The sequence below is a fragment of the Mus musculus genome, chromosome 9 (assembly GCF_000001635.26).
Source record: "Mus musculus strain C57BL/6J chromosome 9, GRCm38.p6 C57BL/6J".
Taxonomy (NCBI): Eukaryota; Metazoa; Chordata; class Mammalia; order Rodentia; family Muridae; genus Mus; species Mus musculus.
Genome location: NC_000075.6, coordinates 21,799,924 through 21,939,189, shown reverse-complemented (window position 1 = coordinate 21,939,189; position 139,266 = coordinate 21,799,924). Strand labels below are relative to the sequence as shown.

At 50.1% G+C, this 139,266-nt stretch overlaps 6 protein-coding genes, 1 long non-coding RNA gene and 1 other non-coding gene across 31 annotated transcripts in view; 4 read left to right on the top strand and 4 right to left on the bottom strand.

Annotated features, from left to right (window-relative positions):
• Positions 1–3,506, bottom strand: part of Plppr2 (phospholipid phosphatase related 2) — a 13,224-nt gene extending 9,718 nt beyond the window's left edge. Inside the window, exons 1-2 of one of the 3 annotated variants that reach the window (XM_006510187.4) lie at positions 2,032–3,506; positions 626–795 (exon numbers count right to left, since the gene is read on the bottom strand). The gene's annotated coding sequence lies outside the window, so the exon portion shown is untranslated. Of the gene's footprint in view, positions 1–625; positions 917–2,031 lie in introns of those variants that run through there. The other 2 variants (NM_001290299.1, NM_144935.1) reach the window with 2 other exon arrangements.
• On the bottom strand, positions 3,318–11,719 carry Ccdc159 (coiled-coil domain containing 159). 2 transcript variants are annotated; one of them, NM_001164614.1, is made up of 13 exons: positions 11,448–11,719; positions 9,964–10,097; positions 9,656–9,882; positions 7,847–7,880; positions 7,403–7,491; positions 7,244–7,325; positions 6,200–6,386; positions 5,577–5,644; positions 5,418–5,494; positions 4,957–5,072; positions 4,673–4,755; positions 3,562–3,660; positions 3,318–3,394 (listed from the first exon to the last, which is right to left on the bottom strand). In NM_001164614.1, the coding sequence occupies exons 1-13, from the start codon at positions 11,480–11,482 to the stop codon at positions 3,390–3,392; spliced, it is 1,236 nt and encodes a 411-aa protein (NP_001158086.1). In that variant the 5' UTR covers positions 11,483–11,719; the 3' UTR covers positions 3,318–3,389. The 2 variants fall into 2 exon arrangements, with proteins under 2 accessions (NP_001158086.1, NP_080253.2); NM_025977.3 differs by having other exon boundaries at positions 11,462–11,719.
• Tmem205 (transmembrane protein 205) lies at positions 11,655–18,181 on the top strand. 6 transcript variants are annotated; one of them, NR_045606.1, is made up of 5 exons: positions 11,655–11,898; positions 12,833–12,941; positions 13,036–13,199; positions 15,920–16,052; positions 17,841–18,181. NR_045606.1 is itself a non-coding variant. In NM_001253867.1 (4 exons), the coding sequence occupies exons 1-4, from the start codon at positions 11,672–11,674 to the stop codon at positions 18,144–18,146; spliced, it is 738 nt and encodes a 245-aa protein (NP_001240796.1). In that variant the 5' UTR covers positions 11,655–11,671; the 3' UTR covers positions 18,147–18,181. The 6 variants fall into 6 exon arrangements, 5 of the variants coding, with proteins under 5 accessions (NP_001240796.1, NP_001240799.1, NP_848692.2 ...); NM_001253867.1 differs by lacking the exon at positions 15,920–16,052 and having other exon boundaries at positions 11,655–11,830; NM_001253870.1 differs by lacking the exon at positions 15,920–16,052 and having other exon boundaries at positions 12,841–12,941.
• A 2,809-nt stretch (positions 18,182–20,990) lies between these two features.
• Positions 20,991–31,699, top strand: Rab3d (RAB3D, member RAS oncogene family). 4 transcript variants are annotated; one of them, XM_011242422.3, is made up of 5 exons: positions 20,991–21,168; positions 23,244–23,485; positions 24,209–24,327; positions 24,421–24,545; positions 28,519–31,699. In XM_011242422.3, the coding sequence occupies exons 2-5, from the start codon at positions 23,258–23,260 to the stop codon at positions 28,704–28,706; spliced, it is 660 nt and encodes a 219-aa protein (XP_011240724.1). In that variant the 5' UTR covers positions 20,991–21,168; positions 23,244–23,257; the 3' UTR covers positions 28,707–31,699. The 4 variants fall into 4 exon arrangements, with proteins under 4 accessions (XP_011240724.1, NP_001311460.1, NP_114080.2 ...); NM_001324531.1 differs by having other exon boundaries at positions 21,007–21,168; positions 23,247–23,485; positions 28,519–31,698; NM_031874.5 differs by having other exon boundaries at positions 21,007–21,168; positions 23,124–23,485; positions 28,519–31,698.
• Positions 31,700–86,471: 54,772 nt separating this feature from the next.
• Positions 86,472–139,010, top strand: Dock6 (dedicator of cytokinesis 6). 13 transcript variants are annotated; one of them, XR_001778931.2, is made up of 50 exons: positions 86,476–86,645; positions 91,918–92,005; positions 92,516–92,691; positions 93,361–93,429; positions 93,617–93,746; positions 94,771–94,983; positions 96,172–96,257; positions 97,214–97,280; positions 97,548–97,697; positions 99,238–99,318; positions 99,418–99,565; positions 99,710–99,837; positions 99,954–100,047; positions 100,277–100,439; positions 105,549–105,666; positions 105,756–105,826; positions 106,017–106,155; positions 106,245–106,346; positions 107,250–107,336; positions 107,547–107,778; positions 107,996–108,157; positions 108,813–108,976; positions 109,612–109,716; positions 113,315–113,407; positions 113,660–113,755; positions 114,653–114,793; positions 117,342–117,455; positions 117,564–117,734; positions 118,529–118,668; positions 118,758–118,927; positions 121,217–121,377; positions 121,725–121,907; positions 122,751–122,877; positions 123,205–123,289; positions 124,383–124,479; positions 124,587–124,721; positions 125,653–125,805; positions 126,080–126,238; positions 127,316–127,416; positions 129,250–129,442; positions 129,526–129,669; positions 134,398–134,471; positions 134,566–134,580; positions 136,072–136,197; positions 136,287–136,376; positions 136,601–136,837; positions 137,322–137,465; positions 137,562–137,668; positions 137,858–138,019; positions 138,791–139,010. XR_001778931.2 is itself a non-coding variant. In NM_177030.3 (50 exons), exons 1-50 carry the CDS (start codon positions 86,602–86,604, stop codon positions 138,831–138,833), a joined length of 6,336 nt encoding a protein of 2,111 aa, NP_796004.2. In that variant the 5' UTR covers positions 86,555–86,601; the 3' UTR covers positions 138,834–139,010. The 13 variants fall into 13 exon arrangements, 10 of the variants coding, with proteins under 10 accessions (XP_017168916.1, XP_006510486.1, XP_011240857.1 ...); NM_177030.3 differs by having other exon boundaries at positions 86,555–86,645; positions 134,340–134,471; XR_003947928.1 differs by lacking the exon at positions 136,072–136,197 and having other exon boundaries at positions 86,472–86,645; positions 134,340–134,471; positions 134,566–135,268.
• Positions 101,843–103,680, bottom strand: Angptl8 (angiopoietin-like 8). The gene is made up of 4 exons (NM_001080940.1): positions 103,376–103,680; positions 103,113–103,274; positions 102,238–102,347; positions 101,843–102,130 (listed from the first exon to the last, which is right to left on the bottom strand). The coding sequence occupies exons 1-4, from the start codon at positions 103,670–103,672 to the stop codon at positions 102,103–102,105; spliced, it is 597 nt and encodes a 198-aa protein (NP_001074409.1). The 5' UTR covers positions 103,673–103,680; the 3' UTR covers positions 101,843–102,102.
• On the top strand, positions 129,190–129,249 carry Mir7083 (microRNA 7083). The gene has a single exon (NR_106051.1). It is a non-coding gene; the product is annotated as a microRNA 7083 (primary transcript).
• Positions 129,615–132,794, bottom strand: Gm39305. The gene is made up of 3 exons (XR_870577.2): positions 132,384–132,794; positions 130,187–130,268; positions 129,615–129,697 (listed from the first exon to the last, which is right to left on the bottom strand). It is a non-coding gene; the product is annotated as a predicted gene, 39305 (long non-coding RNA).
• Positions 139,011–139,266: the final 256 nt, after the last annotated feature.

Genomic DNA, 139,266 nt, shown 5'->3' with positions numbered 1-139,266 from the left:
CCTTGCTGGCCCCTGCTCCTGCTCACTGGAGATTCCTGCCTCTTCTAGTAGGCTTTGAGGCCTACTAGAGAGCTAAGGCTTTTTCTTCTTTCTTCTTTCTTTCTTTCTTTCTTAGTTACATTTATTATTTGTTGAGTCTGTGCATGTGTGTCACACAGTTCATGTGGAGGTCAGACAGCAACCTGCAGAGGTTGGTTCTCTCAAAAGATTCTATAGTGACATCTTCAATTAAAGAAATTCTACAGACCCCATGCCTTTTATGGGAACCTCTAACCAGCCTTTAGAGAAGGGTGCCTCTCTCCTTGGTACACACCTTTGTCATATTTTAGGGAACTTCATCTTCTTTGCCCAGGAAATCCCAGGCCTCTTGCCCTCTCCCTTCTCCAAGTTTCTTCCACCATGGCCTCCACATCTCCCTCCCCTGTCCCCATGGGCTGTGGGATCTGGTGTGGGCTGATAGCCAGACACTCCCTCTCTCCCAGCTGCCTCGAACACCCCCCATCCTCCCAGGCCAGCTGCCTCTCCAGTCTCCTCTTACCAACCCCCCTACATCTAACTTCAATTCCCAAGGCATCAGTAGCCAATACAGTCAAGCCAGCTTATACCTACTGACACCTGGTCTCACCTGTGAAAGAGCCCTAGGGCTTCTTCCAGGCATCCACCTCCACTGCCACCAACTCACAGCCACTCCGTGAGGCCAGCAAGGCAAGAACATTCATCTCCATTGCACGGATGTGGAAACTGAGGCCCAGGCAGATGAAGGTGGGTACTGTGCATCCAGGGCTCCATTGAGGCCTACTCCACAGAATGACATATTGGAGAGAGGGTCACCAGATTCCAGGTGTGCAGAGTCACCCATATGGGCACTCCCACATAAGATATAACCCAGGCGTGGCCTCCATCCCAAACACTACACACAGGGACATCTCAGAACATGACATCCACCCATTCCACAGCAAGAGCCAAGCACACTGTGTGGGGTGCCTGTCTCATGCTGAGCAAACCAGATTTGCTCATTCACACAAATCCCCAGCACCCCTAAACACACACACACACACACACACACACACACACACACACACACACACAGTTTGCATATGGCCTGTCATAGACACCCACACGGATGGAACATACCCCCTCAAAGACACAGTCAGAGAGACACACAGAAAGACAGCCCAGCCCCCCACAAATCCCTGTCCTGATACAGTCACCACCATAGATAGACTCAAGGTTGCTAACCACTTAGAATCACAGCAGAGTCACTCCACACAATAAGAGTCACAGAATGGGTCACAGAGTCACACCCCCAGTTACAAGGCGCTCAATGACAATCACACACATGAACACCCTCTCCACAGTCATAGCAGAGACAGTGTGCCACCCACAGTCTCAGCCACATGGTCAGGTAGGGATATATGGGATATATGCGACAGGGACTTGCAGCACACACAAAAGGCAGGTAAGAGCAGACACCTGCCGGATTGCAAAACAGACACACAACATCAGAAGGAATACAACAGTAACTACAAAATGACAGATCACACAACTAGACACCACACCAACACACACACACCAGTGTATATTCTCTCTCTCCTCTCTCTCTCTCTCTCTCTCTCTCTCTCTCTCTCTCACACACACACACACACACACACACACACACACACACACACAATCAGTGGACACACCCGAACCCATCACAGCCAGACAGCCACACAACCAGTTACACAACCACACACCAACAAGGGGCAACTACACCATCATTCACCCACAGCCACCCTCGCAGCACTGTGGCCTGGCTCTTGAGGTCTCCCCCCGGGTGGGGGGGGTCCCCTTCTCCAGACTCCCCTCCCCCAACCCCATCTAAAGCCCTAGATCGCCGCCTCCCCTCCCCCTATCGCCCTCGCCCCCCCTCGCCGCAATGGACCCACAGGGAAAGGATCAGAAGGACCCATGTCCATGGTCTGGACCTGCGTGTCCAGGCTGGGCAGCTCCCCGGGCTAAAAAGAGGGGGCGCCCACGCTTCTCCCTCACCCTGTCTAGGCCGCCGCCGCCTGAACCCTCGCTCCCTCTACACGGTCCCGGCGCCGTAGAACAGTCAGATAGATCGCTGGTCAGGCAGGCGGACACCGAGATGAAGTCTGGACCGCCGGACTTGCCGCTCCGCGCAGACTCCGTGATCGAGGTGGGGGCGGGGCCACAGGATGCCTTATTTGCATAACCCAGTGGGGCGGGAGCACGATCACATTTGCATAACCCAGTGTGGAGTGGGCCCAAGCCTCTTGTTAGCCAGGCAGGCGGGGCCATTGGGCCCTTAATTTGCATAACACAGATGGGCGGGGAGTTGTGATCATGTCGGGGCGGGGCTATAAACGCTCATTTGCATGAATCAAAGAGGCGGTGCAGGACGTGAAGCAGAGATTAGAAGGGAAAAAGAGTGGAGATAGAGTAAGGACTAGCTAGGTAGAAAAGGCGAAGAGAGGAGCTCGGCCTCTTCAAAGAACACTCTCTGGTACGCCTCTCCGCATGGCATCCCAGATCCATTTTTGTGTTTGAGAAAGGGTCTCAGGCAGCTCAAGCTGGTCTCCAGTTTTCTTTGTAGCCAAGACTAGCCTTGAACATTGGATTTTCCTGCCTCCATCTCCTTGAGTGCTGGAACTTCAGACCTATTCCATCACATCTGGTTTGTGTGATAGGATTGGAACGCAAAGTTTCCTGCATGCTAGGCAAGCGGTGTCCTGATTTTGTGTTTTCTAAATTTTTAAAATTGCATTTATTTGCTGGGCAGTAGTGGCCACATGCCTTTAATCCCAGCACTCCGGGGGCAGAGGCAGATGAATCTCTATAAATTCCGTGCCAGTCTGGTCTACAGAGAGAGTTCCAGGACAGCCAGGGCTAGAGAAACCCTGTCTTTAAAAAAAATTTTTTTAATTACATTTATTTATCAAGGTGTGTGCCCGTGTGCATTTATAGATTGGAGGACAACTTGCATGAGTCAGTTCTCTACCTTTATGAGTGTCCCTGGGATCAAACTCAGGTCTTCAGATTTGGTGGCCAGTGCCTTTGCCCAGTGAGCCATTTGTTTGGCTCATTTCTTTGTTTTTGAGACAAGGTCGCCTGTGGCTCAGGCTGGTTTCATACTTGCTGTATTAACTTTAAAGTGATATGCTTACTTCCACCTACCTCCTTGGATCACACGCCCAACTAATTACACCCTAAGTCTTGTCTCACTGTCATGCCAGTCTCTGCATCCTTTGAGATAACAGAGTTATCTGGCATGGGGAGGACCCCAGACTCTTGAACCAGCAGGTGCAAAAGTCCAGGGTGGAGAAAGGTCTCAGCTAGTTTATTTTCTCTCTGGAGGGATCTTCAGGGCAAGCAGTCCCAGCTGCTCAAGCTACAGGGAGAGAAGGTAGGTCGTGGTCTGGTTTGAACCAGGAGAACTCAGGGTTGCCAACCAGGGACCAAATGCCCAGATAGAGTGCCAGCCTCGAGGCCTACACTGTGGGAATCACAAGTGGGCCAGATGGTAAGGGATGGAGAGGGGCTGAGTAGGGTCTGTACCGGGAGGGTAGGATCCACTCTTGCTGAAAGGTCTCTCCCAGTCTGAATCGGAGTCCCAGGAGGGGCACTGAGAGCTCTTGCACTGGTGTCCTTTCTGGCCTGTGGGAGAGACGTGCCATCCTGGCCCTCAGGTCCTCAATATGACTCACTAGCAACTTTGGAATACGGAAACCACATCCCTTGAGGTGAAACCATACTCACTTATGATCCAGACACCCACATCCCTTGGGTGACTGAAAGTAATACCAAATTATATCAGTGACCCTTTAAATGTTCCCTTAAAAACATGCCATAGGGGGGCTGAAGATGGCTCAGTGATTAAGAGCACTGACTGCTCTTCTAAAAATCCAGAGTTCAATTCCCAGCAACCACATGGTGGCTCACAACCATCTGCAATGGGATCTGATGCCCTCCTCTGGTGTGTCTGAAGACAGCAACTGTGTACTCATATACATAAAATAAATCAATCTTAAAAAAATATTCCATAGAGGCCCAGAGAGGTGGCTCAATGGTTAAAAGTACTACTGTCTACTCTTCCAGAGGACACAGGTTCAATTCCCAGCACCCACATAGTAGCTTACAACTCTCTGTAATTCCAGTTCTAAAGGGTCTGATGCCTTCTTCTGGCCTCTGAGGCACCAGGCATGCAGGCAGTGCACAGATATATGCAAAACACCCACAAACATAAAATAAAATACATCTTTTAAAAAACCCAGAGCCAGGAATGGTGGCACAGATCTGTAAGACCAGAACAGGGGAGGTGGAAGTAGGGGGGAGGGCAGAAGTTCAGGTCATCTTAGACTACATAGTGAGTTTAAGTTAATCTGGGCTATGTGAAAATATTTCTCAAAAAAGGCAAGAGAAAAAAAAATCTCACAGATCTTAAATGTGACCCCAAAGTGGCTTGTGCATGAAACACCCAGACTCGCCTTGGGTTTGAAGTTCTCTTTCACCCATCCCCTAATTTCTCGGGTTCTGCCTTCTTCAAAATCTCAACCAGTCTCTCAGCTATCCAATTTAGCCTTGGAACCCCAGCCTATGTGACTCCCTAAAGGTGGCCTCATATACATGAGGCTGGGGGTCACCTCCCCTATTACATTCGGCCCCTTACCTCTGAGGCTGGAGGCCCTGGGTCTGGTGCCCATTGACAAAGCAAGACAGTCAATGGAGCTCTGCAGACTGTGAACGGCAGACCTGTGGGGAGACAGAGAAACGGGGGCCCCACGAGATGCTGGGGCATCCAGGGTACCCCTGAACCGAGCCAGGGAGAGAGCGGCCGAGGAAGGGATGAGGCCCAGAAGAAGTAGGAATCAACTGGGTTCCAGATGGAGTGGGTAGAGAGGCAGGCTGGAGGAGGGTTAGGGGATCAGAGGTCTCACCAGGAGCTAGCCTCACCATATGTCACCCAGCTCCTTCTGGAGGTCATCCTTACAGCAACCGTTGCCTTCTGTGGGCACCCCCTCGGCTTCTGGCCATGAATCGTATGCCTGCTGCTTCATCTTGGTAAGAACCTAAGGTTCGGGAGGGGGTGGGGGGAGCAAGCGATCAGACACGCAAGTAATGATGAGCATAGGAAAAGGTAATCATGACGTAGCACTCCAGTTCCAGGCTGTATTGAGAGTACGGAATCCTCAGTGAGCACAACTTTCTGATCAGGGAGGGAGCACCGCTAGTATACCCATTATATGGAGAAGCAAATCGAGCCCGGAGAGGCAAAGTGATTTGGCCATAATCACATAGCATTAAGTGGCAGCACTGGGCTTTGAATTCTGCCTCCTAGATCATGTCCAGTGGTGGGAGCCAGAGGAAGAACCTGTTGGCCCGGCGTTGCTCACGTACTCACTTTTTCCACTCACCTTGCGGCACTTCACCTGAGTTTTCTGCATCTTCTGGATATTCAGGAGATTCTCTGAGATCTCATCCTCCTGGTCCTCTGTTGGGGAAGAGGGCTCAGTGACCAGGCGAAGCAGAGTAGCCCCACATTCCTTCCAGGCTGTGTGCTTCCAGGAACTCACGGAGTTTCTGATAGATGAAAGTCACCTCTTCCCGCACCAGCTCCAGTTCCTCCCACAGGAACTTCTTGCTGAAGGGAGAGAGGAGCCTAGACCCACACTCCCGGCCTATTCCCCAGGCCTCCAGAGCCTCCCACGCCCCCCATCTGCCCAGCACAACAGCCATAGACTCCTCCCACCGCCCTAGCTCCTGCCAGGGCATCGGGGCTATATTCACCACCTGAGACCCTGCTTACAACCTCAAAATCTGTCCACAGCCCGAGGCTCCACCCAGTCCCAGACTCCGCCTACAGCTCAGTCCTTCCACCTTTTCAGTCTACTTTTTCTTTCTTACCTGGATCTTCCCAGCGTTGCATTCTGCTCTTGATTTTTACTCTCCAGCCTCTCCGCTCCCTAATCTGCTGAGTCCCTGCCCCCTTCCACACCCCACCTCCAGCTTGCTGTCTCCCTAACCTTCTAGGTCCCTTCGGCTAAACACCCACTCTCTAGCCACCTATATTCTCTGAGTATCCTTTCCTGTCCCCGTGTTATGTCCTCCAAGTCTTCCTTTCCCTGCTCAATTAAGTTCCTCCAATGGTGGCCTGCTTTCTTGAAACCTCCACGCTGCCCTCCTTGCCCACACCCACCTGTCCCGGATCTCCCGGGCCAACAGCTGCAGGCAGCGAGTGGTACGGGCCCGTTGCAGCTCCTCGCCTTCCTTCAGTGTCTTCTGCAACCCCTGCAGGCCTTGAGCCAGGGCCCCATACAGCTCCTGCTCTGTGCTCCACTTACGGCCATACTTCTCTCCTTGGCGGCTCGTGGGGCTCAGCACTTCTGCAGAGACAGTTGGATTCTCTTGGCTTTATTTATGTGTGTATGTATCTATGTGTATGTACATGTTCATCTGTTTGTGCAGGTGTGTGCACAGTTATACAGGCTGTGGGGGCGGGGGTAGGGAGGTAATTCTTCTCCACCTTATCTTTTGACACAGGGTCTCTTACTGAACCTGAAGCTTGAAGATTCCAGTAGACTGGCTAGCAAGGGAGCCCAAGATTCTTCCTATCTCTAACTCTGAAGAACTGGTGTGTGTGTGTGTGTGTGTGTGTGTGTGTATAAAACAGAGCCATCTCCTGGACCCTAGAACATTTTTAATTTTTAAGATTATTTTTATTTTATGTGGGCATTTTGCCTGGTGCCCATGGAGGTCAGAAGAAGGTGTCCTGTTAGCTGGAACTGAAGTTATAGAGGGTGGTGGCTACCACGTGGATACTGGGACCAGAACCTGGGTCCTCTGCACGAGCAGCCAGTGCTCTTACCTGACAAGCCATCCCTCAGCCTGAGGCTTCTGTTCTTATTTTTATTTCTCAGCCAGAATCTCTAGCCTGGGCTGACTTTCAACTCCCTAATTAGATAACCTTGAATAATCCTCTGGCTTTTGTCTCCCAAGTGCTGGGATCACAGGCACACACCACCTGGTCCAGTTTCATTCCAGGCTAAAGATGGAACCCAGGACTTCATTCATGCTAGGCAAGTGCCCTACCAGCTGGGGCCCAGCCTCAAAAGGTGGGAAACTGCTGTGGGTATGAGGCTAGCTTTGACCCCATCTTTTAAAGCCTGTTTTGACCTTGACCTGGAACTTATTTCCACTCACCACAAACTTCCTCAGACCTTGGCCTCTATCTCACCCTCACCTTCAAGCTGCTGAATCTTGATCTGCTGTAGGCAGCTCTCCTTCTCCAGCATGGTCACAGAGTGATTCAGGAACTCGAAAGCCTGAGGGGCAGGAGATGAGGCCTCTTGGAGTGGGAAGAAGGATGAGAACAGGGATGCAGAGGGTGGAGGGGACTCACCTTGCTCTGAGCCTGCAGCTGGCTCCTGAGAGACTCCAGTTCGCATCGCAAGAGCTTCTGAGAGTCAGGAATTATCATGGTGTTCTTAACTGTGGGCAGAGGCGAGGGCGAGTCATGGCTGAGGTAAGATCAGGGCAGAGATGGGGCGACAGAGGAAGCAGAGGGGCAGGCATAGAGCAGGAGACCCCTTGAAGCATTTAATGAGCATGGGCCTCAAACTAGAGAAGAAGAACGTGGAAAGTATCCCTCCAAGGTGGCTCTGTGGGTAGGTGCTTGCCACTAAGACAAGGTGACTTGAGTTCGATCCCACGACCAACCCTGGTAAGTTGTCCTCTAACCTTCAAAGGTCATGGCACACACCCTCAAACACAGGGAGTAAATATAGAAGTGAAAATTAAGCAGGGATAGAAACCCAAATGTCTTCCCGTCCGGTCTCATGCTCACCTTTTACTTTGGCTGAGCTGGGCTCCAGGGACTTCTGGAGCAAGAGGAGAGGAGTGTGAGAATGTATCCTTAGATACTTTACCTTGTTATAGCCCTCCCCAGAGCGCAGGGCAGGAGTGGTTCTCCTGAGGTCTGGTTATCCCAAATCAGGCAAAACTATGTCCATGGTTATTCATCCAAGACCCCCACCCCCACACTTATCATCTGCACATGCTCAGAAGTGCACTGTGTGCCTCATCTCTGTCTATGGAACTCCGGGTTGACCCTGACGTAAAGCAGAGGCCAGGCTGTCCTTGGTTTGACCTTTCTCCTTCGGAGCACAAGACATCAGCTACAGCAATGTCTACAACAAACACCATCAACACTTACTTGACACACCACAAACTGTTGTTTGTTTGTTTGTTTGTTTGTTTGTGTGAGACAGGATTTCTTTGTGCAGCTCTGGCTGTACTAGAACTCACTGTGTAGACCAGGGTGGCCTCAAATTCACAGAGATCCGCCTGCCTCTGCCTCCAAGTGCTGGGATTCAAGGTGTGCACCACAACCACCCAGCCACAAGCTGTTAAACACAATCAGCCATATGGACACACAATTTTAGTCACTAGTATGAGTCTCACGCACAATAAGAAACCATATAGATACAAAACCAAGAAAAACCAATCAACTAGCCAAACAAACAAACAAACCAAAACAAAAAAACACAAAACGTCAGACATCCTCACGTTTGAAGAGTCAGTTCAATGTTTTGGTCTTTGGGGGGCCTAAGATTTGGTCCCAGCACCCAGGTTAGGTGGCCCAAAAGCATTTAAAGCTCCAGCTCTAGGAGATCCAATGTGCTTGACCCTGGTCTCCATGGACACCTTGTGCTAAAGACACTTGGGAGGCAGTAGCAGGTGGCTCTTTGTGAATCTGAGACCATCCGGGTCTACAGAGTTTCCAATCAGCCTTTTTTTTTTTTTTTTTTTTTTTTTTTTTGGTTTTTCAAGACAGGGTTTCTCTGTGTAGCCCTGGTTGTCCTGGAACTCACTCTGTAGACCAGGCTGGCCTGCCTCAAACTCAGAGATCCGCCTGCCTCTACCTCCCGAGTGCTGGGATTAAAGGTGTGTGCCACCACACCCGGCTTTTTTTTTTTTTTTAATAAAAATGCATAATGTTCTTTAAGAAGACCCAATTATCCAATTATCCAGGTCAGAGGGCTCAAAACTACCTACCAGAACTTCAGCTCTAGAGATCTAATGCCCTCTTCTGGCCTTAAAGGAATTATACTCATATGCACAAACACACACACACACACACACACACACACACCTTCAAAAAATGAAAGACAGGCCAGGCAGTGATGGTGCACCCCTTTAATCCCAGCACTTAGAAAACAAAGACAGGTACATCTTTGAGTTCCAGACCATCCTGGTCGACAGAACAAGCTCCTGGACAGCCAGGGTTATACAAAGAAACCCTGTTTCAGAAGACAGAAAACAACCCACAAAGACATAATGTCTCCATCCTAGAATCCTAGCATTCAGAAGATGCAAGCATAAGAAACAGGAACTCAAATCCAGCTTTGGCTACAGAGCAAATTCAGAGTCAGCTTGGGCTACAATAGCCACTGTGACAAACAAGCAAAGGCACACAAGTAGGATCCCTCCGGGTACTCTGCCCCTCCCTGCCTCCCTTCAGCAGTGCTGTTCTAGGTTCTGAAACAGAGTACAGACCCTGCCCTGCACCCCTTCCCTACGCGCCATAGTAGTGCACAGCAAGTTCACTCTTAGGTTAATGGGGATACCCTAAGTGGGGATAACCTTGGCTAACCTTGGCTACACAGTGGTTCCTCTTCACAAGGTCCTGGTCATGATAATGGTCCTTGTTCACGTCTGAGCTGGAACAGGGTGTACCCTCATGAGGCTGTGGTTCTGAGTCCCACTCCTTCTCCCAGGCCCCAGACTTCCCTGCTTGTTCAGAAGCAGTGTTCACGATCTCAGGCTCCAAAACCCTGGACCAGTGGGTCATACAGTCCAAAGCCTTGTCTGAGGAGGGCCCTAGGGGGACAAAGGTTTCCTTCAGGGACAAGTGAAAGCCACTTGTAATTGTCAGCCCCTCCCAGGCCTCCAAATGTCTACCAGGCTCTCCAGGAGGTGGTGAGTACTGGCTCCTCTCCTTAGCAGCCCAAGATGTGATGGCGAGTAACGGAGGTGTGCAGAGATGAGAAACACAGTCGTCAGAGTCCCGGGATAGGCCAGCCAAAAGAGAGTCACTGCAAAGGGGGCATGGGAGGAGCTCTGAGCCCACTAACTCCCCATCCTTTTGGTTTTAGCTATGTATTGTTTTGAAACAGTCTCATGTAGCCCAGGCTAGCCTCCAACTCATTATGTAACCAAGAATGATCTTGAACAGCTGATTCTCCATCTTCTACCTCCCCGGTGGCTAGGACGACAGGCGTGTGTCACTGCATCCCGTTTACACAGTGCTGGGGTGGAACCCAGCTGCACGCTAGGCAGGTGCTTTGCCAACTAAGAACCAGCCCCAGACACCTGATCTCTTTAGTGTTTCCCCAAAGAGACTCCTCAGAGATGTTCCAGCCAGAATCTCCTCAGTATTGGCAGAAGTGAAAGTCAGAGGAGAGGTAAACCCAAACGGATGCCCAGTGACCAGCTTAAAGGTGGGAAGAGAAAACCAACTGCGTAAAGTTGTCCTCTGCCGTGCGTGCCATGACACACGCACTCGTAAGACATGTCTCATGCACAACAAGGATAACAAGGCTTTATATTTAAAAAGGGGACAGAAAGTAGTCACATGCCTTTAATCCCAGCACTCAGGAGGCAAAGGCAGGCAAATCTCTCTGAGTTCGAGGCCAGCCTGGTCCACTTAGTGAGTCTCAGTCAAGTCAGGGCAAGAGACCCTGTCACAAAAACCTTAAAAAAAAAAATGGCTTGAGAGTTGGTTTAGCTGCTTTTCCTGAGTACCCAGGTTCAATTCCCAGCACCCATAGGGTGACTCACAACCGTCTGTGTCTCCAGTCCCAGAGGATTTGATGCCCTCTTCTGACCTCTACAGGCACTAGATTCGAAAGCAGTGCCCAGACATATATACAAGCAAATCGTTAATACACATAAAAATTTTTTTAAATCTGAAACAAACAAAACACATAAAGGACAGGATGTGGTAGTTCAGCCCTTTTAATCCCAGAACTCAGGGGGTCCCTGAGTTCCAAGCCAGCCTAGTCTACAAAGCTAGTTCCAGGCCAGCCATGGCTACACAGTGAGAATCTATCTGGGAGGGGAAAAAATTATATATACTATATTGGGCTGCCCTGATTACACAGATTTAGTCCAATGCTTGTAAATGAAATTTGTTCTAGAATGTCACCTGAGGACCACAGATACCCTCGAAGATTAGAGCGGGAAAGGAAAGACACATTTCTGAGCGTCACCACCAGAAGGTCCCCAACCTTGCCTGCCCTCCCCACAACCCCAATTGAATCTTCAGCTGTCCCCTTCTCCAGAAAAATTTTCGAGCTTGGAAGCTTAACCATTGCTATTAGTCCTAACCCCTTGTTCTGTCAATCTAACACCCTTCCAGTCTCCCCATTCTCTTCCATTCCCACCTACTACAGCATACCACCCGTTCATGCTCTCCCATCAGGGACCACGAAGCCAGTCCCCAGCTGTGACGCTGAAGTTTTGATCCCCTGAGGACACCATCGTTGGAAAACGAGGGGAGGCCAAAGGTGGAGTCACAGAGAAGGGCGTGGTCCTCCCATAAGCCACGCCCGTTCACTCCGCTCAGGCGCGGAGCTCATTGGCGCCTGCGCATCTTCGGTGAGACTGGATGAAGTCCGGAGAGGCGAGATGGCCAGTTGATTCCCGCAAGCCAACTGGGCAATCCCTAAGTGGGAGAGTCCAGAGGAGTGAGAGCTGTGATCTCATTGGCTCTGGCTGGGAGGTGGGGCGAGGCCTGCGGGGCGGAAGAAAACCTGGGAAATCTCAGGCAAGCCGGAGCTGCACTGGAGCTGCCACGGTTCTTGGTCCCTACGCCTGAGCTCGTGTGCTCCAACGGTGGGGTCAGATGGGGCTCCGGGGGTGTTTTGGGATGTTCTTAGAATATCTCGGGTTCCGGATGAGGGCTCTTAGATGTCTGCAGAGCTAGGGTAATCCCTGAAAACCTAAGTATGTGAACTTGAGCTGCTGGGATTCAAGCTTTTGGGGTGCAGTGGACATTGTGGTTTAGAGAGAGTCTTTTGTTCTAGAATTTTGGTTTTGAGACAAGGTCTCATGTATCTCTGGTTGGCTTCCAACTCCTGCCCCTCCTGTTTCTACTTTTGTGCTGGAATGACAGACTAGAACCAGAACCTGTTTTATGCAGAACTGGAGACGGAACGCGAGGCTTCCTGCACGTGAGGCAAACGCTCTGCCCGCTGAGCCATTTGCTCAGCTGGACCTGAGATGTTTGCTTGCTTCCTTATTTTGAGAGAGTCTCACAGTATGTCAGGCAGTCCTCAAACTCAGTGATTTTCCTGCATCACCCTCTGATATGTTGGGGTTACAACTGTGAATCACCAGGCCAGTTTCTACGTCTTTAAAGGCTTTTTGGAATTGAGGAATCTTTTTCTAACTTTGAGCTAGAAAAGTGGCAACTCCCCTGTCTCCGTCTTCCAAGTGTTGGGGATTTACAGGTACAAGCCTTCATGTTGGGTGATATTATTTACTTATTATTATTACTATTATTTTGCAAGTATGGAGGATAGCATGTAAGGCCAGCACCAACAAAGTCCCTGACCGCAAAGCCACGATTCCAGCCCCAAGCCTGAGCCCAGATCGACTGGTTGGGCTTGAGATTGTCTAGGGTCTACTTTGGGTCTTCCAACTGCCATTTCCAGGCTGTTTTCTCTCATCTTTGCACCAGTGTGAGGCTGGCCCTATGCACTCTCTGCCAAGGCCTCAAAGCTCGGGGGTCGAAGGTTAAGCTGAGTCACCACTGTTTCCTTCCCAGGGCTGCAGAATGGAAAAAGGAGAGGACCCGGGAAGTCTGATTAAAGTCATCCACTTGCTGGTCTTGTCTGGTGCCTGGGGCATGCAGGTGTGGGTGACCTTTATCTCAGGTAGGGACCCTCCAACCTGTTATTTAGAGTGAGGACTGAGTAGGAGGGGGACCCGGAAGCAACCTAACGGTGTTTGTGGCCCTCCACCTCCCAGGCTTCCTGCTTTTTCGGAGCCTCCCGCGGCACACATTTGGACTGGTGCAGAGCAAGGTCTTCCCAGTCTATTTTCACGTCTCCTTGGGCTGTGCCTTCATCAACCTCTGCATCTTGGCACCACAGCGAGCCTGGATTCACCTCACACTGTGGGAAGTCAGTCAGGTATGAGGATTTGAGAGTCCTCAAGACTCCAGTGAACACTTAAGGAGATTTGTGTTATTTCAGTGTGTGTGTGTGTGTGTACATTCATGTGCACATGTGTACAATCTTATATAGAAAGACCAGGGGTTGGGGTGGGAGATTAAAAAAAAAAAAGAAAGAAAGACCAGGGATTGATGATAGGTGTCTCCCTCTAACATTCTCATATATAGATATAGATATACACACACACACTTTTAAGACAGGCTTTCTCCGTGTTACCTTGGCTATCCTAGAATTTACTCCCCAGCCCTTTATCTGATGCAGTTTTCACAGTGCTGGGATACCTAGAGCCTTGCACATGCTAGGTTTGCATTCTGTAGACCAGAATGGCCATGAACTCAGAGATCAGCCTGCCTCTGCCTCCTGAGTGCTGGGAGTAAATGTATGTGCTGCCACCATCTGGCTTATTTATTTATTTATTTATTTATTTTTGTTCTTCTGAGACAGGGTCTTTCTACAGAGCCCTGGCTGTCCTGGAACTCACTCTGTAGCCCAGGCTGGCCTCAATCTCACAGAGATCCATCTGCTTCTGTGTTCCAAATGCTGGGATTAAAGGCCTGTGCCACCCCACCTAGCTTATTTCTTTTTTTTGAGAAAAGGTCTCCCATTGAACCTGAAGCTCTCGCTGATTTAGTCAGACACGCTGGCTGGGAATCCCCAGGGATCCTCCTAGCTCTGTCTGTTCATCACTGAGACGGTTGGCATGAGCCTCCATGCCTGGCTTTTTAACTTGGGTGTTGGCTGATTGAACTCAGGTCTCATGCCCACATGGCAAACCCTTTACTGACTGGACCTCCCCAGCCCTTTATCTGATGCAGTTTTCACAGTGCTGGGGATACCTAGAGCCTTGCACATGCTAGGTTTACAATCTACAAGGATATGAGGTTTGTTTTTATTTTTTTACTTACACAGACAGTAGTGTCTTTATTTTTTTGAGACAGGGTCTTGAACCCGGTATGTGGAAGTGAGTTTGAACTTCTGATCCTCCTGCCTCCTGAAATCACAGACATGTTCTACTACACATAGTTTTATGAAATGTTGGGAGTCAAACCCAAGGCTTTGTGTATGCCAGACAGGTACCCTACCAAATTAGCTCCCATCACCTGTGATTTTTTTTTTTAAGATTTATTTTTATTGTTTTGTTTTTGTTTTTGATAACAGAGTTTCTTTATGTTTCCCTACCTGTCACTCAGTGATCCACCTGCCTCTGTCTCCCAAGTGCTGGGGTCAAAGGTGTGCACCACCGCCACTGGGCTTTGGTTATTTTCATTTATGTCTTTAGGTAGGTATGGGCATATGTGTGTGGGTACCCTTAAAGGTCAGAGGTGACAAATCCTCCTAGAATTGTCATTACAGACAGCTGTGAGCTGCTCAGAGTGAGTGCTGGGAACTGGACGCAGTCTCTGCAAGCTGTATGCTCTCTTAACTGATGAGCCACTCTGCATCCCCAAAGGTGTAGCCCAGGCTAGACTCAAACTTGTGATTCTCCTGCTTCTGCCTATCGGTGTGTGCCACCGCCATCAGTTCAAGTAACATTGTTTGGAAAGGGGCAAAGAAAGGCCTCTTTTTCCTATTGAAGACAGAAGTGATCACTGGGCACCCTTGAATGGTGCACACATGCTGCACACATCCTAGCTTCTCCCGGCAGCCCTCTCTGTCCAGCCTTATCTTCTCCACTAGCTCCTGTTTCCTCTCTGCCCAAAAGCTGGGCCTCCTGCCAAACTGGAGTGACTCAGCTGAGCCGAGGCCCTGACCTCAGTTCATTGTTGAGAAACTAGACGGACTGGGACTCTAGGTTTCCCCAGGCCTGTCTACACATTCCTCAGCCACAGCGTAAGAACCAATCCCTGCAGCTCGGCTTTCCCCACCCTCTCTCCCTCTGCTCTTGAAGTTTTGAGATGTGGGCGGGTGAGCCCTTACTGTGTTTCAAGGGTAACCCCATCAATCCAATGTGGTGGTGTACATATGCACATTGTCAACCCAGGAGGAGGGAGCCTGTGCCAGGGAGATTGCCAAAGTTCCAGGTCAGCCTGGACTATGTAGTAAGACCCTGTATCAAACAACAACAAAAACAAGCCAGGTCCTTACCTTTAGTTCTAGCGTTCTGGAGTCAGAGACAGGAGAATTTCTCTGAGTTCAAAGCTAGCCTGGTCTACATAGAGAGTTCCAGGACAGCCAGGGCTGCAAAGAGAGACCTTGTCTCAAAACAAAGCAAAACAAACAAAAGCAAAAAAAAAAAAAAACCAATTAACTAAAAGTAAAAATTTAAATACAAAGACCAAGGCTGATGTAGTGGAGATACCTGTATACCCTCTTGAGAGGTGGAGGTCAGGAGTTCAAGGCCAGGGTCACTTACATAAGGAGTTTGAAACCAACCTGAGCTACTGAGAACTTGTCTCAACCTGCTCCCTCCAAAAGAATAATCTTCTAGAGATCAGAGAGGATTATGGGTAACTGGTATTCCCCCAGGTGTTTAATCATTTCCTGTTGGTCCAGTGTCAGTTCCTTGGGTCTGAAATGGAAGCACAGAAGAGATGGGTCCTGTATTAGGCTGTGTGATTTTGGGCAGGGAGAATCAAAGAACAGTTAGTGCCGTCTGTCTTAATTTTGGGGAGAGAAGATGGGTAAGCCCATCATCCCAGCTATTTGGGAGGCCTAAGCAGGAGGATTGCAAGTTTCAGGTCAGCTTTGGCTATAGAGCGAGGTCCACTCCAGCCCAGGCAACTCAGTGAGACCTTGACTCAAACTGAAAAGAGCAGAGGCTGGGCCGTGACTTGGACAGAAGAGTGCTTGCTGTGCAAACATGAGACCCAGGTTCGAGTCCTCAGCATCCATTCAGACACCAAATACAGAGGTGGTACACATCATGGGAGGAGATGGGAGTCAAGGGTGGAGACAGGCAGATCCCTGAAGCTCCTTGGCCAGCCAGTCAGCCTAGCTTCGTGAGGTGGTTCCAGGATTAATGAGAGACACCATCTCAAAAACTAAGGTGGACGGGTTTAGCAAGCTGCCTAGCCTGGTGACCGTCTGCGTTGGCTCTGGGAGGGTCTGCACAGTGGAAGAAGAGAAGTGACTCCCTCAAGCTGTGGTCCAGGCTGCACATACATACTATGGCATACACACACACACACACACACACACACACACAAATAAGTAAATTCAGTAAATTAAAAAACAGAAAAGAAGAAAATAGTGGGAAGCCCAAAGGGTAACTTCTGCCCTCCACAAAAACACAGACACATGCACCTGCGAGTATGTATTACACACCTATGATCACATGCACCTGCGAGCACGTGTTGCACACCTATGATCACATGTACCTGCGAGCACGTGTTATACACCTATGATCACATGCACCTGCAAGCACGTGTTGCACACCTATGATCACATGTACCTGCGAGCACGTGTTGCACACCTATGATCACATGCACCTGCGAGCACGTGTTGCACACCTATGATCACATGTACCTGCGAGCACGTGTTACACACCTATGATCACATGCACCTGCGAGCACGTGTTGCATACCTATGATCACATGTACCTGCGAGCACGTGTTGCACACCTATGATCACATGCACCTGCGAGCACGTGTTGCACACCTATGATCACATGTACCTGCGAGCACGTGTTGCACACCTATGATCACATGCACCTGCGAGCACGTGTTGCACACCTATGATCTCATGTACCTGCGAGCACGTGTTACACACCTATGATCACATGCACCTGCGAGCACGTGTTGCATACCTATGATCACATGTACCTGCGAGCACGTGTTACACACCTATGATCACATGCACCTGCGAGCACGTGTTGCACACCTATGATCACATGCACCTGCGAGCACGTGTTGCACACATATGGTCACCTGCACCTGCGAGCACGTGTTGCACACCTATAATCACCTGCACCTGCAAGCACGTGTTGCACACTTATGATCACATGCACCTGCGAGCACGTTTTGTACACCTATGGTCACATGCACCTGCGAGCACGTGTTACACACCTATGATCACCTTCAAGCACGTGTTGCACACTTATGATCACCTGCACCTGCGAGCACGTGTTACACACCTATGATCACCTGCAAGCACGTGTTGCACACTTATGATCACCTGCACCTGCGAGCACATGTTGTACACCTATGGTAACATGCACCTGCGAGCACGTGTTGCACACCTATGATCACCTGCACCTGCAAGCACGTGTTGCACACTTATGATCACCTGCACTTGCGAGCACGTGCTGCACACCTATGATCACATGCACCTGCGAGCACATGTTGCACGCATATGAACAAGTACACATACCACATCTGCACAGGAGGAAAGAGGTCTGTGGCTCAATAGTAGACACTCACACTTTGACTGAGGCCCCAGGATCAGTCAGTTCTCCGTACGAAAAAAAAAAAAAGCTTTTGCTTTGGAGAAGAGGTTTCTGTGCTCAGGGAGCAGTGGGAGAGAAGACGAGAAAAGGCCGTAGATAGAGTCTTTCCTAAGGGCTGCTGTTTTCAGGGACCTCTCTGGCCCGTGAGGATGCAGGTCCCTAAACTTCCCAGCCACCCTTACCTCACCTCCCTGTCACTCTGTCACTCTCCCCAGCTTTCCCTGCTGCTTCTGAGCCTCACACTGGCCACCATCAATGCTCGCTGGCTTGAGGCTCGCACCACGGCTGTCATGCGGGCCCTGCAGAGCATAGAGAAAGAGCGGGGCCTGGGGACAGAGGTGCCAGGCAACTTCCAGGGCCCTGATCCCTACCGCCAGCTGCGGGACAAGGACCCCAAGTACAGTGCTCTACGCCGGAAGTTCTACCACTACCATGGCCTGTCTTCCCTCTGCAACCTGGGGTGCCTGCTGAGCAATGGGCTCTGCCTTGTGGGCCTTGCCCTGGGACTCAGGAGCCTCTAACACAGACCCTGTGTGTCAATAAATGCTTCTTTGGAGATGGCCATGGTCATTTTTTTCACCTCAGGAAAAGCCAGGGGTGTGTGTGTGTGTGTGTGTATACACATGTGTAGCACTCAGAGCCTCAGATTGCCCATACCTGGTGACATGACACATTGGAGTGTGAGCTATTGAAGTTCCAGCATGTCTCCTCTAACAGTGACCATATATTGTGTAACTTCTGTATACCTGGCTCAGCTCTACCCACTGCCCTTCCTGTGTGTTACTGCAGCAACAGCAGGTTCCCACCTCCCAGGCATAATCATATTTCCGATTCTGCCGACACTGGAAGTGACATTATGACTTTCTTTGGCTGATGAGATGTGAGCAGAAGTGTTTACTGGCTGGAGAGATGGCTCAGTGGTTAAGAGCACTGACTGCTCTTCCAGAGGACTTGAATTCAATTCCCAGAAACCACATGGTGGCTCACAACCATCTGTAATGGGATCTGATGCCCTCTTCTGGTGTGTCTGAAAGCAGTGACAGTGTACTCATATAAATAAAATAAATAAATCTTTTTTTAAAAGCGTTTACAAGACAGGCTAGAACATCTTTCCTTAGCCCCTAGCATCCATTCCGAGCTGTGAACCTGGGTGAGTGATATCCTGAAGTCTTTGGGGACTGCTTGTTTCTAGGAATAACTCAGCTCTTCCTAGCTAATACTCTCCGGCACAATTCATGTTAAATCTTTGGAGGCAGCTCTTGTTCCCTTAGGCATCTGAGTGAGCAGTGACGTTCAAGTTTCTGTGTGGTAATGGTGTGTGTGATAATGGTCTGTGTGTATGTGCTTTGAGGCAGGGTCTCTAGCTCAGGCTGACTTGGAATCCTGTGGCCCAAGTTGGCCTGAAACTTGAGAATTTTCCTGCCTCCACCTCTCATGTACTAAAATTACAGATAGGAGCTACTATATCAGTCTCTATATTTTTGAGACAGGCTCTTATTACTATGTAGCCAATCTGATTTAAAACTTACTATGTGACCCAGCTAGCCTCAAATTCATGGCAGTCCTCGTGTCTCAGCTTCCTAGTACTAGGATGACAGAAATACACCATTTCACCTGTTTAGACACACATGCAGATAACTTTGGAGATGGAGTCTCTTCTGAGTTCAGGCTGAACTTGAAGTTACTACATACCTGAGTATGACCTTGAACTCCTGATTTCTGTCTTCCTCTACCTCCCAAATTCTGGAATTACAAATGTTAGCTACCATACCTAAAAGTCTGATTTTTTTTTTTTTTTTTTTTTTTTTTTTGAGACAGGGTTTCTCTGTGTAGCCCTGGCTGTCCTGGAACTCACTTTGTAGACCAGGCTGGCTTCGAACTCAGAAATCCACCTGCCTTTGCCTCTTCCTCCCCAGTGCCAGGATTAAAGGCATGTGCCACCACACCCGGCTCTGTTTGATTTTTTACATTTATTTATTCTTTTGTTTATTGCATGTGGAGATCAGAGGACAACTTGTGGGAATTGGTTCTCCTTCTACTCTGTTGGTCCCTGAAACCCTCATATCAGGCTTAGTAGCAACTGAATTCGAAATCTTGCTGTGTGGACTCTGGCAAATATCTACTTTTCTTTGATCCTCAGTTTCCTTATTTATATATATGAATACACTGTAGCTGTCTTCAGGCACACCAGAAGAGGGCATCAGATCCCATCACAGATGGTTGTGAGCCACCATGTGGTTCCTGAGATTTGAACTCAGGACCTCTGGAAGAACAGTCAGTGCTCTTAACTGCTGAGCCATCTCTCCAGCCCCAGTTTCCTTATTTCTAAAACATGTTTTAACTCCAAGAGCCCTTAGGCATGTTGAACAGAAGAATCTAGCACCCTTTAGAGCCAGACTCCTCCCACGTGGAACGGGGATTATGCCTAGGATTCAGGCCAGCACTGGGGAGATAGAGTAACCACTCTCTATATAAGAAGCCTTGGGCTCCATCCCTAGCACCGTGTAAAGCAGCATGGCTTTGTACACCTTCAATCCCAGACCTTGGGAGGTGGAGCCAGGGGAATCAGTTCACATTTACTCTTGGTACTTAAGGAGTTTGAGGCAAGCCTGGAAAACAAACAAAAAAATTTTAATTTTTAGAATTTTAAATTTTATTTTACATGAGTGTTTTGTCTGCACCACGTGGGCTCTTGCAGTTTGATGAAGTAAGAAGGGTCAGGTCTCCTGGAACTGGAGTTATTAGACACCATGTGAGTCCTGAGACTCAAACTCATATCCTCAACAAGAACAAGTGATTTTAACCGCTGAGACATCTCTCCAGCCCCCAAAAGTAAAAGGAATAAAACTATGGTTACACTAATCTTGTTATGAACCACTCGACAGAGGGAAACATTGAGGTTGAGAGAGGTTAAATATGTCAGGAGTCACAGTCCTAGAAAGGGGAGATGGGAATAGAACTCAGCTGCTGAGGTTTTCCTGTTAACACAGAATGCATAGAAAATGTTTTCTACCTCTAGTTAGGAAAGAGAGGCTCTGATGGGACTTAATGCCTCTTCCCGCTCCTCTGGGCTCTAGCTCAGGACCACAGACTTGCACTCCCAGATCCCTACCACCCCTCTCCTACCATACTACCAGGTCCCATCCTCTCAACTCCCTGCCCACCTCTGACGCCTCTTGAGGTGGCCCCGCCCCTGCCAGACCCCACCTCCGCCTGCAAGGCTCGCCCACTCAGCTAGGACTTTTGTGGCGTCCAAGCCTCCGACAGGCCACGCCCATCTCCTGGCTCCGTTGGCGGCGCCCACACCCGTAAGACCACGCCCACCGCCGGGCGCCAACTCTCAAGGCGCCCCGCCCCTTCTAGGCCCCACCCGCTCACCTCGCCTAGTCTTCTGCGGCCTCGCCCCCTCCGCCTGGGCGGAGCCGGCGCGGGATCCGGGTGTCAGTGTTGGCAGCGCCGGCAGCTGTGGGGCGAGGGTCGCAGCCCTGTGCGGGGCCGTAGCAACTTCGTGGGCGGATCCTGGTGTGCAAGGCGGGACCCGAGGTGAGCCCAGGAGCGAGTGCACCTGCCAACCCGCTGATACGCGCGTGCACTATGACAGGGTTGAACTGGGGTCCGCGCGAGCCTGGGTCCCGCACCCCCTGTCAGTGCTGCTGGCTCTTCTGGGTTCCCCGCACCCGGCAAGCTCTGCGAACGGTGGCGGGGTGGGCGAGAAGCCCAGCTTGGGGCCGAGCGACGGCGCCATATGGTGATGGGGGAGGCACTTGCTGGTGCACGCAGTGCAGTGACTGTTCGGGTGCCAACCTTGAGGGCTAGGGGACCCCTAGATGGCCCAGAAGAGAAGCCGTGGTGGGGCGGGGGCCAGCCTGGAGGCCCTGCCCGACGGACGCCTCAAACCCGTTCTCCCGGAACACAGGGTGGGGTTGGCTGCGTTCTCCTTAGAAATGCACGGAGTAGAGAAACAGAAAACACCGAAGGCCATTGAGAAATACTTTTGCTTGGGCTTCGGAGAGCAGCTCTAAGCTAGACAGCTGGAGAAAGCAAAGTGGGGGCGGGGGTGGGGGAGAGCTTGGAAGAACACCCTAGATTTGGATAAAACAGAATGCTGGAGTGTGGGAAGATATAAACAGGAGGATATGGGGTGGTGGGTTTTGCAGTCATTAAGTGGCTAGGATAATTCTCTTGGATTTGATGACTTTCAGTCCTGTCTTTGTGGACCATGGCTGGGGTGAGTCAGCTTTGGCCAAGAGGGAGCCAGGCCCGGCCCCTTTGACAAATAAAATGGTAGATACCCACTTGGGAGCCTAACTGGGCCTTTAAACCTTATGTTATATATATAGAAATTACCCTCACCCTGGGAGACAGGGAAAGGGTTACAGTGGATTTGGAGAGGACAGGACAGCACCCCAGAGGCAAGCACCAGCTAAATTCAACATCCAAGCCTTGATGGAAGGGGCTCTGTCTAGCTGGCAGTCACACACACACCTACACACCTGGCCATACCAGCTGCTTGCACTGGGCAAAGTCCAGCTTGCAGCCCGTGCAACTTCCTCACCACCACGGCCCCCCAGCCCCAACTGGCCCTGAGTTTTCACCTGTTACCTGGTCCTGCACCTGAAGGGAGAAGATCTGAACCTTCCACTATAAAGGTTCCATATTTCTTTCCTTTTTCTCTTTCTCTCTCTCTGTCCCTCTCTCTTTCTTTTTTCCTTCCTTCCTTCCTTCCTCCCTTCCTTTCTTTCTGAGACAAGTTCTCATATAACCCACCCCAGTTTGGTAAGGAACTTCCAATGTAACGCAGGATGGCTTTGAACGCCTGGTACTCTGTTTCCACTCTGTAGTGCTGAAATTACAGGTGTGCACATCACACCTGGTTTGCTGGGTGCTGGGGCTGAAAACGCAGGTGAGTGCTCTACTCCCCAGCCCTCAGCCTCACCTTTGTGTAAAGATTAAATAGCAACCACAGCCCTCTCACTGTGGTGTTTCTTTCTTATGCACAGCTGTGTCTCTTCAGAGACCCATGCCTGGTGCAGAGACTCAGCAGAAGTTTGTTGATGAATACCACAAGGATCATTAAGAAGGGCACAGTGGTGCACACCTGTAATCCACAGCTCCAGAGGCAGGGATCCACCACATGGGGAGTTTGAGGTCAGCCTGAGCTACCTGAGATCTTTCCTTAAAGAATAAAAGTGGAAAAAATGAGAAGGAGTAGAGAGATGGCTCAGCTGCTAAGAGCAGTTCTTTCAGACAACCTGACTTAGATTCTCAGAGCCCAGGTCAGGCAGTTTACAGCTGCCTCTAACTACAGCCCCGAGGTGGAGCCACGTCCCTGTCAACCCCATACACCAGTCACATATGCAGCCTTAGTCTTACTCCAGAGTGAGACCTTGTCTCAATAAATAAATAAAAATAAATAAAACTTTAAAACTAGGGCTAGGGGATGGCTTTGCAGGAAAAGGCACTTGCTGCCCAGCCTGATGACCTGCGTTTGATCCCAGATCCACGTGTCGGAAGATGTGATTCTTGAAACCAATGGACCCATAGACTCACCCTTACGGAAGCTGCCCTCTTACAGGAGTCCCCTCTTTGACATCAGGATTTCTGGTCTCCCCTCCAAGCAGATCCCACTGAGATGGCATCCGCTAGTGAGCCCCCTGCCAGCCCAAGAGACGCTGCTGACCAGAACTTTGACTACATGTTCAAACTGCTCTTGATCGGGAACAGCAGCGTGGGCAAGACATCCTTCCTGTTCCGCTATGCCGATGACTCCTTCACCCCTGCCTTCGTGAGCACAGTGGGCATCGACTTCAAGGTCAAGACGGTCTACCGACATGACAAGAGGATCAAGCTGCAGATTTGGGTGGGCTGAGTAGTCATGTGGGGAGTGGGAGGGCAGTCAGTAGAAAACCCCAGCACACACACACACAGAACAGCTTGGGGCCGGGAGGCGTCTTTTATCCCTGAGGGAAGTCCACCAGGGTGTGGGAGCATACCTCCCCAGAGCATCCTGGGGAGGCACAAGGTGGACAGAAGGTACTTCTTGGAAGTATCAGTGACTAGTGAGGTATCATTTGGGAACCATCTTGACTCCCATGGGGCTGCCAGGCTCAGTGCTACATCCTGTCCCTAGTCCGGTTGTTGATATCATTACGGTGACAAAGGGACCAGAAGCAGATCAAGATGATGGCCCGAGGCCCAGATGGCTCTTCTTTGTGACTGTTACATGGGTTCTCGGAAACCAGGTTAGGAAGCTCATAGATGAGGGACAGCCCTGCACAGTGGAGTCCGTCCAGGGAAGAGCTGAGTCAGAACTGAGTTTTCAAGATGGGACACGGGGGCTGGTGCTACACGGCCGGCAATGCGCATCAGACTGGGCCATGAGGGAACACCAGTATTCCTCCAATCAGATTGGACTGTGAGGGCAGGGCCATACCTCTCTGTCACACTAGGCCTGTGAAGGGAACACCACTCTTCTCCTATCAGATTGGGCCGCAAGAGTAGACCTGTGTCCCTTTCAGGGTCCCGCAGAGTCAGGTGGGGAGCAGGTGGCCCCTACCTAGCTGACTGACTGCTGTTTGCCCAGGACACAGCAGGCCAGGAGCGCTACCGGACAATCACCACGGCCTACTATCGCGGAGCTATGGGTTTCCTGCTCATGTATGACATCGCCAACCAGGAGTCCTTCACCGCGGTGCAGGACTGGTAAGCACTGGCCAACCACTGACATGCCACGCGTGGGCTTTCATTCTCCCCCTCCCGATCCTAACCTCACTCTCAATGTCTACAACTCTCCAGGGCTACGCAGATCAAAACCTATTCCTGGGACAATGCCCAGGTAATCCTCGTGGGGAACAAGTGTGACCTGGAAGACGAACGGGTCGTACCTGCTGAGGATGGCCGGAGGCTCGCCGATGATCTTGGTTAGTGCCCAACCTCCTAGCTCCATACCCTGTCTTCACCCTTGAATCCCAGTCCCACAGTGGTTACATGAGGATCTCGGGGCAGAGGGATACCAATGTGTTGGGGCTAGGGAGATGGCTTAGTGAGTAAGGGAGTAAGAATGCTTCTGTTGTACAAACATGAGGCTCTGGTTTAGAGTCCCCAGCACCAGCATAAAACACACACACACTCTCGAGCACACACATGCACACGCACACCTCCATGCCTGTAACCCCTGCACTGTGGAGGACTGGGATGAGAATCACTGGTACTTGCTGGCTGCCCTGGTAGCTTTAGGTACAGTGAGAGACCCTGTCTCAATGGAGTGTGCCTCCAGTAGAGACTCATATACCTGCACACAGATGTGCACATACACCAAACACATACTCCAAGATAGCCCATAGACATACCCATATATAAGCTGTGTTTTGGGGGATATATACCCCTTCCTGGGAACCTAGCTGTTTGACCTTGGAGACCTCTTATTTTTCTTTTTAACTTCTATAACAGATATTAACATGCCATAGTTTTTGTTTTTGTTGTTGTTTTGAGACAGGGTCTCACTGTTTTATATTGGCATGGAACTCAGTTATGTAGGCAAGGCTAGCCTCAACATCACAAGGGACCCACTTGCCTCTGCCTCCCAAATGCTGGGATTAAAGGCTTGTACTTACATGCCCAGCATCTACTACCTATCTTCTATGCATTCTGGAACTGGAGTGAAGTGATTCTGGTTTTTTGTTTGTTTGTTTGTTTGTTTGGTTGGTTGGTTGGTTGGTTGGGTTAGTTTGGTTTGGTTTGGTCTGGGGAGCTGAACCCGGGGCTGCCTTCACATTAAACAGACACCCTACCACTGAGCAACACCACCAACCTAGGCTTGTCATTGTTTGTTTGTTTGGACAGTCTCACTAGCCACACTGAACTGTGAACTCCTGACCCCTCTGTCTTAACCTCCCAGATTGCTGGAACTGCAGGCTTCCCCTTCATGCAGGATATCGATTTGTTGTAAGATTCCCTGTGAAGATCCACGTGTAGTGGCTCTCACCTAAATTATACCTAAATGCTTCAGGAACTTGCAACCAAATTGCAGGTAACCTTCACCTCGGGATACATAATGAAACATTCTCTTAAGCAGACAAACAAGGGCTGGAGAGATGGCTAGGCAGTTAAGAATATTTCCTTTTATTGCAAAGGACCTAAGTTTGATTCCCAGCACCTATGTGACAACTAACAACTGTTTGCACATATATGCAGTCAGGCACACATACATATGCATAAAATAAATCTTAAAAATTAAAATAAATTAATAAACAAGAATCCCAAACTGTTGTAGGGTATAGCTCAGTTGGTAGCATGCTCACCTAGTATGCATGAGGCCTTAGGATTCCATCTCCAGTAACACACACAACAAGGTATTGTGGTATATGCCTCTCATCCAGGAAGCAGAGGCAGAGGCAGGAGGATCAGGTTCAAAGTCAGCCTAAACACATAATGAGTTCCAGGCTACACAGGGCTCCATGAGACCCTGTTAGAACCAAAGAAAAGACACTTAGAAGGCATAGGTTCAAGGCCGACCTGGGTTGCATTGCAAGTTCTAGATCTGGCAAAGCTATAATAGTGAGACTCTCTTCAAAAGAAAAGAGCACGCCGGGCACGTAGTGGCACATGCCTTTAGTCCCAGCACTCAGGAGACAGAGGCAAGCGGATTTCTGAGTTTGAGGCCAGCCTGGTCTACAAAGTGAGTTCCAGGACAGCCAGGGTTATACAGAGAAACCCTGTCTCTAACCCTCCCCCCAAAAAAACAAAAAACAAACAAACAAACAAACAAAACCATAACAAAAAGAGAAGTCCAACAAACAGAAGTAATAAGAAGTGTGAGGGGAGGTTGGCACATTGATAATAAAACACCAAATTTCCCTGAGGAGATAGTAGAGCAGCACAGATTTCACCAGGCATGTAAGAGCTGAGTTCATGCACCCCATAATATTCACCATTCAGTCACTCAGTGAGTGGCTCCCAAGCACTTAATCAGGGCTGGAGCTTAATAGAACACCTGCCCAGAACCACACAGTGAGGGGCTGGGGGCATGGCTCAGTGGTAGAGAGAGCCTCTGTCTAGAATCCCCCAGGGCTGGCTCCCTGTCTTGCCCTGGTTTCTAATCCTGCACTGAACAATACCCCAATGTCTTCTCCATCCATGCTTTATACCAGGGACCAAGACTTACAGGAAGAGTCATTCCTCCTTGGGCTGGTCCATTCTAGCAGCAGAGATGACTATGAAGTGGAAATCATACGCTCACCTAATCAGGATTACTGTCAACTCTAGAAATCAGACGGCCGTTCTCATGCTAAGCATCTTCCCCGCCAGCTCCAGCTTCCCATTATGTCCTTTCTGAGCTGGAGGATGAGAGATGGCCTCGATATAGCCCAGGCTGGCTCTGACATCAGAAGTCTCCATGTTTGACCTCTATGCTGCAGGAATTATGGGTGTGCACGATGCCCTAAGGGTATTAGATTTGTATGTGCACGTGCATACAAGTAGAGGCCAGAGGACATCAGGTGTCATTTTTAGGGAGCATCCACCCTTTCTTTGAGACCACTTACCTGGAACTCCACAAGTAGGTTAGGCAAATTTAGATCCAGCAAGATCCAGGAATCCACCAGCCTCCAATCCCAAAGCAGTATTGCAAGCATATTCTGCCACACCCAGCTTTTAAAACAGTGGAGGGAGAGGTATGGGGATCTGAACCCAGGCCTCATTCTTGCAAGGAGGCTCTTTACCATCTGGGCATCATCTCCAGTAGCCCCATAACACTGCTCTAAGTTACCAGTTTTATCTCCCCGCCCCACCCCCAGGGGTTTAGAGACAATGTTTATTGTGTAGCCCTGGCTGGCCTAGAACTCCCTCTGTAGACAGGGCTGGCCTTGATCTCACAGAGATCCACCTGCCTTTGCCTCCTGAATGCTGGGATTAAAGGTGTGTAGCACTACTGCCTGGCTTCTCTTCTTTAAATGTACATGGGTGGGTGCCTTGCCTGCATATATATTAGTGCATCCTGTACTTATGAGTCAGGCACCCTGGAACTAGAGTTACAGAGAGTTGTGAGGTACAAAGAGGTGCTGGGACTTGAACCAAGGCCCCCTAGAAGAACACCCAGTGCTCTTAATGGCTGATCCATCATCTCTCAAGCCCCATTATTTATTTAGTGTCTTTCGGTGACACATTCCCCATACATGTGTGTGCCCGCACACACACACACCTGTGGAGGTCTTGTAAATTTGGGGGATTAAACTCAAATCATCAGACTTAATAACAAATACCTGAGCTGTCTGTTTTCTGAAGACTCTTAGCTGGGCATGGTGTAGCCTGTAATCACTGCACTCTGACAGCTGAGACAGGAGGATTGCTGAGTTGGAGGTTCTATGAACTCTTTCAACATTGCTCATGGTGAAATTTTGTCTCAGAACTTTAAAATGGTTGACAGAGGCTGGGAAGGATCTACATTCAAACAATCAGGCATGGCCATATGCACGTGTCATCCCAAGGGGCTTATGGGTGGCCAGCCAAGCCTGCTTGATGAGTTTTAAGCCACTGAGAGACCCTGTCTTGGAAAAATGGTGATGGCAGCTGAGGGACAACGCACTCATGCACACATGTGCACCCCACATACACAAGTGCATACACACACATGTGCAAACACACATGTGTACCCACATACACATGTGCATACACACACGTGCACCTCACACACATGTGTGCATCTACACACATGCACCCACATACACATGCATCCACATATATATACACACACACACACACATATGCACACGCCCACCCATAGCAGATCAGGCAGGAGTGAGCTCAGAGTACAGGTTTGAACAACTCCACTTTCTAGGCCCAGTCCTTTGGGACTCACATGACCGTCGACACTGTCCTCGCCTTCTTCCCATCCAGGTTTTGAGTTCTTTGAGGCCAGCGCCAAGGAGAATATCAATGTGAAGCAGGTGTTCGAGCGCCTGGTGGACATCATCTGTGACAAGATGAATGAATCCCTGGAACCCAGCTCCAGCCCAGGCAGCAATGGAAAAGGCCCAGCCCTTGGGGATACCCCACCCCCACAGCCGAGCAGCTGCAGCTGTTAGGTTCAGCCCCTTACCTCCCCACACCTGTCCCTTCTTGCCTCTTCAAGGACAGCAGCTAAGGTGTGAGCTATGGGGACTGTCTCTCAGCTCAGGGCACCCTTGCCTCTGGGCCACTTCCCACTCCTCTTGCACAAGTTCATGTCCCTTTCTCTCCATGTCAGAATGCTCAGACACTCCTGGTTAGAGCCCACACACCCCGGGCTCTGCTCAGCATTGTCTGAGGGGTTGGGGTACCCACACAGGTGCTTGCTGCTTCCCACGGCATTTTGATGGAGGTAGCTGTGGCGGCATTGCCTTCCCTGAGTGAGAGAGGGGATGTTCATGCCTTCTGCCTTAGAACCATTTCCCAGGTCTACTCTTCATATCGCTGGCTGAAGTTGTCACCTGGCGTGGGTTGCTGTCCAACTTAGTCCTGGCAGCCTCTCTATCTCAGGTCCACCAGTTTGGCCTTGAAACCTGCCTGTGAACTGACTGCTAGCCAAGGACACAGGCAGGGCTGCAGTCTCCATCCTCTGCCTCCCTGGCGTCTACCGGAAGGGAAAACCTGTTTTCTGGTTAAAGAAGGGACAGAGTTGGAGCTACCCCTGGCACCGGGAACTCTCCAAAGTGCCTTCCCAGCTTCCCCTGAGTCTATCCACTCAGTGTGGGTTAATCTACTCCCAGAATTAAATTTTGGAGTATTCCAGGGCCTGTCACATGGGGCTGAGAATCGCCCACCCTAGCAGTCCAGCTTTCTGTCAGTTCACCTCAGAGCCAGGGAACTGAGGCCGCCTGCCCAGGCTCCCATCTGTCTGCCTGGTGGTGGCTTAGGCAAGAGCTTTACAAACCTTACATCCTGTGTAGAAACGGAAGTGGAGAAAGCAGCCCACAGAGGGTGTGCCCTTGCTGGTCAGTTTCTTATGACAGGATTTGGGCTTCTCCACATGAGGACTCTTGTGTAGACCCAGTGTCAGCATCATGGCCGTTGCCCAGGGACACTGGGGCTGTGGGGAAGGACTGGGGGAAGGCACTAGTGGGCAACCCAGTCCGTCATGGGAGCAGGAGTCCTTCCTGTGAATTAGGGATGGGCTGTGGGTTGTGACTGCTTTCTCTACAAAGCTTGAGACGTAGCCCCTAGGACCCTGGGTTCTATTTCTATTCACTGACCAGACTCCCCTAAACACTATCTGACATTTCATGGTCCAGGTGACAGATGCTCTGTGTCACACACCCCTGACTCTGTATGGGGGGTGGAGTGTACTCCTTCAGCCCCCACAGCCAGAATCACTTCTGCAGCCTTCCTGAGCTCAGCACCCTCCCTGACTGTGTATGACCTACAGTGCCTGGTTCAGATGTATTTCTAGCCCTGCCAGTGGCTGTCTTTGTACAGATTGGACAAGCAGAGTGAAGGTGTCTAAACACTTAGAGGAAAGACTCAATTTTTTAAAATGTTGCTTTATCATTAAATAGTCAAAACGGTGCAAATTATGTTCTTAAGATTCAGCAACCTGCAGGGCGTTGTGGTGGTGAAAATTTTTGATCCCAGCATTCTGGAGGCAGAGGCAGGTGGATCTCTGAGTTCGAGACCAGCCTGATCTACAGAGCAAGTTCCAGGATAGCCAGGGCTACACAGAGAAACCCTGTTTTGAAAAACAGAGAGAAGGAGAGAGAGAGCAAGAGAGAATGATGCAGCTAGTCTGGAAGGAACCTGGAACTAGCTCTCTCGCTAGCATTTGCCTACTGTTTTGCACAGGGTCCTGGCTTGAAGACCCAGCACTGCACAAACTAGGCACGTGCTCCAGGGATGTCATTCTAGTAGAGGCAGGAGGATCGGAAGTTTGGAGTCACCTTTGAGTACTACCTAGGAAGTTTGAGGCTAGCCTGGAGCTATAAGAGGCTGACACGGGGCGGGGGTGGGAGGAAGGCCTGTCAAAGACTCTATGGACCAGTCCATTCCCAAGCAGAGTCGTGGAGATCCTGCCCGTAGTTAGCTAAGACCGGTCCTGACGTTTTGTGTCAACTAAATCGCGTCTGACTGTATCTTGGACTTAGTCTCGGCTTCCTGTTGCTAGAAGAGGCTCCTTCACTTCTACTCTGAACACCCACAGAGGAAGCCACCCTGTGGTTTTCTTACAACTGGGGATTTGGCTGGTGGAATGGCTCATCTGAAGACACTGCCACCAAGCCTGATGACCTGAGTTAGACCTCGGGATCCATGAGGTAGAAGAAGAGAAATGAGCCCTTTAAGCCACCATCTCCCCTCCACGGTGAGCAAGGGTGTGTGCACAGTCAGTGTCAGACAAAAAAAAAAAAAAAATAACCCTACTGTGGAAACTGAATAATGTGGAAACCTCCTTGTTTCTTCCTCCCATGAAAGGTGATTTGAACCTTTTGATTCTTCCATTAGGTTTTACGGAGGATGGGTGAGGGGTCACTAAGTGAACAGGAGCTGGCCGTCTGTGCAGATGGCCGAGAGGGACGGGAGCCTGATGGGTTTATAAACAGAAGCCATGGGCATGGGGAATGCTTCTCTGCAGGAGACTCAGGAGTAGTTAGCCTCCAGAGCTTTATCCCCCTGTCCTCCCAGGGAGGAGTGGCCATGGCTTTGGTTTTGCTTGTTCTTATTTATGGGTCTCATGCTGTAGACCAGGCTGGTCCTGAACTCACAAAGATCCACCTGCCTGTGCCTCCTAGTGCTGGAATTAGAGGCATACATCATTATGTCTGGCTGACGTTCTTGCCTGCTACATGGTGCAGTTATAGGTTGCACCACCATACTCTGATGCAGTGCTAGGGATGGAGCCCAGGACTTCCTGCATGCTAGGCAAACATTCTACCAACTGGGCCTTGGCCCCGTCCTGGTCTCTGTTTCCGTGTGCTGATTCTGCTCCTGGCTCCACGCTAGCAATTCTGAAGCAACAGTGAATCAACTCTGGTCTGGCACTGCCTATTCTCCCTGTTCTCCAGTCCAGGAAAAAATGTATAATAAAATAAAGGAAGCCATCATGCCTGTGCATTGTATATTGCTTAATTTCACTGCAAAGCTAACTGTTGTTTGTGGTGAAGAGTCTTCAGCAGGTTTGGGGTTGTCTCTACTTAGGCCCCCGCCACTGCCTTGGCTGTAGAAAGTTTCATTTGTGAAGACAGCTCGGTGGGTATTTATTTGCCTCCAAGTCTACTGACCCAAGTTTGATTCCTGGAACCCGCAGAACTAGAAGTCAGATTTCTACAAGTTGTCCTCCTGTCTTAGGGTTTCTATTGCTTCAATAAAACACCAAGATCAAAAAGTTGAAGAGGAATGGGTTTATTTGGCTTACACCTCCATATTGTAGTCCATCACTGAAAGAAGTCAGGACAGGAACTCAAAAAGGGCAGGAACTTGGAGGGGGAACTGATGCAGAGGCCATGGAAAGGTGCTGCTTACTGGATTGCTCCTCATGGCTTGCTCAGGCTGCTTTCTTTTAGAATCCAGGTCGACAGCTGAGGGATGACCCCACCCACAGTGAGCTGGGCCCTTCCCCATCATTAAGAAAATGCTCTACAGGCCTGCCTATTACCTGATCTTATGGAGGCATGGTCTCAATTGAGGTTCCCTCCTTACAGACGAGTCTAACTTGTGTCAAGTTGACATCAATCTAGCCAGGACACCTCTGACCTCTACATATATGTTGTGGTACATTTGCCCAACCCGCCCTCAAAGATAAATGTATCAAACACCTTTTAAAAGATGTTTGTTTTTATGATGGTTTTGCTCACATGTATTTATGTGTATCGCTTGCATGCCTGATGCCCACAGAAGTCAGAAGAGGCCATCCAGCTACTGTCGATCAGGAGTCACGGATGGTTGTAAGGTGATATGTGAGTGCTAGGAATTGACTCCAGGTCCTCTGCAAGCGCAGCAAGTGCGCATCTGGAGAAATGGTGTCGCAGTGAAGAACATTGATTGCTCTTGGAGAAGACCCATGATCACTTCCTAGCATCCACAGCTCCAGTTCTGTTTCTTCCCATCTCCAGAGGCATCAAGAATGTACATGGTGCACACACATACATGCAGGCAAGACATGGTGCACACACATACATGCAGGCAAGACATTCATACACAAAATGAAATACACATTCAACAACAACAACAAAAGAATAAGTGTGCCAGGCAGTGGTGGCACACGCCTTTAATCCCAGCACTTGTGAGGCAGAGACAGGCAGATCTCTGAGTTTGAGGTCAGCCTGGTCTACAGAATGAGTTCCTAGACAACCAGGGCTACACAGAGAAACCCTGTCTCAAAAAAAAAAAAAAAAAAAAAAAGGGAAAGGAAAGGAAAAAAGCAAGCAAGGGAGCAGGCTGAGCAAGTCATGAGGAGCAAGCAAGTAAGCATCCCTCCATGGCCTCTGCTTCAAGGTCTTAAATTCCAGCCACATGGAAAGTTACAGATCCTTCTGATCTCAGCACAGACCATGCTTGAGTGGGACAAAATGACACCAAGCAACATCATGTGCCTGGGGACTGGGGGGAGGTTAAGACAAGGTCCAGGGTCTAGAGAGATGGCTCAGCAGTTAAGAGCACTGACTGCTCTTCCAAGGGTCCTGAGTTCAAATCCCAGCAACCACATGATGGCTCAAAACCATTCATAATGAGATCTGATGCCCTCTTCTGGTGCATCTGAAGACAGCTACAGTGTACTTAGATATAATAATAATAATAATAATAATAATAATAATAATAATAATAATAATAATAATAAAGACAAGATCCAGACCACAATGCTCCTGTCCACAGTTACAGTTTGTGCTCAGCTATATGGACTCAAATTCTTGGTTTGAAACCATGGAATTTCTTCTTCTGTCCCTTTGCTATTTTGGGCCTACCTACCTAGGCCATAAGTACCATGTCGTCTATATCCATATTACCCGATCTAAGGTGGGTTTGTTTGTTTGTTTGTTTGTTTGTTTGAATGGGTGAAACTGCCCACATTTAATCTGTATTATATGGATCCCTGACAATGACTGGACTCACTTCACCATGGAGCTGAGCTCATAAGCAGAAACTGACCATGTGTTTTGTTAATGTCACCATAAAAAAGACGGTGTACGTCACCCGACTTCACCACCATCTTGGTTAAGCTGACACTTAACGGGATTTTTCTGTGTAGCCCTGGCTGTCCTGAAACTTGCTCTATAGACCAGGCTGGCCTCGAACTCGGAGATCCTCTTGTCCCTCCCTCCCGAGTGCTGAGCAAAGGCGGGCACCAGCACAGCCCAGTTCCAACCGGTTCACAGTTTCCTTAGCTGAGTTCTGATGGATGCTGTACGCATCAGTTTATCAGCTTGATGCTGCTGGGCTGTGTCTGTTGCTCCTTTGATTCTGCTCCCCACACTCATTCAAAACCAAAAGCATAGTTATGGTAGTGTCTCCATGTACCGAAAAAGACTGTCTTATGGTTTCTATAAGATTTACCCAGGAACTTTCAAAGCCTTGTTTAGCAGTGTGCACACAGATGTTTGTTTAGCAGTGTGCACACAGATGTTTGTTTAGCAGTGTGCACACAGATGTTTAGCAGTGTGCACACAGATGTTTAGCAGTGTGCACACAGATGTTTAGCAGTGTGCACACAGATGATACTAACTTGGTGCACTATCTTATGCATGCAATTGCTGTCCAGCTGTCTTTTATTAAAGTGGTCTTGTGCCGGCCATGGTGCCTACATCTTTTATCTCACTCCGCTAATACAATCTCTAATGGAGTTTGATTTGGACATTTTAAAGTACTTTCCAGACACTAAGAGCTTACTTTCCTCCCTACATCTGAAACTTAGTCTATCTAAACGACCCTCTGGAAGAGGACCCCAGAACTGTTTGACTGAACACCCCAAAATCATCCTGAACAAAACAAATTGGACATCGCCCCAATTCCGTACTGGTATTTAGGGTTAGCTTCTCAGAGGAAAGAGGGATGGTAGAAAAGGAAATAGAAGCTGGCTAGGCAGTTTAGGGTAAAAAGATTCCCAAAGAAATGCCAGGCAGTGGTGATGCATGCCTTTAATCCCAGCACTTGGTAGGTAGAGGCAGGTGGATTTCTGAGTTCGAGGCCAGCCTGGTCTACAGAGTGAGTTCCAGGACAGCCAGGGCTACACAGAGAAACCCTGTCTCAAAAAACCAACAACAACAACAAAAGATTCCCAAAGAAAAGTGACCAGTTTCTTCCTTGACTAAAAGCCAGAAATGTCCTCAGGACTCTTGGCAATGTAACTGACTTCATGATGGAAGCTCCGCTCAGGCCAGAAAACTCAGCACTCGGACAGCACCACCTGCTAAAACAAAAACACAGACCCAACCATCAAAGCCCAGAATTCTAGAAAAGTCTCTAAATGTACAAACCCTTGCCTTTGGGCTTCCGTAGTTCTGCTTCTGGTTAACTGTTCTTGTTAACTGAGTATAGCAACCAGAATATGGTTTTTATGGTTAAAAGCTCACCCTGAAAAAGGTTCGTGGCTACACAAGGATCCTGAACACCCAGTGTAGTCCCTGGCCAGCTAGTAAAGACTTCCGCCTGCTTAAACCCACTTTGCAGTCTTCTCTGGTGGGTGCCTTACAACCGCAGCTTCATCCTTGACAGAGGCCAAAGATGCCAAATGTGTTTTGGGAGCTCTTAGCACTGATCTGGTTCCTAAATGATTCTAGGGTTACCTTTTGTGAGGCAGAAAGCTAATAGCAGTTTTGTTTAGAGAAAAGGCCTTGTTAAGAACCTCTGGCCTGTGTGCTGACCTAACATTCCATTGGGGCAGGGTCTCACTCTTGTAGCCCTTAAAAATTCTAAAATCCACACCACAAGGGGCTGGAGAGGTGGCTCTGTGATTAAGAGCACTGGCTACTCTTGCAGAGGTTTGATTCCCAGCATCCACATGGTGGTTCACAACCACCAGTAACGCCAGTCCCAGGGGATCTGATGCCCTCTTCTGACTTCCATGAATACCATGCATAGACACAGTGTACAGACATACATTCAGGCAAACACCCATAAGCAAAGTGAATAAATAAATCCCCAAACCCAGAACCCACTGGGCTTGTGCCCCGGCTCCCCTCCCCCCCTTGCAGCTTTGCACTTTGTTAGTTGGGCGGGGGGAGGGATGGGAACAGGGAGAGTAAAGAGACAAAAGGCAGGAAAGGAACCAAATCTGACCTCAAGGATGAGACTTTATTTCAAACCTGGAAAGACAGAGGACTAGGCATTCTCCCGCAGGATGGAGGTCCTGCAAGTTGGGAAAGCTGGCTGGGAGCTCATTAAGAGGTGGGTGTGCTGGCCTGTGGTCTCTCCTTCCTCAGATTATTTGCTCGAGGTGAGACAGGCTGTCTCAGAAGACATTTCTCTCTGAGCTGACTGGTAATGGTTGAGCAAGGCCAGCTGTAACCTCGTGGGGATTCTGTTTTTACAATCAAGGTACTCTATCACACTCTACACACCACAAATAAATAAAGAAGATTATGTTTTTACAAACAATTGTGAGGTGAGTGACGTAGTCCTGGGACAAGGTGACAACTTGATTTCACTCTGAAATCAGTTGGATTGGATCTCCTTTTTGGTATTTCCTTCTGTAGAATATATTCCCCATAAAAGTGAGAGGATGTCAGAACCAAGTGAGTGCCCGGCCTGGTGTTGAACCTGGGAGACAGAGTCAGGTGGATGTCTGTGAGTTTGAGGACAGCCTGGGCTACACAGTAGCCTGTCTCAAACCAAACAAACAAACAAACAGGCAAAACAACAACAACAACCAAAATCAAACAACAGTAATAAAAACAAAACAAAACGAAACAAAACAACCAACCAACAAACCAAACCTACCTTGACAGACTGCAAGTGATGCTGTAAAGACGCCAGGCCTTTTGAAGACAGAAAGCCTTTGTTGGTGAGTACAGAGGGAGAAAGGGAGAGTGCCTGGTGCCTTTGTTTTGCCACAGGAGGAGTGACCTCAATGTAACTTTAAAGATGTTTAACCATAGAGGGGCATTCTGACACACCAGGAGTTAGGCACAAGGAAGCACCATGACTCCCTGCCTGAATTAGATCAATCTTTTAAAAGCACCCACCCTCAGGTATTTCATTATTACAAAACCTAGACTCACACACACACTGTTACACTTAGCTGTTTCAAGTTCATATCATCGCCAGGAATGCAAAACCAAAACCAAGAAAGACAAAGGGACAGATAGCGTTTTGCTAGTATTTTATTATCAATTCCTCCCCAAAGAGCAGTGAGTGCCCCAGAGAAATAAAAGAGGAGACTCAGTCCCCAGCAGCCAGGTGGACTGTGGCCTGCCTTTTGCCAGATTTTGTCAGCCCGGCTTGATGAACAGCAGTAAAGGTGGCAAGAATTCCCGGCAGCTGCGGGGAGGGATATCCAAAGCAAAACCAAGCTGGATGGAGCTACCAAGGTGGCTCTGTGGATAAAGGCGCTTTGCTGCCAAACCTGATGACCTGAGTTCAATCCCTGAGACCCACAAGGTGGGATTCCCGCATGTTGTTCTCACAGTGCCCGCCTCCCCACACAAATATTTTTAAAGTTATTTTACAGATTTGTTTTTATGTGTATGAGTGTTTTGTCTGATTGTATATATGTGCACCATGAGTGCAGCCAGGGTCAAAAGAGGGCGTCGGACCCCCGGAAACTAGTGATGTGGCCCTCATCCGTGGTCATTGCTCTGAAGCTGGGAAGGAAAGAGGCAGAGAAGAGGCAGCTCTGTACGCTGAAACTTTTGGCTAATACTTAGACTAAGCCTCCATCTGAATCAATAACTCTTGCCTGGCGCTTTGCCCCCGCTCAAGGACTACATTTCCCAGAATCCCATACAATGACTTCCTATAAAGCTGTACCAATAGAAGGCAGTGTTCGCTAACTTCCGGTAATGGTTACAAAATGGAAGCATGAATGGGAGAAGCATGTACCGAGAGGAAAATCTTGGAACCACTGTTCTCAACCCTAGTCTTCAGCTCTGCGGTTACAGCTGGGGAACGATGTGTTTTCCTGTGTTAAATCTGTTATTTTATTATTTTAGGCAGGGTCTCATTGTGTGTCCAGGCTGTTCTGAAATTTACTATGTAGTCCAGGAGGTCCTTAGAACTCAAGAGATCTGCTTGTCTTCCGCCTCCCAAATAGGCCACTAGGCCAGACTGATTTTGTTTTTAGATAGAGTCTTGTAACCCAAGCTGTCAAACTCGTGATTTTCCTGCCTCCCCTCCCAAATCCTAGGATTACTGGTGTATTCCACCATATTTGGGTTTTGATCACATTTTCTTTTAAAAATATTTCTTTCCTGTATGTGAGCATGTGAATTTGCACGTCTCCTGGTATGAGTGTAGACAGAGGTCAGAGAACAACTTTGACATTCAGTTCTTTCTACCATGTGGATTCAGGGACTCGAATTCAGGCCATTTGGCTTGGCAACAAGCACCATTGCTAGCTAAACCATCTTGCTGGCCCTCTGTTGTGTGTGTGTGGTGTGTGTGCAAGCATCGGGAATGCATGTTTGTACATGTAAATACGGAGGTCAGACACTGATGCTTGGAGTCTTTGTTTAGTTTACACATTTAACTTTTAAATTATTTCATTTATTCACTAGGGGTTGGGGGATGCGGGTAAGCCACAACTCAGATGTGGAGGTCTGAGACAACATGTTGATGGTACGTCTATCTTATGGGTTCTAGGTATCCCAAATCAGATCTCCATGCTTGTAGTGCAAGCACGTTACAGCCTCGGAACTTGAATTTTGTTGATACTGTTGTTGGGTGGTTTTACTTTTTAAGACAGGGTCTCTATGTAGTCCTGGCTGTTCTAAAACTCACTATGTAGACCAAGTTGGCCTTGAACTCAGAGACCTACCTGCCACCAACATGTGCCTGTGTGTCCTTGTGCTGGGATTACAGGACCTGCCACCACAGTGGGCTTAGATGAGAAATTGATTTTCAGAAGGAAAGCCTGTGATTTTGTTTAAAAGTTAGAGCTGGGCGTAGTGGTGACAGCCTTTATTCTCAGCACTCAAGAGGCAGAAGTAGGTAGAGCTCTGTTAGTTCGAGGCCAGCCTGGTCTACATTGCTAGTTCTGAGGCAGCCTGCCTACACAGTGAGGTCCTGTCTCGAAACAAAAAAGTTGGAGGATATTCTAATATTTAGTACTCGATCCATATGAGCAGCACACCCCATAATTCATTGTCTTACAAGTCTAGGTAATGTTAAAAAAAAAAACAAAGCCAGATTTATTAAAAAGCAGTTTTCATGGCTGTTTGCTTGTGTGTATGGTGTGTGCACACCCTGTATGCCTGTGAGCAGAGGCAGGGGAGTGTCTTGCTCTACCATTCTCTGCCTTAGTTACTAGAAGGGAGTCTGACTGAATCTGGAGCTAGGCTGGCATCATCTTGAGGTCCTTGTGTGTCAAACACATCTCTCTGCCCTCCAGCAAAGCTGCCCCAACCTTAAGCAAAAATCTCTCACCAGAAACCAAAACAGATCCAGAGACATTCAGCTGCCAGAGCCATATCCAAAATAACCCCTGGCTGGGGATGGGGACATGGTGGGAGATTTATGTCTGTCATCCCAGCTCTTGGGGAGTGGAAACAGAAAGATGACGAGGCTCAAGGTCATCGCCAACTACATAGTGAGTATGAGGCCAGCCTGGGATACAGGAGACCCACCCCGGTCCCCAAGAGCAAGAGTTCTGACACCAGTTGTGGCAGCACACAACCAGTAATCTCTGTACTCAGGAGGGTAGAGCAGGATTGCCATGGGTTTGAGGCCAACCTGGGCTACATGTGGGGTTTCAGGGCTGACCTAATCTACAGAGTAAGACTGTCTCAAAAAGCAAAAAAGAAGGGCCTGAGGATGTGACTCGGTGGTCATTGCCCTTGCCCAGCGTGGGTAAAGCCTAGGCTCCGTCCCCAGCACCTGTCAGCTGCAGTGGCAGTGCAGGCCTGTGAGTCCAGTGCTGGGGAGGAGGCAGGAGAATCAGGGGGTCAGGATCATCCTGAGCTATGCAAGGAGTTGAAATCAGAAGGAAAAGGAGCCAGGTATGCGCCGTTACTCCCAACACTCAGGAGGCAAAGGCAGGTAAGATATCTGTGAGCTCAAGGCCAGCCAGGGATAAATAGTGAGACACTGTCGCTCAGAAAATTTAAAAATGGCTGCACAGAGTCGATGCACACCTTCAATCCCACCACTTTGGGAGGTGGAAGCAGGCAGATCTCTGAGTTCGAGGCCAGTCTGGTCTACAGAGTGAGTTCCAGGATAGCCAGGCTGAGAAACTCAGTCTCGGAAAAAAAGAAAAACAAACAAACAAAGATTTTCTGTGACAAATAAAAATCCCAATCTCTCCCTGAGCCCCACAGGTCACAAATGATCTGTGCCAACAACTCCCGTGCCCTCCTGGCTCACTCTTGTCTAGCCACATGACAAGGTGGCCATCAGGCCTGGCACAGGTTTGTTTTATTTTCGTGTGCTTGCCTACAATGGCCTGCATGCGTTCAGGAGCAGGTGCCTGAGCAATGCACCCCTGGAGCCCGAGCTGTGGGTGCTGATGACCCTCTGACCACCATGTCCAAGACAGATGTGTACTCACCTCCTCAGGCACTGGGCCACATGATGCCTCCACTAAGAAGCCTGCCTGGCTTCCTTCCTGCTCATGTTTCTTTACTTCACAGAAAATGTTTTAAGTTTCTTTTACTTTGTTTTGAGACAAGGTGTCATGTAGTCTGGCCTCAGACTCACTACATAACCAAGGATGATTTTGAACTCTGATCCTCCTCCACCTACAGAGTGCTGGAGCTATAAATGTGTGCCACTATGCTAGGTTGATGCGATGGGGGCTGGGGGAGTGGTTAGCCAGACTGAGCACACTGCGCAAGCCACCTACCAACTGAGCTACATCCTCTACTCATGACATCAAGTGTTTTGAGTTGAGACTTTTATTATTGGGTTTATTTGTTTGGTTGGTTTGTGTTGTTGTTGTTGTTGTTCATTTTTTCGAGACAGGGTTTCTCTGTGTAGCCCTGGCTGTTCTAGAACTCATTCTGTAGACCAGGCTGGCCTCGAACTCAGAAATCTGCCTGCCTCTGCCTCGCAAGTGCTGGGATTAAAGACATGCGCCACCACTGCCCAGCTTGAACTGAGATTTTTTTTTATCTGTTTTTTTCTTGTCTCTTGGCTCCACCACAGGCTGAAGCAGAGATTTCAGTCTTTCACACACTGCCATGTCTCTGGTGGCCAGACGCCATTCAGCATTTTCTATGTACTTCATAAAAGAGGTTGACTGGGGCTGGCAAGACAACTTAGTGGGTAAAGGAGCTTGTGGTCAAAACTGATGATCTGAGTTTGGTTCCTAGGATCCACATATTGGAAGGAGAGAACCAACTCTAACATGTTGACCTCTGTCTGACCTCCAGACATGTACTGTGTGGCATGTGCCTGCACAAAATAAGTCAATTGATGTAATTTTCTTCAAATCCAATTTATCCCAGAGAGATCGAGTCTGACCTGCACTGTTGCTGTCCTGAAGGAGACCCCACCTCAAGGTGAAGCTCTGGGTCCTGGTGATTTCCAGAACTTTGACAAAAGCAGACAGATAAACCAGAGCCGTCAGCAGCTCAGGGACTCTGGGGCTCTCACCCTTTGGCCATTCCTGTCCCTGTGGAAGAGGCAGGGCTCTGTGGTTCTTTCCTCTCTGGCCATCTCCAGTCCAGCTCTAGCTGACCTCCTTCTCACTCCCTTCTCCCAGTCTGTACTGGGCAGTGGGTGTGGCCAGTCAACCGAATCCTTAGGGGCTGTTGGATTTTGGTTTTGCTTTGATTTGATTGTGACTATACCATGGCTCTTCCCTCTAGGGGAAGAAAGTATGTAACTTACTTGTGTTTGTTTGTTTGTTTGTTTGTTTGTTTGTTTTAACAGGAGCCCACAATTAAGATATATTGTATTTTCAGACAGACTTTGAATACTTAAAAAGACTACTTGTGGACCAGACAGTGGTGGCGCACGCCTTTAATCCTAGCACTTGGGAGGGGGAGGCAGGCAGATCTCTAAGTTCCAGGCCAGCCTGGTCTACAACGTGAGTTCCAGAACAGCCAAACCAGAGATACCCTGTCTTGAAAACAAAAAAAACAAAATGACCAAAAAAAAAAAAAGTACTTACATATAATAAATAAATAAATAAATAAATCTTTTTAAAAAAGACTACTTCTAAAGTGTTTGGATTTTTAAAGACTGAGACTTTAAAAGTTAGATTTTTTTTTTGGTTTTTTGTTTTTGTTTGTTTGTTTGTCTTGTTTTTTGGTTTTTTGAGACAGGGTTTCTCTGTATAGCCCTGGCTGTCCTGGAACTCACTTTGTAAACCAGGCTGGCCTCAAATTTAGAAATCTGCCTTCCTCTGCCTCCCAAGTGCTGGTATTAAAGGCGTGCGTCACCATCACTCACACCCAGCAGGTTATTTTTTTTAAAGCAGGGCAGTGTTGATGTACACCTTAATACCAGTACTTGGAAGGCAAGGACAGGCAGATCTTTGTGAGTTTGGGGCCATCCTGGGCTACAGAGTGAGTTCCAGGACAGCCAAGGCTACATGGAGAAACTCGGTCTCAAAAACAAAAAAGTTAGAATGTTTCATACTGTGATATTAATATGAGATCGTGGGGAAAGCAAGAAAGGAAGGGTTATGGTTTAATAGTACTGTGTCGGTATGTTCAACTGACAAGTGACATGTTGTCCTTGTTTTTGGTCAATTGACACAAGCTGGAGTCCTCTGGGAAGAAGAACCCCAGTTGAGAAAATGCCTTCATCAGTTGTCCTATAGGCTAGCCTGTGGGGCATCTGCTTGGATTGATGATTGATTAGAGAGGGCCAGCAAAGCCCACTGTGGGTAGTACCATCTCTAGGAAGGTGGTCCTGGCTTATATAAGGAGGGATGAATGCTACACCATCCCTAGTAGGATCTGTGTGACAAGTTCCACAGACTGAGGCGATTGACCTCATAAGTGAGAGGCCTCTGGAACCAGTTGTGAAACTCTTCGCCAGAGAAAAATTATTGAGCCATAGTTCTCATGGCAATCTATCTGCTTTGTTTTCACTTATTCCTTTTCTTTTCTTTCTTTATTTATTTATTATATGTAAGTACACTGTAGCTGTCTTCAGACACTCCAGAAGAGGGCATCAGATTTCATTATGGATGGTTGTGAGCCACCATGTGGTTGCTGGGATTTGAACTCAGGACCTTTGGAAGAGCAGTCGGCGCTCTTAACCGCTGAGCCATCTCGCCAGCCCCTCCTTTTCTTTTTTACATGTTCCTGGTAGCCTAGGCCAAGATCTTAAGTGAGAAATGGGTAAGAAACCACCCCTAGAGATGGGGGTCACTAACATGACCTTATCCCTGGGGGAACCAACACTTTACTTTTTAAATCATTTACAAAACTATTATGATAGATAAAAACTTTCCCAACAATAAAATTCCATATGGCTGCAGGTGTGTCCTTGGAGGTGGGGTTTGGTATATAGTAAAGAATGTCTTAATTCAAAAGAATTAAAATAGTTTAAATTTATGCATTGAAGATTTATAAAAAAATCAGGCATTAGATGTTAAATAATAACTGCCCATATGGGGCTGGAAAGTTAGCTCAGTGGTTAAGAGTACTGACCATAAAGACTTATTAACCTGCTCTTGGAAATATTCCACTAGCCTTGGATGACTGCCCCCACTAAATCCATCCTCTTAGAATTGTTATATATTTTGATGATTTATATTAATAATGATGTTACCTGTTCTGTTTTTGATTCACTGCATACAGTTTCTAAGAGATGTAATGTTAGGTTTCTTAATGTATAAAATCCCCTGCTTAAAAGCTACAAAATACACTCAGATTCAAACTGCCTCTGTGTTTGTTTCTATTTGTCACAGCTAAATCCTTACCCACCTAGCTTCGAGGACCCTCATTCCAGGGACCCCCTTACCTGACTGGGGTGGTCCATGGCAGCTGAACCAGCCATGAGGAGCAAGCCAGTAAACAGCTTCCTTCCTCCAAGTTACTGCCTCAGCTTCCCTCAATGATAGGCTAGAAACTGGAAAGCAAAATAAACCCTTTATTCCCAAGTTGCTTTCAGTCATAGTGTTTCAACGAAGCGATAGAAACCCAGTTACAGGCAGTTCCAAGCTGCCAGGGGTGGGTGTTGGGATCTGAACTCAGGTTCTCATGATTGAGCACCAAGTGCTCCTACCCCTGTTCCTGAGTTTTTGTTTGTGTTTGGACAGGCTCACACACAGCACAGGCTAGCTTAGTGCACTCTGTGTAGCAGAGGATGACCCACACAGCACAGGCTAGCTTAGTGCGCTCTGTGTAGCAGAGGATGACCCACACAGCACAGGCTAGCTTAGTGCGCTCTGTGTAGCAGAGGATGACCCACACAGCACAGGCTAGCTTAGTGCGCTCTGTGTAGCAGAGGATGACCTTGAATTCCTTGACTCTCTTGACTTGCCAAGAACTTGGATTGTAGGTGTGTTTGCTGGTTTAGGGGATTCTAGGGACCAAGCCCAAGGTCTCCTGCATTTTAGGTGCACACACCACCTACTTAGTTACATTCCCAGTCTTAGCTTTATTTATTTTTATTTACTCGTTTGTTTACTTTAAACATCAATTCATGGCATGACTCCTGTTTCAACCTGTAAAGTGCTGGAATTATGGGTATGTGCACTCCTCCTCCTCCCCCTCCTCCCTCTGCTCCTCTTCTTCCTCCCTCTCCTTCCCTCCCTCTTTCTCTGGGCCTGAACCCAGGGCTTCACACACACTAAGCACATATTCCTCCACTGAGCTACAATGCTAGTTAATTCTGAGGCTCTTTACATGTGAACGGGAGGACTGCGGGGAACCGTATTCAACACCTCCTTCCTTTCTTTGTATTTTCCCAGTCATCTCTCAGTATGGTCTGGTGATAAGGGTGCTACTCTCTGTCTTATGGGAAACGGAACTAGAGCTCAAAGAGGTTCCGATACCAGAAAAAGGTGTGCCAGGAAGCCACCTGGAGAAGAGCCCCTCCCTTCACAGGCCCTGGCACACCTTGCATCTACAAGTTTGGGCTGGCTGAGGCTTGCTGTATAAAGGACCTCTTCCTCTTGCACATAGTATTTTTTTAATGTGTTTGTTCAGAGAGAGAGAGAGAGAGAGAGAGAGAGAGAGAGAGAGAGAGAGAGAGAGAGAAAGAGAGATTGACCCGCCATATTTATAGAGTTCAGAAGACCACTATAAATATTGGCAGAAGTTGGTTCTCTTTCTACCATGTGGGTCCTAGAGACCAAACAGCTCACTGGCCTTGGTGGCAAGTGGCTTCCCTGGTAAGTCACCTCACCAATCCCTCATATAATAATAACTAATTGACTACTGAGTACAGAGAACTAATCTGGGCTCTCCAATTCCCAACCCCACTGACCTACTTCCTCAAACCAGAAACCATCCTAATAATACCAGTCTTTTATGAATCCAGCACAGGATCAATTGAGGGTCATGTCAGAGCTTTCTGGATTTCATTACCTCCCCAAATCTCCAGAACTGACCACCGAATGTCTAAGCCATGAGGCTCTGAGGAACACTTAATTCAAACCACAGCTGAATCCCACTTACATTAAAGGCAGTGAGTGAAACTAGGCTCCAAGGCAGGTAAGCATAGAGAATGGCTTAACAGCCGGGGACTCTGCTTGGCTTGGGTTATGCACACAGTCTTCTAACAATGCATTGATAACCTAGGACCTTCATCTGCTTGTACCAGGCATCCACACCTCTTTCCTAGTGATGTACCCAGAAACCTGGGACAGCTAACTGCTAAGTTGATTGTCCACGCCACTCTGAACAATGATGCAGAGACATGGCAATGTAGCTCAGTCAGTAAAGGCACTTGCTGCTAAGGTTGAAGACCTGAGTTCAATTCCCAAGAGGAGATAACTGACTCCTGAAATTGTTCTCTGGCCTCCAGAATTGCCTTGACACGTGTATGCTCAACTAAATTGATAAATGTAATAGTGAGAACATACACACATACAAAAGCAAACAGTAGAATGCCATCTTCATTCCTTGGTGACCATCAAGCAGAGTTTCTGTTCAAACGGATTTCTCAGTATGGTCAGGCCTGCCTGGACTGATTCACGCAGTAAGGCTCAAGTGCAGTTTTTATGGCGAATCCCCTATTTACCATCTTATGCACATGCATAATAGGTCGTGCATACGAATAGCATCAAATATCCTCGTGGGGAAGGGCATGCACAGCAGAGGTTTCCTTTAACCCAATTCTGTCAATCAAAATAAGGAGCCACAAGTGCTGAACCCCTTAGCAATCAAACCCCTCTTTCTCTCAGACCCCAGGAAAGGAACCCCAAACGATAACATAACAGGGCCTTAATTGCCCTCACCCATGTGGCCCTTAGTCCCTCTTTTTGTTTAATTCCTATTTTTAAAAAACCTTGTTTTAGGGGGCTGGTGAGATGGCTCAGTGGGTAAGAGCACCCGACTGTTCTTCCGAAGGTCCAGAGTTCAAATCCCAGCAACCACATGGTGGCTCACAAACATCGTAACGAGATCTGACTCCCTCTTCTGGAGTGTCTGAAGACAGCTACAGTGTACTTACATATAACAAATAAATAAATCTTAAAAAAAAAAAGCAACCTTGTTTTAATTGTATGGGTGTTTTGCCTAATTGTATGTATGAGTAACATGTGGGTGCCTGGTGCCTACAGAGGGTGTCTGATCCCTTGGAACTGGAAATTATGAACCATGCAGGTGTTAGGACTGAAACTCAGGTCTTCTGAAAGAACGCATGCTCTTAACCGCCGAGCCACTGCTCCAGGCTTATTTCTTTGTTTCTCTGTTGTGTTGTACACACACTCATGGTACACGTGCTATGGAGTGCAGATAGAGGTCAGAGGATAACTTGGGGATGACAGGTCTCTCTTCTTCCAAGTGGGTCCCAGGGATCAAACTCAAGTCGTATCAGGCTTGGTGGTAAGCACCTTTACCCACTGAGCCATCTTGCCAGTCTTCCTCCTTTTTATTTTTTTAAGCTAGGTTCTTGCAGTAGTTCCAGCTAATCTCTCAGACTCACAGTAATCCTCCTGCCTCCACCTCCTCAGTACTGGGGATTATAGGTGTGATCACCCTAGCCAGTTAATATTCGCTTTTTTAGTTGATGATCTCAGGTGTTTTGTTACCATATCAGAAAGCTGACTTGGTAGCCCAAAGGGATACTATCAAAATGAACTGAACACCCAGTGAGTTTACCTCTCTCTCCCCCAAGCCCTTGGCCAGGCTTCCCACAGATCAGCCACGAGATCCTAGGGTCTCTAACATGACACTCAATAAAACCTCCTGGTCGATGACATCTGAGGACATATCATGCCCTTCACAGTTGGCAGTGTCTATGGATTTACAACAGGTCCTGGGATAGGTGTGACCTGTTGTGACATGAAAGGAAGAGCCAGAGAACTCTGTGTAGTTAGTTATTCGGCCCACAGCACTTGAGCTGCATAAGACAAGGAGTACTGGTGACTCCCCGCAAGGACTTGTGGGGTGGCTCAGTGGTGGGAACACGTGTTGCACACGCATGGCTTGAGAGAGAATCCTCAAACCTTGTCAAAAGCCAGGCATGTCACGTGTGCCTGCAACCCCAGAGCTGGAGGGCAGTGACAGGGGACTCGCTGGATGCCGCTGCCAGCCTGGCATCCAGGTTCAGTGAGAGACCAGGTCTGAAGGGAACAGCGGTGGGGTCTGGAGCAGGACACTTGGTGTGCTTCTGTGGCGTCCACACACGCGCACACCTGTGCACACTCATTCACATTCGTTATTTAAACAATAAAGCGACACCAGGGAAACCAGTCTCCACAGAGTTGCCACACCCTTCTCCCAGGGCTCCCGCTAAATGTCCCCGACACCATTTCATGGGGTAGAAACTAGCCTCTTTGCCCTGACTCACAAGGTCTTTGCCTCTGTCACCTCCCAGTCTGATCTCAGGCGGGTGTTGAGCTCATGATGATCCTCCTGACTCAGCCTCCCAAGTGCTGAGTGAGCCACCACATCAGTTCTTTTACATACAATTTTTGTTTTGTCTCACAGTGTAGCCCTGGCTGCATGGAGCTGGTGATGCCGACCAGGCTGGTTTGGATCGTACAGAGATGCCCCTGCCTCTGTCTTCTGGATGCTGGGACTAAAGGTGTGTGCCACCACGCCCAGCCTAGATTTTCTTTATTTTTCATTTATTATTATTATTATTATTATTATCCCACCTCTGTTCCCCTACACAGGTGTATAGAGCGGGACAACCTCAGGAGTCGGCTCTCTTCTCCCACCACGTGGGTCCCAGGACCTGGGCTCAGGTCATCAGGGTACACAGCCCTTTTACTCTCAAGCCATCTTGCCAGCTTTATTGAATCTTTACAATCCATGTTGTCTGAATCTGGACATGGAGCGCTTCAATACAGAGAACCAGCAGGGGCTCATTTCTCGCTCATGGCGACGGCCCATCAAACTTGGTCAGGACCTTGAGATTGTCTGCTCAGAAGGCTGGAGAGTACTACAGGCCGTAAACCTGCACAGGGTACTCCTGCAGGAGGCCCAGGGTCATCTCCACCTGAGCCAATAGTAGTGAGGTCCAGGCTGGGCCACAGGAGACTTCCTTTTTTAAAAGTTAAAATGTGCCTGGGAGAATAGTTTGGTGGCTGTTTGTCTAACTGTGGGTCTTCCTTGGTTCCGTCTGCAGCACAACAAAACAGTTAAATGATGTTTCCCCGGGCTGGTGAGATGGCTTAGCAGGTAAGAGCACCCGACTGCTCTTCCGAAGGTCCGGAGTTCAAATCCCAGCAACCACATGGTGGCTCATAACCATCTGTAATGAGATCTGACTCCCTCTTCTGGAGTGTCTGAAGACAGCTACAGTGTACTTACATATAATAAATAATAAATAAATCTTTAAAAAAAATGATGTTTCCCCGTTGTGTCTATTTCAGTGGTACTGTATACTGAAGAGCACGACTCACCCTCTCTGGCAATGCTCCACTGTGAGTAAAGTCACCAGGCTCAATGTAATCCCAATGACTCCTCGGGGTCAGCAATGTGTGCTCTGAGGCCATCTCCAACCTTCCAGGAGAGACCAGAAGCAGAAGCAGCAAAGGGAGCCACTGATGGAGAGAGCCTCCTGCCTCCAGTCCCTCCTTCTCCCTCCCTCTTCCCTCCCTCCCTCCGTTCCTCCTTCTTGCCCTCTCTCTCCTCCCCACTTCCTCCTTCTCCCCTCTCCTCCTTCTCCTCTCTCCCTTCCTTCCTTCTCCTCTTTCCTCTCTTCTCCCTCCCTCCTTCCCTTCCTTCTCTTCGTTTCTTCTTTTCTTTGAGACAAGGTCTCACATACCTAAGGCTAGCCTCTGATGCACTATGTACCCAAGGCTAGCCTCTGATGCACTATGTACCCAAGGCTAGCCTCTGATGCACTATGTACCCAAGGCTAGCCTCTGATGCACTATGTACCCAAGGCTAGCCTCTGATGCACTATGTACCCAAGGCTAGCCTCTGATGCACTATGTACCCAAGGCTAGCCTCTGATGCACTATGTACCCAAGGCTAGCCTCTGATGCACTATATGTACCCAAAGCTGACTTTGAACTTCTCACCTCTTGAGTGCCAGGGTTTTGGTTTTTGGGTTTGGTTGTTGTTGTTTGTTTGTTTGTTTTGTTTTGTTTTGTTTGTTTGTTTGCTTGTTTGTTTGTTTCGAGACAGGGTTTCTCTATGTAGCTCTTGCTGTCATGGAACTCACTCTGTAGACCAGGCTGGCCTCAAACTCAGAAATCTGCCTGCCTCTGCCTCCCTAGTGCTGGGATTAAAGGCTTTCACCACCACTGCCAGCCAGCTCCAGGGTTATTAAGGTTTATTTCTTGGGGCTAGAGTAAGAATTGGGGGGATTCCTTGGTTACCTTCACTTTCTCTCCCTTTCCTCGTGGTTCTGGGCTAGAACTGAAACATTCTGGCTGGAGAACAGGAGGCAGGCAAGCACATCTGGTCTGCCTGGTCACCTGCTCTTTCCTGCCACCTGCAGGCCTGCTACTACTCCCCCTCTTGGCTGCCACTCCCTGTTCAGTCTGGTCATCACAGCACTGAGGAGATAGATGCAAAGGGTCCAGAGTTCATAGTCAACCTAGCTATTTAATGAGTAGCCTAGCCTGGGCTACATGAGACCGCATCTCAGAGAGAAAGAAGACAGCATTAAATATTACTTTTACCGACCAAATTTCTCTTGGAACACTTAAAGGCCAAGTTTAGATTTTGCTTTTTATATTATTTGTTTATTTATTAACACAGAGTCTCAATAAATCTCCAAACCTGATTGGGCTGGAACTCTTTATGTAAACTAGGCTGGCCCCAATCTCACAGAGACCCACCTGTTTCTGCCTTCTTAGTGCTGGGATTAAAGGCATGTGTTATCACACCTGGCCTCCAATTTTTTTTTTTTTTAATAAAGGTTTGAAATGCTGGAGTGGACTTGTTGAAGATGTGGCTGAGTTAGTTAGCACCTCCCTGAAGTTCTGGGTTTAGTCCTCGCCACCACACAAACCAGGCACGGTGGCACAGACCTGTAAGCCCATCACCAGGGACATGGAGACAAAAATATCAGGAGTTTGGGTCATCCCCAACTACATAGGGATAGAAGGTCCTGTCTTTTAAAGCCTCCCCTGCCACAGCAATGGTACGGTGTCATCTTCAAAACAAACAGTCTAGAGGACCAACCATGAAACCCGTTCCTTTCCACCACTTTCCCCAATCTCCCCTTACAACACGCCAACTTACAGGGTGACTGGTCCTGTGTTTCATGTCCCGGTGTGTCAGGGTGACTGACCTCACAAGCTCTCTCTGCAAGGGCGTGTTTCCACTGCCCCTCACTTCTCTCACAGTGGCCTGACTGCCAGCGGCCACGAGGGTGGGCTTCCTGTCCCTCGGCCCCTGCACACAGCCCTCATGGGATGCACCCAATGTGAGCTGGTGAAGCGAGACCTTGGCTCCCCTTGAGCACAGTAACTCAGACACAGGTTTGAAGGTCAGAAGACAGCTTAGAGGAGTCAGTTCTTCTCTTCCATCATTTGAATCTTGTTTGGCGGGAAGCCTCTTTTCCCAGGAAGCCATCTTGCTAGCCCCACCTTGTGTTTTGAGACAGGATCACTCACTGGCTCAGAACTTACTGATAGGTCTAGACCGGCTGCCCACAGGTCTCAGAGATCCCATGGCCTCCACATCTCCCTGGTGTGAGATCACAGAAGTACACCACACACCATGTTTGGTTCATACGATGCTGGGGATGGAACCTGCTGGACCTGCGCCTATGCGCTGAGCCCTCTCCAGGCATTTACATGGGTTTCCTGTTTTGTGTCTGGCTCAGTAACCTACTTTTCCTGTCCCCATAGCATGGCCTGTCATCACCTCCCAAGTAAACCACATGACTTGATTTGTTTTATTTTGGTTTTTGTGACAGGGTTTATCTGTGTAGACCTGGCTATCCTGGAACTCACAGAGATCCACTTGCCTCTGCTGGCATTAAAGGTGTGCGCCACCACCACCCAGCTACCACAGGACTTTTTAAAGCCTCTGTCTGAACCAGGATAGGAGAGTAAACCCCTCACTGGGGATTTTAGGCAGGGACTCTCAGCTAAGACATCCCTATACCCCTGATCTTCGGATATCTTTTACAATTCTACAAATGTGCCTGCTTTGCCCGTCACCTCCTGTCTCCCTGAAGAAGACAAGTTGGATGGTGGCGGGTCCCTGCTGTCCCCTCCCCACCCCAGAGTCCCCTGTCGCCATACTTCTGGGTGTCAAGGGAGGGCATGGAGTAGGGGTGCCTTTGGGGACCAGACCTCTATGGCTTCTCTGTCTTTCCTGTGACTTACCAATTGTGTTTACAAGTGGAAAGCATCCAAGCACCACAGAAGCCACCGACTTCAACAATGACAACCAGAAACTGGAGAGCAGAGAGGGGCGGGGCGGGGCGCTTGCTCTGCAGATTCAGGGACATGGTGCAGAGGAGGTGGTGCAGAGGAGGGGGGCGCTCTCCTGGTCTGCCTGACTTCCACTCTGATCAGCTCCAGTTTGAAAGAACCCAGACCTGGGTGGGGGTTGGAGGTTGCCGGGTTTTGTTCTTCCCAGATGTTTCCAGGATGCTGGCTGGCCTGTTAGATGGGAAGCTATCTTGAGAAGCTGAAGGGCAGACCTCAAAGGAGGTGCATATGGTGTACAAGGTCGATGAAGAGGAAAGGACGATGAGAGCAGACAAGCCTCAGCCACCGATGGGTACCAAAATCAAACAATGAAACCAGGCGCCTGAACTCTGCGCACTTGAAAAGTGGAAAAGGGGGAAACAGAGGCTCAAAGTCATCCTGGGCTACTTAGCCAGACCAGGGCCAGCCTGGGCTACTTAGCCAACCAGGGCCAGCCTGGGCTACTTAGCCAGACCAGGGCCAGCCTGGGCTACTTAGCCAACCAGGGCCAGCCTGGGCTACTTAGCCAGACCAGGGCCAGCCTGGGCTAGATGAGACCCTGACTCAGGAAAAAAGGAAAGAAAAGATCCAGGTATGAATCAGGTATGGGAGTGAGTGCCTTTATTCTTAGCACAGAGGCGGGGGAGGGCAGATACAGGTGGGTCCTTGAGTTTGGGGTTAACCTAGGCTACGTAGTAAGATCTTGATTTGTTTTGTTTTAAAGTCTCAATAAAAATACAATACAAAATAAAACAGGGGCTGTGGAGGAAAGCACTGGGAACCCATGCATTGAAGAGGAGCACATGTCAGGGCCTTGCTGAAAGGACCCAGATATAGTTGTCTCTTGTGAGGCTATGCAGGGGCCTAGCAAACACAGAAGTGGATGCTCACAGTCAGCTATTGGATAGATCACAGGGCCCCCAATGGAGGAGCTAGAGAAAGTACCCAAGGAGCTAAAGGGGTCTGCAATCCTATAGGTGGAACAACAATATGAACTAACCAGTACCCCCAGAGCCCGTGTCTCTAGCTGCATATGTAGCAGAAGATGACCTAGTCAGCCATCATTGGAAAGAGAGGCCCATTGGTCTTGCAAACTTTATATGTCTCAGTGCAGGGGAATGCCAGGGCCAGGAGGTGGGAGTGGGTGGGTAGGGAAGTGGGGGGGAGGGTATGGGGGACTTTTGGGATAGCATTGGAAATGTAAATGAAGAAAATACCTAACAAATAAATAAATAAATAAATAAACAAACAATGTTATTAGACGCGTTCTCACGCCCGGCCAGGAAAGACGCAACAGACCAGAATCTTCTGCGGCAAAACTTTATTGCTTACATCTTCAGGAGCAAGAGTGTAAGTGGCAAGAAAGAGAGAAAACGAAACCCCGTCCCTTTTTTAGGAGAGTTATATTTCGCCTAGGACGTGTCACTCCCTGATTGGCTGCAGCCCATCGGCCGAGTTGACGTCACGGGGAAGGCAGAGCACATGGAGTGGAGAACCACCCTCGGCATATGCGCAGTTTATTTGTTTACCACTTAGAACACAGCTGTCAGCGCCATCTTGTAACGGCGAATGTGGGCGCGGCTCCCAACATCTCCCCCTTTCCTTTTAATAAGAGCAAATAGGCCACCCATATTAATGAGAGTGGAGATAGAGGTCAAATCCCCAGTGTGTAGGTAAAGGAGCCATGTACAGGATTAGCTCTTAGGCTCACAGGCTTTTACCCAGAGCAACCCTGACCTGCTCCCGTGTCGTTTTGCCTGGGGGAAGGGAACTAGGACACTGAACCTTCATGAAAGATGACATGTCTCCCTAGAATAGGCTCATATATGCCGCAGAGCCTTTCCATTGCAGTGCTTAGCCGTGCAACTCTCTCGGGCTGCTGAAGCACACTCACTCTATCCCGTGCAATGAGTCTAGCCTCGTGAGATGTAAGAGCTGAGTGGCCAGCGACCTATTGCCTAAGCATAGATAACCATATATCAGGGGGAGCTCCATGTTCTAGTCCTGCAAGCGCCTGGGCAATAACCACCTTGTCTCTCCTAGTTTAGGCCTTAAGCTTACAGACCAATCAAAGAAGCAACACTAATCCACAGCAAAGTGTATCTCCAAATAATATTAATCCCACCCATTTTTTAAAGAAGGAAAATGCTGAGGAGATCCAATTGGGTAATCCTTTGGTCAGCGACAGGTCCAAGCGCGTGGAGTTGACCTGAAGTCTCAATTCCCGAAGGATCTGTTCAAATTCAGCCATCCAATTCTGTAACATATACTGAAAAAGACTTTTTGACAATTTAGCTGCCCTAGTAAATTTAACATACTGAATGGAAATAACACACAATCCCGGAAACTTTTGTTCACATCCCTGCTGAGTTATTTGTCATAATACATCTAGTTGTATCTGGACAAGATCTATGAGTTGATTAACCAGCATGAGACCTCTCTGTATCTTGACATTAGCTGAGGCCTGTTCATCTATGACTGTAGTCACTGAGGCTGACAAAGTGTTAATGGTGTCAGTCGTCTGGACCTGTCCAGACAGAGCCAAGGCTGTCTGAATCAAGGCTAAACCCAGTTCCCAGTTAGTGGTAAAAAAGCAGGAGAATACTTGAGCATTATACATCACCGTCATTGGGAGTGGAAATGTCGACATTATCCCCCAACGCTGCTCTCTTTTTATTATTGACGCCCTGGACATCACCAAGACAAGGGACATTAGTATTCCCTTGGTCAGTCTGGATTTTTCGGGTGAGTCTTTCTGGTATCCAAAATGGGTTGTCTTCATTCTGTGGGAAAACACAGATAGCTCCCCTGGATCTTATCAAAATAGGATCCGGGCCATACCATTTATTATCAAGGACATTTTTCCATTTAACCATCTCATTGGGCCTATCTGGCTCTGTACAATGACGTTCAGCCGCAGTATGGCCATGAGCATCAATATTTAAAAAATTGAGTGTAAAGAGTGCCATAGACACCGACACTCTTGGTGCTCGGGGTAAAATCTCTTCAATTCCCCTCTTCTGTTTTATAAGATAGGTTTTGAGGGTGCGATGCGCACGCTCAACAATACCCTGTCCTTGAGGATTGTATGGAAGTCCAGTCAGGTGGGTCACGTCCATCTGACGGCAGAACTGTTGGAATTTTTGAGACGTATAAGCTGGTCCATTATCAGTCTTAAGGAGTCTGGGTTTCCCCCAAGCACTCCATGCCTCAAGACAATGTTGAATCACATGTGAGGCTTTTTCTCCAGTTAACGGAGAAGCAAACATGATGCCAGAACATGTGTCAATGGACACATGGAGATATTGAAGTTTTCCAAAGGAAGAAACATGTGTAACATCCATTTGCCAGACCTGTAGAGGTCGAATACCGCGTGGGTTAATTCCCACATGAGGAACTGGCAAGAACTCACAGCAGCTTTGACATTGAGTAACAATGTCACGGGCTTCTTTTCTTGTCAAGGAGAAACGACTGCGTAATGTTTCAGCCGTCACATGAAAATTGTTATGAAAATTTTTTGCAGCCTCTACCGGGGATGATAGGGCAGCAGCCACCACTTTAGTGGCCTTATCTGCCAAATCATTTCCCAGAGCCATGGGGCCAGGTAGGCCTGAATGGGCTCTAACATGAGTAATATAAACAGGAAATCTTCTAGATAACAAAACTAATTGTATCTGCTGAAAAATATTGGCAACTCTACTGGAAGGCTTAATCACTCCAGCCACTTCTAAAAGATTTACTGCATTAACCACATAACAGGAATCTGACACAATATTAAGGGGTTCTAAAAAGGTTTTTAAAACTTCTAAGACCACTAAACATTCTACCACTTGAGGTGAATTTTCATTATATTGTTTGGATACCACTTTACCATTAGCCACATAGGCACCTATGCCAGTTTTTGATCCATCAGTATATACCACAATCCCATTTTTAAGTGGGTTTCTTACTGTTATTTGTGGAAAAACAACAGATTGATTTTGGGCAAACTGTAAGATTGGATGCTTTGGATAATGGTTATCTATTTGTCCTGAAAAGGAGGTAACTAAAACTGCCCAATCATTAGATGTGGCTGCCAAGGTTTGAACCTGTGCAGCGGTATAAGGTACAATTAAAAGATATGGACTTCGCCCAAAGTGGGTGATTGCTGCTTTTAGGCCTTTAAGGGCAAGCTGTGCAATTGCATCAGGATACCAATCTATTATTTTAGCTGGGGATACGTTTGGATGGATCCACAACAATGGCCCATTCTGCCACAAAACTGCAGTTGGCAATTGTGCTGTCTTAAAGACACACAAACTGAAAGGCTGCGAATCCTCAATACGTTGTAATTGTGCATTCTGTAAGGCCTTTTCCACTTTTTGTAAGGCCTGGTTAGCAGCTAGAGTAAGAGTCCTAGGGGAGGAGATATGAGGATCTCCTTCTAAAATACTAAACAAAGGCCTTAACTCAGCGGAAGGAATCTTTAAAAAAGGTCTAAGCCAATTAATATCTCCCAACAGCTTTTGAAAATCATTTAAGGTATGGAGGTGATCTCTTCTTATCTCTACCTTTTGGGGCACAATCTTATCTGGGGACACCACAGAGCCCAAGAATTGTCCTGTATCAGAAATTTGGACTTTTTCTGTGGCTATCTGTAAACCCCACTGACTTAAAGTTTTAAGTAGAAAAGGATATGCCTTTTGTAGCATGGTAAGGTCTTTATGGCACAGGAGGATGTCATCCATGTAAAGGAGCAAAATTAAAGAGGGGAATTGTTCCCTCACTGGTAAAAGAGCTTCTTGTACATAAAGTTGACACATAGTAGGACTATTGGACATTCCCTGTGGTAAGACCTTCCATTGATACCTCTTATCAGGTTCCATGTGATTAATAGAGGGGATGGTAAAGGCAAATCTGGGCCTATCCCTTGGACACAAAGGTATAGAAAAGAAACAATCTTTAATATCTATAATAATTAAATTCCAGCCACGTGGTAAGGCGGAAAGTACAGGGAGACCCCTCTGTACTGGGCCAAATAAGTTCATTTGCTCATTAATGGCTCTGAGGTCATGGAGCAGTCTCCACTTTCCTGACTTTTTCTTAATTACAAAAATTGGAGTATTCCAAGGTGAGGTAGAGGGTTCAATATGGCCTAATTTTAATTGTTCCTCTACCAGTTGAATCACAGCTTCTAGTTTTTCAGAGGATAGGTGCCATTGAGGAACCCACACTGGGTCCCCTGTTTTCCATGGTATGGGTCGTGCTGCCCCAATGGCCGCTAAGGAAAACCCAGACCCTGTCTGTCTTGGTTTCCATTAGGTGAGATGGGCTCTATCCTTCCCTGTTCTTGATGTCCTAACCCTTTTCCTTCTTTATAACCCATCTTTGCCATGATATTTTTTGCTTTAGCTGAATACCCTCCCGATGGGGCGTTTTCATTGGACAAAATAAGGCCCAAATGCTGCATAATATCCCTTCCCCAGAGGTTAACCGGGAGTGGGAGCACATAAGGTATGAATTTCCCTTGCTGTCCTTCAGAGGATTCCCACGTCAAGGCAATGGAGCTTATAGTGGGACATGATTGATATCCTAGGCCCTGTAATGAATGAGATGACTCTGTGGTGGGCCATGCTTTGGGCCACCAATGTGTAGAAATTATACTTTTATCTGCTCCGGTATCAAGGATGCCTTCAAACTCTTTTCCGTTGATCTTAAGGCGGAGCTTAGGTCTATCATTTAAAGATACAACCAAATAGGCAGAATCATTTCCTGAGGAGCCCATTTTCTTTATCTCAGGTCCTGCAAATTTCTCCCTGGTATTATCAGGGAGGAGCAGCAGCTGAGCTATCCTATCTCCTTTACTAATAGAAAAAACGCCCTTAGGGCTTGAGCACAGGACCTGTATTTCAGGGGAATGTTGACAATCCATAACTCCAGGGTGGACTACTAAGCCCTGCAAGGTGAGTGAACCCCGGCCGAGAATAAGGCCCATGGTTCCCGGGGGCAAGGATGGTATAGGCTCCACTGGCACCGGCTGAATACTCATTTGAGGCATTAATAGGAAGTCGGAGGCGGCACGCAGGTCCACCCTTGTGGGTCTTCCTGGGTCGCCTCTCTGACTGCTTCCTGGGTCCTGACAAACCGGTTCCCATATCTTTGAGGGCCCTGGGACCGAGGGCCCGATGACCCGTTTTTTGGCACATAAGCTGATTGACTATCAGGTGGGGGAAGAATTCTGCCCTTTATATCCCTCACAGAGCGACACTGGTCGGCTCTATGATAACCCTTGCCACACTTAGAGCAAAGAGTGAGAGTCCCTCCCTGTTTATCTGGAGCTCTGCAATCTTTCTTAAAATGCCCAGGCTTTCCGCAATTAAAACATGTCCTCTGATCATTTCTGCTCATGGAGCGGTTCTGAGATTGGAGGATGGCGGCCGCTAAGCCTGCATTGGTGAGAGGTCCCCCAAGCTCTCGACAGACCCTGAGCCAGTCTTGTAAGCCTTTGTTCTTTCTTGGGGCTATGGCCGCTCGGCACTCCTTTGTGGCTTGCTCATAGATTAGCTGTTCTACCAGAGGCGCGGCTTGCTCTGAATCTCCAAAAATTCGCTCTGCTGCCTCTGTCATTCTGGCCACAAAATCTGAGAAGGATTCCTGAGGTCCCTGGACAACTTTTGTTAATTGACCAGTGGTTTCACCTGCTCGGGAGAGCGCCTTCCAGGCCCTAATAGCCGTGGAAGAAATCTGGGCATAAGCTCCCCAATGGTAGTTTGTTTGATCAGCAGAATAAGCTCCCTGACCCGTTAACAAGTCAAAAGTCCAATCTCTCTGCTCTGGAGTCAAAGCAGCTGCGTTTGCTCGGGCCTGCGCTTGTGCAGTTTCATGCCAAAGAGCTCTCCATTCCATATATTTGCCCATACTAGGGAGAGCGGCTTTTACAACCGTTTGCCAGTCAGCAGGAGTTAGTGCCATGCCGGCAAGCCTGTCTAACTGCACCAAGGTAAAATTAGCATTGGTTCCGTATTTACGGACCGACTCGGCAATTTCTTTAATTTGTAAGTATTCTACCGGAGCGTGGACACGCCCACCCTCGGCTCCTTCAAAGACCGGAAATGCCTGTTGTATTTTCTTTTGTTCCTCTCTGGGAATGAATGAGTCTGCGCACTGCCTCTCTGCGCAGGGCTGACGCACTACGCAGGGCGGGGACTCCGCATAGGGCGGACCTTGAAGCCGACTGCCCTGAGGCCAATCAGCAAACTGGCCTTCGCCAGCCGCTTTTGGCTTCCTTAACTGATTAGCTAGCACTTTACCTGGCTGGTACCCTTTTTTCTCATAATGAGCTGCTTCTTCCTCCCAGTCTGTTTCTTCAGAGGAGAATTCTTCATCTGCTTCAGAGCTACTAAGAGCTGGCTCCCCGAGCCCATCCAGCGATGAGCACAGGCTCCTTTTCCTAGAGACCTCCGCTAATTGATCTTTCTTCTTTTCCCTTTTTCCTCTTTTTCTTCTAATCTCTCTCCAGGTATTCCTACCTAACCTTAACTTTTCCTCGGGTTCAAGACCCTTGGAAAGGCCTGTATACTTATTTTGTGTACCATATTTCCTCTTTGTTCCTACTCTCTCTCCCCACTTTACTTCTGATAGCTTGTCCTGAATTTCCTCTAGAATCCTCCCTGCCTTAACCACTTGATAACATGTGAAAAGGAACAAAAGGGCTTCTAACACTAGAAAAAATTCAAGGCCAAACATTTTCCACTTTACTTCTGATAGACTGTCTTGAATTTCCTTAGAAAGTTCAAGGCCAGGCTTACCTCGTAAAGCTGTACTCACTGGTACTCTCGTTCCCCAGCTGAAAAGTTCTGAATTCATACAGTTGAATCCTTCTTAACAGTCTGCTTTACGGGAACCTTTATTACCGCGACCCGCAGTTCTGGTTCTGGAATGAGGGATCTTCCTTGCGCCAGTCCCGAGTTTTTTCTCGTCCCGGAATTCGGCACCAATTGTTATTAGACGCGTTCTCACGCCCGGCCAGGAAAGACGCAACAGACCAGAATCTTCTGCAGCAAAACTTTATTGCTTACATCTTCAGGAGCAAGAGTGTAAGTGGCAAGAAAGAGAGAAAACGAAACCCCGTCCCTTTTTTAGGAGAGTTATATTTCGCCTAGGACGTGTCACTCCCTGATTGGCTGCAGCCCATCGGCCGAGTTGACGTCACGGGGAAGGCAGAGCACATGGAGTGGAGAACCACCCTCGGCATATGCGCAGTTTATTTGTTTACCACTTAGAACACAGCTGTCAGCGCCATCTTGTAACGGCGAATGTGGGCGCGGCTCCCAACAAAACAAGGTATATGAGGGACGCACACTGTAGAGCATGCTATGTGAGGGAGTTACACTGTGCAACATGGTATCTGAGGGACGCACACGGTAGTACGTGGTATCTGTGGGAATCACACTGTACAGCATGCTATGTGAGGGAGTCACACTGTAGAACATAATACCTGAGAGAGGCACACTCTAGAGCATGCTATTTTATCTAGTCACACTCTAAAACATGATATCTGAGGGAGGCACACTATAGAGCATGCTATGTGAGAGAGTGACTCTGTAGAGAATGCTATGTGAGGGTCTCACACTGTAGCATATGGTATATGACAGACACACACTGTAGAACATGGTATATGAGGGAGTCACACTGTAGAACATGGTATATGACAAACACTATAGAACATGATATATGATAGATGCACACTGTAGAGCATGCTATGTGATAGAGTCACACTGTAGACCATGCTATGTTAGTGACTCACACTGTAGAACATGGTATATGAGGGACGCACACTGTAGAGAATGCTATGTGACAGAGTCACACTGTAGACCATAATATCTGAGGGAGGCACACTGTAGTACATGTTATATGAGGGAGCCACACTGTAGAACATACTATGTGAGGGAGTCACACTGTAGAGCATGCTATTGGAGAAACTCACACTATAGAACATGGTATATGACAGATGCACTCTGTAGAATAAGGTATATGAGGAAAGCACACTATAGATCATGCTATGCGAGGGAGTCACACTGTAGAATATGATATGTGAGGAAGGCACACTGTAGAGTATGCTACGTGAGGGACTCACAATGTAGAACATGGTATATGAGAGACGCACACAGTAGTACATGGTATCTGAGGGAGTCACACTGTAGAACATGATATATGAAGGAGGCACACTGTAGAGCATGCTATTTGAGGGAGTCACTCTGCAGAACATGGTATTTCAGGGAGGCACACTGTAGAACACGTTATACAAGGGAGTCACACTGTAGAGCATGGTATACGATGGACACACACTGTAGAATATGGTATATGAGGTGGATCCTACTTACCATCTGGAGCAAGCCTCTGCCTTCTTAGTTGCTCCACACTGGCAAGGCTAAGCTCTATGGTGATGCATCCCGTTCCCAGGCTCAGGTAACCAAAGTGAAAGAGGTGGACCGAGGACATCCCTAGGACCGCCATCAGTGTGGCCTCTCCATACTTGACACCCCAGAGGCAGGCCAGTGAGCGCCATACCAGGCACCTTGAGAACAGAAACCTGACAGGAGGAGGTCAGGGCTATGTCTTAGTTTTACTGCTGTGACAGACACCATGACCAAGGCAACTCTACAAGGACAACCTTTAATTGGGGCTGGCTTACAGGGTCAGAGGTTCAGTCCATTATCATCAAGGCGGGAACATGGCAGCATCCAGGCAGACATGGTGTTGAGAGTTCTACATCTTCATCTGAAAGCTTTTAGCAGAATACTGACTTCCAGGCAGCTAGGGTGAGGTCTTACAGCCCACACCCACAGTGATACACCTTCTAATCATGCCACTCCCTGGCCCGAGCATAAACAAACCACCACTGGATGCAAGTGGGAGTCTTCCTGCGTGGGGCCAGAGGGAAGCAGAGGATAATAAAATCTGCAAAAAGACCAAACTGGGTAATACCGAGAAGCAGTGGTGATGCGGAAGCATTCTCATAGCTGTAGAACAGAAGGCAGAACTTTTTAGGTTGAGGCTGTGGCTCAATTGGCAGAGTGCTGGCCAAGCACACACAAAGCCCTGGGTTCCATCCCCACGACCAGGAAAGTCCAGTGTGGTAGCGCCCAGCGGTGATCCCAGTGCTACAGAGGCAAGAAGGTCAGGAGCTTAAGGTCACCCTTGGCTACTGAGTGGATTGGAGTCTGTCCTGGGCTGCAAGAGAGAAACCTCAAAAAGAAAGAAAAGGAAGAAAGGAAAAACTGTAATCCACACACAAACTAAAAGACTTTATCTTTAAAAAACAGTTTTAAAGGATTTTTTTGGTTGCTTTTTGTTTGTTTGTTTTGTTTTGTTTTTTTGGTTTTTTGAGACAGGGTTTCTCTGTGTAGCCCTGGAACTCACTCTGTAGACCAGGCTGGCCTCGAACTCAGAAATCTGCCTGCCTCTGCCTCCCAAGTGCTGAGATTAAAGGCGTGTGACACCACGCCCGGCTTAAAGGACTTTTTTAAAAAGAGGAACTCATGATGTATCTCTAGTTGACCTAAAACTCAATATAGAAATCAAGCTGGCTTTGGACTCACAGAGATCCACCTGCCTCTGCCTCCTAGTGCCAGATTAAATGTGTGTGTCATGATGGCTGACTTTTTCCATTTATGTGTGGATGTTTGGCTGTGCTGTGTGCTGTGTGATGCTTGAAGACGCCAGAAGAGGGCACTGGGGCCCCTGGAACCAGAGTTACAGGTGCTGTGAGCTATCCTGTAGATGCTTTGCAGCTGCGGCAGATACTCTTAGCTTCTGAGAGTCCCTCCAGACCCAGGTTTTACTTTTTGAGGTAAAATTCTATCCGAAAATAAGATTTTAAAAATTTCAGCTTAAGGAAATAGTCATACCCATCTCTCAGGGGCAAAGGGTGTTTACCACTGTGGAGTTTTGTACTGTTTCATTACATAGCCCAGGCTGGCTCATTATGTAGGCTAACCTTGCACTTCTGACCCTCCTGTCTCCACCTCCTGAGTTCTGGAGTCACCAGCGCGACCCATTATCCTTGGCTTTGTTACTAGGATTTGTTTTTGAGGTTTTTGTTTTGTTTTGAGACAGGGTGTCACTGTATAGACCAGGCTAGCCTTGCTCTCACAGAAATCTGCCTGCCTTTGCCTCCCCGGTGCTGGGATTAAAGGTGTGCGCCACCACTGCCTGGCTGTCACTGTATTTTTATAGGAAGAGGACATGGGACTGTAGAGATGGCTCAGCTGTGAAAAATATTTGCTGTTCTTGCCAAACATGTGAGTTTAGTTCCTAGTACACACACTAATCCTGGACTGGCTTTTTGTTTGTATGTTTGCTTGTTTGTTTTTGAAACAGAGTCTCATGTAACCCAGGCTGGCCTCCATGTGTGCCAATCCTCCTGTCAGTCTCTCAGCTTCTGTGATTGCATATGGAAGCCACTCACACTAGCCTGAAAGATTGAGAGTTCAAGATTATCTTCAGCTCCATAGTGAGTCCAAGGCCAGCCTAGGCTATATGAGACTTGCAAGAAGCCCTGTGTTCTATTCCTACCACCACATAAACCAGACACAGAGGCACACACAGCACTTGGGAGGTGTGTGCAGGAGACTCAGGAGTTCAAGGTCATCCCAGCCTGCTTGTTGAGTTGGACACCAACCTGAGCTACATGAGATGCTGTCTCAAGAACAAGCAAGCCGGGCTGGAGAGATGGCTCAGAGGTTAAGAGCACTGACTGCTCTTCTAGAGGTCCTGAGTTCAATTCCCAGTAACCATATGGTGGCTCACAACCATCTATGAGATCTGGTACCATCTTCTGATGTGCAGGCAAACATCCTGTATACAGAACATTGTATACATAATAAATAAATCTTAAAAAGAAAAAGAAACGATAGCCGGGCGTGGCGGCACATGCCTTTAATCCCAGTACTGGGGAGACAGAGGCAGGTGGATTTCTGAGTTTGAGGCCAGCCTGGTCTACAAAGTGAGTTCCAGGACAGCCAGGGCTATACAGAGAAACCCTGTCTCGAAAAACCAAAAAAAAAAAAAAAAGAAATGAAAAGAAAAAGAAAAGAAAAACAAGCAAGACAAATGTATGTTGGAAAAGATTATTGAATTTGATAACCAGGATTGTGTGTGTGTGGTGTGTGTTGTTGGTGTGTGTTTGCTTGTCACCTTGACAGAAGCTGGAGTCCTCTAGGAAGAGGCCCGAGTAGAGGAACTGCCTTCATCAGACTGGCCTGCTCGGGTATTTTCTTGGTCAATGACTGATATGGGAAGGCCCAGCCCACGGAGGGTGGGTGCATCCTGGAGCAGCGCATCCTGGGTGCTAGGAGACAGCAGTTTGAGCAGGCCATAGTGAACAAGCCACCCAGCGGCACTCCCTGGCATCCATTTAGCTTCTGCCTGCAGGTTCCATCCTTGGCTTCCCTGATGGCCAATCAGCTGTCAGTTGAAGTAACCCTCCCCCCCCCCCCTGCCAGGTTCTTTTTAGTTGGAGTATTTTATCACAGTAAAGGTGACAGATGGTTCTTTTTGTTGTTGTTTTATTTATTTTATTGTTTTAAGTGTGTGTGTGTGCATATGTGCGCGCACACACATGCCCATGAAGGCCAAAGGCATCAGACCCTCTGCAACTGGAGTTCCAGGTGGCTGTAAGCCGTCTGATGCTGTCCCTGTGAGCTGGCTCCCACACCCCCTTTGCTTTGCTTCCCCACCACCCTTCATATATTCGTTTGAAGATCCTTGTGTGTGACCTGTGCTCAGTGCCCGGAGAGGTCCAAGGACAGGGTCACATTCCCTGGCACTGGACCTAGACCTGCAGATGTCCTCCATGTGGTGGCGGGAACTAGACCCAGCCCTCTGTAAGCAGAAGGTGCTCTGAACTGTGGAGCCAGCTCTGGGGCCCCTCCTCCTTCTCTTTTTAAGGCAGTGTTTATCCTGTTACAGTGTCATATCTTTTCTTCTCAACAAGTCAGCTTCCCTACCTCTGTGGAGTTTTTGTTGCCTCTTATGCTTAATTAGTGTAGAAAAGCCATGGACCAATGGCCATACCATTGAGGCCAGGACACCCACCAGCAGCAACCTTTACCTGCCTATAGCTCCTCAGGCAGGGTGGGGCCTTCTTAACCCTCTCTCATCTAAGGAGGAGTGTCAACAACCCTATTTTGTGCAGGTAAAAACCCCGTGCCCTGAGCTCATGGGAGCAGCAGCCATTTCCTGTCCAGAAGACAGCTCTCAGGGCTTCCTCCCCATCCCCACTTCTTCTATTCTTTCCACCCTGTGATTTCTCTGAGGTAGGAGGCAAGTGACAGCTGTCTGTTTAGGACTGAGCACTCAGTAGGCACTTATTCTCAGCACTTGGCCATCCCTAGTCCCTGTGTTACCCTTTGCTTCCTGCAAACAGAAGGCTTGCAAAACAAAGCAGAGAGTATTAACCTATAGACGGAAACATACTAACCTACAGCCAGAAACATATTAACCTACAGATGGAAACATACTAACCTACAGATAGAAACGTATTAACCTACCTATAGGAGCATAATTTTTAGGAAGCAGTTTGAGAGCAAGTCCAATCAACAAAACAACAGCTGTACACATCCTCCCCTTGCCTGGGACCTCCCAGTCTGGGACCTACCCGGCCATGGGGTTTCCTTTGTTTTTGTTTTGAGACACGGTCTCTCTTTGAAGCCCTGGCTATCCTGGGTCTTGCCATGTAAGACCAGGCTGGAGTTGAACTCACAAAGACCCACCTGCTTCTGCCTCCAGAGTGTTGGGATGGAAGCCATGCACCAGCAGTGCCTGCCTCACCCGGTCCAGTTCTTACAAGGGGATCTAACGCTGTCTTCCCAACTTGCAAGTCCCAGGCTAGTCAAGGCTATCTAGTGAGACCTGGTTAAAAAGAAGAAGAAGAAAGGAAAGAAGGAAAAAGAAAAAAGGAAAAGGAAAAGAAATTAGCCTGGATCCTCAAGAAAAATCACATAGCTGGTGTGTCATTTATCTCTGATTCCAGCACTGTGGAGGCAGAGGCAGGTGGATCTCTGAGGTCAAGGCCAGCCTGGTCTACAGAGAGAGTTCTAGGACAGCCAGGGCTATGAACAGAAGAAAAGAAAGAGAGAGAGAGATAAGACAAGACAAAACTTTGACTTTTGTAGCAGGGTGCACAGCTTAGGTTGCCACCGGGTTTTTACAATTCCAAATACAAAGAAAGGTCTCCTGTGCCTCACCAGTGTCCAGGGCTCAGCCTCACGTTCTTGGAAGGGGAGATGGCTGACAGAGAGCAGCAAGGTTTCCATGTCTCAAAAAAGCCCAAAAGCATCAACAAAAAAATTAAAATGAAGAAGAAAAAGGAGAAAAAGAAGAAGAGGAGGGGGAGGGGGAGGAGGAAGAGGAAGGCACATTTTGTTTCTCATGCTCTGGGGCTGGAGCTACAGGCAGTGTGAGCTGCCAAGTGGGTCCTAGGGACTAACTCAGATCCTCTGCAAGAGCAGTGTGTGCTCCCAACTGCTCAGCATTGCAGGCCTGGGTGGTCTTTCTTGTGTTCTATTTTCTGTGCTGAGGATGAACCCAATCTTCACATATGCTAAGCACCTGACCAAGCTGCACCAAAGCTCAAGTTTTTGATCTTTTAAATTTTCTGAAGGACCCTTTTCTCACTACCAGGGTAACACAGTATGCTCTTGTGTTTTGTTTGCTTGTTTTCATCTTATATTAGAGATAAGCTCTCACTATGCAGTCCTGTGGCTGGCGTGGAACTCACTCTGTAGACCAGGTTGGCCTCGAACTCCCAGAGATCCACCTGCCTCTGCCTCCCAAGTGCTGAGACTAAAGGTATGTTCCTGGCAGGCTCCCACCTAGCCACATCCCCAGCCTCCAAACTCGTTTTCATGGGATTTGATAGAAAGCCATGCCTGATCTGGGCTCCTGAAACTGTGTATGTCTGTGCTGATCTCCCCAGTTCTGGTCCCTCGGTGCCTACACACTTATTTCTGACATGTCTCACTCCTCATCGCCTGCCCTACATCTCCCCTGCCCCCTCCCGCCCCCCTCTGGGAGCACAGATCCGGAAGGCAATTTAGATCAACTTATTTCTGTCTTGTAGGGAGAGGTCTGTGAAGGGAAGGCTGCCAAGTCTCCAGGGCCTGGATTGTGACATACTTATGACAGAGAAACCATTGAATAAAGACAACAGTTGAAGAAAGAATACAGCATGTGTATTTCAGCCATGATGGCAGATCTGGGGGGTTAAGTTGGCATCTTCCCTAAAACTCTGGGCTGCTGAGTCCCCACATGTCAGCAATCTCAGCAGGGGACACTCAAATTGACCTGCTCAGTTTCCTAAGTATCTTGTCACCTCCTTGGCTCAGCCCTAAACCTTTATCACATCGCAATAGGAAGCTGACTGGGCATGGCAGCACATACCTTTAATGCCAGCATTTGGAAGGCAGAGGCAGGTGGATCTCTGTGAAGATGAGGCAGGCCAAGGCTATATATGGAACCTTTGCACACACACACACACACACCACAAATGTTGTAGAGATGGTTCAGCGTTTAACAATACACATGGTCCTTCCAAAGGGCGGGGGTCAGATCCCAGCTTCTGTTCCAGTCGGCTGACAACTGTCTGAAACTCCATCTCTTGGATTTGATGCCTTCTTCTGTCCCCAGTGAGCTCTACATTCACATGGCAGACAATTCACACAGACACACATGCACAGACATAAAAATAAAAATTTTAAAAAGCAAAACAAGATAGTTGGAAGCTGGGAGAGTTCGACAGTAGCAGAAACACGGGTGGTCCCCACCCCACCCCAAATCCCTGCTCGGCTCCTTCTCCAAACAGAACATGGAACACAGGAGGAGATAAGTCTCCTACATGCCACCAGGGCCACGAGGCAAAGTACTTAGCACTGGATTGACTGACATGGCTGGATGGTCCTGCCACACTGCCCACTAGATGCTCATGAAACCAGAGCAGAATGAATGAGAATGGGGTTTTGAGGGTCGCACATTTTTGTTAATTTTGTTAATTTAATGAAAACTTTAGTTTGAAAAACGAATCCCAAATGGCCTGGAACTGGTTATGTAGACCAGGCTGGCCCCGACTCACAAAGATCCACCTGCCTGTGCCTCCCAAGTGGTGTACTGGCGATGTACCCCGACAGCTGGCTTCATCTTTTCTGCCACCTCTGAAATTTTGCAGAGTCCTGCCTCCCCCGCGCGGCAGGTGGAGGGATATTTTTCTCTCTTCCACAAAGAATTCCGAGCATGTGAATTCAGCATCGCTCTTAAGTCCGCAGGATTTTGAATTTAAAATCACACTTGACCTGCAAAATCACACTGGCCTGATGGAGCAGCTGCAAGGGCGGAATTCTGGAGCTGTCCCCTAGTGGCCGCTAGGGGACACTATTCCCACAGAAAACAATTGACGCTTCTCCGCCCCCCACGTACAGAAGCGCGCTTCTGGGTAAGGTCTCCACGCACCCCTCATGCAAGATGAGTAGGTCAACAGTATATTCAAGCACTGTTTTGTGTCCCCACTTACCTACCCACCAAGTCCTCTCTTCCGTTCTTCTCTCCTCTCCTCTTCTTCCTCCTCCTTACCCCTCCCCTCTCCTCTTCTCAAGACTAGATCTCTTGTAGACCCAGCTGTCCTTGGACTCCATGTAGCCAGAAGATGACTTTGAAACTCTGGCTTATTAAAACAACCTGTCTCGCCGGGCGTGGTGGCGCACGCCTTTAATCCCAGCACTCGGGAGGCAGAGGCAGGCAGATTTCTGAGTTCAAGGCCAGCCTGGTCTACAAAGTGAGTTCCAGGACAGCCAGGGCTACACAGAGAAACCCTGTCTCGAAAAACAGTCTCCCGCAGACCGGGTTCCTGCTGGTCAAGGACGACCCTTGACTCTTTATTTGTTCTTTTTTTTTTTTTTGAGATTATAATATAATTATATTTCTTTCTTCCTTTTCTCCCTCTAAATCCTCCCATGTACTCTTCCTTGCTCTCTTTCAAATTCATGGCCTCTCTTTTTATTAATTGTTATTATGTGCATATATGCATATGTATATACAACCTGCTCCGTCTGTATGTTGTTACTTGTGTGTATGTTTTCGGGGCTGATCGCTGGTTTTGGATAACCAAATGGTGTGCTCCTCTCTAGGGAAGACTATCCCTCCCCATCTCAGAGTTCCTTAATTGCCTGGTGTTTTTTGTGTAGGGCTGACACATGGCCCTTGTGGGTTTATCTCCGTCCACGCTGAGATGTCTATTGGTATTGTCCCTGCTCAGTTCACATTTAGGTAGCCTTGCTGGTGATTTGTTATGGGTGCAGCTTCTGATATCTCTAGAAGACACAATCACACAGCAGCCTCCCAATCCTCTGGCTCTTATAATCTTTATGTCTCCTCAAGTGTTCCCTGAGCCTTACATACAAGGGTGCATTTGTCTGTCTGTTTTGCTTTGTTTGTTTGTTTTGTATGGGTACCACCCCTGCCCCACTAATACAAGGGTGTTTGTAAATGTACCCATCGAGACTGGGCTCCTCAACTCTGCATGACGATTGGTTGTGGCATTTTTCTAGTGGTCTCCATCCGCTGGGAAGAGGATGAGGCCTGAGACCTACAGCTGCATGTGTGAGACCCCGACTTAGAGCATTTCTCCCTAGAAGGTAAAGCCCCTGGACGTTCCCCAAGCTTGTTTTCCCTGATCTCTAAAAATATAGCCAGCAACAAGCCTTTTTGCTTCTGTACTTTACAACCAGAGATGCAATAATTGTAAAAGACCCAGCCAGGCACTTGCCTGGCTTCCTGTGCCGAGGACACAGAGATAAAAATTCAGAAAGAACTCACTCCCCACTCCTTCTGCCTTATAAATTTCACCAAGGACACCCAGAAGAGAACTCCACCCAACTCCTCCCAGGTCCTCCCAGGTCCTCCCCGGTCCTCCCAACTCCTTCCAACTCCTCCCAACTCCTCCCAACCCTCCTCCCAACTCCTCCCAATTCCTCAGCTAGCTGTTAAAAGCCCCCTACTGGCCGGGTGTGGTGGCACACGCATTTAATCCCAGCACTCAGGAGGCAGGCGAATTTCTGAGTTCCAGGCCAGCCTGGTCTACAAAGTGAGTGCCAGGACAGCCAGGGCTACACACAGAGAAACCCTGTCTCGAAAAACCAAAAAAAAAAAAAGCTCCCTACTGTCATCGCTCGGGGTTGAACTCCCCTGCTGAAAGAGTTCGTCCTCAGCTAGCTGATAATAAAACCTCTTGCAGTTTGCATCAGGTGTGGTTTTTCTCCTGAGTCATTGGGGTGCTGGCCAGCTCATCCAGGGACTTGAGTGAAAGCCCAGCTTTGGGGGTCTTACGCATGTACAGATCTGACAATAGGTTCCCCCAATGGCTTTTCAAAAAACGATTGATTTATTTCTTGTGTACAAGTGTTTTGTCTGTCTGTATGTGTGTGTGTTAGTCAGGGTTTCCACTGTTATAAAGAGACACCATGACCAAGGCAACTTTTATAAAGGGACTAGCTTACAGATTCAGAGGTTCAGTCCATTATCATCAAGGCAGGAGCATGGCAGCATCCAGGCAGGCATGGTGCAGGAGGAGCTGAGAGTTCTACATCTTCATCTGAAGGAAACCAGAAGCAGACTGTCTCATGGGCAGCTAGGAGGAGGGACTCCAAGCCTACTCCCAAAGTGACATACTCCCTCCAACAAGGCCACACTAATAGTGCCACTCTCTGGGCCAAGCATATGCAAACCACCATAGTATGTTTATGCACTGTATGTGTGCCTGGTGCCTTGGAGGTCAGATGGGGGAATTAGACCCCTTGTTACTATACCTATGCTCTTTTTCACTAAGCCATCTCTCTAGCCCTGACCTTTTTTTTTTCCTCCAGAGTTTCTCTGTTTAGTATCGGCTGTCCTGGAACTCACTCTGTAGACCAGGCTGGCCTTGAACCTGAAGACTCACTGGCCTCTGCCTCCCACTGAGATGAAAGGTGTTAGCCACCACCAGCAAGTTCAACAAACTTTAAACTCTTGACCCTCCTGCCTCCATCTCCGCGAGTACCAGGATGTCTGACATGAGAGGTCATACCTACTTGCAGGGTCTGGTACACACTGGGCAAGCATCCATCCGCTGAGCAACATCACAGTCATATCTTCTAACAGGGATGGAGCTCAGGTTGAGAGCATTTGTCTAGCACACATGAGACCCTGGGTTAAATTTCTAGCCCCACAAGAACTAAACTAAAATAAAACTCCACTTTCCCTTGAAGAACCAGGAAACAATGGTGGAATCCACTGGAATGGAATGGCCAACATGAACTGGAAACAGTTTCAAAACTCAAATGTGACCCCAGGACTTGGTAACTCAGAGGAGGCTCCTCTGAGTGTCATCCCTAGCTATCTAGAGAGTTTGAGGCTACACTGGGCTACATGGACCACCATGGGTTAAGGAGGAGACGAAGGGGCTGGGGAGGTGGCCCAGTGGGTTAGGGCTTCATAAACACCAGAAGCTGAGTGGAGTCCCCAGCATCCAGGTGGCCTTGAGGGAGGGTGGACAGGAAGACTGCTGACTGCGCACCAGGCTCAGGGTCACTGAGAGACTGCCTCAAGGCAGCAAGGCAGAGAGAGTGAGGCGGAGCAGGGGCCCTGAAGTTCTCTGTCCTAATCCTGCTCTGCTGGGAGCACACACATCTGTGCACAGGCCATTCACAGGCAAGTGTGCACACACCACACAGACACAGAGGAGGGGCAGGAACTGGGGGGGGGGGGTTGTTTTTGTTTTTTGAGCCAGAGTTTCTCTGTGTAGCCTTGGCTATCCTGGAAGTCACTCTGTAGATCAGGCTGTCCTCAAACTTACAAAGATCCACTTGCCTCTGCCTCCCAAATTCTGGGATTAAAGGCGTGCACCACCACGCCCGGCTGTTCTTCTGATTTTGATTCACTTTATTTTATTTGGTATTTTTAGACAGGGTCTCTACATAGCCCTGGCTATCCTGTAGACCAGGTTGGTCTTGAACCCACAGAGATCCACCTGCCTCTGCCTGCCGAGTGCTGGAACTAAAGGTGTGTGCCATCTGGCCTGGCACCTTTCTACTTTTTAAGTTGATTATGTCAGGTGTTCTGCTGCAGTGATAGCGAGATGACTAACTAGCACAGTCCCCAGCCAGCCACTATCCTAAGAACTTTATATGAGTCACTCCATCTTTAAATGTTTCTACTAGTAAATATTAATTATACACGATAATGGGATTCATTATGACATTCTTGTCAGTGTGTCAATGAACTTGGTGCTAGCTTTATCCCTTCTTCACAGATAAGATAACTGAGGCAGGAAGGACTAGACACCTGCCTAAGGCTAAAAGCATCTTTGAAAGGTCTCTCTCCCTCTATCCATCATGCCCGGCAGGCAGGGCTCTGCCCACTGAGCTCCCACTCCAGCTGCTTGATTGTTGTTAGTTTTGCTGAGAAAAGCCTTGCTCTGATTCCAAGTTGGTCTTGAACTTTTTACCCTCTGGCCTCTAAATGCTTAGGCAGCAGGACTGGGCTTTGGCCTCTGCATTCCTAGGAAGGTTTCCTGGCCTCCCTCTCAGCTGGGAGCACCTGCTGAGCCTGGCAGGGAGGATCATGGGAATTGGATCACATCCTGGAGCAAGCAAGTAAGAGATCATCTGGGGAAACAAACCAGTTCTGACCTGAAACTTAGCCAAATCCTCTGAGGGGTCAAAGAAAACAATCCGCACAGCAGAGGAACTTTCCTTGCTCCTTTGAAGAGAAGTGGGAAGGTCAGTGGAAGAATTTCTCAGAATGGTTAGTAACCAGCCAGGTGCTGCTGTGGCTTCGAATTCTCCCCTCTTCCTGGAGGCTGCCTCTGCCAAAGTTGCTAGTGTAAAAGGGAGCTCGTGGCTGGGATGGTCATAAATGCCTGCTACCCAGTGCTGCAGATCTGCAAGGATCTGAAGCAAGCCTGGAGGGCAGAAAAACCCTGCCTCAAAAACAACCAACCAACCAACCAACAAACGGGAATTTGCAAAACTAGACTCACATCAAACCACTAAACACTGGAGTCAGGAGGACAGGAGACAGATCGCAGGGGCTGTGTATGCCTATAGGGTGCGAGGTAAGACACCATCAGACTGCAGGCTATCTGGGCAAGGCTGAGTGGTAGAGCCCCCCTTGCTTGCCTCTGGCCCTAGTGAGGAGCCAGGGGCATGCATAGTCTGGCTGGAGAGGGCTGGCCTTGCGTTTGAGATACCTGAGTTCCCCTCCTAGGATTCAGCGACCTGAATCCACAGTACAGTGCCAGGGAGATGACTCAGTTTGCTTGTCTGGCAAACAGGAGAACCTGGCCTTGATCCCCAGCAATCCACATCAACAAAAAACAAAAGCCAGGGGAAGCAGCCTGCACCTGTAACATAAACACAAAGAAGCAAAGCAGGACACACACACACATACACACACACTCATACACATACATAGTCACACTCACATACACTCTGATACACACAGAGACACACTCACACACACTCATACTCACACACACAGTCATACACACTCACATACACTCATACACACAGAGAAACAGACACATAGTCACACTCATACACACACTCACACTCATACACACATACACTCTTACATACACTCACATAGGCACACACACTCACACACTCACATGCAGAAGAAGACAAGCAATACTAACCTCTGGTGTCTACAGACAGGTGCCTGCATGCATGTGCGCACACACAGGGAGATGTATACACAAACACACAGTTAAACGCAATCAATCAGCCAGGCACAGTGGTGTGCACCTTTAGTCCCAGCACTTGGGAGGCAGAGATAAGTGGATCTCTGAGTCTGAGGCCAGACTGGTCTATATAGTAAGTTCCAGGACAGTCAGAATACCCAGAGAAATCTTGATTCAAAAGAAAGAAAGAGAGGAAGAAAGGAAGGAAGGAAGGAAGGAAGGAAGGAAGGAAGGAAAGAAGGAAGGAAGTCTAATATATACATTTACACTTACACACACACTCACACACCCACACACAATCCTTAAATATCCACAGAGCATTCATTCTAGACATCCAAAGACACCAACAGTCTAGGCTGCCCAAATCTCTTATACAAATAGAGGAGGCCAGGTGTGCCGTGCCTCTGTGATCCCAGCCAGTCTGGCTGCATAGAAAGATCCTTCTAAAAGGAAGCCAGGGCTGAGCAGCTGGAGTGATAGGCCCATTGGCTGAGAGCCTACTGGAAGTGCAGGAAAACCTGAGTTCAGAGCCTCAGAGCCATCTCAAAAGTAGGGTGCAAGGGCACAGGCCTGTAATCTCAAAGATGAGGAGACAGACAGGGAATCACTGGAGCTGGAGGGCAGCCAGTCGAGCTGATTTGTGGAGCTCCAGGACCAGAGAGACAAAATTGGCATGTGAGAGGGTAGGTCTTGGTGCATGGCTTGGTGGAAGAGCACTGGTTAGCACATGGTCGCCATGATGTCCCATCCCAGAACCCAAGAGGTGGAGGCAAGAGGATCAGGAGTTCCAGGTTCCTCTGCTATGGAGGAAGTTTGAGGCCAGCCTGGGTTAGAAACCCTGTCTCAAAAATAAATGAATCTCTAAACAAATGAAAAAAAAAAGTAGGAGGTGGCTAAGGAAGGGTCTATCTCTGGCTTCCACATATAAACAGTCACTTGCACATTTGCACACAAATTAAACAAGCAATCAAAGCCAGCAGGGGCTGAGTGTGGCTCTGTGATACAGTTTCTCTCTAAAATGTACTCAGTCCAGAGCTGCGAGTTCAGCACTAAAGAAACATTGTAACAGGGGCCGGAAAGATGGCTCAATGGGTCAGGAAGTTTGCTGCCAAGCCTGACAATCTAAGTTTAAATCACAGGACTCACACGGTAGAAAAATGAGAACTGTGTCCCAGAGACTGCCCTCTGACCACCACGTGGTGCTGGACACAGTTGCACACACACAGCATACATGACTTAAAACTGTTTAAATATACTTTCTGTTTTTGTTTTTTGAGATAGGGTTTCTCCATATAGCCCTGGCTATCCTGGAACTCATTCTGTAGACCAGGCTAGCCTTGAACCCATAGATCCTTTGCCTTTGCCTCCAGAGTGCTGGGTTTAAAGGAGTGTGCCACTATACCAGGTTGAAATGTACATTTAAATAATGAACTGGCATAGTAATATTATAGGCCTCATACATCCTTTCTGAGAATTCAAGAATCTTGGGAAGTTTATAGTTCAGCGTGACCATGTGGGAACAGTTTTATATTGAATGTTACAGGCAATAAGGAGGAGAGGCACCTCTGAGGGTTTTGTGCAGGTAAAATGTCATTTCCATTTTCAGTTTTAACATTTTATTTCTGTGTTGTAGAAGCTGGTTCTCCCTTTCCTGGGACAATGGGGGTCCCAGGGATTGAACTCAGGACGTCAGGTCTGGTGACTTTTGGGGTTTTTTTGTTTGTTTGTTTTTGAGACATGTATGACCCAGGCTGGTCTGGAATTCACTACGGAGCCCAGGCTGACCTTGAATTCTTGGTCCTTCTGCCTCAGTCTTCTGGGACTGACTTGGGCTGAGGTTTCCTCTAAGGTCAGCAACTTAGCTCTGCAGTAGAAGGGGAGTGGCTTTGCAGCCCCTTCCTCAGTTTCCCCTCCTGCAGTATGGACTCTTGGTGGCACCTTCCTCAGAGCTGAGGTTCTGTGGATCCTAAGGCATTCCACAGAGCTCGTAGCACCTAGAACCACTCAGCAAACAGGAAGGCGCATTACAGGCACAACGTGGACAGCTACCCTTGGCAAGCCTGTCTCCCCACAGTTTCCAGGAGCACACTGGTCAAATAACCTCCCCACTCAAGCCTCATAACAATCTTTATTTCAGTTTTAATACGTTATTTGTTTTATTTGTGTGTGGACAGGCACACCTGCCATGGTGTGTGTGTGTGGTGAGCAGAGTACAGATGTGGGGATCAGAGAAGAACTTGCAAGAGTCAGGTCTCTCCTCTCACCATTTGAATCCCAGGAATCAAACTCAGGTCACCAGGCTTGGCAGCAAGTGCCTTTTACCCAGTGAACCATTTTGCTGGCCCCTAATGTGGCCTTTTGCATCTAGCCTCCTAAAGTGGCCATAATGTCTTTAAGATTGACTGGCTGTCGCCTGTAGCAATAAGTAGCTCTTTTTGTCTTCCTGAAGAATATTCCATGGTACGGACAGACCCTGGCTCAACATTCACTCCTGGATACACAATTGGCCATTTCAAGTCATTGGCAATAATGAATAAAGCTGCTATTTCCACTGTGGTTACATTCATGGGCAGTGGGTTTTCTGGCAGGATGCAGGGCAGTAGTTAGCTGGAGGACAATTTTTAATTAGAGTTCAAGAGAAAAGCAATTTGTTGGACACACTGAAATCCCAGCAGCCACTGGGAAAGGAGGAGAGCAAGTGGAAACTGGAAAGTCATACCATGTGACCTAGGGTCCAAGAAAGCAGGCGGGCTAGGCCAGCAAGAGGGCTTAGGGGATGAAGGTGCTTACTGCCAAGTCTGGAGACCTGAGTTCAATACCCAGGACCCATATGATGGAAGGAGAGACTCTGCTCCCACAAGCAGTTCTCTGACCTCCACATACACAATGGTACATATGTACGTGTATGTCCCTTAGACACACATACAAATAATTAAATACATATAAAAAGAAAGCTATCAGGTTTGACATTAGTGGTCTGCAAACATTTGCATGGGGCATGGAGAGTCAGAGGGGTCTTCAGAGAAAATAGTGAGAAAGCCAGAGGGTCAAATGGAACATTCTTAGGATTTTGTTCACTGTGCAAGCATTTTTATAAAAATGGTGTGTCCTAATTTGCTTTCTATTGCAATGGTAAAGACCATGGCCAAAAGAAATTTGGAGGCAAAAAAAAAAAAGAGAGTTTATTTCATAATACAACTCTCAGGGAAAAGTCCTTCATGGAGAAAGTCAGGATAGGAATTGACAGCAGGAGCCTAGGGGTAGGAACTGAAACAGAGGCCATGGGGAGTGTTCCTTACTGGCTGTGTTTATTTGAATTAGAAAGGCTCTGTGTGGCTTGAATAAAAATGGCCCCCATAGGCCTCTAGCTAGCAGCACTATTAGGAGGTGTGGCCTAAGGTTTCAGAAGCTCAAACCGGGCCTAGTGGTTCATTGTCTCTTCCTGCTGCCTGTAGATCCAGATGTAGAACTCTCAGTCACCTCTGCAACACCATGATGATAATGGACTAAACATTTGAAACTATATGCCAACCCTAATTAAGTGTTCTACTTTATAAGAGTTGCCACAGTCATGGTGTCTCTTCACAGCAGTAAAATCCTAAAACAGGAATTGGTACCAGGAGTGGGGTATTGCTGTAATAGGCCTGACTACATGGCTTCTCCTTTGCAGAAAGTGGATTTTCAGACTTTGGATTAAGAAAGCAGTTGAATTCTTTAATCAGAGCTTAATGGACCATACTGGGAAGAGTGTGGAAGACAGTTATGGAGAGGGTGATTTGAACTGTGGGGGCTTGGCTCAAAAGGTTTGAGAGGAGATTACTAAGTGGACTATAAGCCCTATCTTTTCTTTTTCTTTTTTAAGATTTATTTATTTATTATATGTAAGTACACTGTAGCTGTCTTCAGACACACCAGAAAAGGGCGTCAGATCTCAATACAGATGGTTGTGAGCCACCATGTGGTTGCTGGGATTTGAACTCTGGACCTTCAGAAGAGCAGCCGGGTGCTCTTACCCACTGAGCCATCTCACCAGCCCAAGCCCTATCTTTTAATAATTTGGTGAAAAATGTGACTGTTCCTGCCCTTGTCTAAAGAACATATGCCTGAATGTGGTGGTTTGAATAGGAATGGCCCCTATAGACTCATGTGTTTGAATGCTTGGCCCATAGGGAGTGGCACTATTATGAGGTGTGGTCTTTTGGAGTAGATGTGGCCTTGTTGGAGGAAGTATGTCACTGTGGGGGTGGGCTTTGAGGTCTCTTATGCCCAAGCTCTGCCTAGTGTAGAAGTCAGTGTTCTCCTGACTGCCTTCAGATTAAGATGCAGAACTCTCAGCTCCTTCTCCAGCACCATGTCTGCCTGGATGCTGCCATGCTTCCTGCCATGATGATAATGGACTAAGCTTCTGAACCTGTAAGCCAGCCTGATTAAATGTTGTCTTTTATAATAGTTGTCATGGTCATGGTGTCTCTTCACGGCAATGAAACCCTAAGACAGTGAGGCTAGGTTCAGGAGTTATGGATTAACAGCTTTGGCAAAGGCTATTTCCAAACATCATCTGAAAGCATCAACTGTGCTGTGCAGCTGTTAGTGGCCAGTCTTATGCAAATATATAATGAAAAGGAGAAACTGAGCAAGGAAAAATACAAAATATACAGCTTGGGGAGAAAAGAGCACCTGGAAGTGTAACTGATTAAAGAAAATTCAGATGCTACATGGAGAAAAGGGCGCAGTGACCTCAGAGCAAAGTTCCACCCAGCTAAGCTTCCAACCTGTGAAAATAATTAAAGAAAAGCAAAACAGAATGAAAGAAAAGGACTAGGCATGGTAGTGCAAATCTTTAATCCCAAAACTCAGAAGGTAGAGGCTGGCAGAGTTCAAGGTCAGCTAGGTCACCACAGTGAACTCTAGGATACCCAAGCTTAAGCAATGAAGAAAAGCATGGAAGTCAAAAAGCTGGTGAAAATGTACTTGAGCCGGGCGTGGTGGCACATGCCTTTAATTCCAGCATTCAGGAGGCAGAGGCAGGTAGATTTCTGAGTTCAAGGCCAGCCTGGTCTACAAAGTGAGTTCCAGGACAGCCAGAGCTATACAGAGAAACCCTGTCACGAAAAACCAGAAAAAAAAAAAAAAAAAAAAAAAAAAAAAGAAGTACTTGAACAAGGGCATGTTCCAGTCCCAGAAAGCAGCAGGATTTGGCAGCTTCAGCCACATGGTTCTGGCCTTAGAGTTTAAGAGGTAAGGACAGGAGAAAGAGGTTATAGAATCTCCCTCTGTGACTGAGAAAAGCCACTGAGGGCAGGTGTGTGGCGGGGTGGGGGTGGGGTGTCCCTGCTCGGAGGCCAGAAGAGGCCATTGCGTGAAGCTGTAAACCTGACGCCTGGATTGCCTCGGAGGCCCCAAGGTTTTGGAGATGCCAGAGCTGTGGGATACCTGTTGAGAAAGCTGCCAACAGAGCCGAGTGTGCTGCAGTCAGCAAAGCTGACAGGAGCTGGAGATCTGAAGAGCGCTTTGACATCAGACGTGGAGATGTAGAGTTTGGAGTTTGCCCCTCTGGTTTTCAGTCTTTCCTTGCTCCAGTGTTTCTTCACTAGGCTCCCTTCTCTCCCAGTTAGAAGAGTAAACCCTGTGCCAGTGTGTGTTGGATGTATGGGGGTCTGCTTTTCATTTTGATTTTATTGTTTATATTTATATTTTACAGTTAAGAGATTGCATGAATCTCAGAAGAGACTTTGAACTTTGGACTTTTAAACCCGGTAGAGGCTGTGATGGAGTATGAGGACTTCTGGAGTTGGATTTAATGCACTTTTGCATTGTGATGAGACCAGCCTATGGGGCCAAGCAGTGGAATAAGGTGGTTTGAATAAAAATGGCCTCCATAGGCCCATAGGGAGTGGCACCATAAGGAGGTGTGGCCTTGTTGGAAGAGGTGAGTCACTGGGCAGTAGGCTTTGAGGCTCCATAAACTCAAGCCAGACCTAATGGCTCACTGCCTCTTCCTGCTGCTGTGAAACCAAAAGCAGAACTCTCCACTACCTCTTCCCACAATGTCTCCCTGCACGCCACCGTGCTTCCTGCCATGACAATGGATTACACCTCTGAACTGTAAGCCAGTCTCAACTAATTGTTTTCCTTTATAAGAGTTGCCTTGGTCATAGTGTCTCTTCAACACAGTAGCACAGTGACTTAGATACTAGCCAAAATCTCATAGCTTGCTTAGCATGCTTTCTTATACGGCCAGAATCACCAGGCCAGGGTGTTACCATCCATGGTGGGCTGGACCCTCTCACATCAATAATCAAGAAAAAAAATGCCCCACAGACTTGTCTACAGGCCTATCTAATGAAGGGGTTTTTTCATTTGATGTTCCTGCTTCCTAGATAACCCTGGCTTTTGTCAAGTTGACAAAAACTTCTTAACATAAAGAGGTAGGAGGAAGGAAAGTCACACTTTTAAAAAAATTGTCATTATCAGGGCTGGAGAGCTGGCTCAGCAGTTAAGAGGACTGGATGCTCTTCCAGAGGACCCACTTTGGTTCCCAGCACCCTCAAGGCATATCACAACCACCTGTAACTCCAGTTCCAGGGGATCCAATGCACGTGGTGCACATACATACATGCATGCATGTAAAACACACATAAAATAAAATAGGATAAAATAATCATGATCTGCCTGTGATGTGTGTGTGGTGTTGATATGTGCGATGTGTGACGTTGATATGTGTGGAAGTGTGTGTTCGTGCACTTGACATGGCTCATGTGTGGAGGCTGCTCACAGGTGGTTGCTGGCTGTCCCTTTACACCTTTGGGTGTTTGTTTGTTTGTTTGTTTGTTTTTTGGTTTTTTGAGACAGGGTTTCTCTGTTGTAGCCCTGGCTGTCCTGGAACTCACTCTGTAGACCAGGCTGGCCTCGAACTCAGAAATATGCCTGCCTCTGCCTCCCAAGTGCTGGGATTAGAGGTTAGAGGTGTGCACCACCACTGCCCGGTTACCAGTCTTACACATAATCGGCTTTACCTGTGGAGTTATCTCATGGACTCTTGTTTGATTTTTTTTTTTTGAGACAGGGCTTCAAAAAATGTAAACTCTGATCCTCCTGCCTCTACTTAACACCAGCATACCAGGATAAATACACTTATATGTGTGACTATGTGCTATAAATATGTATCAGTATGTATTCATATGCATAAATATATAATATATAATGCATTATATAATATATACCATACATAAATATGTAATATATATCATTCATGTGATAGATATATAGATATAGATAAAACAGCACTTGGGACTGTAGCTCAGTTCCAGAGTACTTGCTTAGAACATCCATGAAAAAAAAAATTGTGAGCATGGAATTCCAGGGTACTGCAGCGCCAGAGACAGCCAAGCATCCGGTGACTCGGTCATATATCCAAAGAAAACAGGAAGCCTGGGACCTGCCCCTGTGGCCTCTCTTTGTGACTTCAAGTCCCGAAGGCAGGCCTGGACACACTGCCTGGCTTTGGCTTCCTTTCCTAGCTCCGGAAAGAGCAAAGAAAACAATCTTGTGAGGCCCTGGTGGCTTATGTTGGGGTGGCATACCTTACTGGCCCTGTGGTGGCTCTGTGGACTGAAGCCTGCCTCCTCCCGGCACCCAGATTACCACAGAAGATATTGTGGCCCAATAGGACCCAAGCCACCTTTGGCCAACCTGGAAATGGAATCCGAAATCTTTGCACTTGAGATTGTTATCACACTAGAAGATCATTCATTTATTCATTCACTCATTCAGTCACTCATTCACTCACACACTCATCTACTCACTAACTCATTCTGTCATCTAGGAAAAAGTTCATTCACTCATTTGCTCATTCATTCATTCACTCAGCCACACATTAATTTATCAGTCTCTTTTTCTTTTGTTGTTTTTTTTTTGAGATAGGGTTTCTCTGTGTGGCTCTGACTGTCCTGGAACTCAGTCTGTAGACCAGTCTGGCCTCGAACTCACAGAGATTGCCTGCTTCTGCCTCCCAAGTGCTGAGATTAAAGGCATGTGCCACCAACATGATGTGGCTTAATTTATCATTTTCATGTGCTCAGTCATTCATTCACTCAGTGAGTCATCAGTTTACCAAAATGGGCTGCTGGCTGGAGTGTACATGAGCAGTCCTGTGAGGCTGCCACACTCAGGGAGGGCTTTGCTCCTCACTCTTGTTGGAAAAGTGTCCCTGCCATGTCACCTCGCCTGCCTGTGGGTGATACAGGGCTCTCTGGTATCAGCAGTTCTATTCATGGCACACACACACACACACACACACACACACACACACACACACATTATATTTGTGGTGCTAGGAGTGGATCCCAGGGTCTCACACATTTACCATGTGCACACTCTGAGCCACACCCCCAGGCTCCACTGGGGTACTCTAGGCAGGTGCTCTACTTCAGAAGTACATGTTCTTTTTTTTCTTTCTCTCTTTCTTTCTTTCTTTCTTTCTTTCTTTCTTTCTTTCTTTCTTTTCTTTTTTTTTTTTTTTTTAGTTTTTTCGAGACAGGGTTTCTCTGTATAGCCCTGGCTGTCCTAGAACTCACTTTATAGACCAGGCTGGCCTCGAACTCAGAAATCCACCTGCCTCTGCCTCCCGAGTGCTGGGATTAAAGGCATGCGCCATCACGCCCGGCACATATTCATTTTTTATGACCACGTTTAAAAGTAAAAAGGGGGGCTGGTGAGATGGCTCAGTGGGTAAGAGCACCCGACTGCTCTTCCGAAGGTCTGGAGTTCAAATCCCAGCAACCACATGGTGGCTCACAACCATCTGTAATGAGATCTGACTCCCTCTTCTGGAGTGTCTGAAGACAGCTACAGTGTACTTACATATAATAAATAAATAAATCTTAAAAAAAAAAAGTAAAAAGGGAGGAAACTGCATTTCAGGAGTAAGGCTTGGCTTGTGCAAAGGTCTAGAGACAGCTGCAAAAGGCCAAACACAAAAAGACAGGTTACACAAACTGTGGGGTTGGAGAGAGGGCAACGTATTTGCTGCTCTTGCTGGGGACCCGGACTTGTGGACCAGCACCCACAGCAGGCGATTCTCATCTGCCTGTACCCACAGTCTCTTCTAACTTCACTTGCTCACAAGTGATGCATACATGCAAACTCAACCCCCCGTATATAATAAATCTTTAAAGAAAATGTGCATGTTATATGTGTATGTTTACCTGTGTAGGGTGCATGTGCACATCTGTGGAGGTCAGAGGTCACATCGAAAGCTTCTTCTATCACTCTCCATTTTATCTATCTATTGTAGCGATTATTTTGTTGTGTTTATTTGTTTGTTTGTTTTTTGGTTTTTTTTTTCAAGACAGGGTTTCTCTGTGTAGCCCTGGCTGTCCTGGAACTCATGCTGTAGACCAGGCTGGCCTTGAACTCAGAAATCCGCCTGCCTCTGCCTCCCAAGTGCTGGGATTAAAGGCATGTGCCACCACTGCCTGGTAGTAGCTATTATCTATTTATTACTTATCTATCTACTGTCAATCATTTTCTAAGACAGGGTTTCTCTGTGTAGCCCTGACTGTCCTGGAACTAGAGCTGTAGATCAGGCTGGCTTGGAACTCACAGAGATCCTCCAGCCTCTGCCTCCTGAGTGTTGGGATTAAAGACATGTACCACCAATATGCTGGCCATTTAATTAAAAAACAAAGCAAGACTATTTTTTTTCTTTTGAGGCTGGAGGGGGACTGAACTTGGGTTGTCAGTCTTACCAAGCAAGGGTTTTTCATCCCTTGAGCCATCCTTCCTTTTTTGAGACAGGGTCTCTCACTCTACCTGGTGCTCACAGATTCAGCCAGGCTGGCTGGAGAGTGAGCTCCAGGGATCCTGCTGTGTCTGCCTCCCTCCCAGTTCAGTTACAGACATGCTTCACCATGCCGGGTTTTCACATGAGTGTGTGTAGGACCTGAACTTGGGTCCTCAGGCTTGAACTTTACACACTGAACCATCTCTCTAGACTCACCTGGATATGTTTTAATGCCACAATGGCTCACATCACAAGCTCGTGGAGCAAATGAACACTATTGGCAGGTCAGGAGTACATGAGAGCAGAGTCCAGAATTAGACATTTTAGCAGCAGCTGTGCCCCAGGTCTTAGGCACCCCAGAGATGTGGAGAATCCAATTATTGATGTCTCAGTGAATGGAGCGGTGTTCCAGGAAAGGGAGCAGCATTGCACAGCAGCATGAATGGAGGGAAAACTTTTCCTTCTGTTTAAGACAGGGCCTCAGGTAGCCCAGGCTGGCTTCAAATCCCTCAATAGATAGCCAAGGCTGGCCTTAAACTCCAGATCCTCCTGCTTCCTCCTACCAAGTGCTGGAGTTAGATGTGTGTGTCCTGCCACGCCCAGCAGAAGGTCTCCAACCCCTCTTTTCTCACACAGACAGTGAACTAGCCTACAAGGCAGCGGACCCACCCCCTTCTTACCTCCCTGTCAGCCCCATCTACATCCAGTCCTGATCATGTCTCCCAGAAGGAAGCAAGGTAGTCTCCTCTGCCCAGGTGTACCAGCCCTACCTACACCTCATCATGTGGAGGCCAAAGTCTCTCCAATCTGAGCAGCTGCAGGAGCACCCCTACCCCGCCCAGCTGAGTCAGACATGGCAGTGCCATGCAGAGGTGTGGCCTTGACAATCGGGTCTGGCAGGGACCTGGGTGGTGCTGGGCACGATCTTAACCCGAAGGGATCTTTGAAACCACCCTTTCTGAAACCAGCGCCACTCTGAAAGTCCCCTGGCTGGGGTTAGGCTCCTATTAGCTTCTCCAGGGAATCAGGGCTCTGGAGGCCTGCTCCCCCTACACAGATTCATGCGTTGTGCTGTGACTCACCAGAAGCCCTCACTGAGCAGAAGAGAAAAATCAAGGCTCCGAGAGGTTGAGAAATTGATCTATAGGTCACACAGCCAGGCCTGGATTGGAACCCAACATCTTTCTTTTGGGGGTGTGCATCAAGCTCTTTGTGTCCAATTTTTAATCTGACACAGATACATTGAGTCCAGACCTTAACTCTGATATGGATACATTTTAAATCTGACATGGATACATTATGTAAGTAGGGCAAGTCTTGGGGTTTCTCAAGTAAAAGAGAGCATGCTAGCTAGCACTCACAAGCAGAGGGTAGGGGATGAACCCACAGTCAGTGAAAGGTCCTGGAATAAGCGTAGGCCACATCCTAGTGTTTCAAAGGAATATTTAGGGGTCGGAAGCAGGAGGACAGTTGGGCTGAAGTCCAAGAGGGAGGCTATGAGGACAGAGTGGTAACAGGGCAGTTTATGCAAGGCCTGGAGGGATGGACTATGACCCAAGTGAGGTGGGCCACGGAGGCTCTGCACAAGGAAGGATAGGTGAGACACAGATGCCGCCAAGACAGTGCACAATGGAAGCATCAGGAAGGATCCAGCTCCATGTTCCCTACCTGGCCTCAGAGGAAGAGGCAGGGACCTGAGTAACACTGAGTGTGGCCCAGCACAGTCGTGGGTGGAGTTATATTCTGCATCTCCCAGGCAGAAGCCACTGGACCACGCTGAGTAGGTGCGTGGGCTCCTGACAGCTGTGTACACAGATCAAGAGCAGATGGATACCTAGGGGGTTCCCCTACCATCTAGGTCTCCTTCCTGTGCCTTCAGAAGCTGATACAGATTTGCTGGGCAACTGGGGCAAGTCACCCTGCCCTCTGGCTCCAATTTCATCCTCTGTAGATGGGGCTCCTGCTAGCATCCATCCATAGGTGGGATAACGAGCAGCACTCAAAAAAGCTCTGAGGCAGACATGTCCTGTGCTGCACAGCTGCCTACCCTACCAAGACTGTTTTGACCGTGACTGCTCAGAGGGCTGAAGCTACTCAGGAGAAGGTGTGGAGGCAGCAGACAATTGGCATATCCAAAGATGAGCCAGGACTGAAAAAATTCTAGGAAACTGTTATTGGGAAAGGAGCTGTTGGGAAGATATTTAAGGCCACAAATTAATGAAGACATCCTACAACTTCAGGTAATCAGAAACTTCCGGACTGGCTCGCTCAGGTATCGATACTGGCTTTCTGAGTCACACCTCCTAGAGTGACACCCCTGAGCTTAGCTGGACTCATCCACCTCTCTACTGCAACCCAGAGACTGGCAGGAAGTCCCTTGAGCACCTTTTGAGGCCTACTATGTAAAAGCCTCCACACTGCTAGGCTTCAGTTAACCCACTTGTCAGTAGTGGAAAACAACAGTTCTTCCCACCTATGTCCATTGAGCGACTATAAACAAAACCTTAGTAATTATTGTGTGACATTGATGTTGTTTTTTAGGCAGCGTGCCTCCGGGACTAGTGAGGACCTAACTTTTTTGTTTGTTTGTTTGTTTTGTTTTGTGTTGTTTTTTCGAGACAGGGTTTCTCTGTGTAGCCCTGGCTGTCTTGGAACTCACTCTGTAGACCAGGCTGGCCTCGAACTCAGAAATTAGCCTGCCTCTGCCTCCTAAGTGCTGGGATTAAAGGCATGAGCCACCACTGCCCGGCTGACCTAACAGGTTTTGATGTTCCGTATTTTTTCTTCCCAGCCCAACAGAAGACTCAGTTTCCCCATCTTGACCCCAGTGGGAGGGGAACACTCCCTTCCATGCCCTGCCCCTGCTCCACACCCACCCCATGCCCTGCTCTGCCTGGTCCCCAGCTCCCTAGCCCATCGCAGAGATGAGCCACTCACAACGTCCCGCCCATCAAGGACCGTCCCTCATAAGCCACGCCCACAAAGATCCTCATCTCTCCAGCCTTGTCCCGGTCCCTATCCTAGAGCAGCGACATCCCAGATCACAGCCTGCTCCATCCTCCTGTCAGCGCTGTCTCCTCCCCATCCCCAGTATTTCTGTCCCACTCTCAATGCTGGCCCCACGGCATCCCAGAAAAGGCTCCGCCCTATCTAGGGAAAGCCCCGCCCCCTCCAGAGAAGGCTCCTCCCCATCCTAGAGTTGGCCCGGCCTCGCCACCACGCCCCGAGAAGACCCCGCGTCATTCCCGTCTTGGTTCCGCGGCTGGGGCGGGTCGAAGTGCAGGCCCCGCCCCATCAGCACAGGCCCCGCCTCTCCCGCGCGCCTGCTCCGCCCAGCCCGGCTGCCCAGACTCGGGAGGCTGCGGCGGGACGCGGGGCGTCATGGCGGCCTCGGAGCGCCGCGCCTTCGCTCACAAGATCAACAGGTAGTGAGAGCGGCCGCGGTCACGGCCACTCTGGGCGGGACGGGCGAGTGCTGGAGATGGCGGGCAGCGGGGGCGTGCCGGGCTCCCCGAGGACTTCCCGGAGGAGGAAGCGCATCCCGGGTCCGTGCGGGCCGGGCTCCGAGAGTGCTAGGCTGCATTCGGACCCTCTTGCCGTCCTTCCCTTCACCAGCCTGGGGAAATTCGCACCCCTCCCCCGCCCAGGGTCCCGGGACCCAGCTGTCTGGAGCTGGGGACAGCTGGGGATAGCCCCTCAGTCTCCTGCCCCAGCCTCTCCCAGCACCGGCTGGGCGTGGGAGGGGGCCGAGGGGGCTGGGGACTGAACCAGCTGGTGGGCAGACAGGGGAGGGACAGGCAACAGATGCTGGGGGATCCCCTTCCATGGACACTGGATTGTGAGAGAGGCTCAAATCTGGGGTAGGTTAGAAATCATCCCAGGTAAATCATCCCAGGTATCCGATCCTCTGGAGACCTGTCTGACCACCTTAGGTGAGAGAAGCCACTCTGTGGGTCCCACCCTGATGGAGACACAAGAAAGTTGCCCCATTCTTGGATTTCGCTCTGGTGGGACAAACATAGATGTGTCCGTGGTATGGTGTGGATGCATAAGACAGGAAAGGGAGGATAGGGTCTCAATGGTAGGCCAGGTAGAGTTAAGCACAGACCTAAAGGAGCGAAGGAAGAGATCTGCCCATCATCCAGGAAAGAAGCAAATGCAAAGGCCCTGGGGCCACAGAGGGACCAATAGGAATAGATTTTATAGGGCCTACGCCTTGTAGGCCAGAAGGACTTTGACTGTGACCCCAAGTGAAGTGAGAGCCACAGAGAGTTCTGGATAGAGGAGGGTTGTGATCTGGGGCAGAGCAGTTGGGCAGTTTTCTGTTTGTTGTCTTGCCTCCTAAGTCCTTATGCCTTTAGCTCAGGTGGGAAAGATGTGCAGAATGATCCTGGGCCTTGATGTAGTGAGGGAGCCCAAGATTTCCCAAGCAGCCTGGTAGATAAATAGATGCTTCTGCACATTCACCTACCTATTGAGTTCTCCCACAACCCCAGATGAACCTGCAACTGAATGGAGTCTTGGTTTTACTTTGTTGTGTTTTGTTAGTCTGGGATGGGGTCACGTAGCCCATGCTGACCTCAGATGCACTATGTAGCCAAGACCGGCCATGAACTCCTGGCCCCCCCTGCCACACTCAGTTTCCATGGTAACCACATCTACAGCACCTTGCTTTTGTGTTTGCTTTATTTTGAGAAAGGTTCTCACCCTATCCTAGCATTCACTTACTGTGTGTACATGTGTATACCACTCTCGTTGTGTGTGTGTGTGTGTGTGTGTGTGTGACAGGATGCTTGTAGGAAGGAGCCTTTTCTTTCCACTTGGTTTCCTGGGATTATACTCAGGAGGCTCAGCAGCAAGTTGCTCCTGAGCCATCTTGCCAGCCTCCCTCTATTTTCATTTTTGAGGCAGGCTCACTCAACTGGGATCTGGAGCTCCAGATAAACTGGTCAGGGAACTGGCCCTGGGGATCCTCTTGTCTCTGCTCCCTGTTATATGAGTTCTGAGTCTGGCTTTTTTTTCTTTTTAAAGTTTTGCTTATTTTATGTATGTACACTATCTTCAGACACATCAGAAGAGGATATTTGATCCCATTACAGATGGTTGTGAGCCACCATGTGGTTGCTGGGAATTGAACCTAGGACCTCTGGAAGATCAGTCAGTGCTCTAAACCAAACCGCTGGAGCCATCTCTCCAGCCCCTGTGTCTGGCTTGTCATCTTCCCTGTTATAACGATAGGCCCAGTAACCCTTGCCAGCCTGGGAGGAGCACCACAGTTGCTACAGTGTCTCTTGTTGCACTTGCAGCCTGATTTCTAAAACCCAGTCAATTCAATTCAGTGTGGTACTGCTTTTAAAAAACGACACTTATTCTTGCATGATGTGTGTGTGTGTGTGTGTGTGTGTGTGTGTGTGTACACACGTGTCACAGCACAGGTGAGAGGTTGGAGGTCAACTTGAGGGTGGTGATCGATCCCTCCCCCTTTGCATAGGTCAAATTCAGGTCATTACACTTGGTGGCAAATGCCCTTGCCTGCAGAGCCATTTTGCAGACTATCTCTGTTCTTAGCAATGTCTTCTGCCAGCAATGGTGGCAAATGCCTTTAATCCCAGCACTTGGGAGGCACAGGCAAAGTGGATCTGTGAGTTTGAGGTCAGCCTGGTCTACAGGTCACATTCCAGGATGGCCAGGGCTACACAGAGGACCCCCCAGGGGTCTGGGGGAAGGTCTTCTACCAGGACACCTAAAACAGTTAGACTTGGGGGTGAACTATGGAGGTGGCTCAGCATAATGATGCATGCCTGGTTGTGAACACAAGCCCAGCCTGGTTACAATGTGAAACTGGGGCCAGCCTAGACTGTACAAGACTGTCTCAAAAGATGTTTTGGAGGTTAGGAAGATAATGAAGTCAGTAAACAACCATGCAAGCATGAGGCCCTGAGTTCAGTGTCTGACATCCGAGTACAAAATAGCTGGGACTAGCGGTAACCTTGGGGCTCTGGGAGCATGGAGAACAGTGGCTTCCGGGAGCTGAGGCTGGAGAATGGTGGCTTCCGGGAGCTCACTGTCCTGTCCTGATGGAGAGCCCCAGGCCAGTCTCAGACAGTAAGATGAATGGTTCCTGAGGACACATGAAGTTGACCTCTGACCTCCATCTGTATGTAGGCTTGCTCTCTCTCTCTCTCTCTCTCTCTCTCTCTCTCTCTCTCTCTCTCTCCCCTCTCCATGCACTTCTACCCAGTTACTCCCTAGTTGGGGCATAAGGCCACTGTAGGAATTTAGAACACGGCAGTGTCCCACCCTCTCTAGCCTTTTCTCCGGACAAAGAGACCAGCTGGGCTGGGGCCACAGCCTCGCCCTTATTCTGGCATCTTTTTTTTTGTTTTTTTTGTTTTTTTGTTTTTTTTTTGGTTTGGTTTTTGTTTTTTTTTTCCGAGGCAGGGTTTCTCTGTGTAGCCCTGGCTGTCCTAGAACTCACTCTGTAGACCAGGCTGGCCTCCAACTCAGAAATCTGCCTGCCTCTGCCTCCCAAGTGCTGGGATTAAAGGCATATGCCACCACTGCCCAGCTACCAGGCATCTTTTAAAAAATAATAATGCGGGGGCTGGCAAGATGGCTCAGTGGTTAAGAGCGCCAACTGCTCTTCCAAAGGTCCTGAGTTCAAATCCCAGCAACCACATGGTGGCTCACAACCATCTGTAATGAAATCTGATGCCCTCTTCTGGAGTATCTGAGGACAGCTACAGTGTACTTACATATAATAAATAAATAAATCTTAAAAAAAATAATAATGCCATGGGCTCTGAGTGCCTCAGGCTTCAGGGAAGTCTGCCTGAAGGTTTGATTTTGAGCACAGAGCCTTCATTTTCACTTTAATGTCACTGGGGCTGGAGAGGTGACTCAAGGTTAGGTAAGCTGACCCAGGTTGGGTTCCCATCACCCACATGGTGGCTCACAGTCATCCATAACTCTAGCTCCAGGGGATCGGACACTCTACGCTCTTCTAAACTCTAAGGGCACAAGGCATACACATGGTGCATATGCATACATGCAGGCAGAACACACATACACATACATAATAAATCTAAGTTTACTTTTGTTGCTAGGGCAGTGAGAGGGCCGAGCACGTAAGGGGCTTGCCACCAAGCCAGATATCCTGAGTTTGATTCCCAAGACCCCGTCTCGTATCGTCGCGTGGGAGGAAGAAAACTCCCATCAATTGTCTTTCCCTTGGTTTTGGGTTTGCTCAGGCATGCAAAGCAAGCACCTAACTGAGCTGCTGCCGCAGAAGCACAGCGCTGCCTTCTAGAAACAGCATTAGCTGCTTTATTTTGCACGTGGAAGGGGCATGCAGTGACATGCGTGTGCGTAGTGGAAAGGAATGGGCCCCCCAATTCAGGTTCTCAGCTATTTGGTTTTTAAGACAGACTGGGTCAGGGAGGGGTGGATCATTGTCAGAGTAAGCGTGAGGAGGGATCCCCAGCATCCCCAAAAAAGGAGAGAAAACAGTTATTCAGGCCCACAAAAGATGCCCAAAGTGATGGGGTCAGGCTGCCTTTCCAATCCAGCTCCTTGGGCAGGTCAGACCATGGGGAAGGCTGGGATAGAGTGTCTCATTAATTCCATCCTGTGCCACAGAGGAGCCCTCTGCCACCCTCAGCTGTCGGAGCAGCTCCTTAGTAACTGATGTGAACCAAGGCTATTTCTCTCCCACATGCCACGGTCTGCATGTTTCTGCAGGGTTCCTGTATTGAAAGGCTGAAGTTAAGAGATGGAGGGCAGGGGTGGGGAGTGGCTTGTGCTGGAGCCCCTGCGGTGAATCCTGTGAGGGGCTAAGGGTGTGCCTCAGCCGCAGGAGGCCAGAGGTAATCCTCAGCACTGCAAAACAAAGTAACAGTTATTGAATACCTTCAGGCCCGGGACGCACGTACTGTTCTTTATCTGAGCTGAGGATCCTATTGGTTTCCACGCCCGCCCTCATCCTAGAGTCCCTGAGAACACACGTACAGAACACTTACTGAATGTCAGTAGGGAACTTCTCTGGTCTCCCCAGACCCCTCTGAGGTCAGGGCAGCTGTGAGTGGGTAAACTGAGGCTGAGAGGCAGGAGTGTTGTGCCAGAGCTAGGGGTGCTGGATTGGTGTGCTTGGAGAACCCAGGAAAGATGGAGGGAGCATGTGTCCCTCTGGACCTTGATGGGTCTAGGAGGGAGATGATGGGGGAGGAACCTGTCACTCCCTCGGGCACAGTGGTATTTCCCTGTCTGTGTTTGGTGTAGGGAGGGACTGGGGTGCAGAGAGGCCTGCATCCTGTATCATATGTGTATTTAGTTTTGTGCTTCTGGCAATGGAACCTGTCGCTTGCAGGGACAGCCCTCTGCCACTGTGCTGCACAGAGCAGCTCACTGTTGTTTTTACTTTGTTTATGTGTGTGGCGCCTGAAGTAAGGGGACCCCTTTGGGGACTCAGTTCTCTCTCTCTCCTGTGTGAGTCTGGGGTGGGGACTGAGCTCAGGTATGGGGCAGTGTTTTAAACCTGCTGAGCCATCATCTCACAGGCCTCTTGGTTTTATTTTTAAGCCCTTGTTTTTATTTTTCCTTTCATCACCGAGGTCTCTCCTACAAATAAAACTACCCCCATCCCCCCACCATACCAGCCTGAGTTTACTTGTTTCCCACACCCCCTTCCTGTCTTCCCAGGACTGTGGCTGCTGAGGTCCGGAAGCAGGTGTCCCGGGAACGCAGCGGCTCACCCCACTCCAGCCGTCGCTCCAGTAGTTCCCTGGGGGTGAGTCCCTGCCCAGTGGCTGGCAGCGGAGGGGCACATGCCGCCCTGACGCTGCTTGGACCAGGAGGGCGTCCTTGTCCTTCACCCATCTACACAGATGCAGGGGAGTGTGTGTGTGTGTGTGTGTGTGTGTGTGTGTTCCATGGGTGGTCAGGGGGGTGACACTGGCTTCCTGGACCACCCAGATGGGGCCCCAGGCTAGGGGCTGGAAGAGACTTCCTGCCGCAGTGGGAAGGGGTGGGGCCTCAGGAATTGTCTCTGGCCATTCCTTTTACCATTAGAGTCTTTCCAGACACCAGGGTGTGATTTCCTTCCTGGAGTCCCTGGAGGGAGCCAGCAGGCCCCTAGCCAGGCTGCTGTGGAAAGTCTGAGCTCACTGGCTCCCTAGACCCTCCTCTTACCCAGCAGCTTCAGGGGGGCTCCCCCCACCCACTATTGAAGGCTAAAGTCAGCAGTGACCATACTCCCAGCGTCTCACCAGGGTCACCATGGCCACTGTACTCCAATCAGGTCCCTCTGACGGAGGTCATCGAACCCCTGGACTTCGAAGATGTGCTTCTGAGCCGGCCACCTGAAGTAGAGCCCGGTCCCCTCAGGGACTTGATAGAGTTTCCAGTTGATGACTTAGAACTACTGAAGCAGCCCCGAGAATGCCGGACCACAGAGTCTGGGGTGCCAGAGGATGGGTGCGTTCTGTGCATGCGTGTACTTACATATATATATATATATATATATATATACACACACACACACACACACACACACGAGTCTCATACTCCCAGGTTCACTTACAGGCTCTGGACACCTGTGTGGCCTTGGGTAAATCACTGTCCCTCTCTAAGCCTTCATTTGTTGCATCTCTGTGTTGTTGTTGTTGTTTGTGGATGTATGTGTATGCGCATGTGTATGTGTGCATGTATGTATGTGTGTGCGCATGTGTGTGTGTCTGTGCATGTATGTATATGTATGCACTCAGTTGATAACTGTGAAGGTTCATGCATTCACCTGTGCAGAGGACAAAGGTCAAACTTGGAATTTTCCTCTTTCTCTTTTTTACTGATATGTTGAGGCAGAGTCTCTCACTTGAACCCAGAGCTCACCAAGTTGGCTAGTCTTGCTAGCCAGCTTGCTCTAGGGCTCACCTGCTTCTGTTTTCTGAGTTTGAGACCAGGGATGGGCCACCATGCCTACGTGCTTGTGTGGCAGTCTTCTCCACTGCCTGGCAAGCTCCCCCGACCCCCCACTGACCTCACATAGGGTGTTACCTGCTGTAATCCTGGGTATTATCTATGTGCCTGGTGCCCACGCGGGCAGGAGTTCACCCTGCCTGTTTACCCTGCTGTATTTTGCTGCAGACAGTTGGATGCCCAGGTGAGGGCTGCCGTGGAGATGTACTCAGAGGACTGGGTCATTGTACGCAGAAGGTGGGTCTTACCTGGAGCAGCTCATGGGAGGGGAAGGAGGGTCGAAGGGCTGCACTGTTTGTGGTTTATCCACCCACTCTTCCTTCCTTGAGCAGCTGGATTTCATTAGTTAAAGGTAGGTGTCACTGTTGGCTCACCACAGTCCCCAGCCCCGCCTCCCGCTTAGCCCCGCCCACCTTCCTGCTAGGTACCAGCACCTGAGTACAGCATACAGCCCCATCACTACAGAGACACAGCGAGAGTGGCAGAAAGGCCTCACCTGCCAAGTCTTCGAGCAGGATACCCCTGGGGATGAGAGGACAGGTCCTGAGGATGTGGTAAGAGGTCATCGACTGGGGTCACTGAGGGGTCAGACTCAGGGCTGCTGGCCGACTGGGGTCATTGAGGGGTCAGACTCAGGAAAGTGGCCTGCTCAGCCTTGACCCCACTGAGTAAAGTAAGCCCTGTTCAGGAGTGGAAAGGGTCACAATCATGCACATTTATTGAGTGCTTAGTGTATACTGCCGGCTTGTGCTCCTTTCATCCTGTGAGTGGGGCCACAACCATTATCCCTCTTCACAGGCAGAGAAACTGAGGCACAGCAGAATTACTAATGCTTATATCTCCTCAGTCAGCATTTACTGAACACTTACTGTATGCCAATAATCATTTGTTATTACTAGTGTGAATTCCTCTGTTGTTGTAGGATGTATTTCAGGAGGTGTGGATTCAGCTCAGGGGCGAAGTGTTTGTGCAGATGCTAGGCATGGGTTCCATCCTCAGCTGGGGCAGGGGCCAGGGAGGGAGGTGGAGAGAAGATAAGGGGACGAGATGCAGGAGGAGAAACTGAAGCTGGTAGTCAGGTTAGAGACTCAGAGTCACAGACTGAACTAGATTGGAGTCAGGCTGTGAGCAGAGCTGACTGTAGGTGGTTCTAGGCCAGCCATACACCTGGAGGCAAGAACTCCTCTTCCCTGGCAACGGTGAACAGAGTCTCAAAAGGCTCTGATTGACCCAGCCCAGGAGCCTTGCTTGGAGTTAGTCCTTGGGGCTGGCCAGTGTGGCCATTCCAAGCTTAACCTACAAGCAGAGAAGTTATTAGGTGTGTTCTGATTGGCCAGAGAAGAGTCCCCTGTGAGGTGGGGTAGCCTCCCAGAGCAGCGGTGAAGAGCTCCCTACATAGGAGTATTTCCAGGAGTTTCTGGAGAGGCCAGCCAGGCCCCCAAATGACCCCTGTATTGGTGACCCCTCCTGGCCTGCCCCTCAGCTTCTGTCCCACGTGGACTAGATGTCTACAGGGACAGACTCAGGAGAACAGGTGCATGCAGTTGGCACTCAGTACTTGCACATTCTTTCCTGCAGGATGACCCCCAGCACTGTTCAGGCTCCCCAGAGGACACCCCTCGAAGCAGTGGCGCCTCAGGCATCTTCAGCCTGAGGAACCTGGCAGCGGACTCTCTGCTGCCCACACTGCTGGAGCAGGCAGCCCCCGAGGATGTGGACCGGCGCAATGAAGCCCTCAGGCGGCAGCACCGGGCCCCCACCCTGCTCACCTTGTACCCGGCACCTGATGAGGTGGGTGCCTATTGACTGGCTCACTGCCCCCAGACCAGAGTCCAGCCAACATTTATTGGCTGCATACTGTATACCCATCTTCAGCTAGTAACATTTTTGGATCATTATTTGTCTGACCTTCATTTATTGAACACCAAATGCTTATCTCTACAGTTATTTAGCTATATATCCACTGTACACCTACTGTATACTTCTCTATTTAATCAACCAATGTGCTGCCGACCTGCCTCTTTATCTAGCCATTCATTTGGCATCCAGTGCATTCTATTATGTTTTGTTAACCATTTACTGAACGCTGTATACACGGATGTTCATGTAGTCACTGCTTACTGGATATGTAGTGAATGGAGATATTCCCTGGCTGTGATGGAGTCATCCCCCAATACACCTATTTGAAGTTCAAAGTACAGGAGTCAAAAATGCATTCAGGCTTGCACGGTGCCTCATGACTATAATCCCAGTACCTAGGAGGTAGAGGTTAAGACGATCAGACGTTCAAAGTCAGCCTTGGCTATATAGTAAATGTGAGGCCAACCTGAACTACATGAAACTGTGTCTCTGAAAAATAAACAAAACAAAAAAGAGAACTGGGTAATGCAGGTAGAGATCTTATTGAGTGTCTGTTTAACCTACTTTAGATGTGTTTGGAAAACCTACATTAGCCTGTAGTTGGGCAAAAACATGAGGTGGAAGTCCTATATTATACTAAAGTGTTGACCATTTCATGTGGAGAATGGAAATGTACTGAAATGAAGTGTGGTTGCTTGGTTACACATCCATAATTCTCGAAAGGTCACATACTTGGAAACCTAACTGCTAAGAATCATCCAGCATTTAGCGAATGCTTTCTTTAAATGCTGACAGTTATCCAAACAAGATCTGTTGGCACTTACTGTATACGCATGAGTTGAACCAGCAGTGCTGTGTGGCTGATACTGGGATTACAGCTGAGCACGGAGAGAAGGTGTTCCAGGCTGAGAGCACCATATCGAAAGGCTTGGCAATGAGTCACTGAAGGAAGTGTCATCAGGCTGGGAGCGTGGGGTGCTAGAGCTGGGGGAGTGGGGGGCTGGAGCTGGGGGCTGGGTGCAGCCAATCTTGGGCCAGGCCTCCTAGAACCTCCCTGAAGGATGCATCCCAGAGCCTCCATCACCCATCCCCTATCCCCCGTCCCTGTCCCCCTTGCAGGATGAAGCTGTAGAACGCTGCAGCCGCCCTGAGCCACCCCGAGAGCACTTTGGACAGAGGATACTGGTGAAGTGCCTGTCACTCAAGTGAGTCTGAGGGCAGCCCTGTGGGTTTTCCTGCCAGGACACCCCAGGCTTTTCCTTCCCCTCTCAGAAGACACACACTGCCTCCATCTGCATCAGCACGTGCTGAGCCCCCCAGCCAGCCCCCTCACAGTCCAGTCCCCAAAGCTGTGCCCTTCCTCCCCCCAGCCTCTCTGAGTCCCAAGACCTCCTCTAAGTCTGTGATCCATTCCCTGGTCCTGTGTCCTGTGAGCATTTGTTGAATGACTACGTGAGCCCACAGCTTTCCCAACTTCTGAGATTGGGGCTGAGGGCCAGAATGGAGTTCTGTTTCTGCTCTGATCCAGACAGAAACAGGGTCCAGGAGGGGCAGGACCAGGCTCTGAGTGCACTTCCTGTTCAGCTCCATTCCCACGCTCTTCTGGCTCCTCCAAGGGCTGTTACTGATGAGCCTTGGACTGGCCCGGAGTAGGAGCCAGGCTCCACCCCTCCATCCACTTGTGCCTCAGCAGGAGGTCGGGGGGGCCGGGGGTGGGCAGGTCAGACTCTGGTTTTTACAAGTGTCATGCTGTTGGTCAGGATACCTGTGCTGTTCTGTGCCTCACTTTTCCTACATACACTCACCTGACAGGGGAGGGGGAAGATATTAGTATAATAGCTCAAGGGCTGCCTAAAACAGTGGGGGCAGGGGTGTAGTTCAGAATGCTACCATTTTCAGTGGTAGAATGAATGCAAGCTGGAAGCCCTGGGTCCATCCACAGCACTGCAGAGATGGTGTGTGATCCAGCACTTGAGAGACAGAGGCAAGAGAATTGGGAATTTGAGGTCATTCTTGGGTACAAAGGGAGTTAGAAGCCAGCCTGGGCTAAATCAGACCCTGTCCCAAAAGGAAAAGAAAGAACAAGCAAGCAGGCAGGCAGGCAAGCAGGCACAGAGTGTGCGGATGACAGCTCAAAGAGCCGGCCCCCATTTACCTGCAGGTTTGAGATTGAAATTGAACCCATCTTCGGCACCTTGGCCCTGTATGATGTGCGGGAGAAGAAGAAGGTAGGTGCCCTTTCTTCTCCCTCCCTCCTCCCTCCTCCTCTCTCTTTCTTTTCCCTCCCTCCTCCCTCCTCCTCTCTCTTTCTTCTCCCTCCCTCCTCCCCTTCCTCTTTGCTCCCTCCTTCCCTACCTCTTTTCAGTCATCTGTCCTTCCTCCCCCTCCTCCCTCTCCCTCCTCCCTCCCCCTCCTCCCCTTCATCTTTCCTCTCATTCCTTGGTGGGGTGGCTGTGGAGCAGTGTCTCTCAGCTAGCTGCCTCTCATATCCCCAGATTTCAGAAAACTTCTACTTTGACCTAAACTCGGACTCCGTTAAGGGGCTGCTCCGGGCCCATGGCACCCACCCAGCCATCTCCACCTTGGCACGCTCTGCCATCTTCTCCGTGACCTACCCATCTCCTGACATCTTCCTGGTTGTCAAGGTACCTACTGGGGCCCTACAAGGGGGTGCAGTGGGATAGCATTTCAAGGCTGAGGCAGGGGGATTGTGAGTTTCAGGTGGCTTGGGCTGCTTATAGAAAGTTTATCTTGAAAGCAAACCGGAACAGTTGGGTCTCCCTCATGGATGGGGCAGGAAAGATGAGCTAGTGCATTCTGGGATTTCTTCAGTCATGATTAGGTTTCAACAATGGAGCAACTTGAGTACTTTCAGGCCAGCTGTTGTACAGAGCAGCTAAATCAGACTGTGTCCCAAAAGGAAAGGGTCCTTGAGGTCTGGCTCCTCGAGGTGAAGATTGCAATGGTCATCACGTTATAGATGGGGAAACGGAGGCACAGAACACATAAGAACCTTGCCTGGGGTCCCACAACTCCTGAGATGGTCAGGACTGGAGTTCCAGCCCTGGGGTTCAGGCCCTCAGTCTGTGTCATGGCTGGCCACACCTCAGCCCAGCCGCCAGGGGGGCTACAGCAAACTTCTGCTGCTCGCATGAACACCAGGCATGAAGGGAGGGCAGGGCAGGAGCCTGGAGCCAAGCCTGCAGCAGAGCCTGGGTAGTGTTGCTGTTGGCTTGCTCTATACTGTGTGCCAGCTGCCTTCTTACATAGCCCGGGACCACCCGCCCAGGAAGACACCACCCACAGTGGTGCTCCCACATCAGTCAAGAAAATGCCTCACAGACCAGATTACAGGCCCAGTCTGAGGAGAAGTATTTTCTCCATTGAAATTCCCTCTTTCTAGATAATTCTGGCTGGTGTCAGACGGACAAAAAGCCAAGCAGAGCAAAGTCAGAGTCCCATGAGACTCAATTTCAAAACAACAGTGGACCCCAGCATGGCTCAGCAGTAGAGGGCCTTCCTAGAATCCTCCAGTAAGGGCCTGGGGGTGTCTCCTGGTAAAGTGCTTAGCCAGCATTTCGGAGGCCTGGTTTCCATCCCCAGTCCAGGCGGTGGTGGCTCACGCTTGGGAGACAGAGGCAAGCAGAACTTAGTGAGTTTGAGGCCTCCTTGGTCTTACAAAGCAAGTCTGAGGCCAGCCAGGACTACCCAGTGTGGGCATGTCTTAAAACAAGAAGCAGGTGGAGGGGGTGCGGGAGGAGTGGGGTGGGGTAATAGAGGAATGAAGGGTGAGGTGACTTAGTGGTTCACCGTGTGTTCAGGTCCCAGCACCCATACTGAGAGGATCCAGTGCCCTCTTCTGGCCACCATGGGCACTGCGCTTACAATATGCATAATTAAAAACAAAAATAAAATCTGTTAAAAAAAAGAGAGAGAGGGAAAAAAAGCTGGGTGTAGTGGCATACACCTCCAGTGCCAACACTGAGAAGGCAGAGGCAGGCGAATCTCTGAGTCTGAGGCCAGCCTGGTCTATGCAGAGAGTTCCAGGACAGCCAGGGCTGCACAGCCAGAGCAGGAGTCTTGGGTTCATGCTTAGTCTCGGATGAAGCACGTGTGGGCCGAGGAGGGTCCAGAAGACTGAGAGGGGTCTAAAGGAGTCCCTCTCTGGGCCCTTCTGCCCTGCAGCTGGAAAAGGTGCTGCAGCAGGGGGACATCAGTGAGTGCTGTGAACCCTACATGGTGATGAAGGAGGCAGACACAGCGAAGGTATGTGTGGGTGAGCCGGACAGGGTGGGAGCTCAGGACCTGGGGGTACCGCTCAAGTGAAGGCCACTGAGCAGGGGGGTCGGGCGCGTCTCCCCACAGAACAAAGAGAAGCTGGAGAAGCTGCGCCTGGCTGCCGAGCAGTTCTGCACCAGGCTGGGCCGCTACCGCATGCCCTTCGCCTGGACGGCTGTGCACTTGGCCAACATCGTGAGCAGGCCCCAGGACCGGGATTCCGACTCTGAGGGCGGTGAGGACACTGGCCGCATGCTGGCTCACCCCAGCATTCACCCATCCTGCCCGCCCGCCCCCGCCCCCGCCCCCGCCCCCCTTCAGACATCAGCACTCTGATCTCTAATTCCTGTTGTTCTGCTACCTTGCTGATGTCTCCTAGAACGCAGACCCACCTGGGCCGAACGCCGCCGTCGGGGGCCCCAGGATCGAGGCTATAGTGGGGATGATGCCTGCAGCTTCTCTAGCTTCCGCCCGGCCACGTTAACTGTCACCAACTTTTTCAAACAGGTGACCTTGGTATAGGACAAGGGGTTTGGGAGGAAAACAGATTTCTTTTCCTCCTGGGCCCCCATCTATCTTGGGAACTTTCAGCCCCCTTACCTTGGGGAATCTGTATCTGGCAGGAGGCAGAACGGCTCAGTGATGAAGACCTTTTCAAGTTTCTGGCCGACATGCGGCGACCATCATCCCTGCTGAGGCGATTGCGCCCTGTGACAGGTGTGTGGCACATCCTATAAAGAAAGCAGAGCTGTTGCTCACATAGCCATTCAGCAACCATGCTGAGGAAAATGGGTACCGAGGACCCAACCCTGGGGCATGGATGAGCAGTGGAAGGACCAGGGCAGCTAGTGGGCTTTCGTTCCTGCTGGGTGCAGCCCCCAGAGGCCATCAGGAGGCAGGCAGCTCGGAAGCTGAGGCAGGTGGAAACCAGGTCCTTTCTCCCCAGCTCAGCTCAAGCTTGACATCTCCCCGGCCCCCGAGAACCTGCACTTCTGCCTGTCCCCTGACTTACTTCATGTCAAGCCCTACCCTGACCCCAGGGGACGGCCCACCAAGGAGATCCTGGAGTTCCCTGCCCGCGAGGTCTACGCCCCCCATTCCTGTTACAGGTACAGCATTCTTCCTGTGTGTGCACAGGTGCACGTTTGTGCTTGTGCATTCTTGGGGGGGGGGGGATGCTAAGGGTACGTGAGTGCATGTCTAAGTGTTTGTGGAAGCCAGAGAGCCGCCTTGGGTGCTGCCCCTCAGCTGTTGTCCACCTGGCCTTAACCTTTTTGTCATAGTTCATTTTATTTGGGGGAGGGGTCCAACACACAGTCAGAGGATAACTTTTGATCACTTCTACTGTGTGGGCTTTGAGAATGGAACTCAGGTTTGCCAAGCTTGTGGTGACCTTTGCCCTCTGAATTACCTCAGGATCCCTACCTTTTTTCTTTTTTTTTTTTTCTTTTCTTTCTTCCTTTCTTTCTTTCTTTTCTTTTTTTTTCTCTTCAAGACAGGGTTTCTCTGTATAGCCCTGGCTGTCCTGGAATTCACTTTGTAGACCAGGCTGGCCTCGAACTCAGAAATCTGCCTGCCTCTGCCTCCCGAGTGCTGGGATTAAAGGCGTGCACCACCACACCCGGCTCCTACCTTTTTTCTTTAACATTTACTGTTACTATTATTATTTGTTGAGACAGGATCTCACCATGTAGCCCTGGCTGTCCTAGAACTTACTCTGTAGACCAGGCTGGCCTCAGACTCATTACCTATGCCTCCCAAGACCTGGGACTAAAGGTGTGCACTGCCATGCCTGGCTTTTATTATTTTTAATTATCTGTGTGTGGGTACATGTGCCTGTGTGTGGACCTGCACCTGTGTGTGAGTACGTGCACCTATGTGTGGGAACACACATGTGCTTGTGTTTGGGCACATGTGCCTGTGTGTGGGTACACTCACATGTGTGTTAGTACGTGCACCTGTGTGTGGGTAAACACACCTGTGTGTGAGTACAGACACCTGTGTAGGGTACATGCACCTGTGTGTGGGTACACACACCTGTGTAGGGTACATGCACCTGTGTGTGGGTACATATACCTGTGTGTGGGTACATGCACCTGTGTGTGAGTACACACACCTGTGTAGGGTGCATGCACCTGTGTGAGGTGTTGAGTAGACCAGAGGCTTTGGATCCTCAGGAGTTGGAGTTGCAGGTGGTTGTGAGCCACCTGATAGGAGAGATGGAAATCAAATATGGGTCCCTACAAGAGCACTGTGTGCGTCTAACTAGAGCCTTCTTCTACCAACTCCCAGTGTTTTTTATTCTCAGAGTCTGTCACAGCCTGGAACGTGCCAAGGCTGGCTAAGGACCCGCCTGGTCCTCCTCTCTGTACCTTTGCAGTGTTGAGATGCTACGTCCGTGGCTGTGGTTCTGTAATTGAAACCCAGGACTGTGCGTGCTGGGCAAGTGAGGTCCGATAAGCCCCCGCCCAGGATGCCCCATGCTTGCAGAAACAGATGTGGACACTGTTCATAGATTGCCTCTGTTCTCTTTTATTGTGGGGTGTGTGGGCATAAGGGGGCTCGTGTCTTTTTCCAGCCCTCCTCCACAGGGCTCTGTCTTCTGCCTTCCATCCCGCCTGCTTGCTTCTGTCTCCGCTCTGCCAGGAAGCGGGGTGCACTGGCCAGGTCCAGCTGATGGGCAGCCGGCTCTGTCAGCCCTGTTCATGGGCCTGGTGGAGCGCTTCAGTGTTCCTTGCAGCACAACTGGTCCTCGGTGGCATCCAGGTAGTCTCAGGCTGGGAGGGCTGCTGTGTGGAGTCTAGGGAGGGAGGTAGAGCCCCGTCAAGGCCAGTGCTTCGGGGAGGTGCCCTTCAGTGGACCTAGGCAACTTCCACTGCTACCCCAGAGTAATCCCACCAGGCTCACCTCTGCTGGATCTGTCGCAGCCACTGTTGCTGCTCTGCCATCTCCCGCTGCTGTCGCTGCACGTGGCCAGTGAGAGCCCATAAGAGGTGGCTCTGCTTATCAGCTCGAGCCTGTGGGGTAGTATATAAACCTTAGCTGGGAGATCTGGGTCACCTCCCATCTCCTGACCACTGCAAGTTTCTCTGTTACCATCCATGGGGCCCAGCAAATGTCCAAGACCCTCTGGCCTCAGTTTCCCTGTTTGTAAAGTATATCTAAAATGGGACTTGCTCTGTATAGTTTGTAGATGCACATCAAACAATATTGATTGGTTTCTTGATACATAGCACCAGGACTGCGTGGGTCCTGGGAATCCATCTCAGGTCATGGGCTTGGCAGCCTTTACCTGCTGAACTAACTACCTTGTTGGTCCCTTACTCATTCATTCATTTACATATTTTGAGACAGGGCTTCATGTACCCCAAGCTTAACCCGGATGTCTACCTAGCCAGAAATCACCTTGGACTCCACACACACACACACCCACACACACCCACACACACACACACACACACACACACACACACCTGCCTTTATTCCCAGTGCTAGGATTGTTCTTTCTCTTGTTCTCTTTGAGACAAGGTATCACCATGTAGTCAGCTGGCCTAACTTTGTAGCCAAGGCTGCCTTTAACCTTCTATTTCTCCTGCCCCTGCCTCTGGAGTTCTAGAACCACAGCTGTGCCTGCTTCTTGCCCTTACTTGCAAAGGTCACTTCCAGAAGGTCACTGAGGCTGGAACCCCATATACAACTGGAGGGTCCTCTAGCCCAGGATTCAGTGGTGGCCTCTTTCTGAGAAGCAGGCTATACCCCTCTCAGACCTGGGAGTCCCTTACCTTTAAGGTCTCAAATTCTTGGTGGGCTTGACCGAGCCAGGCGCCTCTCAGCTGCACTTGTAGTCTCCGTACAGTGTCCCGCAGAGCCTGCTGGGCCCGGGCCACTTCCCCCAGTGATCGGGCTGTGGCTTCAGCTCGAAGGTGTAAAGCGTCCTCTTCCACCTGCTCAAGGATGGTGTGTCATCAGGGTATGTTTCCTCTGTTCTGGGTTTACCATTTCCTCAGACTCTTACCTGCCACCAACACCCAGCTCCAGTGCTCACCTGAATCTCCGACAGGCTGGTGCGAAGCTCCTGTGTGGCATCCTGGCCCTGCCTGACTTCTGTCCCCAGGAATTCCAGTGCTCTGTCATAGAGGCCCAGGCTGTGCCCAGCTTCTGTCAGGCGAGCCTCTGTGGCTCTGTACACGCCATTGAGGGCCTGGCCTAGCTGCAGGGCCCCGTGAAAGAGCAGGGTCAGCTCTTCATATTGAGCTGGCTCTGGACCACCCAGAGGGGCCACTGGAGCGGGTCGCACTGCTGATGCTAAGGTCCACAGGAGGCAGAGAGCAAGCACAGCCATGGCTGACAGTTTCGTGGGTGTGGTTCCCGGGCCGCTGCGGCTGCCTTTTATTTCCATAGGCTGCCATTGACCCCCCTGGTCAATGGTTAACCGGCCATGGTTGCACAAGGGCCTGGCGGAGGCTCAGCCATTGCATCAGACTGATGGCTAAGCAGGCCATGCTGATATCACGCTGCTAGAACTCAGGGCCAGCTGTGTGTGGGGGTTGGAGGTAGTGGGCAAGCTCAGACCAGAGCTCTCAGCGCCAGTGTCTGTATGAGCATATCACTGCCTTGAGCCTCAGTTTCCCATCTAAGTGTAGAACGTGGCTCCCTTCACATCCAACACAGCAGGCCCAGTATTGCTGGGCCACCCAAAGGGCCATCCAGGGGCTCCAGCCTTGTCTCCTTCCTGCAGACAGCTAATGCAGGGGTCACTGGGTGTGGCCAATAGCTGTGGAGGAGGGGCGAAAAAGTGACATGACAGACATCCTCCTTCTGAGATCATGGAGCCTGACTCCCCGCATGGTTTATGATCTGTGCTAACTTCGATTTAACTTCCTAGAACACACAGGGCAAGTACTGCAACCCATTTTCTCTACCTAGGCGTCCCACAAGTAGTACTAAGCATTTGTTGAACATCCACTTTGCGCACTCAAAGGAACAGCCTTGCTTCCCTTGCAAATAGAACGTTACACTCTGAGGTTGCGGTAGGAGGAACATGAGTTCAAGGCCAGCCTGGGCTACAGAACTAGATCCTCTCTTATGGCAAGAAAACAAGAGCTGAGGTGATGCTCAGAGGTAGAAGGCTTTCGGGGCACTCAGCATTCCATCGCTAGCACCACAGAAAATGGCCGTGAAGTTAGTCATTCGCGATGAGCTTGACACCGAGAGTCACAGGACTCTGTCACAGAGACCCACTCACTGTTCTGTGTGGAGACTCGCTGTTACTGGTTGTTGGTACAGAGCTTCAGAGGCTGAGCTAGCAGGCCAGATGCCTCCATCACACAGCTTAAGGGGGCCTACAGGGTTGGGGCTTGTGCACTTACAGCTGGGGAGAAGAGGCAAGACCAGGTTCCGGTTCTCTTTGTATCTGAAAGACAGACCCTATAGATAACTCCAGGGAGCCAATAAGGTGGTAGTGTGGGCTGCGGGAGGCCAGTCTGCCACCTGGCTACTGGTGGGACCACCTTATGTTTTTAATTATTTATTTATTGTTGGGGGGCAGGGTTGAACAGAGATGTCCAAAGAGGCCAGAGGCATCAGGTCCCCCTGGAGCTGACTGAAGTGGGTGCTGTGAACTGAACTTGGATCCTCTCAAAGAGCAGTGCGTACCCTTAACTGCTGAGCCACTTCTCCAGACCTCTGGCCCTCGGGGGCTGGAGCCAGGGCTCAGGTGGTAGAGTACTTGCCTAGTGTGCACAAAGCCCTGGGTTCCACCCCCAGTACCTGATATGCCTGTCACCCCAGCACTCTGGAGGTGGAGACAGGAAGTTAAGACCTTAAAGTCCTTCTAGGCTAAATAGCAAACTCAGATCTGCCCTGAGCAAGATGAGACCCTGTCTCGGGTATTAGTTGTTTTGGTTTTGCTGAGAGAAGATTTCCCTATGTAGCTTTGGCTGACCTAGAACTTGCTATGTAGACCAGGATGACCTTGAATTAGAAAAACAAAACAAAAACAAAAACACCTCTGACTCTCAGCACCCATCTGTGCCTGGCCTTGTAGCTCCCTGAATCTAGCTAGATGTGTGCATACAGAGGTTCCACCCACTGTCTGTGTCACCTGGGGTCACAGCCCACCCTGTTTTCCATGCATGTGCTTCATGTCCATCTCTCCCATGACTGTGTGTCACCAGCCCTCTAAAGGGTCCTCCGTCCCTCCACCCCTCCTTTTCCAGGAACCTGCTCTTCGTGTACCCACACAGCCTCAATTTCAGCAGTCGCCAGGGCTCTGTGCGCAACCTGGCTGTGCGGATCCAGTACATGGCCGGTGAAGACCAGAGCCAGGCCTTGCCGGTCAGTGCAGTGACCTTGCCCTGGAGGGACGGGGGATGGAGCAGGGATAGGTTTTCCCCAGTGGGTCCCTCATGTCCCCACTCCCACAGGTCATCTTTGGGAAATCTAGCTGCAGCGAATTCACCCGAGAGGCCTTCACACCAGTGGTCTATCACAACAAGTATGCAGGGCTGGGGGCCGGAGACATGGGCTGAGGGGGTCGGGTGGCCGAGTGTAGGGAGAGTATATGCATGAAGCAGGAAGAGCAGAGGCTTAAGTTTCAGTATGCAGATGAGGTAAGTTGAGGCAGGGAGTCATCCCGTAAGATCCCTTCTTTAGCTGGCCCCCGGACCCTGGCCTTGTCTTACCAGGTCTCCTGAATTCTACGAGGAATTCAAGCTACGACTTCCTGCCTGCGTGACCGAGAACCATCACCTCTTTTTTACCTTCTACCATGTCAGCTGCCAGCCCCGGCCAGGAACAGCCTTGGAGACGCCTGTGGGCTTCACTGTGAGCCACAGTTACCCAGAGCTTCCTCCCTGCCCCATCCCCCAGGTCTGCAGCCACTCCTGACCCTCATTCATTCCTTGCCTTCCCAGTGGATCCCTCTGTTACAACATGGCCGCCTGAGGACTGGTCCCTTCTGCCTGCCCGTGTCCGTGGACCAGCCTCCACCCAGCTACTCGGTCCTGACCCCAGATGTAGGTGCTTGTACCCACAACTGATGCCTCCACTGCCCGCTGACCTCAGCGGCCCCCCTGCCTGCCTCCCCTCAATGCCCTGAGTGCCTTGCTGGCCTCCTGCCACCCCAGCAAGGATGCCTCTGTGGTGGGCCACTGCATCCCGTGTGTCTCTCCATACTCTGGTTATCCCTCTTCTCTTATACTGCCTCCCGACGTGGTCCCCAGCCTCTTTGTTCCTTCCCTTTGTGATTTTATTTTATTTTATTTTATTTTTATTGTTGTCATTTTGGGGTGGGCCTCATGTGTGGGAATCATAGGATGGATTTGTGGAGTCAGTCCTCTCTGCCTGCCATGCGAGTCCCAGCTTAGACTCAGCTGTAAGCTTTTACACACTGGAACATCTTGACAAGGTCGCTCATAGCCGATGCAGGCCTGGAATTCTGTGTAGTCAAGGCTGACCCTGACCCCCTGGTCCTTGCCTGTCCCCCAAGTGTTGGCATGTCAGGTGTGCACCACCATGCCTGGCTCTCCTACTGCCATTTTGTCCCCTGTCCCCACCCCCATTACAAGGCTGCCACCATCCCTCTCCCCTTCTACCAGCTGATGAGCAAGCCTGCGGTTCCACGAATGCTATTCCTGCACCACTGCCTTTTCCTGTTAGTGTTCGCTCTGTGAACATACTCCGTCTCCTTCGGGTCTCCATCCCACCCCTAGGGTTCTCCCTTCATCCCCTGGGAATGGACTTAGGGGCAGGGCACCCTGCTGCTCCCTCAGGGCTCCCAGGCTCCTCTCCTGGCCATGGTGTCGCAATGGCTAGTGCCGCTGCCACGGCCTGGCCTGGTGGCCTGATGCATGGGGGAGGGTCAGCCTGTGCCCACCCCACCTCTTCCTCCCACCCCACCTCTTCCTCCCACCCCACAGGTAGCGCTGCCTGGCATGCGCTGGGTGGACGGCCACAAGGGCGTGTTCAGTGTGGAGCTCACCGCCGTGTCGTCCGTGCACCCGCAGGTACAGGGTGGGATTGGATCCCAGGCTTCCTGGCCCACTCCCCTCCTGCTCACCCTGGGATTGAGCAAGATTTAATTGCAGCTGGCTGGGAAAGGCCTGGCCTCCAGCCACTAGACCTGACTTAGTCCATCTGACCCAGACTGCCGACTAGGGGAGGGGACACTCCATTCTGCCTTCTCTCTGCCATTTCCTGCCCTTCTCTCTGCTCAGGACCCCCACTTGGATAAGTTCTTCACGCTGGTACATGTTCTAGAGGAAGGGATCTTTCCGTTCCGACTCAAGGAGACAGTGCTGAGCGAAGGCACTATGGAGCAGGAGTTGCGAGCCAGCCTGGCAGCCCTGCGCCTTGCCAGCCCAGAGCCCCTAGTAGCCTTTTCCCACCTCGTGCTAGACAAGCTTGTCCGCTTGGTTGTGCGGCCACCCATCATTTGTGGCCAGATGGGTGAGTCACTTCAGTCTCTTTCCCCAACCCGGAGTTTCTTCCCATGGTTCATTGTTTCTCGGGCCTCAGTTTCCCCACATGATGGGGACCCAAGTGCAGGTCCTTTAAGATCCTAGATGGACGTGTGAGCCCTTACGTTCCCTTCCCTCCTCTGGAAAATGAATGGGGACCTGAGAGGCCTTGGGCTGTGGAACTTGACCTTTGTTCTGTCCGACAGTGAACCTGGGTCGAGGGGCCTTTGAAGCTATGGCTCATGTAGCCAGCCTTGTGCACCGGAACCTGGAGGCTGTCCAAGACTCCCGTGGCCACTGCCCACTGCTGGCCTCCTATGTCCACTACGCCTTTCGCCTCCCTGGTGGTGACCTCAGCCTGCCAGGCGGTGAGTGCTGATGGAGAACACTGGGCCACAGGAAATGTGAGGAAAGCACAGAGGAATAGAGAATGGTGTATGTGAAAGTTCGCCTTGCGGTGATGGTGGCATTCGCCTCATGGTGATATCCATGTTCACCTGGTGACGACTGGTGACAGCAGCATTTGGTGATGGCAGTGTTCGCCTCGTGGTGACATCTGTGTTCACCTCATGAGGACAGAGGGCTACATGTGACAGTGCTCTTAGAAAGCTCTCCTACACAGTGAGCAGTCACTAGATTGCGGCTGGCTCAGTGGCATTGCCTGAGGCATTGGGTTTAAATCCCAGCACCAGTGCCACAAAGGGAACAGAGCGAAAGAGAGGGGGAGGGACTCGGGCAGGGGTGAAGCTCTGGTAGCTAACGTGTTTAGCTGGCACAGGACCTTGGTTTCATCCCCAGCATGGAAGAGAAGACAGTTAGCTGTCCCAGTTTGTACACAATAGATAACAGCTGTGAACACAGACTCCAGGCCCTGCTCCAGTGTCTTCTGTCTGTCCCACGTCATGTGAAGCAGGAGCCATGTCCCACTCCATTTTACAGTGAGGACCTGGAAACTCGGGAGGAAAGTGATTCCCCCCAGGGCTGCCCTTTGGTGTTAAGCTAACAGGTTCCCTCTCTCTGCAGAAGCCCCTCCAGCAACTGTGCAGGCTGCCACACTGGCCCGTGGCTCTGGTCGCCCCGCCAGCCTGTACCTGGCACGGTCTAAGAGCATCAGCAGCAGCAACCCTGACCTGGCTGTGGTCCCTGGCTCTGTGGACGATGAGGTGTCCCGCATCCTAGCCAGCAAGGTAGGGCAAGCCCCAGCCCCCCAGGCCTGGCTGCAGGCTCAGTGCTGATGGAGGAAGGACCACCCGGAAGTCACTGCTCAGAAGAAGGTCTTGACCCAGCTGCCGGCCAGCCTGAGGCTCTCATAGCTGCAGGGCCGGTCAGGTGTTCTGCACTGTTGACTGGAGAATGGCGGGATGGGGCAACAGAGTATAAAGTGCACGGTTCAGCCGGTGTGCACGTACACATGGAGCCTGTGCACACTAATATGGAGGTGTGTGTACATGTCCCTTGCACAGATATACACAGATGCATATACACATTTAGTTTATGTGTACATCTACATTGATGAATGCACACACTGCACACACACATATACCCCATGCACATATACACATGTGTGCACAGAGAAGTGCATACGACAGGCCTCATGTGCACATACATATATGAATACATACCTACATGCTCTCCATGCGTAGATCTACATAGGCTTAAACGCATGTGCAGCCCAGGCAGTTATATACAACATAAGCACACCGCACTTGCACAGGTATGTGCAGGGCACAAATATGCTTTGGGGCAGTGTCCACACTTGGTCTCCCATACCTCCTTTCCTGTGCTTGGCCCAGGACGTCATCCCTTCTCTCTGTATCTTCAGGGTGTCGATCGCTCACACTCCTGGGTGAATTCTGCTTATGCTCCGGGAGGCAGCAAGGCTGTGCTGCGGCGGGTGCCCCCATACTGTGGGGCTGATCCCAGACAGGTGCTCTCACTACCCGCCTCGACGTGTGTGTCACCGCCTTTGCATGAGTTCTTCCCACCTTGGCTGCAGTGAAATAATCCCTGGGGGCTGCCTGAGGGACAGCAAGGACCCCCACATGACTGTGAGGCTGTGGAGGTCTGTGTCGGAGGTGTCTGGGGCCAGCCTTGGGCTGCCACACAGGCTCCTACACGGTTGGAGGTGGGGCTGAGTGGCAGAGTTCTTCCACCGCAGGCATGAGGTTCTGGGTTCTATACCCAGCACCATCAAGAAGTAAAATTAAGGGCCGGGTGTGGTAGCGCACGCCTTCAATCCCAGCACTCGGGAGGCAGAGGCAGGCGGATTTCTGAGTTCGAGGCCAGCCTGGTCTACAAAGTGAGTTCCAGGACAGCCAGGGCTATGCAGAGAAACCCTGTCTCAAAAACAAAAACAAAAACAAAAAAAGAAGTAAAATTAAGATTAAGAAGCAAAGCCAGGTGTGGTGGCACACACCATTAATCCCAGCACTTGGGAGGCAGAAACAGGCAGAGTCCTGAATTTAAGGCAAACCTGGTCTACCTGGTGAATTGGAGGTCATCCAGGGCTTCACAGTGAGACCCGTCTTAAACAAAAAACAGTAAGAAGAAAAACCATAGACCCTAGCCCCGACAGAGACACAAGGCACTGGGGTGGTATATAATTGGATATAAATCATATACAAATCTACCCACCTATAACTCACTGCCCTGCATGGCTGTTCTCCACTCTAACCCATCTCTGTTTTAGAGGACTTCTAACCATTCCCTTGGCGCACAGAACCCTTAGAAGGGTGACGTAGCCCTGGACCCCTGAAGCTCCCCATCTGTTTACATACAGGGGGTTCCCCAACTTTGCCCCTTTCCAGGGCCCTGGTATGGGGAGGGTCTTTGCCTGCAATGGGCCTGGGCTCCAGCCCCCCTTGATTGAGGCCTTGTCCTATGCCCCGGGTGACTGGCTGCCCCTGAATCTCTCCGTTTCTAATATGATGTTAGGTAGTACACCAAATTTTCAGCTGCCTGCCTGTAATTTCAACACTTGGGAGGTGAGGCGGGAGTTCAAGGTCATCCTGGGCTACTTAGACGTTTCAAGACCGCCTAGGCTACTTCGTATCTTGTCTCAGCAAAACAAAGCAAAGAAAAAGACTCTTGAGTAAAGTGTTCAGCAACAGGGTCTGAAGCCAGGGCAGGGTCTCAGTGAGGCCTCCTTAGGAAGAATAATTCCTGAGCTGCAGTGCACTTTCCTGATCAAGTGAGCAGGCTGAAGCTGGAGCTTGCCAAGTAGAGCGCTGGCCTGTATGCACACAGCCCTGGGTTCCATCCCTAGTCCCACATAAAGCAAGCATGGTCGTGCGCGCCTGTAAACTTAGCCTTTGGAGATGGGCAGTTCAAAGTCATCCTTGGCTATAAAAGAAAAATGATAGGCATGAAGTTCAGTGGCAAACCACATGCTTAGCCTTTGTGGTTTGGTCCACACTGGGCTGATGATGGAACCCAGCACTCTGAGGAAGCTAGGCAGACCCGGGTCCAGCTAATCCCAGCATTTAAGTTTTCATGTTAGGTTTATTTTGTGTATGGGTGTTTCACCTGCATGTGTATCTATGCTGCACTTGCCTGGTGCCCTCTAAAGTCAGAAGAGAGAGAGCATTAGATCCCTTGGAACTGGAGGTACAGACAGTTTAAGCCACCATGTCGATGCTGGGAATTGAACCCAGGTCCTCTGTAGGAGCAGCCAGTGCTCTTCACCACAGAGCCATGGCTCCAACTCCTAGCATATCTTTTTTTTTTTTTTTAAGATTTATTTATTTGTTATATGTAAGTACACTGTAGCTATCTTAAGACACACCAGAAGAGGGAGTCAAATCTCGTTAGGGATGGTTGTGAGCCACCATGTGGTTGCTGGGATTTGAACTCAGGACCTTCGGAAGAGCAGTTGGGTGCTCTTACCTGCTGAGCCATCTCACCAGCCCCACCCCTAGCATATCTTAATCAGGGTTGCCCTCGGTTTCCTGAAGGGTCAGTTAGGACTTGGAGAGCCAGGAGGAGGTAGAAGCAAGGTGGTGTCCCTGGCAGGAAGTGGTCTTTATAGCGTGTGCCCAGGCTCAGACATGCTGAGTAACAGTGTATGCTGGGCCCGGGAGCCTGCAGGGTACTCGAGTGCCCCTGGCTAAGCCAGCTCCACCATTGAGTCTCTTCTGCCCAGGAAGCCAGGCAAGGGGCGTGAAGGTTGGGCCACCCCTGTATCCATTTCACAGATGGGAATAGTAAGGCCCTGTGAGGCCCGAGCAAGGCTGGAGCAGGAGGCCAGGCCTGTTGTCCAGGGTGCTTAGCACATACCAAATTCGCTGTCTTCCCTTCCTTCCGTGTGTGTCTGCTGTCTGTACGTACCTCCTCCATGTTCGCACACTCTACCTGTGGTCCAGCCCTCCATTTAACTCGAGCTCATCTGTGCTCCACTCGCCATGCCTTTCCTGTCTGCAGTGGTGCCCTGACTTTTGGCCACAGCCAACCCCACCCCTGCTCCGCTGTGCCTTCTGCACTCATGCCATGCCATCACCATCTTCACTGTTAGTCTCGACTCTGTCTCTCCCACCTGCACCTCCTCTTCTCCCCGCCAACCTCCTAGGGAACCCAGGGCCTTGCACACAGGAAGGCAAGTGCTCTCCGCTAGGCCCTTATTTTCATTGTTTGTTTTGTTTGGTTGTTGTGCTTTGAGACAAAGTCTTGCTATGTAGCCCACGGTGGCCTGGAAACCACACTCTTCCTGCCTCGGCCTCCTGAGCACCGAGGTGACAGGTGGACCCCACCATGTCTAGGTCCCTTTTTTTTTTCAACACATCTGATTTCAACAGCTTCTGTAGCTCATCTGTACCGCCCTATGTCCCCCCTCAGCAACCGCTGTTCTCTGTCCATCCACACATCCCTTCACAGAGACCCGAGTCTCTTACCATCTGCCCTCATTGCCGGCAGGGCCATAGAATAATAACTTTAACTCATGGCTCTGGAGGGTAAGGGATAGCCCCAGGCCTTTCTTGCTGTATTATGGTGGATGGCCATGGTGACAGGCAGTTAACTAACTCAGGCCCCTCTTCTCCCCCTCCCTCTTCCTCTGCCTCCCTCTCTTCCTTGCTTTCCTTTCTTTCTCTCTGCTTTATTGTGACACAAGATCTCCCTTGATGTGGAGCACCCTTGGAGGATTACAGGTGTGTCCCACCTTGCTTGCCTTTCTCTTCCTCTTCTTCTAAGGCCATTAATGGTACCACAGAGGTCCCACTCTCATACCTCACCTAATGCTAGTCTCCTACAAAGGCCCCACCACCAAATGCCATCAGCACGGCCAGCCTGGGCTACATGAGACTCTGTCTCAAAAAAAAAAAAAAAAAAAAAAAAACACAAAATCTCTAATCCATGAACAAGATGTATTCAAAGCATAACAGCTTCCTCCTATGTTCATACTGATCCAGACCCATTGCTCTGTCCCGTGCCCACATGGACTGATCCTCCATCCATCCATGTTCCTCCTCCGTGCCCATCTGCATCACTAACTCTCTCCTCCATTCCATGCTCTCCCATCCCATCCTGCCTAGGCCATCGACCGCAACTCTAGCCGGGCCTCCTCTTACCTCGAGGCCTCATCCTCGGCCCTGCCAGCCCCTCAGTCGAGACACACTGTGCAGAAGGTAGAGGGGACAGCAGGGTGGCTGATCTGATGTCTGTCCCACTGCCCCAGAGGAAAGGGGTCCAGCGCTTCTTCCCACATCCAGAGCCCAGCAGGGACTGGATCAACCCTCATCCCACCCTGCATGGCCTCCTGCTGCTCTGACCCCCAGCCAGGCTTTGGGCTGCATCCCCCCCTCCCCCAGTGATGCCTTCCTGAGGAGTGTGTGGGCGGGGTGGCTCGTGGCTCCTGGTGACCCTGGTCCTGCCCACAGCTGCTGCACGAGGAGCTGGCTCTGCAGTGGGTGGTGAGCGGCAGTGCGGTTCGTGAGCTAGTCCTGCAGCATGCCTGGTTCTTCTTCCAGCTCATGGTGAGGACTTCCCCATCCCGGGAGACCCTTGAGGAAAGGTGCCTCGAAACTGCATTGGGGACCCTAAGAAATGGCCTTGAGGCTCTTCTGTGAGAGAGGAGAGAAGGAGGGTACCCTGACAGTGAACCCCCCCCTCTCTAGAGAGGACTCCTCAACCCAGAGATGGGCCTCCCTCCTCCAAGAGACACCAGGCACTGAGAGGTCAGGCTGCAGAGCACCACATTCCTTCAGGTGTGCCTGCATGGCCTCGTCCCCAGTGCCTGTTGGCCCTGTCCCCACCAGCCCATTCCCCATAGTCCTCCAAGACAGAGCCCAGAATTTCTCAAATTCAGCCCCCAGGGCTGGGGAGAAGGTTCAACCCGGTTACTACACACACATGAAGACCACAGTTAGGTCTCCAGCACACAGGTAAAAAGGAAAGGGCTGGACCTGATGCAGCCTGTAATCCCAGTCCTAGGGAGGAGGTGCCAAGCACAGGGTACTCACTGCCCAGCCAGCCTCAGTGAGACTTGTCTCAAGACAAGTAGTGGGCCTTGGCCACCTCACATACCCACAAACCTCTGGGTCCTAAGACTCCCCCATGGCCCCACCTGCTCACGCCCCTCCCACTGCTGCTCCCCACAGAGTCCTGCCCACAGCCCTCAGACTGCACCCGTTGGGGTCAGGACCCCTTAAGCCCACCGTTCTTGATGCTAAAGTTATGCCCTTTCTGTCAAATCCAGATCACCTTTTAGCTACAACTGCTTAGCTCAGGGCCGCCCATGCCCCCGCTTCCTTGCCTGTCCCCCACCCTTCACACCCAATTTCCCTCAAGCCCCATCAATGTGTCCTAAGCTCCTCCCACACTCTCAAGCACCGCCCATATAACAGAGCCCTGCCCACTTGCCTCACTCCCAGGTAAAAAGCATGGAGCTCCATCTGCTTCTGGGCCAGCGACTGGACACTCCCCGCAAGCTGCGCTTCCCTGGGCGCTTCCTGGATGACATTGCCGCCCTGGTGGCTTCCGTGGGCCTGGAAGTCATCACCAGAGTCCATAAGGTGAGGAAGGACTCAGCCCAAGGATGCAGTGTGGTCAGGGATCCAGTGTGCCACGTGGGTCTGTTCATCCATGGTCTCTTTCTTGAGCACCTATGGTTTACATGGCCATGGCTGGATGTAGAGACACAGCTATAAATAAAACAGGTCAAGTTCTTGCCTTCCCAAGGCGGTTTTAGAGGGAGAACTAAAAGGTGAAATGGGTGAGGCCCGGGAGTGGCAGACAGGGGGGGAAATGGCCTGAGGCAGATTCACAGCTGGGCAGCAATCAATCATGCCCTGTGGCTGAAGTGGAACAATGAGGGGGTGAGTAAAAGTTGTCGAGGACCCTGAGGGTGTGGGACACATCCTTGGCCCTTAGCATAGTACTAGTATACAGTAGGAACATAATAAATAGATGTTGCATTTCTGAGCCCTGATGATGATTGAAGCTCTAGGATCACTGATTCCAGTCCCCACAGGGATTGGGCAAGCAGCAGTCATGGTCAGAGTATTCGTAGGGAAGCATTTATTGATCGCCTGCTGTGTGCTTCCAGCTGGATCATTAAATCTCACCAGTCATTCACAAAGTATTAATGTTATCTCCACTTTACTGAGAGGGAAACTGAGGCAGAGAGTGACAGAATGGCTTACCCTGGTGCCGTACCATGGGGAAGGAAGAAGCAAAGGATTCGAATCGTAGTCATCCTCCTCTGTGGGGCTGTTTGGGGCCAGAGAGTAACTGTCCCTCAGACTGAAACACCCACTGCACTGCTCTGCCAGCCCCGGCCCTGCAGAGATGGCTCTCCTAATTTCTTCCTTTTTTTTTTCTTTTTGCCTGTTTTGTTTTGCCTTTTGAGACAGGGTGTCTCTGTGTAACCCTTGGCTGTCTTGCTCTGTAGACCAGGCTACCCTTGAACTTAGAGAATTACCTGTGTCTGCCTCCTGAGTGCCTGAATTAAAGGCATGCGTCACCACCACTGGCTGCTGCTGCTTTTTTTCTTAACATAGATACACACACACACACACACACACACACACACACACATATATATATATATATATATTCTCTCATTCATATACATATGAATGAGAGAATGAATGGGTGTTTGGCCTGAGCACCATGTGCAGTGTGCCCTTGAAGGTCAGAAGGAGGTGTCTGATCCCCTAGAGGTAGAGTTACAAATGGATGGACAAATGGCTGTGAGCTGCCTTGTGGGTGCTGAGAATCAAACCCAGATCCTCTGGGAGAGCAGGAACTACCTGATTCCCTGACCCAAACCACTACAGGGTTTCTCTGTGTAGCCCTGGCTGTCCTAGAGCTTGCTCTGAAGGCCAGGCTGGCCTCATTCCATCTGCCCCTGTCTCTCTCCACCCCCACCTCGCCTCCTGAGTGTTGGGATTAAAGGCATTCGCCACCACCGCCCAGCAACTTTCCTGGTCTTTAAAGAGAAATGTCACTTGGAGATTTGCTAGGAACATTTCAGATTTGGAAACTCCTGCCCAGGTTACACAAGCCCATCGATCTCCCTGCTGGTCCAGAGGTCCCAGTCTTGCTGTCCTTGGAGTAGTCCCAAGCACTGACATTAGTGTCACTGGTGATAGGCACTGCACTTTAATTCATTCCGTTGGCATGTAATGAGCACCAACCGTGTCTGGCTCCATACTCAGGGCAGCTCCAGCCAGGTGTGGTGGTGCACACCTGTGACCCCTGCACTTGGGCTCCAGCCAGGTGTGGTGGTGCACACCTGTGACCCCTGCACTTGGGCTCCAGCCAGGTGTGGTGGTGCACACCTGTGACCCCTGCACTTGGGAGATTGAGACAAGATAACCACAAGTCTAAGGATAGCCTGGGCCATCTCTGTAGTGTTAGCTTATCACTTGTCTCTCCTAAGACTCTTAGACAAGCAGCCAGGACAATATGTTTTCTTCAGAGCTTTGGCACACAGTAGGTGCTCAGTAGATGCTCATTAAAGGATTGGTGATTGTGTACCAGTCGAGCACATGAGTTTGCTGGAAGACGTGATATGCATTTAAACAGAACCAAAGTGTTACTCTGCACACAAGTAGCAGAGTTTGGCCCAGGCTCTCCCAGATCACCATGGGTTTCAAACAATGAAAGAGGGCTTTTCACCTCCTCTCTAAGTTTATTGGTCAGAATATGGTCAACTAGCCCTCAGCTGCAAGGGAGCCTGGGAAATATATTCTGTTGAGCTCTGAAGTCTGGATGTAGAGGGTGAGTTACTCAGCTGTGGGTGGGAAAAGAAAGAAAAACATTGTGGGGCTGGGTTTGGAATAGTGGCGCAGGCCTTTGATCCTAGCCCTGCGGAGGCAGAGTCAGGTAGATCTGAGTTTGAAATCACCCTGGTGTACACAGTGAGTTCTAGGACAGCTAAGGCTATACAGTGAGACCCTGTGAAATACAAATTTTATGAGCAGGTGGAGGGGGAGGATGAAGTCGGGGAGGAGGACCTGAGCCACAGAGCCAGGGTGTAAGGAAGTCATGCACAGGTGGCTTGGTGAGCCAGGCTGGACACTGTGAGTGTGGACTGACAGGTCCCTGTGTCCCCAGGACATGAAGCTAGCTGAACGCCTCAACGCTAGCCTGGCTTTCTTCCTCAGTGACCTCCTGTCCATAGCGGACCGAGGCTACATTTTCAGCCTGGTACGCGCTCACTACAAGCAGGTATGTGTGCATGGTGAGGGGTGTGGGGGTGTGGTGGATGGCATGTCATGGGACCTGTGGAGCGTGTGGGCACAGTGATGCCAGTGTCAGTCATTGCCTCCCTTGCAGGTGGCCACTCGGCTCCAGTCTGCCCCCAACCCAACTGCACTGCTCACACTACGAATGGACTTCACCCGCATCCTGTGTAGCCATGAGCACTATGTGACCCTTAACCTCCCCTGTTGCCCCCTGTCGCCCCCAGCATCCCCGTCCCCCTCGGTGTCCTCCACTACCTCCCAGGTAGGTGGGCCTTCCCCCAGTCCCCTTCCTTTCACCTAGAGTGATAAACCTTCCACCTGTTATCTCCACCTCTGTTCTGTTCCTTTGGGCTGCTACCCTGACCGACCCTTGACCTTTGATTTTTCCCCTCTGAGCCTTCACCCATGACTTCTCAGAGATTCCCTAGGAACAATGACCCCCTTTGGTCTCCAAATGCAGTTCCTGGACTTGCACTCAATCTGCTGCTTCTCGTCCCTTTGCGTTCTGACTCCACGCCCTCCGACCTGGCCTCTCACCTCTGACCTTTGAATATTTATTAATCTTTATTTTATGTGAATGACTTGCATCTCATATGTGCCTGGTACCAGTGGAGGCCCGAGAGGGCGCTGGATCCCCTCAAACTGGCGTTACAGATGGTTGTAACCACCACGTGGATACTGGGAAATGAACCCAGGTCCTCTGAAAGAGCAGCCAGTGCGCTCAGCTGCTGAGCCATCTCATCTCTCCAGTGCCTCACCTCTGAGTTAACCCTATGCCCATCGACAGTACTGTTGCACTGACATTGTCAACACACCATAAGTGAGCAGAATAATATCGTGATGATGCCATGCTGAGCCCTCTTGCTGGCCCCTTCTGAGGCACTTTTAGGAGAGGAAAATGGGAAATAGCCGGATTTCGGATATGTGTCTCTATCCCACCCCAACCAGCCACCTCCAGCTCTTGATGCTAACTAACTTTAGTTATCTCCATGGTAGCCATGGTGGTGAGCTTTCACTTCTGACCCTTGACCTGGGCATCCACTCTACCGTCTGCAGAGCTCCACCTTCTCCAGCCAGGCCCCCGATCCGAAGGTGACCAGCATGTTCGAGCTGAGCGGGCCCTTCAGGCAGCAGCACTTCCTGTCCGGACTCCTGCTGACAGAGCTGGCCCTGGCCCTGGATCCGGAAGCTGAGGGGTGAGTATGGGGCCTGGGCGCGGCCCAGGGACAGTGGCAGGGGCCAGGAGCCATGTCTGCACCACAATGAACACCTCGTCATTCCACAGGGCATCCCTTTTGCACAAGAAGGCTATTAGTGCCGTGCACAGCCTGCTGTGCAGCCACGATGTTGACTCCCGCTACGCAGAAGCTACCGTGAAGGCCAAGGTGGCCGAGCTGTACCTGCCCCTCCTCTCCCTTGCAAGGGACACACTGCCACAGCTGCATGGCTTTGCCGGTTAGAGGGCTGGGGATGATGGGGTTTCATGATTGTGGGGTGTGGGGCCAGCCTCAGGCTGAGCAGCTTGGGCCAGACTCACCACAGTGTCTACATCAGGCCAGTCTCACCGGGAAAGTGGAACAGTGCTGGTATCCATTATGATAGAGAAACACGCATATGGAGAACTCTTGATGATGGCAGCCCATGTCCAGAGGCCTCCTGATGACATGTGTTGTGTTACTCTCTGAGGGGAAGGCGAGGGCTCAGTGGGAAACAGCGGACGAGAAAACTGGGGCCTGTGCCCTGGGGAGCAGTCTAGGGCATTGCTTATGTGGCAGGACCTGTAGATTCAGGCCTTTCTTTAGCGTAGAGGAATTCTCAGCTCTGATCCTCTAAGTGTTTTCCTGCCTCCTTCCCTTTCTCCCTGGACTCCAGTGACGTATGTTAGCGAGTTTCTTTGTATAACATGTCTGCTGTTTTCCCATGCTTTCTGTTCTCTGTGCCTCTTCTGGGTAACAGCCTGTTGGTCTATTTGGTTCTTGGTTTCTTCATTTTCTGTTTTGTGTGTGTATGCACACATGTGAATGCATGTGTGTATGTATGTGTGCACACTAGTACATGTGAGTGTTGTATGCACATAGGTGGGTGTGTCTGCATACACATGTGAGCATGCACATAAGTATGTACACATGCACACTGCATGTGAAGTCCCAAGACTGATGGCAGGAGTCAACCTTGATCACTCTCCACTGAGGCGGGGCCTCTTCAGTCAGACTTGGAACTTGCTGACAGAGACCCAGCCATCTGGCTCTCCCTCTGCCATCTGCACCTTCTCTGGCTGGAAATTGACTTGTAAAATGTCCAATTTGATTTAATTTTTTCATAATTCCCATTTTATTTATTTTGTTTTTGTCTTTCTTGTATTATTTCATGAGTGTGACTGTTGAGCCTGCATGTACACACATGTCCTGTGTGCTGCCCTGTGCCCTCAGAGGCCGGAGGATGTCAGATCCCTGGAATGATTGTGAATCACCATGTAGGTGCTGGAGATTGAACCCAAGTCCTTTGGAAGAGCAGCCAGTGCTCTTGTCTTTATTTACTTATTTATTTACTTTGATTTTTTTGAGATAGAGTCCTCTATGTAGTCCTGGCTATCCCAGAACTTGCTATTTACACCAAATCTTGAATTCAGAGGTCTGCCTACCCCTGCTGGGATTAAAGGTGTGCGCAGCCATGCTAGGCTGCGGCTACCAGTGCTCTTTCACCTCTGAGCCGTCTTTCCAGCTCCCTGCTTTTAATTTAAAAGCTACTTGTTCACTTTCTGTGTATGTGTATAGACATATACGTGGACATGAGGAAGCCAGAGGAAGACTTGTACGAGTGAGTCGGCTCTCTCCTTCCACCATGTGGGTCCTGGAGATCCGAACACCGTCATCTGGCTGAGCAGCACCTGGGGGCTCCTGTTAGGGTCCAGGCAGATGGACATCTCTCCATCTCCTCATCTCCTGAATCTTTCTGCTGAGTCAGCTCTCTGGCACTCTGGTTTTATTTTTAAATTCTTCATGCTTGACCCATTTTTGTCCTTTGGGTTGTTTTGTTTTGTTTATTTTTTGAGCCAAGGTTTCTCTGTATAGCCCTGGCTGTCCTGGAGCTCACTTTGTAGACCAGGCTGGCCTTGAACTCAGAAATCCGCCTGCCTCTGCCTCCCAAGTGCTGGGATTAAAGGTGTGGCGCCACCATGCCCGGCTTTGTCCTTTGGTTTTTATTGTGAAGTCAGTGTTCACTAACAGACATTCATTCTTCTGTGTGTACTTGGAATGTCTTTGTCTTCTCGTGTCTTGTAGTGTTGTGTCGGCTTTGCTGTATGTGTCTGATAGAACCATGGCTGCAGTGGTGCTGCCCCTCCCAGGAGGGGGCTCCTGTTAGGGTCCAGGCAGATGGACATCTCCATCTCCTCAGGCTGGAACCGAGCCAAGCAGGGTGTGGCTAGAATTTCACTTAGGTTCAGTCCCTCTTCTGTCTGTCTGGGCCAACCAGATGTGTCAAGGCACACACATAACCAGCATTCAGGAGGCTGAGACACACTCCCAAGCCCTCACTGGAAGATTTTGGTGTTGTTGTTTTTCGAGACAGGGTTTCTCTGTGTAGCCCTGGCTGTCCCGTTACTCACTCTGTAGACTAGGCAGGCTTTGAACTCAGAAATCCACCTGCCTCTGCCTCCTGAGGGCTGGGAAGAAAGTATGTGCCGTTGCTCCTGCCTAAATTGAGGTGCTTACCAATGTCTCCTTTCATCTCTTCTGCCTGCAGAGGGCTCAGGGCAGCGGTCAAGACTGGCTTCCATGCTGGACTCAGACACAGAAGGTGAAGGGGACATCGGAAGCACCATCAACCCATCTGTGGCCATGGCCATCGCTGGGGGTCCCCTGGCTCCTGGCTCTCGCACCAGCATTTCCCAGGGACCTTCAACAGTAAGTCTGAGGCTCATCCCCACAGATAGCTTTGAATCGAAGCCCATGTCGCTGGGAGGGAAGGCTGGGGCTCGGTTGCTAGAGAGCTTGCCTCGCATGCAGGAAGTCCTGGGTTCCTTCCCCAGCAGCACTCGGGATGGTGCACACATGTGTTCTCAGGACTGGGGAGATGGAGGTGGGAGGCTCTGAAGTTTAAAGTCATCTTCAGACTATGTCATGAGTTTGACGCCAGCCTGTGTCCCAAACAAAACAAAAGAGAAAGGAACTCATGCCATGAGATACAGTTGAGCACCATTCACCTTCTGCAAGGAAAATAGAAACCGATTCTGTTCCCTCTCTGCACCCAGGCAGCTCGCTCAGGCTGTCCTCTCTCTGCTGAATCCAGCCGGACCTTGCTGGTGTGTGTCCTGTGGGTCCTGAAGAATGCAGAGCCAACGCTCCTGCAGCGCTGGGCTGCTGACCTGGCCCTGCCCCAGCTGGGGCGACTCCTCGACCTACTCTACCTCTGTCTGGCTGCCTTCGAGTACAAGGTGTGACTGGGTGGGTGAGCCTGAGGTGGGGTGAGCTCAGCATTCTCCCAGAGCCCCGTGCAGCAGGAGCCTGGTGGGAAGGGGCAGACATCTGTGTGTGGGCTTCTGTGAACTGAGGCTGAAGGATGGACTGTGTCCTCAGCTCGCCAGGAAGGTGTCACGTGACCTCCAGAATGTTGCCCTGGAGACGGCCTCAGCTGTAGAGTGTTGGGCTAGCATGTATGAGGTCCAGCCATCCCCAGTGTGGACGAGAATGAGAAGGGTAGAAGGGCGGGAGGAGGCCACATAAGCCTGTTGTCCCTAGCACGTGGGTACAGGGGCATGAGCAGGAGTTCAAGACAAGCCTGGACTCTTTGAGGCTCTGCCTTAAAAATGAGGAAGTTGAGGCTGGAGAGATGGCTCAGTGGTTAAGAGCACTGACTGCTCTTCCTGAGTTCAAATTCCAGCAACCGCATGGTGGCTCACAACCATCTGTAATGGGATCTGATGGCCTCTTCTGGTGTGTCTGAAGACAGCTACAGTGTACTTACATATAATAATAAATAATCTTTTTTAATAAATGAGGACATTGGAGAGATAAGGAAGGAGCAAAGAAAGGCAGGCTGCAGGGGTCTGGTAGAGTCAGTTTCGGCTTTGTGGGCACTGGAGGAAGTGTGGTAAGAAGGAGGAAAGAAGGAAGGCAGGGAGGGAGGAAGGAAGGAGGGAAGAGAGGGAGAGAATTTAGAGGTGGTGAGATTTTGGAAAGGCTGAGCTGTGCTTCTGGCAAAAGGCCCTGGAGATGGAATTGCCTGAGCAGGGGGTAGGCTACCTCGGGTCGCATCACGCAGGCCTCTGCTTTCCCAGGGGAAGAAAGCCTTTGAGCGGATCAACAGCCTCACGTTCAAGAAGTCTCTGGACATGAAAGCGCGGCTGGAGGAAGCCATCCTGGGCACCATTGGGGCGCGGCAGGAGATGGTGCGGCGGAGTCGGGGTGAGACGACAGTGGAGAACCGCTGTGGTGGTACACGCCTGCCATCCCACCCAGCGCTTGGGAGATGGAAGCAGGAAATCAGTTCAAGGCCAGCTCTAGGAGAGAAAAGTTCCTATCTCCCAGCCTATTCACGAATGTGTGTGACGCCATCACCGTCCACACAGGCACAGGCCGTTTGTGTCTAGCGGTGGTCTGCTGGGCAAGTCTGTCTTTACTTAGTCCCGCTCTGCTTAACCCTACATTGGAATCTTCCTGCCTGGGTGTGTTTCCTTATGCTTACATATGGTTTTCTGTCTCCGCCTATGTACGTACATTTGTGTGTGGCAGAGAGAAGTCCATTTGGAAACCAAGAGAATGTTCGCTGGCGGAAGAGTGCCACACACTGGAGACAGACCTCAGACCGTGTGGACAAGTAGGTTGAATAGTAGATGAGTCTGTCGCTCGTTGCCATGAGGAGCTGCCAGAGGGTCTCTGTCAGGGTTTCTATGCTGTGAAGAGACACCATGACCAAGGTAGCGCTCATAAAGGAAGACAGTTAGTCGGGTCTGGCTTGGTTTTAGAGGTTCAGTCCATTATCATCACGGTGGGAAGCATGGCAGCATGCGGGCAGCCATGGTGCCAGAGGAGATGAGATTTCTGCATCTTGATCCCCAGGGACACAGGAGACCTTAAAGCCCACCCCCACAGTGACACACTTTCTCCAGCAAGGCCACACTTCCTAATGGTGCCACTCCCTACAAGCACTCACACACAGGAGTCTATGGGGGCCATTCCTATTCAAACCACCACAGTGAGGCAAGCCACTTTAAAACAAAAAGGGGTTTTTCTCACAGGGTGTGGTGGTACAGACCTGTAATCCTAGTGCAAGTAGTGAGTTCAAGGATAGGCAGAGCTACACAGTAAGAACCTAGCTCAAAAAAAAAACAAAAAACAAAAAAAAAAGGAAAAGAGAGAGAGAAAGGAAGGAAGGAAGGAAGAGAGAAAGAAAGAAAGAAAGAAAGAAAGAAAGAAAGAAAGAAAGAAAGAAAGAAAGAAGAAAAGAAAGGAAGTTGTCCTATGAAGTTTACCTCAATCCCTTCCTAGGGCAGACTCCTAATACCCAAAGACTCAAGAATATCTAACTAGTCCCTACCTCTTTTTTTAAAAATCTCTTTAAATGGGCCTAGGGATATCATACCACAGATCTCACCAGTATTAAGTCAGTATTCTACCACTGAGCTATGCTCCCGGCCCCTCTCTGGGCAGGGAGGGAGGGAGGGCTCTACCCCTGAGCCACATTGCCCCTACCTCCATCTCTTAATTTCTTTAAGCTGAGGACCAGCCCTCCAACATTAGATCCTTTGGAAACACATTCTGACCGTGACATGTGGGCAAGGAAATTCCTTGATTTAGAGCAGTTTCCAGAGAGCTTCTCCCCCCAGGGACAGCTGGGGGTGGGAGAGCATTCATTCCTCTGTGCCCTTGATCTGACCCAGTGACATCACGAGCTGTCCCCTGCCTTGCAGGACCAAGGATGAAATGGAACATGAAGCTCTGGTGGACGGAAACCTGGCGACAGAGGCCAGCCTGGTGGTTCTGGACACGCTGGAGACCATCGTGCAGGTAGGGCTTGTCCAGTGTCTGTCCCGACCTCTCCTCCCTCGTGGGCCTGGGATCTCTGACCCCGTGCCACCCATGTCTCTTAACGCATGGATTTCTAACCCGTGAAGACAGTGATGCTGTCCGAGGCCCGTGAGAGCATCCTGAGTGCCGTGCTGAAAGTTGTCCTCTACAGTCTTGGGAGCGCCCAGAGTGCCCTGTTCCTGCAGCATGGCCTGGCCACCCAGCGGGCCCTGGTCTCCAAGGTGAGCACTCCTAAACTACAGCCGTGCTTCACAGAGATGACGTTGGCTCATTTATTGAGCACCTACTATGTGCTGGACAGGCTCCTGACACAGGAACACCACAACTGCAGTTATGAACTGAGACGTGAGCATGGCATGATGGCTCACACCTGTCATCCCAGACTTGGGAAGTGGAGGCAAGAGTCAGGTCATCCATGGCTATATAGCAAGTCTAAGGCCAGCCCAGACTTCCTAAGATACTGTTGCAAAATAACAACCACCAAAAACAAAACAAAAAAGGAGAGAAAAGAAAAGAAAGAAAACTCTAGCAAAAATATAAATAGTGACCCTGGCTTTGGGAGGTAGAATTAGGAGTTCAGGGACATTCTTGGTTCTACAGGGAGTGTAAAATCAGCCTAAGCTACATAAAAGACCCTGTCTCAAAAACCAAGATGAGATGGGCCACCATGGTAGCACGGCAGGTAAAGGCACTTGCAGTGCAAGTCTGACAGTCTGAGATCTGGAAGCCACAGTAGGAGAGAACTTATTCTCAAAAGTTGTCCTCTGACCTCCACAGACAGGTGGTGGCCTACAAACACAAGGTGACAACTCTCTCGAGGAAGACACCCAATGTTAACTCCCATGCACACACACTCACATACACACACACACACACACACACACACACACACACACACACACACACACTGACACACACGTACACACATATGCACACACTCACACATTCACACACTAACAAATAATAAATTAATTAAAACGAAACTATAGACCGTGGGTCAATATTGCCAAGTCACTTGACAAGGTCAGAACAAAGACCCAAATTGTATCATTGGCTACAATCAGAGTGGGCGCTTGCCCTGCCCAGCTCCATCTGGGAGCTCCTAGACCCACCTAGGAGCGCTGAACAGCATCTCTCTGGGTCCTGGGACAGTTTCCGGAGCTGCTTTTCGAGGAAGACACGGAGCTTTGTGCCGACCTGTGCCTGAGACTTCTGCGACACTGTGGCAGCCGCATCAGCACCATCCGCATGCACGCCAGCGCCTCCCTCTACCTGCTTATGCGCCAGAACTTCGAGATTGGCCATGTATGGGGGGCATGGTCTCCACAGGACTCATCCAGGGCTCCAGCTTTGGGAGTGGGGCAGAGCATTGCTACAGGACCCGGGGCGATCAGCAAGTTTCACCCAGTGTCATAGGCCAGGAAGAGGGGTCAGGAAGTGGGAAGTGTGCAGTGTGCGTGGGCAGGTGGATGGGGAGAGGAAGCCATGGCAGCGGACAGGTCAGAGGTTTAAAGGATCCTGGTGTGGGGAGCCTGGGCCCTGAGGCTCTCAGGGCAATGCTGCCTCCCTGTTCCATCAGAACTTTGCCCGTGTGAAGATGCTGGTGACCATGTCTCTGTCGTCCCTTGTGGGGACAACTCAGAACTTTAGTGAAGAGCATTTGAGAAAGTCCCTCAAGACCATCCTGACCTACGCAGAGGAGGACATAGGGCTGAGGGACAGCACCTTCGCTGAGCAGGTGACGCCTTTGGTGGTCCTCCCTGCTGTGGACAATGCATGGGTGTGCCTTGATGTCCTTTGGGCTTGTCTGTCTGTCTGTTTATTGGTATTTATATTAAAAACTTTGGTATTGTGAGACAAGGTCTCACACTATAGGCCAGGTTGGCCTCAGACTCACAGCAGTCTTCCTGCCTCTGTTACCTGAGTGCTGAGATTTTATGAATGATACACCAAGACAAGCCTTATTGTGTGTGTGTGTTTGAGATAAGTTTTTTTCCTCCTTTTCTCTCTTTCCCTCCCTCCCCCCACCACCCAGTCAAGGAGGCCTAGATCTTATTATGTAGCTGAGGCTGGCCTTGAACCTGTGACTCTCCTCCCCCTGCCTTCTGTGTTCTGAGGTAACTGGAATCTGAGGCCTCCAGCTTCTGTCTCCCTCTTAGCCAAGGCTGAGCTGGAGCCCATTCTGTGGCCTAGGATGACTTCTGACTTGCGGCGATCCTGGCTCTGCCTCCCCAGGGTTGGGACTGCATGGTGCTCATGTGCACACCGAGCCTGTGCTGTTGTTCTCGCCCTAACACACACCGTGCCTATGCATGTATACTTGTACGTACATGCATGTGGAGGGCAGAGGTCAACAGGGGGATCTTCCTCAGTCTCTCTCCACCTTATTTTGTTGTGGCAGTGGGTTTTTTTTGGGGGGGGCTTTTTTTTCAGATGGATCTCACTGTGTACCTCTGGCTGTCTTGGATCTTACTATATAGACCAGGCTAGCCTTGGATTCACACAGCTGGGCTTCCCTGCCTCCCGAGTGCTGGGGTTAAAGCATGCACCATCATGCACAGTTCCACCTTCTGTTAGAGATGGGTCTCACCAAACCTTGAGCTTGCTACTTCAGCTAGTCAGACTGCTCCCCAACGCTAGGATTGTAGCCAAGCCTCACCATGCTTGGCTCTTTACTTGGGTGCTGGGGATCCAACTCAGGTCACTGTGCTTGCATGGGAAGCACTTTGACCACTGAGCCGTCTCCCCAGGCCCTCTCTCCCGTCCAACCCTGACCCCGTTGCCCTTGCTGACCCTGGACTTCCCCGTGCTCCAGGTCCAGGACCTCATGTTCAACCTGCACATGATCCTGACAGACACGGTGAAGATGAAGGAACACCAGGAGGACCCTGAGATGCTCATGGACCTCATGTACAGGTGAGGGCAGGAGTCTGGCTGGGGGAGGAGGGGCGGGGGCGGTCAGGGAGCCAAGGGGGGGGGCGGGGAGGGTGGTCACCAGGCCAGGGGCAGGGGAGCCGGGGAGGGCGGTCAAAGGCAGCAGTTTAGACCAGCAAGTCTGCTCAGTAAAGATACCACCAGTGATGATGACCTGAGCTCAAGCCCCAGGGCACACATGGTGGAAGGAGAGAGCCAATTCCCTCAGGTTGTCCTCAAGACACCATGCATACATGATACAGAACATATGTGCCCTCCTCTCCACATATATATTATCCATACATAGAAAATAAAACAAGTGTAAAACAAAAGTGCCAAAAAAAAAAAAAAAAAAAAAAGGGAGGGGCCGTGTCATTCAAGCTCCGGTTCTGGAGATTTTGATCTGTAGCAGTTCGCCCATAGCTTCTTTGGGCCTGTGAGAGGGCTCCACCCTGCGGCAAGAGCTTGTGGCCCACTGAAGCCACTCACCTCATGGTGAGGAAGCTAGGCAGCCAGCAGGAAGAGACTGGGTCCCACAGTAAGTGAAAGTGAAGAAAATTAAGTAGCGGGCATGACTAATGATGCAGTTGATAGACTGTCTGCCCAGCACACAAGTGGCCCGGGTTCATCTCCGGCAGTGCTGGAGCTGTCGTGGTGAGTGCTGGCCGCCCCAGCACTCGGGAGGTGGGAGCAGGAGCCGGAGAGGCTGAGGTCATGGCTACATGGGGAGTTGGGACAGGGTTCTAGTTTTTTGTTTGTTGTTTTGTTTTGTTTTGATTTGATTTTGATTGTGCAGACAGGGTTTCTCTGTGTAGCCCTGCTGTTCTGGAACTCACTCTGTAGACCAGGCTGGCCTGGAACTCAGAGATCAGCCTGCCTCTGCCTCCCGAGTGCTGGGACTAAAGGTGTGCAGTACCAGGCCGGCTTTCTATTGCTGTGAAGGACACTGACCAGAAGCAATCTGGGGAGAAAAGGTTTATTTGGCGCATACGACCCAGTCACATTCTGTCACAGAGGCACGAAGACAGGGTAGAAGGTCAAGGCAGGAGCCAGAGCAGTGGCCAGCGTGGAGTACTGCCTACTGGCTTGCTCAGTCAGTTTTCTCATACAGCCCAGGACCAGCTGCCCAGGGGTGTCATCACCCACAGTGTCTACAAGCTGATCTTATGAACACATAAGGTTCTTCCCAGATAACTCTACCTTGTGCCAAGTTGACAAAAAGAACTAAGCCGGGCAGGTGGCTACACGACCCCTGCCTCAGAAAACAACACCGGCAAGGAACACGTAAAGAGATTCATCCCAGCACCACATAAACTGGGCATGTGCCACACACCCGTAATCCCAGCCCTCAAGAGGGAGAAGCAAGCCGGGCAGTGGTGGTGCACGCCTTTAATCCCAGCACTCAGGAGGCAGAGGCAGGTGGATTTCTGAGTTCCAGGACAGCCTGATCTACAGAGTGAGTTCCAAGACAGCCAGGGCAACACAGAGAAACCCTGTCTCAAAAAAAAACAAAATAAAAAAAACAAAGAGGGAGAAGCAGAAGGTTCAGAAATTCCAAGTAATCCTGAATTCCGCTCACAGTGAGTTCCAGGCAGTCCTGGGCTCCACGTACCTTGTCTCAAAAAATAAAAGGAAAAAAAGAAAAGTTAGACAGGGCAGTGAGGATGAGTAAAAGGATGGAGATGACAGGGATTGGGTGAAGGGGCGGGGGCTGGGCGGGGCTGGGGTAGGGCAATTGGGAATGGTTAGACTGACTGAAGGTAAATGGGTGCAGGGGAGGGTCGGGGCTGGACAAGCAGAGACATGTGCTCATCCCTCTGCTCTCCTGGACCCCAGAATTGCTCGGGGATACCAAGGCTCTCCAGACCTGCGGCTGACATGGCTGCAGAACATGGCTGGCAAACATGCAGAGCTGGGCAATCATGCAGAGGCTGCCCAGTGCATGGTCCACGCCGCTGCCCTGGTGGCCGAATACCTTGCCCTCCTCGAGGACAGTCGCCACCTGCCTGTGGGCTGTGTGTCCTTCCAGGTGAGTGCTCAGGGTGCCTGGGAGGTAGAGGAAGGCCCATTTGGGTGAAGGCTGGGTCTGATGCCACCTCCTCCCCTCCCCAGAATGTCTCATCCAACGTGCTGGAGGAGTCTGCCATCTCTGATGACATCCTGTCGCCAGATGAGGAGGGCTTCTGCTCTGGGAAGAACTTCACAGAACTGGGTCTGGTGGGGCTGCTGGAGCAGGCGGCCGGCTACTTCACCATGGTGAGGCCCGGGGCTTCAGCACACAAGCCTAGGACAATGTGGCACTGTCAGACAGCTCGCCAAACATTTTCCTGGCTAGGGATTTAGAATGGGGAGTAAGAAGCGGGCATGGCCATGCACTGGGGACACTGAGGCAGTAGGATTGGAGGTTGAGGCCAGCCTGGACTATGATAGAGCCATTTTCTCCTCAAGAAAACAAAATTGGCTGGGGCAGAGGCTGGGGCTGGGACTGGGGCTGGGGCTGGGGCTGGGGCTGGGGCTGGGGCAGAGGCTGGGGCTGGGGCTGGGGCAGGGGCTGGGGCAGGGGCTGGGGCTGGGGCAGGGGCTGGGGCTGGGGCAGAGGCTGGGGCTGGGGCAGGGGCTGGGGCAGGGGCTGGGGCTGGGGCAGGAGCTGGGGCTGGGGCAGGGGCTGGGGCTGGGGCAGGAGCTGGGGCTGGCATACACACAGTCCTGGGTTCTGTCCCCAGAGCCTCATAAACCACAAATGATGCTGCGAATCTGTGATCCCAGCACTCACTAGGTAGAGGCAGGAAGATAAGAAGTTGCATGACACCTCCACTACATAGCAAGTCCTAGGCCACTCTGGGTTATGGGAATTCCTGTCAAAAGAAAGAGAGGGAAGGAGGAAAGGAAAAAAACAAAACAAAACAAAACAAAACGAGAAGAAAAACCAAAGCCAACACCTGGTGCTCAATGGCACTGGGATGGTGGAGTGCTTGCCTAGCACGGAGACCTAGGTTCAGTCCCCAGTGCCACCACAGGGTGCAGTAGGGAGCAGAAATCATTGGCCTGTGGTTGCCTTGAAAGTATGGGGCTAGGAGGTGGCTCAGTTGTCAATATGCCTTGTCTGTCAAGCACAAGTTTGGATCCCCAGAAAAGGCCAGGCCTGCCGGTGAGACCTTTGGGAGCCAGAGTCTGAGGATTCTGAGGGCTTGCTGCCAGCTAGTCTCCTCAGATGGCAAGCTTCAGGCTCAGTGAGGGACCCAGGCTCAGTGAGGGACCCAGGCTCAGTGAGGGACCCAGGCTCAGTGTGGGACCCAGGCTCAGTGAGGGACCCAGGCTCAGTGAGGGACCCAGGCTCAGTGAGGGACCCAGGCTCAGTGAGGGACCCAGGCTCAGTGAGGGACCCAGGCTCAGTGAGGGACCCTGTTTCAGGAAATGAGGTGGAGTGCAGCAGAGGAAGACACCTGATCCCAACCTCTGGCCTCCATACGCACATGCTCATATGCACACACACGCACACACACACACACACACACACACACACACCGAAAGGGCTGGGGTGTGGCTAGACTAGAGAGCAGTGGCCTAGCAGGCATGAAGCCCCAGGTTCCATCCCTACTACTTCATAAACCTGGCACGGTGGTGCACACCTCTCCTGCCCACACTCAGGAGGTAAGGCAGGAGGATCAGAAGTTCAGGGTCAGCCTGGGCTCACAGAACCAACCCTGTTTCAAATTAGGAGAAAAGCAGAGAATTGGGCCCTAGAACGACTGCCGCCTTTCTCTACACAACCCCTCACATAGGCCTGTGCATTAAGTTCTAGAACTTTGAAGTACACATAATAGAAGACAGGTTTTGTTTCTCTCTTTTTCTAGCCTTACTCTAGCTCTGAGGCCAGCCTCTGGCCTCACTGCCAGGCCTTCTTGGACAGTTGATGTTTCTGGGAATGCTGTCTTGGCCAGTTAAGCCAAGAGTTGGGGTCAGCCCAGTGGAGCACCAGGTTAGCCAGGGCAGCTCTGGGTTCCATCCCAGTGCCGCGTAACCTGGGTGAGGTGGTTCACACCTGACATGCCAGCAGCTTGGGAGGTTGAGGAAGTCCCAGGGGTTGGGGTTATCCTGAGGCTGAGTAGTGAGTTTGAGGCCAGACTGGGCTACATGAGACCCTGTCTCAAGCAAAAAACAAAAGCAAAACAAAACAACCACTCATGGTGCAGCACAGGGACCGAGCACTTGCCTAGAGTGGGCGCCAACCAGCAGAAAAATAAAGCATCGACTCTGGGGCCTCAGACAAACCCCAGCGGCCCGGTCCTTAGAAAGACTTGGAAGATCCCCTTTCTTGATGAAATCTAGGAAGCTCCAGCTTCATGCAGATCCCAGCTGTCAGCCCTGAGCCCCACAGGTGCCTTTTGGCACCCCACCTGGAAAACCTCCATGAAAACTGGGCACACGGGCCCTGTCCACAGTGTGGGGGCAAGACAGCGCCTAGCGGTGGCTCACATCCCGGGAGCGCGTGGGCTGATGGATCATTCCCCAGCATGGGTGCTCACACTTATTTGTTTTTCCTTTTAAATTTTATATTTGTTTATGTGGGGGTGGGGTACTCCGCGTGCCTTGCCTCACTGTGAAGGTCAGAGACAACATGCCCAAACTGGTTCCCCCCCTCTTGCCATGTGGGTTTTAGGAAATGAAACTCAGGCCATCAGGCTCGGCTGAGCATCTTTACCCACTGGACCGTGTTGTCCTGTGTGTCGGGTGATGATTTATAGGATATCATATATTCTATAGAAATCCCAGTGTTGCATGCATCACCACACTCAGCTAATAATGTTTATTTTTAGTAGAGTTTTCAGTCCACAGTTAAGTGAGTGGGAAGAATAAAAACTGTCTATGTGTCTTGTTGGGGAGGGCGTGCTTTTTAAGGTTTCTTACCAGGTTGTCATGCCAACCCATAAAGCACTTTGAGTATATCTCCTCCCATGTTTCCCCTTTACCTTTTTGAGAGAAAGGCTTACAATAGCCTGGGCATTCCTCAGGTCCCCTATAGAGTGGAGGATGGCCTTGAACTCTTGGTCCTCATGCTTCCACCTCTAGATCACAGGGTTTGCAGGAGTGGCACCAGACGTGGTTTGCATGCATATCCTCTTCCCCCAATATACACAGCCTCCCCCATTGTCAACACCCCACTCTGGCTTGTATGTTGGTTCCAATCGATAAAGCTCCATTGACAGATACAACATTGTCCCCCTGCAGTCCAGAGTTCACAGCCAGGATCAGTCTGGGTTATATACATAGGCTGGAGGCGTTAGCACACATGCAACTCCACAGACCCCACTGTAGGCTTGTCCAGAGGCCACTTCCTGAGTCTCTTAATCTAAAAAAGCTCAAAACAGGAAAGCCAGTTACCACTTCCCTCCTTCCTGGGATTAAGATTCCTTCTCCTCTTCCTCCCCTCCCTCTTCCTCCTCTCCCTCTTCCTCCTCTCCCTCTTCCTCCTCTCCCTCTTCCTCCTCCTCCTTCCCTCTCACTCTCCCCCCCTCCTCCTCAGTGTAGTGGTAGGAGGGAACCTAGGGTTTAGTGTGTGTGTGTCTATGTGTGCGTGCGTGCGTGTGTGAAGTGTGGTCAGAGGACAACCTGTAGAAGTTAGTCCTCTCCTGCCATGTGGACTCCTGGGATTGAACCCAGGTCATCAGGCTGAGTGGCACGTGCCTTTTCCCGAAGCCCTCCTTCCCTTTCTCTTGCTGTGATCAACACCAGGACCAAAAACACCCTGGAGAGGAAAGGGTTGATTTTGCCTCACACTTTCAGGGAACAGTGCACCTCTGAGGGACCTCAGGACAGGAACCTGGAGGTGGGAGCTAGTGCACAGACTGCACCACAGCTCACTGCTTGCTCTCCTGGTCACCAGCCAGTGGGTGCTCCACCTCCACATCAGTCACGAATCACAAAAGTGTCCCAAGGAGACATTTTCTCAACCTGAGGCTCCTTCTCCGATTGCCTTAGCTTGTGTCAAGGTGACCGACAGACAAACCTAAGCCCCACACCCACAGACTCGTCAGTACCCTTGGATGTCTGTTGTTTTGTGACAGTATCTCAGTACATGACCCAAGCTGCCTAGATCTTCCTTCTTTCTTCCTTCCTTCCTTCCTTCCTTCCTTCCTTCCTTCCTTCCTTCCTCTTTTATCTTTTGTTGTTGGTGGTGGTTTTTTTTTTTTTTAAGGGGGGAGCATCTCTCTACATAGCCCTGTCTGTCCTGGAACCCACTCTGTAGACCAGGCTGGCCTCAAACTCAGAGATCCACCTGCCTCTGCTTCTCAAGTGCTAGGATTAAAGGCATGTTCCACCACCGCCCAGCTAAAATATTTTTAATTAAAAATAAGATTTATTTTTATTTTACCTGAATGAGTGTTTGCATGTATGTGTTGGTACCATCTATGTGCTTGGTACCTGTAGAGGTCAGAAGAGGGTCCTGGATTCCCTGTAACTGAAGTTACAGACAGTTGTGAGCCACCATGTAGGTGCTAGGAATGAAACCCAGGTCCTCTGTAGGAGCAGCCAGTGCTTTTAGCCATGGAGCCATCTCTTCTGTCCTGGCTTTTTATTTTTTATTTTCTTAAAGCAAACTGGGAGGTGATGTAGCTCAATGGTGGATCAAGTGTTTGCCTGGCACATTTCAGAAGCTCTGGGCCCCTTCCCTAGTCTCACCATCACAAAACCTGTCCTCTCTTCCCACTGAGGAGGAACCAGTACAGAATCCACAGGCCTTGGACCTTGGTAGATGTTTGTGAGAAGGTGTGGAGGCCACAGTGGGGGCCTAACCAAGAAGACATGTCCTTTCTATCTAGAGTAGGGTTGTCAGGGTAATGGGAGGTGATTGGGAAGGGGCAGCCTGGGGTTCAGGGTACACTGAAGGTTTCGGGGCTCCTCACCTCACTTCTCCCATTCCCCAGGGTGGTCTGTATGAAGCGGTGAACGAAGTCTACAAAAACCTTATCCCCATCCTTGAAGCCCACAGAGACTACAAGAAGCTGGCTGCGGTGCACGGGAAACTGCAGGAGGCCTTCACCAAGATTATGCACCAGGTGGGCCCTAGGCCGCTGCTCCCATTCCCGGGTAGGCCCTCTCCAGCCCCTCCTTGACCTGGGACCCCTAATCTTGCCTCCTCTTTTCCCACAGAGCTCTGGCTGGGAGGTGAGTCCTGGTGAACAGTGGTCAACGAACACTAGGGGGCGCCAGAACAGCATGGCACCCCTCCATAGGGGCCTGAGCTCAGTGGTTGATGACGCACAGTCCCCTACTTATTCCCTTCCCCCAAATGCCCCATCTCAGGGGCAGCCTGTGAGTCACCCAGCTGGGAACTCTCCAGAGACACCCCTCCCTCGGGTAGGACCAGCTCAGTCACCACCAGGACTGTGGGTGGAAGAGGAATGGGGCTATCTCTCCCTCTCCGTCTCATTCCTTTTCTCCCTCTGCCTTAGGGCTCCCACGCTCTCTCCATCTCAGTCTCCCGACTCCCGGCTTTGCTCGGGACAACTACTCCTCATCTCTGTCAGGGTGCTCCCCACAAATCCCGCCTTGCCTTCTCCTTTCTATTTTTAGGCATCTCTCAGTTGAGGGAGAATTTTCTGGCCAAAGATGGCAGAAACCCAGAGCCCTAGGCAGGCTGGGTGGGGGCAAGTGGGTAGGTCCCCGCCTTTCCTGCATCGGAGATCTCCTTCTCCCTCTACAGAACGATTCTCATAGGGGGGTATAAGCAGGACCCTGGGAGGGGTAACTCTGACCTCTGACCTCTCCAATGACTGCATCTCTCTGTCTCCCATCTTTCCATTCTTGTTTCTGGCCACACAATGTCTGCCCCACCCTGTCTGGATCGGCTTTGGTGAGTGAATTTGGAATGATCCCACCTCCTTCCCCCATGGGTTGGGGAATGGTGTCTAGGGGTGTTTTTAGCCCCTTCCACATATGGGGCTAAAAACAGAGAGAATATCCTAGAGCTAGAGCCTAGCATCCCAGGACAGGAGGCAGCTCAGTATGTTCCTTAGCCACTCAGTCACCAGGGCACCTGGTAGGCCTGGGTCCCATGGGTACTGAGGTAGAGCTGGGAGCAACTCCACTCTAATTTGCTATTGGAATGCCTATGATGAGTGCCCAGCCGGTGAAAACTACAGAAACTCAAGTTTATGTTAAGCAAGGAAATTGACATAAGACTGGAACTCAGAAGGCTGAGACAGGAGGATACCCTGGTCTACATAGTGAGTTCCAGGTCAGCCAGGGTTATGTAGAGAGATCCTGTCTCAAATAAATAAACAAGCAAACAATTTTTTTAAGTTAAAAAAAAATTTGGCTGGGGTCTTAGCAAAGCCATAGAGTCCCAAGCTGGAATCTTGCAGTGAGAAGCTGGGGTGTTACTCAGCCCTGGAGTGCTCCCTTAACACGGGGCCTCTGAGTTCAATCGCAGCACACATATACACGTGAAAAGCCGGTGACCAGCCTTTGTGATCCGGGTCCCCTGGCATGTTCCTCTGTCTCACCCCTGTGTCTGAGATCCCCAGACAGGCTCCTGAGGTTCAGGGTTCCCCATCCCAGCTTGGTTCCCTCTCCATCCCACCCTGAGTGTGTCTGGAGTAGAGGCCATCTGCAGAGAGGCCTCCATGCCAACACCACTGGCTTCTCTCAGCCCAGCGTGTATTTGGGACATATTTCCGAGTGGGCTTCTATGGCACACGATTTGGTGACCTGGATGAACAAGAGTTTGTGTACAAGGAACCGTCAATCACGAAGCTTGCAGAGATCTCACACCGGCTGGAGGCACGTCCTGGCGCTGGGAGGTGGGCTAGGCAATGTGAGTTACAGTGGGGGCTGCCCCAGCTGACCCGGAGTCAACCCCGTGTCTTTAGGAGTTCTATACGGAAAGGTTCGGGGATGATGTGGTAGAGATCATCAAAGATTCTAACCCAGTGGACAAGTCCAAGCTGGACCCACAGAAGGTGGGTCCTCTGGTCCCTCCCTGCCCCCAAAATCCAATATTGGCGTTTGCATGGTGGGGGCAAGTCCGGTTTCTTGGGAGAGTCTGGTACATCCAGTTATAGGAAGAGCTGGGCCTTTCGATTCAAAGGGTTCAGGCCTGCAGGGACCAGGACCTCAGGCTGGAGCTGTGGTGTCAGGTGGACCCCGCACCACTCCCATCCTCTTACTCGGCCCCGTGTTCCAGGCGTACATACAGATAACCTATGTGGAGCCACATTTCGACACTTATGAGCTCAAGGATCGGGTGACCTACTTCGATCGGAACTATGGGCTGCGGGCCTTCCTCTTCTGCACACCCTTCACACCAGATGGACGTGCGCACGGAGAGTTGGCCGAACAGCACAAACGCAAGACGCTGCTGAGCACGGAGCATGCCTTTCCCTACATCAAGACACGCATCCGAGTGTGCCACCGTGAGGAGGTGGGACCCCAGACCCCTAGGGAGGGGAGGGAGATTCGGGGACTCAAGGTCCAGGGGGAGACTTTTCCAGGGAGGAAAAGGCAGAGGAACCCCACAAACAGTGCATTTCAGGGATGCTGGATTTGGGAAGAAAGAGATGGGGATATAGCAGATTGGGTTTGGGCAGTAGAAGGACCCAGGCTGTAGGCTCCAGATGCAAGCCTCTACCATCCAGCCTGGAGAAATGTGGATATCTCAACTGTAGAGTCCCTAGACCCGAGGGCAAACAGCAAGTGAAACAGACCAGAAACCCCAGCTGAGTCAAGACCCACCAGGGAGCACAGATCTCCAGCACTGATCATAGCCTGGGACCCTCCTGCCCCACAGAACATCACAGGCCCCAGCAGGTGTATCCAGACACGCAGACACATGTACTCATGATACATGTACTCATGTACACGCAGACACATGTACTCATGATACACACACCCCACTCACTCCACAGACAGTGCTGACACCAGTGGAGGTGGCCATTGAGGACATGCAGAAGAAGACCCGGGAGCTGGCCTTTGCCACCGAGCAGGACCCTCCAGATGCCAAGATGCTGCAGATGGTTCTCCAGGGTTCTGTGGGACCCACTGTGAACCAGGCATGGCTGGAGTTTCGGGGGGTGGGGGGCAGGATGCTGGCCACCGTGGGCCTCCAGTTGCTATCCAGGACCCTCATGAGTCTTCTCGCCCAGTAGGGTCCCTTGGAAGTGGCCCAGGTGTTTTTGTCAGAGATCCCAGAAGATCCCAAGCTCTTCCGACATCACAACAAACTCCGGCTCTGCTTCAAGGATTTCTGCAAAAAGTACAGTGGCTATTGTAACCCTGCCATCCTGACTCCATGCTGTTCCTGCCAGAACCCAACCTGACTCCCTGCTTAAATGCACAGACCCCATTGTGGGCCTGTGTATGATCACCCCAGACACATGCACATCCCTCTTGTTGCTCTCTCTCTTGAGTGCCACTCCCCAGTAGCCTCTTTCTAACCCCTCAGGTGCGAGGATGCACTGAGAAAGAACAAGGCCCTGATTGGCCCAGACCAGAAGGAGTACCACCGGGAGCTGGAGCGTCACTATAGCCGCCTGCGGGAGGCTCTGCAGCCTCTGCTTACCCAACGTCTGCCCCAGCTGCTGGCACCAAGTTCCACCAGCCTCAGGTGCCCACTGTGGAGGCTGTCACACATGCACATACATGTGTTCCGTGTGTGGTGTCCCCACTGGGTCATGAGACTTCATCTATCCTGGTTTTCTATTGCATTTGACTTAGTGGAGTGGGGCATGTCTGTGTCAATGCATGTGTGGGAAATCACAGGACAGATTGCAGCCATCAGTTCCCTTCCTTCCACTAAGTGGGTCCCAGGCTTTGAACTCAGGTCAGCAGGCTTGGTAGCAAGTACCTTGACCCACTGAACCATCTTGCTTACTCTCCCCCCCACTCCAATGATGGAAATTGATCCCTAGGGTTTACACTAGGTTAGTGTCCCACCACTGAGCCATGTCCCCAGCTTTCAGCCAGCCATCTGAGCCTCAGTTTCCACACCTGTGAAATAGACATGATTCTAACATGCTGTGAATCTTCTGGTCAGGGAAAGCAAAATGGCTAAGTGATTAAAGGTGCTTGCAGCCAAGCTTGAATACCTGGGTTTGAGTCCCCAGAAACCACAACCACATGGTAGAAGGGAAGATTCGGTTCTAGTAAGTTATCTTCTGATGTCTACACACACACACACACACAGAGAGAGAGAGAGAGAGAGAGAGAGAGAGAGCAAAAATAAATGTGATTTCTTTAAAAGAAAAAGATCAAATCGGGCTGGACAGAAGAAAGGCCACACAGATTCTTGGAAGGGTTTTCTGATGCTGGATGAAGCTGTTGGGGTGGACTGTGGAGCTGGGGTCCTGGGGCCTGCTAACCTGCCTTCTGCCCCCAGGAGCTCCATGAACAGATCAAGTTTCAGGAAGGCTGACCTCTGACAAGGCTAAGAGCCACACCCAGAAGACCAGCACCCACACCTCAGCTGCCTGTGCCTTTCTGGAGTTATAGCTGCCCCGAGTCGAAGTCCTAGGAGATGAGCCCCCTGTCTGTCTGCACTGATGGATTCTAAATTTTGTTTTTGTTTGTTTTTAATTTAAAGTGAGTTTTATATACAACCTGTGTGGTGTGCTGACAGTTGACATGGCCCCTGCCCTGGGGGCAGTGACGTTCATTCAGTGGGAGAAGAGAACACACTCACATTGTAACATGGCCATGGGAAAGAGTGTTTCCTGTGTGCGAGGTCACGTGTGTCCACCTGTGGTGAGGGTTTGCGTGTGCAAGCGTGTGATGTACGAGTATTCCTCAGTCTCTCCACTTTTTGTTTTGTGTTTACTTTGCTTCCCAGCCTGGCCTTGAACTCACAAAGACCCA

Excerpts from the sequence above, each read along its gene's own strand:
- Dock6 (XM_017313426.2), top strand. The coding sequence starts at position 86,602 with ATGGCGGCCTCGGAGCGCCGCGCCTTCGCTCACAAGATCAACAG. Across the intron at positions 113,756-114,652 it reads GGTTCTTCTTCCAGCTCATG|GTAAAAAGCATGGAGCTCCA; the intron begins GTGAGGACTTCC and ends CCTCACTCCCAG. Across the intron at positions 126,239-127,315 it reads ACAGCACCTTCGCTGAGCAG|GTCCAGGACCTCATGTTCAA; the intron begins GTGACGCCTTTG and ends CCCGTGCTCCAG.
- Tmem205 (NM_001253867.1), top strand. The coding sequence starts at position 11,672 with ATGAAGTCCGGAGAGGCGAGATGGCCAGTTGATTCCCGCAAGCCAACT. Across the intron at positions 11,831-12,832 it reads GAAAACCTGGGAAATCTCAG|GGCTGCAGAATGGAAAAAGG; the intron begins GCAAGCCGGAGC and ends TTTCCTTCCCAG. Across the intron at positions 12,942-13,035 it reads GTGGGTGACCTTTATCTCAG|GCTTCCTGCTTTTTCGGAGC; the intron begins GTAGGGACCCTC and ends TCCACCTCCCAG.
- Ccdc159 (NM_001164614.1), bottom strand. The coding sequence starts at position 11,482 with ATGGGAGAGCATGAACGGGTGGTATGCTGTAGTAG. Across the intron at positions 5,495-5,576 it reads TTTCATCTATCAGAAACTCC|AGGACCAGGAGGATGAGATC; the intron begins GTGAGTTCCTGG and ends CTTCCCCAACAG. Across the intron at positions 5,073-5,417 it reads CTCAGGTGAAGTGCCGCAAG|GTTCTTACCAAGATGAAGCA; the intron begins GTGAGTGGAAAA and ends CCCGAACCTTAG.
- Rab3d (XM_011242422.3), top strand. The coding sequence starts at position 23,258 with ATGGCATCCGCTAGTGAGCCCCCTGCCAGCCCAAGAGACGCTGCTGAC. Across the intron at positions 23,486-24,208 it reads GGATCAAGCTGCAGATTTGG|GACACAGCAGGCCAGGAGCG; the intron begins GTGGGCTGAGTA and ends CTGTTTGCCCAG. Across the intron at positions 24,328-24,420 it reads TTCACCGCGGTGCAGGACTG|GGCTACGCAGATCAAAACCT; the intron begins GTAAGCACTGGC and ends ACAACTCTCCAG.
- Angptl8 (NM_001080940.1), bottom strand. The coding sequence starts at position 103,672 with ATGGCTGTGCTTGCTCTCTGCCTCCTGTGGACCTTAGCATCAGCAGTG. Across the intron at positions 102,348-103,112 it reads AAGAATTTGAGACCTTAAAG|GCTCGAGCTGATAAGCAGAG; the intron begins GTAAGGGACTCC and ends ACTACCCCACAG. Across the intron at positions 102,131-102,237 it reads CTGCGACAGATCCAGCAGAG|ACTCCACACAGCAGCCCTCC; the intron begins GTGAGCCTGGTG and ends CTCCCTCCCTAG.